We start from the raw sequence: 104,407 nt of genomic DNA, 5'->3' as shown, positions 1-104,407 counted from the left end.
AAATTCCCCTTAGACTTGGTAAATGAATAAACAAACAAAAGTCCCACCTTCCTCCGTACTAGTGTGTCCGCCAGTTTCCTGTGTGGCTCAGCAGTCATAGTATCGCACTCTCACAGTCAACTGTCTGCTAGATATCGGCAAACTGACAGAGATGGCCTTGCATCTCGGAAATTGATAATAATGGTTACGATTGTGTGTGCCTGCAGATATCCTAGAATATACGTTAGATATGTGTTTGTTAAAGATTCACTCACTTATTTGACTAAAGTTCACTTGGAGAATGATTATCTTGCCCTAATATTCTCCCAATACGTAAAAGAAAATTTTAAAAACAGACATTTTAAAATATGTAAATATATAAAGTAGTTGTTCAACACGATGTGAAGTTTGTAGGAGAAGAATGAATGAATCCCACTATAGCGAAGGCTTGATTCATGAAAATAATTAGATCACGTGACTGACGCTCAGCAACGTATAAGGGCAACGTCATCAGAAACCTAATTAATATTCATAAGGTAATCCTCGGCCATAGTATTCGTAATTTAGCATTCAGTGTGGTTTGAAGAAGCGCTCAATTCCATAATATAAGACCGGAAGTTTTCTACAACGCTATCAGTAGAATACTGTTTGGACGTAATCTTCTTTCAGTTTATACGGAGAAAGTGACAATGATTTGACTACTATGAGATACATTATTTTCGTGGTAAGTGAATTCAACATTTATTTCATGTGTTTTTAGATATACAGTATGTTTCCTTGATGTAGTTATATAGAAACTTTGAAAGTTTAATTTGTGTCATGAGGCGTTAAATTGAGACATGCTTAGACCTGTCCGCCACTATAAACCACCTGGCACAACAGATCTTTGTCAATTTAAAAAAAAACAACTAATATAAAAACTTAATAGCCTATATAATAATTAGAAAATTATGAATAATTAGAAACCATGGAGGTTCTCTGAAGCAACATTTTGGATGACCATAACATAATCAAAACAATATGTATATGTATGTATTACATTATATATATATATGTATTTTTATATATATATGTGTATATTTATATGTAATTAGAAACTATATATATATATATATATATATAAATATATATATGTATGTGTCTGTGTGTGTGTGTGTGTGTGTGTGTGTGTGTGTGTGTGTGTGTGTGTGTGTGTATATATATATATATATGAGACTTGGTAATATGGTTATATCAAGTTATAACCTACATCAAGAACAACAAAGACTCCTGAACTAGGGGTTGTAATGATTATTTCTGTTATTTTAATTTATCTCTGTTATGAAAAATAAGATCTATAAACAGTAGTCTTCACATTAATTAAATATACACTGATATATAATAATGCTACAAAGGTTATTTAGCCAAGAGCACTGAGTGATTTTCTCTTTTTTGTTGTTGTTTGACAGACAGCAGAGGGTTTACTGTATTAGCAGGCTGTCACTTTTAGAACTAATGCACGGATCCTATTGACAGGCATTTGGTTTCTTTCCCCAACTGATATCATTCACTTAAAGCATAACTGACTGGGCTTACATAAATACTCATCAAGACAGCCATTTTGATATAACTGTGTGTGTATTTGACAATTCGAGTGTGCAAAGAAATGAAACAGAAGTGAAGGGATCACACGCTTTTAGAGCGGCAACTTGTGCCCACGTTTCAGTGTGTGTGTGTCAGACAGCAGACAGCGCAAGACGGCAAGGAGTTGTTTACGCAATTTTTATGTTTATTAACTATTTTTAACATCAAGCAAGTCACAAAAGTAACAGTCGTGCCCAGTATACTCTCTGCTATGTGCAGCAATATATATATATACACACACACACTCTATATGGAATTTGTCAGGTCAGTCATTGTCATCCCAAATATGCATTGCTTGAGACCCATAGGAACCAAGACTTAAGTTTCTAACAAATATAAACAAACTCAAGAGTCCTGAGACTCAAAAATAAAGTAGTGCTAAGATTTACACCAATATGTGTTAGTATAAGAGAACAACCCTTGATCCCAGGCTAGCCATAATTATTTACCAGAAAGTCGGTCTTTATTGAAGAATATCATCTTTTTACAGTTTTGTGTGTGTGTGTGTGTGTGTGTGTGTGTGTGTAGGTTTTGTTCTTGCTAAACATCATACATGCTGCTAAAAGTCACTTGGATCTGTCCTGGGCTCAAGGATCCACCAAGAACAGATCAAATCGGGATGTTTCCTGCAAAGAGAGCCTGGAGTATAGAAATGATAACATCTGCTGCCTGAACTGCCCTGCTGGTGCATACAAATTATTATTTTTTTTAAATCCTTTTATTCTTGTTAGACAATGTCTTGTATGTGCACTTACTTTCCACCGCCTCATTTTTTGCAGGAACCTATGTAAAAAAGCCCTGCCTTTCTGCTTCAGAAAAAGGAGTGTGTGAATCATGCGAGTTTGACACATATACTGAGCATGACAATGGACTGAAGAAGTGTTTATCATGCAGCAAGTGCCGTATAGGTAATTCTGTTATTTGAAAATATTAATATTGTCCCGTACTGCCAAGTCTTTCAGATGTATGCACATTTTGTATCATAAGCTTTTCGGGTCATGCAAGCCAAATCAAACTTGCAACACAAAAATTTGTGTTCGCACGTCCTTCAGATATATTTAATTGTAAATTGCCTGCTATTTGTGCACCTTCTTTCCTTCTGTAGATCAGGAAACCACAGAGAAATGCACAAGTACCCAGAACACAAAGTGCAAGTGCAAACAGGGGTCATTTTGCTTGCCTGACCAGGCATGCGAGGTGTGCAAGAAATGCAGCAGGTATGTTCTTTATGTAGAATTTGATCAAAACGTATGTGACCTACTGAATGTATTCTCCAAACCTGTGATCTCTTACCAATACATAATTAGGCTCTTAATCACATTTAACATGTGGTAGGCCAACACAGAAATTACTGTATATCCCAATAAAAGGACAAAAGGTGAATACTGGTGTAAGAAAGTAAGAAATACACTTGATTTCTGATAACACGTTAAATATACTCTTTTGAAAACATGACTCATTAAAAGGGCATAATGAAATACACATGGGCAAGGCAAATAACAAACCCCTATAAAAGGTTAAAACTCAATACTTCACACTCAAGTTGTCACACCAGAAATTGGTTAATCACCATAAACTTGGTACACAGCAAGCCACACACACTGTAAAAATTAAGGGGAATTATTGCACACTGCCCAATAATGTTGAATCAAAAAGTACCCCAAAGGATAAACAAAAGCAGCAATAAACAAAATCAAAGTAAATGCAATTCAATAACAAAAAAATACAAAAATAATCTCTTTCCCCGCTCTCACAGTGCGCTGCTAGGCTCTTGATCTAAACAAACACAACCGTTACTTTAAATGTGGAGGCAAAGAAAACAGTGGCTGACAAACTCTGAAGACAGATAAAAACTGCACAAGTGTGTCCTCCACAACGCGACCCCACGCCGCTTTACTGCATCAGTTCATTTAGAATCAAACTCTGGTACTGGTCACACGAGAACGTTCTATAAACAATCAGCATCTCCACAAAATGTCAGTCTCAGACAGCCTCAAACAGTGGTGCTTCGCACTTTCATTCCCCCACGCTGTTGAAACGCAGTACTAGCTCGCTGAAATGATTCGGCGCACTCTAAATTACATCACAATATATGGACGGCTGCCCTGACGTTGCATTTGTTGACACCGCCTACCTGACCTCACCTCATGTCCCCCACCACACTTAGATTTTGGACAAAGAAATCTCATGTTAATGAAACTGATTAGCATTACCTATGGAAGCTTATTGCATTCACTTGAGAGAAAAAAATCTACTCTGTTTTTCTGAACTGAATTAATGACTTAATTATCTCAGAATTATGAGGTTTTTTTTCTTGAAAAAAAATATTTTGCTCTGTTTTTCTGAATTAATGAGATCCCTCAAAATCCTGCCACGAGCTCTATTTTAGCTGGATTGCATGGAAGTAAACATGTTCCGCCTTTCAAGTTTTATCCAGTTTTATTTTACTTTGGGTTTGAAACATTGCTGCTGTCTTTATGTAATATAAATGGTATTGTTTTTAGTACGTCAATTTTGTGCAGACACCTCAAGAATTTGCCTGTTTCTCCATATCAGATATGGTATGTTTTGCGAGCCCGATCTCATGGAAATGCTCATTGTAAATAGTACAAGTGTGCAATCTTGTGGAATGTATACGGCAAAATGAGTTTTGGTGTGCATATGGTACACAGTTTATGATACGCACTTTATGGCGTATTATACGTACTGCACGTAAGACTGTGTAGCAGTTGCATTATCTCAGTATACATTTCACACGATATACATTACAGACGTTAGACACGATTTCACACTCGTACTATTGATACGCATTACTATGTGATCGTGTTAAGATGATGCATCTGAAATGCATTCAGGCTGACTACGTGGTGACACAAAAGACAATCAGGCAATTGTTGAAAATACTGGATCCCCATGGAGTGCAATAGCAATGTCAAGCAGATCAGAATGTTCTTTTCTGCTGTCTTGAGGTATCTGCACAAAGTTGACGCACTAAAAACAATAAACAAATGTATTACTTAAAGACAATGTCTCAAACCCAAAGTAAAATAAATCTGGATTAAATTTGAAAGGCGGGACATGTTTACTTCCATGTAGTCCAGCTAAAATAGAGCTCTTGGCAGGACTTTGAGGGATCTCATTAATTCACAAAAACAGAATTTTTTTTTTTTCCAAGAAAAAAATTATCTTGTAATTCTGGAGTAATTAAGGCTCAACGGCTAAACTCACAAGGGGGTCTGTCTTTTTAAAGCCTCAACGTTTTACTGGAATAGACTTTCAATGGTTTCATTTGTTTCAAAAAAGAATAGAAGTCTTACAAATTTGGAACAACATGCGGGTGAGTAACTGGTTACAGTAGATTCATTTTTGTGTGGACTCAAGATCATTTAATTTGTTGAACCCAGATGCAAAGAGGATGAGGAGACTGTAAAAGGCTGTACAGACATTTCCAACACAGATTGTAGAAAGAGAAGCTCTTCGGGAAGCTCCATCTCAGGTAGTAGAAAACCTTTCTCTCTTCTCACGCTGTTGCCCAATCCTTTCTGCTGCATACTGTTCGTGATTACAGCTGATCAAATATAGTATTTACATGTTCACATTTAAAGTCAAGGAAAATATAATTAACTGGGACATTCTGTCCAACATTGTCTTTTGTGTTGTGTGTAAAGACGTTGTTTCCATAGTGTTTCTCATAGAGATTTCATCCCATTTGTCCTACAGTGACTTTCATCGTTATGCCGTTAATTGCAATGCTAGTATGCATTTTGAGTTTCGTCTACTGGACAAAGTCAAAACCAAGTAAAAGAGCAGGTAGGGCACACATCTTTTCTTACAATTCACATCTCAGTTCTTAATTCTTCAATTTTGCTTACCGTACAAACTATTTTTTAATTCCAGTAACATCAAGAAGTCCAAGGGAAATGGTTAAGATCTGTATGGTAGGTCAACAAGACAAGACGTGTCCAATGCATTTGATTTATCAGCCAATACATTTATCAGCTTTTACTACAGAATCTCATATATTTTGATGAAATCAGCCCTAAATTCAACAATGATCAGATGATATCTTTCTTGCCCTGCAGGGTGACAGTGAGGAGGTGATAGAGGAGAGGCAAAATGCCCAGAACACCAAGATCGATGACTCCTCTCAGCTCCAGCCATTTCTTGAGCAGAACTATGTGGTGGGTACCCATGTACCTGCTTCACCAGAGAAAGACAGGGGACTAGGGGAAAGCCTCCCTAACACCGCCAACTCCTCACAAATTAGCCTGACCATGTCAGCTGTGCATATTGACCTCCAGCCATGTCTCACTAACCAGCCTTCAAGCTCTGCAAATGCCTGGCTGCCTTACACTTTGGTGAGAGTTGCTGCTTCCTTTGTATTAACACCACTTCTACTAGCATAACCATCTGAAATGCTGAATTCTTTGCTTTTTAATGTTTCCTAAGTCTAAATCCGTTGCCTTTGGTCATTTGGAGACCAGCTAAAGTAACAAAGTTACTATCTGTTGGTGTCTTCATTGTCATAGCTTGCTTTCAGGATAAAGACTTTTCCATGTTTTGTAAAAATCAGTCTACGTGGAAAGTTCATGCTTTGCAATATTTTCACACATTTTGTGTTAAAGAGATATTGTGACAGCTTTTGCCTTTGTTCAGAATTTTTGGACCTGCCGTCTACTGTGTAAAAAATTTTGGTTGGTTTTTGTTGGTTTAACTTAAAAAAGTAAGTAACCTGGATGCCGTAAAATTGTGAGTTTATTGAAATGAAAACTTTGAGTTGATACAATGAAGGAAATGTGTTTAATAAATAGAAACTCAAAATATTATTGTATCTGAACCACATAAAAATTTTTGATAAATCATGAAAATAGCACTATTTGGCATGTTTCACTGCGTCATCAAAAATAAAACACACACAATTACCCAATATGCTTACAAAATCTTTTAATAATATTTTAATAAAGGTTGTCGAATCTCAAAAAATGTTCATTGTATTAACTCAAAATTTTAATTTCAATGAACTCCATTAAGGCAACCAGCAGTCTGTGTGCTGGTTTGGGAAATAGTTACTCCAATAATGAGGTTGATCTTGATCTGTAAACCCAGACTGTATTTTAAGGGATCTAATGGGTCGGTTTAGGGTTCGGGATAGAATATAGGCTACAGTTTGTTCCATCTTAAAAGCATTAGCTTATGTCGAATGTCCCCATTTTGTGTGTGTGTGTGTGTGTGTGTGTGTGTGTGTGTGTGTGTGTGTGTGTGTGTGTGTGTGTGTGTGTGTGTGTGTGTGTGTGTGTGTGTGTGTGTGTGTGTGTGTGTGTGTGTGTGTGTGTACAGTATAAAAATCATTACGTCTATGTAGAGTCCCCACAAAGATATTAAACCAGACGTGTGACAAGTTTGATTAGGATTAAAACTACATTTTCTAAACTTCTGTAATAAGCCTGACATTATAATTTTTGCTTTGTCCAGCTTTGGTTGTCGTCTTGTTCAAAATCATCATTACATGCATGTTATGAGCAGAGTTATTTATTCATTTATCCCATCCTGTTGTACTGTCTTTGTCTTGTGAATTTTCTTACGATATTAGCTCTTTAAGCTGTTCAAATATTATGATTTTTTTTTTTTTAAACAAATTTGCTTTGTCTCGTGACTGCAGAACTTTTGCCGGTATACGCTTCAGGAACTAACTCATAAGCGCGCAAAACAGCACTCTTCATTACACCAAAGTCTAAGCTTTGTTCAAGCGTTAGTGCTGAACAGACTTCTTGGTCTTTACAGACGAGTTTGCACTGCAATAACAGTGGCACAAATTCTGCGGTCATTTCAACCGCGTGGTTCCCTCAAACAAGGTCAAATAAGTGTCAACCTCGCTCTTTTAAAAGAGTGGGACTTGTGCAATTTGATGGCCAACATCAAAACCAGGTTGACTTACTTTTGGGCCACGTCGAGGTGCAGGAATAGGACTCGGAGTAGAAGCAGAGGCACATCACTCCTCTGGCTAAACTCTGTACTCCACCAAGTGTCCTAGGTCACATGCTTAATCTCCCTTTTTACAGCACCACGATAAACTTTAATTTGATACAATTCTGCAATCAAAAATAGATAATCTTTGCGGCAGATATCCAATTGTTGTGATGTAGATTGAATCGCGAAATTTAATTTCAAATTTCGAGGCCATTCCGAATTCCCTTCCCCTTAAAGTGAAAACCACTAAGTAAACGATGACATACAAAGCAAGTTTCATGGGTTTCTTAACTTTCTAACACGCAACGACATATATAATTGTTTTTGTGGTTTTTCGAGAGAGAGAGCAAGAGATAGAGAGAGAGAGAGCTTTTTAAGACGAGCCCCTAATTTCTGTTACGACCATCTAGGGGTCAGCCTCAGCAAGAGGAAGAATTGAGTCTCACTACTAGAGAGTTTCCAAAAAGAAAAAAAAATATGTCTTACACAGAGTTAAGCTTCAGGGGCAGACAATGCCATAATAACAAGCCGAAGAATCATTTTTTAAACCTCTACAACTCCTAATTTGGAAAATAAATAGAATTTATTATTTTTGGGCAGTTTCTCCCATTCTTCTTTGCAGGACTTCTCTAGCTCCATCAGGTTGGATGGGGACTATCGGTGTACATTTTTAGATCTATTCTGTTCAATCGGGTTCTAGTGTGGGCTCTGGCTGGGCCACTGAAGAACATTAACAGAGGATTCCTGTAGCTACTCTTTTGTTATCTTGGCTGTGTGCTTAGGGTCGTTGTCCTGTTGAAAGATGAACCATTGCCCCAGTCTGAGTTCCACAGCACTCTGGAATTGAATTTCATCAAGGATGTCTCTGTACATTTATGCATTCAGCTTTGAGCTGGTTGTTCTTCTGGAAGGTTCTCCTTTCTCCACAGAGAAACGCTGGAGCTCTGTCCGAGAGACCATTGGGTTCTTGGTCACCTTCCTGGCTAAGGCCCTTCTCCCTAATCGCTCCGTTTGGCTGGGCGACCAGCTCTAGGAAGAGTCCTGGTGGTTCCAAACTTCTTCCATTTACATGATGGAAGTCACTACTCATTAGGACATTCAATGCTGCAGAACTTTTTCTGTACCGTTCCCCAGATCTTTGCCTCGATACAATCCTGTCTCGGAGGTCAATTCCTTGAACTTCATGGCTTGGTTTGTGCTCTGACATGCACTTTCAAAGAAATTTCTTTCACATTGTCATTGTGAGGTATTGTTTGTAGAATTTTGAGGGAAATAATTAATTTAATCCATTTCGGAATAAGGCTGTAACAAAACAAAATGTGGAAAAAGTAAAGCGCTGTGAATAATTTCTGGATGCACTGTACCCCCAGTAACCACTATTGTATCTGTCAATGCATCACATTACCATCAAATTGAATTCTTCCATCTCTTTTAGGAACGAGAGTCACCAAGAAGACTTGTTCCTTTGAACGGTAGGTTCATAACTTTTTTCTTTGCATAGAGTATACCTTTAATTTGCACTGCACTATTAGCATTTGTAAATACAAAAAGGGTTATGCTTCAGTGTTTTTACTTCATCTTGCCTTTTCAGGAGAGGAATCGCTGAAGAAAACGTTTGATTTCTTTGAGGAAATGGATGTCCACTATCATAACAGATTCTTCCGGTTCATTGGACTGAGTGATAATTCAATCAAAAGTACAGAGTCTCTTTTTCCAGAAGACAGAGTTTATGAACTGTTAAAAATCTGGATGGAAAAGGAGGGACTGAAGGCAGATTTCAACAGCCTTATTGAAGCATTAATCTATTTAGACCAAAGGAAATCAGCAGAAAATATTGTTACAAAGGCAGTTAGTAATGGTTACTATAAATATGTAGATGAGTGACTGGAAACAAGTTAATATTTTCACCCTCTTATTGACTTTGGGGGCAAAGGTATGCTTTTCATTTTTATTTCGTGCATGGCTTGGCCTACCTTATTTAGTATTATTTCCTAACCATTCCAAAATGGAAAGTGTTTCACTGACATAATATTTATTATGCTGGCCAATAATGGGCAAATGTTTAGAAAAGACAAATGCTATGCCGCTGTTTACAAACATTAGCTGTATTTGGAGAAAAAAAATATATTTAAGACGTCTAAAATTATGAAATATGCAGTATTATTATTGTGGTTGCTTTCTTTACCATTTTGTATACACATTTGTTTCGCATTATGACCTTGAATAATATGTATGTCATGTGAATTATTTTGTGAATTAATAAAAGCAACTTGTTTGTACCTTTTTAGTTTTTTGCCTTAATGATTGTGGCTTTACAATACGTTTTAAGTAAGGTTCTGAATATAGTGCCCGCTTAGTTCTCAGAGCGTTTCTTAACCCTCTATGGTACGGTGTTGCCTCCAGGAAACATAGTGTATTTTAGATTATTCTTAATCAAATGAAACACCAATGTATTGTTCAGACCTATCCCCAGGAAGAAGAACTTAAATACTAATCAATGAAAGTAAAAAAAAAAGGGTCACATGACCCACAGGGGTCCATTTTGTGTCCTGTTTCTGTCATGTGCACAGGTCACATGGCTCCATATTTTCTCCAATGAAAACGGCATTTAAAACTAATTTTCCTTCCAGATAATCACCCACAAAAATATGAGTCACCTTCAATGGTTAGTATAGAAGTATTTTCAAGAACTTTACATTATCAAATGTTTTAGAGTAAATAACAAAAAACTGTGTGTTGCCTCAACTATGACAACATTGTATCATAATGGAATCGCATAAGGCCAGACACACTAGGTTGGATACCAATACAGCATATTTGTAAAGAAAAGAGTTAGAATTATCTAAATATATCTACAATATTTTGCACAATATTGTAATGCATATAGTGACAATCCGGCAGGGTGAGGTTGAGATCGAAGATGGAGATGAGTATGAAGATGGTTGTGATAATATGATATGATTAACTTGATATGATAACTTGATGTAATAACTTGATGCGATGGCTTGATGTAATGGTTTTTAATACTTGTGTTCCACGATGGTGCAATGTTGCCTGAGAGCATTAACTGAATTTGAAATGTTACTTTTTATTTAATGTGAAATTTGTAATACATTATAAACTGGATAAATGTGTTTGTTCATGTCTCTGCTTAAAGAAATTGATTTTTTCAATAAATATATTTATTTTTTCTACATGAAAACGTAAAATGTTTAAATTTGTCTGCTGTGGTACAATGTTGCCTTGCGGCAACAAACATTTAAAAAATAAATAAAAATAAAAATAATGATTTTTTTTTATTGCTGTTGTTAAAGTGTCCTATTTTAATCAGGAAAAACACCACCAATATTTTTTCCTCATTGAAATCATATTGCAAACCCTTATAGAGAGTTAAATGTAAACTGTGTTTCAGCTGCTCGCCACCAGAGGTCACTTGAAGCCTCTGGAAGGATTACTCAAAATTCATCTTTAGTGGTGAATAAAGAGCGCATGACCCAAGTTTCAAGCCACAGAAGTGCAAAGAAAAACACACTTTATCCTAAATGATCTGCATTCTGTTAATCAGTCTTAAAGCTTAATGTAATGGTTTTGGGGAAATGAGCTTCATTTCCTTTTAAAGACAGATCTCATAAATTTGGAAACATTTTGTACGTTATTTGTATTGCTTTTTTTCTACTTGCAGTGTTGCATACGACTTGTATGTCAGTATTTTGTTGATTAATAATCAATCAAACCTTAAGAGTAAACGTGCGTATTCGCATTTTATTGCGAAATATGTCGTGTTCACTACACTTCCCATGCACCCTTGAAGTAAAACAGGAAATGCCGTGTTGGGTTCTGCCGTTTTCCATCGTGAGCTTGTTCGTTAAAGTTTGTATAAGCCTACGCTTTTTTCCTCTCCTGTGTCGCATCTGATAAAATCATATTATCGTACGTTAACAATTAATCCTGTTATTTGTATATGCAATATGTAAATAAATGTGCGCGTGTAGCTCGTCTGTTTTCAAGAGTCCTCATACTGGCATTACGTCACAACCAAAAACAACCTGTAAGACACAAACTACAATGTAAAATTACAAAAGAAAAGTAAGCTCCATTAGTCTATCCAATAATTCGACAGGCCTTTTACACCGAAATGTTTTTAGAATAAACTTTTTTTTTTTTTTTACATTATTTAATTGCATCATGGAAGTAGTTTGAACCGCTGTACAGAAATGAGTGACATAATTTCCATTTCAACCGTACTATTGTAGTTTGTCCCTTTTTGCTGTTCCTCATTTATTCTATTGTTGTTTTTTTCACCATCTGGTCTGTTGGCAGACGAAATCGAAAACCATGATGGGGAATTATGGAAAGAAGAACTGAAATCAACAAAAACCCATCACGAGGTTGTTTGATATTTGTGAACTACAGATAAAGGTACTACACATTCAGATGTGCTGCACTGCTAAAACATCCTTGTAGGTACCTTGATTGTTTTTGAAGATCACTGCATTGTTATTTGAGTTTGAGACATCGCGTTTTTATAAGGCAAGTTGAAATGTTATGACATAGGCTACTTACTATTGTTGTTGTTTGTCTTTGTGAACAACTCTATATTCAGTATACATTTAATACATTGTGTATAAAATTAATCTGCATTCTCTATCTCTGCAGCCCTCACAAGATGAGAGGAATTGTTGCTTTTTACGTTACCTATCTGCTGTGCCTGGTGTTGGGGATTGCCTGTGTGGTATTAGTAGCTCACTGGAATTACACCTACCGAGGTGGTTTTGCATGGGACGGCTCAGCCAAGCACTTCAACTGGCACCCAGTCTTCATGGTCACTGGAATGGTGGTTCTTTATGGGAATGGTATGTTTGATTGGATATTATTGGTGGATATTAGCTTTTGTGTCCTGCTACTGTAGCTGTAATATGATTACACATGACATTGCACAAGCAAAATATTCTGCTGTATGCGGTAGAAAATTTGTGGTCATTTTGGTATATTGTATGTGAAATATAATTTTAGGTATAGGAAAAAAAATATATGACTTTTTTTCTTTTTATTAATGTCCTTTTCTCTTGTAACCAGCGGCTGTAGTGTACCGTATCCCTCTGACATGGGGTCACAATAAGCTCCCGTGGAAGCTGTTACATGCTGGGCTTTTGCTCCTTTCTCTTATTCTGTCTGTTATCGGGCTTTGTGCTGTGTTCGACTTCCACAACACAAACCACTTGCCCAACCTCTATTCCCTCCATAGCTGGGTGGGGATTTGTACCACTGCACTTTTCACTGCACAGGTGCGTATCGTGTTGACAATGTACATGTACAGTGTGGTAGCATATCTTCATTTGTTGTTGTAAACAAAAAGTTAAAAAGTGGATAAAACAATGAACTTAATTTTCTTTCAAACAATTTTGATACAGATAATGTAGCCTATTTTATATATAGGCTACATGAAGGACCGTGGAAGCGTGTTTCTAACATGAAACAAAAAATGTAAAAGATAACGGCGACCTTACTTTATTTCTCACACTATGAGTTAATAACTCAAAATTCTGACTTTTTCTCAGATACAAAGTCAGAATTGTGAGGAAAAGGTCACAATTACCTTTTTATATTTATTCTGTGACAAGTTAAAGGAACATTTTCCAACTCCCCTAGATGATAATATAATTGCGCCGCTGCACCCATGTTACAGCAAAAGTTCCTTGATTATTACGCAGGAATGAGTGTAGTTCCTAGGCATATCGGCCTAAAAAACCACAACTTTTAATTTCCTATCGATCTTAGTACACGATGTAACTACAGAAGAGTCAAGTTTTAAATAGGAAAAAATTGAAATTCTTTGATAATTTTTTAGCGAGATCCTAACAGTCTAATCAGATTCAATGATATATGCTAAGCTATGCTAAAAGTTATACTGCCATATCAGGAGATCGGCTGACTCAATTTGAAAAAGGTAAATTTAAATGTTTAACTCATTTGGGGAGTTGAAAAATGAGCCTATTTTTAAACAAGGTGGAGTGTTCCTTTAAATGTAACAATCTACCTACAGGAATTTCAAAAAATGTCCTTTTCTCTATTTTTCCCCAGTGGGTCATGGGTTTTACCGCGTTCCTCTTACCTTGCACCCCAATGGCTGCACGTGCTCTTATAAAGCCAACTCATGTGTGGATGGGAGGAATTATCTTGGTACTGAGTATTGTATCTTGCATATCAGGGATCAACGAAAAGCTAATTTTTGCACTGTAAGTGACATGTATATGTTATTGTGGGTGAAGACATTTAGGATACAGTATATGGTACATTTATACAGTATATTTACCTTTGTATATGGTACATTTATACAGTATATTTACCTTTGTATACAGTATATGGCTACTATTGTTAGAAAAATTCTCATGGAGCGTTTGTGCTGTTTTATTAGGTGGGTCTGATCATTATGGATGTGGTAAAAGAGAACTTGTAGAACTCAATAGTCAGTGTGATGCCATAGCAAATGCGTCTTTCGATTGGTTCTTTCCTCAGAAAAGCAAGCCCCAATGGGACGCAGCCTTATTCTGCATTACCACCAGAGGCAATAGCTGCAAATTCTTTGGGAGTCATCATTGTAGCGTTTGGATTGGTTGTTTTGAAAATCTTGTCCAATCAGATATGGCAGCGTCCTGAGCCAGGCTATGATGATGAGGGAGTTTACAGGGTAAGAGACAAAGGATTGTATGATGGCTTTGCTAATATTGTGCTAAGTAAAAGTAATCATTTTGCCTTAGTACAAACCTCTATATTCATAAATTAATACAAAAGTAATCAAATGAGTGATTTTCTGACAGAAGTATTTTATATTGTTTCTTTCTCTAATTTTCAGCCACTGGCGTATGATGGAAACTGATGAAATAAGTATTGATTGTCATTCTGAGTGATAAAGCAGACTGATCCTCAGTAAATAAAAGTCTCTGAAAACTTCAACCATTGTTCTTTGTAATCCTCCTAATTATACCGAGCATTCCTGGGAAGACATTTCAAATATCCTCTTTATTTCTTTTTGCTTAGATTTTATTGTGCTGTTGCTGCTGTTTGAAATTGTGTATTGCATAAGGCAAAACAGAAATAATCACTTCTGATTGTGTGTTGTAAACTTGTGCTAATTTATTATTTGAAAAAAAAAAACTCTGTGTGTATAATAAATGATTAAAATAATTTTGTGAAACAACATTGTTTTTGTCAGTAAAGGAAAACCAGATGAAGGAATTTCCTCTTTGTTTGTTAAACCCAAACCGGTTCAAACCGGATGAGAAGGGCATTCAAACCAGGGACAAACCACCACACGTCATCATCAGCGAATAACCAATAGAAACCTTTAAAATCTTGGACCAATCAAAGCGTTAGGCAGAGGTGTTTAAAATTTACATATTTCAGTAAAAATCCAATCGATTGTGTTTTACAGTTTGAAATATACGCACTAAAACACAAATGCAATGAAGATCCGTCGGAAATAAGGTCCCAAAAGGAATGTAATTATAGTATTCAGAAAAAAACTAACAAACAACATATTGCATTGATTAAAGATACGGAGGTCTATAATTATTACTGAAATATCGCTAATACCACGACATAAATCATAGCGCGCTTGATACGTTTATTTGTTATAGCCTACATTCTCTTACGTTCCATGATCTGCAATCAAAGAAAAGAAACTGAATCTCAATAGACCATTTCCCTTCTTGTTTTGTACATTTGCATTGTTACATGAGCCCCGCCCGCTGTTGCGTAGTGGCAATCATGGTTTCAACAAGGTCCGCTTTAAAGATACTTGTCATTCTTCCCGTGCACTCCCACCCAGATCATTTCATTCGTGCTCTGACATTTCAGTTCGTTAAACATGTCTGGTCGTGGAAAAGGCGGAAAGGGACTTGGGAAAGGTGGTGCAAAACGTCACCGGAAAGTTCTGAGAGACAACATTCAAGGAATCACAAAGCCAGCTATTCGCCGCCTGGCGCGTCGCGGGGGTGTGAAGCGTATTTCTGGCCTGATCTATGAAGAAACGCGTGGTGTACTGAAAGTGTTTCTTGAAAATGTTATTCGCGACGCTGTAACCTACACCGAACATGCTAAGCGCAAGACTGTGACTGCTATGGACGTAGTGTACGCTCTGAAGCGTCAAGGCCGTACTCTGTATGGCTTTGGCGGTTAAGTTTTACCCGGACTGGATTTAAAAAAAAAGGCTCTTTTAAGAGCCGCCCAAACATTCTATCAAAAGAGCAAACTAATCTGCCTCGATGTATTTTTCTCTCTCTTTTTAAAGTTCCCCGTAACACATTGTCTTGTCTAAATTAGTTTGATATTGTGTTCATAATTTAAAATGAAACCAAAAAAAAAGATGGTTAGCATTTATTATAGGCTACTTATTTTAACATCCTACACATAACTAATTTCATTAGTTAATGTGGACAGAAAGGTGAAGATTTTTTTAATATAGGCTACGAAGGCCTACTCTTAAATGTAGGCTACATAAACTACCAACTATAACTTATAGTGTAAAAGTTTGATTTGAATAAATAAATAATGTTTAAATGTGTGCATGAAAATAAGCCGTGCCTTATTTTTTCTATTGCTTTCATAAAACATAAATCATATTAAAAACATTAAGGATAATTTAAAACGTAAATTAACCACAAAAAAAGATTTTCAAACCACAAGATTGTCACAAAAGTGTCATAAGTGTCAAGCACATATTCTGTGCTGATTGGTAGGTGATACGTTAGATTCCATCGTCCCAAGACTGCACATGCGCAGCTTCCATAGCGGGTGGTTATTTTAGTTGCATAGCTACGTTTTGTAATGTTCATTGCCATGTCAAGTGGGAGAATGGCACTTAATAATGTTGCTTAGTAGGCTAAAATAACATTAAATTTTCAATTCTAACAACAAACTCAATCAGGCACAACATTTCTGGCCTGTATTTTAATTAAGAAATGGCCTAAGGTAGGCTATAAGATGTCTGCTAAATTGTGAATATAGCCATGGCTTATAAGTAGTTGTCCGGCACAACACAGCGGAGTTACTTTGTTTACGAACGATACCACATAATAGAATTAAGAATACAACATTTTCATAAAGCATAGGCTAGCTACCTTTTGTTGCATAGGCTATGCATAGGCTAAAACAATTGTCTGTTGTCTAGCCTAGAAATTGCATTTATTTAAGACAATTATTATGAACACAAATTTTCACTAAAACATAAGCACATTTTCAATGAGCAAATTCATTAAATTTCTTTCTTCCGCAAGCAGACAGAAAGCTCACACAAATAACCGCTGCCTAGGCTAAGCCATTATATCTGATTTATTCTGCATCGACCAATCAGCATCCAGGGCTGGAAGTGACTAGCCTTCCTAAAACAATATCTGTTTTAGGTTTAAAAATAAATAAATAACAATAAACTGTTGATTAAAGTGTAAATTGTCATAGAAATGTGCTTTTGGTGCCTTAATTGATGTTTAATAGTATTACTGATTAGTGATTAATGAACTGTAGCCTTGTATCTATGCTAGCTAGCTTTCGGTGAGGCTATATCAGATGTCAGCCATAATGTTTAATAGCCTACTAAATTCAAATTTCATTTAAAATAGAGAGTGGTTTTGTCACACACATTTATGAAATATTCGATACATTTCTGAGACAGAAAAAAAAATAGTTTACAGTCAATCAACATCGCAGTTTGCAGTGCAGGAACCCTGCTATGAAGCAACGTGTTGAAAATCCTCGAGATAGCCTATACTAAGTGGTGAAGTGACCTATTTATAACGACTAAATATAATTAGAATAATAGTTAAGTATTTCGTATTATTGATATACGTACTTAAATGTTGAAAAATGTAATAAATACATCAGTTCAACGTTATACACCAGATTGCTTCCTCCTGTTGTCGACCACCTCGACTACACTTTCCCTTTAGACAATATACCTCGTCTACTCCCGTTTTTATTAATGACGGACAACGTCTTTAAATGCGTGTAAAGTAAGTAAACTTGCTTATATATTAGTTGCTTGATCATGTACTGGTTGTACAGATATGATTATTAATAGATCGTTGTTGAAAGAATCTCCGAGAGATTAGGGGAGGTTGAAATGGCGACAGCGCTGATCTGTGTTACCTCCACTAAAGAAAACCACTTCGTTTTTTTATTCCATGAGTATTTTCAGTCTAAAACCACCCTAAATGTGTACATTAGGGTCTTCTTTATGCAAAATATATATCATTTTATTTGTGGGTTTCGAATTTTAATATATAATCCACAAAAGAACAGAGGAAGTGCGATATTTACAGCTGAGACTCGCACTAAATTTGGACGCGTTTTTATTTTTGTACAATAAACCGACCGGTCTTTTGCACAAAACTCGAGCTGTCCTTAAAGAAGAAGGACTCAGCTATCCGGACGTGGTTTAAAGTCTACAATCCACCACTCTTTATCGCGGAAAACCTTCTGTTTTTCAAGACCAGAAAACACATCTACAAACGACTCCGTGCTGTTGAGAGCGTCGGTTGAGGCAGTTGAGTCTATATGGTTCTCATCTCCCGTTTAAATCCCGCCCTCAGCTGTTGGATGTAAACATTGTTTGTTTGACAGCTCTGTATAACGATACATCGGCTCTAAGTTTACTGAAACTATGACAGAAACTGCTCCTGCTCCCGCGGCTGCTCCGGCCAAAGCCCCCAAGAAGAAGGCGGCAAAGGCGAAAAAACCTGGAGCAAGCGTGTCAGACCTTATCGTGAAGGCGGTTGCCGCTTCCAACGAGCGCAAAGGAGTTTCCCTGGCGGCTCTAAAGAAGGCTTTGGCAGGTGGTGGATATGACGTTGAGAAAAACAACTCTCGCGTCAAAATTGCTTTGAAATCTCTGGTGAAAAAGGGGGCGCTTGTTCAAACTAAAGGCACCGGGGCATCCGGATCTTTCAAGGTGAGCAAGAAACCAGCCGCCAAGAAACCCGTCAAGAAAGTTGTGGCGAAACCGAAGAAACCAGCCGCGAAGAAGGCGGCGGCCAAGGCGGCGAAGCCCAAGAAGGCTGCAGTGAAGAAACCTGCCCCGAAGAAGTCTCCTAAGAAAGTGAAGAAACCGGCAGCGCCCAAAAAAGCCACCAAAAGCCCGAAGAAAGTGAAGAAACCGGCTGTGAAGAAAGTTGCAAAGAGTCCTAAGAAGGTCAAAGCAGTGAAGCCAAAAGCCGCAAAGCCCAAGGCTGCCAAAGCGAAGAAGACAGCAGCCAAGAAAAAGTAGACTGACAAACTTCCATCCATAAACCAAAGGCTCTTGTAAGAGCCACCCCATCTTCACAGAAGTGCAAATGTTCCTGATGCATGTAAGAAGGCTAGTGCCTTTTTAATAGACTGAGAAAATGCTTTTTAGGTGGGATGTGAGTAACGCTGTTTTGAGAGCTGTCTTCTTGTAACGTTAGAGTCTTACTGCTTTTAAAATGTCACCAGCGCGAGCGAGCAGCACGATCGATGCTCTGAAAGACTTTTATCAAGATCGGTTTGTATTAACATGACAGTCTCTACCTCTGTACCTTGATACACAATAAGCCGATTACTTGGTGTAGATTTTCAACCCTTTAGAGATTATACAGAAGAGTCCGCTGGTTGGAAAGTGTCCAAAATGTGCATACATTAACAGTTTGTTCAAAGTTCGTGTGCGCGCGTGTGTGTACGCGCGTATGTGACTAAAAAGATGAGTGTGTTTTTATCACTGATTTATGTCATATTTATATTTTGTATTGGGTTATACGATACTTTCCTGTAAATACAGCAATACAGAATAAACACTTAATTTATTCATAGGCTAGTTAAGCGATGGTTTGTTGAAAGTTGTCAAATGCAAAATACATTCCATCAGTGAAATTACTTGTTTGTTTGTTTGTTTTTACAATTGTTCCTAGCATTTATTCATAACCTTATATTTTGCCAAAAACCTGTTTTAGTATAAAACTCATAATAAAAAACAAATATGACAGAACGATATGGTGCTCATTGGTCTTATTTATCTGCTCAATTAAATGTACATTATTTTTGTTTGATTGATTGTATGCTTTTCTTTAAGGAGCATTTATATTTATTAACAGACATATATATATATATATATATATATATATATATATATATATATATATATATATATATATATATATATATATATATATATATATATATATATAATTATTATTATTATTAATTAAATTATTTAATTTTGTACAAATTTGGGGATTAGGTTAAACTATATGAATGAATAGAAAAGTGAATATTTTTGTAATGTTTTGAAAAAAAAAAAATTAATGGTCCTGCGTAGTGGAAAAATGTATAAACGTTAGTCCATCAAATGATGAGGTAAACAAAACCAGAATATATTTTTTTTTAATTAAATAAAAGATGGAGTATGCTTATCAAACTGCAGGACAAAAACGTCCATAAAGCATTTAATGTAAACAATCCTTTTACATCCATATCTTTTAAGTTAAATTTTTCCATTGATCTTATATGCCATGCACAAACACACAAACAATTGGATTTTTTCTTTAAGAGCGGATATAGAGGACATTTCAGTCATGGTTATTCAATTTCAGCAAAGTGAACACAAGTCATATGATTAATATTTCTTCCATTTAGTAAAAAGTTTGGGCATTTTCAAGTAGAAATAACAGCTGACTGTATTATGAGCTTATGTCTCATAGTGAGTGACCTTTTGAAAGATTCATGAGCAGTGTAATGCAGAAACAGTAATCATAATCTAAGTTAATTCAATTAGTCATAGTCTCACTCAGTTTGTCTAATATAAAAATAATTACTTTCAAAGTACACCTTAACACAGATCACAGTATTCCAGAGATAGGAGATTCGCCTTCATTATTAACCACATGTCCAAGAGACACTAAATCCTCCGCTTTTGTAAATGGTATGATTTTATCTAAAGACAATTCTGTTTCTCCTTGATCTAGCATAGGAGGCCTTTCCCCATATATAAAGTTACATTCAGTCTCATAAGGGACTTCAGCCATCTGTGACACTGTATCAAAGCACATGTCTTTGTCACTTCCCTCCCTGACAGTGTGCGGATGCAGACAGGGGTGACCGAAGAGGTGAACTTCTCGAAGGTTCGTGGAGTCCCGATGATACGACACCAGCTCGTTGCTGAAGTCAACCGTTTGAACCGTATTCCGAGAGCACATCTTCCCACATCCCAAGAGACTGGAGAACGCTTTGCGGAATTCCGCATTAAAGGCATAAACTATGGGATTCAAGGTAGAGTTCGCCCAGCCACACCACACAAACACGTCAAAGGTTGTCTTATTGACACATGGGATCTGCCCGGCATTGTGGAGGCCAGGGTCACAAAATGGCACTATGCAGTTGAGAATGAAGAAAGGGAGCCAGCAGCAGACAAACACACCCATGATCATCGACAGAGTTTTCAGGACTTTGGTTTCCCTCCTAAATGAGCTTTTTAACTTCTCTTCAGGAGCTTTATTGCAGCTTTGGCAGGATTGAACATGTTTAATGGTGCACTCTTGCATTGATATCCTTCGGATCTGCCTTTGCGCTATGAGGAAGATGCGTGTGTAAGTGACAATCATTATAGAGACAGGGATGTAGAAGCTGATTAGAGATGAAGTGATGGCGTAAGTGCGGTTTAAACTGGCATCACATTTTTCAGCCATTTCTCCCATGTCTTCTTTATGGCCGGTAGTCTTATGCCAACTTAGCTGCACAGGAATGAATGAGATCAGAACAGAGAGAGTCCATGCCAATCCAATCATGACAAATGCCACACTTCTTGTCATTTTCTGCTCATAGCTCAATGGGATAGCAATAGCCCAGTAACGATCCACACTTATGATGCACAGGTTAAGAATGGAGGCAGTGGAGCACATGATGTCAAAGGCTATCCATACTTCACAGAAACTGCCGAATGGCCAGAAACCCACAATCTCAGCAGCTGCCTTCCATGGCATCACAAGAGTGGCAACTAAGAGATCTGAGACAGCCAAAGACACTACAAACACGTACGCCACTTTGGAGCGCAGATGACGGAACCGTACCACTGCTGTGCACACCAGAGCATTCCCTAAAAATGTGGAGAGCACAAAAATAAAAAGCAGACAAGCAGTAGTGGTGCGAGTTATTAGCTCTGAGACATAACCTTCAGTCTGGTTTACCATCTTCCGGGATGTCCCTATTACACTGGCTGTAACCTGAAAAATGTCTTTTGATCAAGCATCCATCCTTCGGGGAACATTTGCCGATAGTTTAATATCCAAAGACTTCAGGAATTTATCCATTATTGAGAGAGTTGCTTGTAATAATTGAAAATTTCTGAAATAACCTTCCCTCCTCCTTTCAACCAGAGAAGTGAGTGAGAATACAGTGCAGAGGGTGAGACTAATGATCTTGGAAGTAGGACTAGGGGGAGGAGCCTAAGAAAATACTGGAGAGAATGTGACTCATGTCATATAAATAATGGGATAAGTAGCCTATTATTTATTTATTTTGATATGTTTTATGTTTTCAATTAGGTATAGGCTCTATAGAAATAATTAGAATGCTTATTATTAAAGAAATAAAGCAACATAAGTGGAAATTGATGTTTCTAAGAACACAGCTGCTGTCTGATAATGAAGTAGCCTATAATTAGCGTTTATATGGATTCATTTACAATTCTGTTCCCGTAAGTGCACTATTATCCACCAGATGGCAGTATACGTACAATAATGTCCCACAGTATAGGCTACGTACAATAATGTCCTGCCAGAAGAGGTCCTAGTGATGGCAGGTCCGAGAAAAACTGCGAAACGATTCCTTCAAACAGTTCATGTAAAAGAACCAAAAGAACCAGGATTCAACTTCATTTCGTAATCGCGTCGTCACGTGGTCTCTCACATGACACAGTGGAACATTGCATATCTACAAATAATTTGCATTTGCATAGTTCACAATTTATTTAGCCCATTTACTGAAAAAGAGTCGTTTATTTTAAACCAGTAGGCCTACGTGTTTAGTATACGGGTCAAATCAAGTTATAGCCATATTTTTATTAGTTCAATTGCTGTAGCCTATTCAGATACTAGCCTCTTTCCATTCTGCTACATTAGGCTACCTTTTATATAGCCTTCCAGAAATATTAATATGTGTTTACAAGGAAGACAATCATTTGCCATATGGATAGGCTGCTATGCTATGCCGAATACAGTTACGAGAACTGCTCGGACCGATTCAGTCTGATTCGTGAACGACTATCACCAGTCTGGTTTTGTGAACCGGTTCAACTGATGATTCGTCGAAAAGATTTTGCGTGTCTGGCTACCGATGTTTGTCTTTGGAATACTCACCACAATCACTCAACCAACAAACTATGACCAATTTAGGGAAGTTTTGTTTTCCTCCCCTAATCAAATAAACTCCCGAACAGTCAGCTAAAGTGTCGTGCAATAGGAATATTTAATAGGACATAATTATATATATTTTTGGTTAAAAACAACCGGCTTCTTTTGGCACGTACATAGTCTGTTTCCTCAAAAATGCTAGTTATGTGCTCTTTAAATGGAGGTCCACGATGAGGTCACCAGCTCACAGTGGTGGGCGTGAGGGGGCAGTTCAACAAGGCGTAACTTTTTTCGACTTTCCTGAAAGTGCAGCAGGAGATCATCCAGTGAAAGTTTAGGGGATGTGCAACAACTGAGCGAAGCAGAGATTCACATTTTGGAGGAGCATTCTACTGTGAAATTTGCACTCGCAGCAAAAGTAAGCTATAGTAAATGCATCTACGTTGTTTTATTAAGTTGTATTTTATAGTCTCGTTTTTTTCTTCTTTCAATGAAAAAGCATGAGAGAGTTGTGAATATTTCTTTTGACATATCTGTTACTTGACATTCTGATTTACTGTACAGCACGTCTCAGATATAAGAGAAAATACATAATGCTTCTACGTATGACATAATGCTTGAGTCATTGAAAAATTAATTGCAAGCACAAGCATTTTATTTTTATGAAAGTTTTGCCATGTGCTTTTGTGACTGCTTTGGATCAAATTGTTTATATTATTAATTATAATATGCTAAAATGTTCTGTGCCTTACCTTTGGTTCAGACAGAACACTGGGTTATTGTGCTCGGATAGTATTACACAGAACTGTGACCCTTTGACTTGTGAACCCTTATATCCGGGTCTGAATCCTATTCATGGTGGTCAAGGGACTTGCTGTCTGGAAGTGCAGAATACCAATAGACAAAAAACGGTCTTTTGGACAGGAATGTGAGTCGCTTCCAAAGCTGTTCAAGGCACAAAGCTATAGCTAGGTTTTGTCCATACGAACAAAACATGTCACTCATACATTTCTGAATGTACAAACTATCTGTACTAAGAGGTGGGATTTTCAGAGATTCACATTAGACCAAGCACATCTTTAAAGAAATGCGATGTTAGGCTGCTGTAGCCTGCAGCAGAGGGTGGAAATGTTGTCTAATTCATTTTGAAGATACATTGTTTTAATCATGACAGATATGTTTGCAGGATTTGTGTGCACATTTAGTTTTAGTTTAGGTCACATGCTTCACCATTTTGATGTATTTTAGACAATAAAATTGTGTGTGTGTGTGTGTGTGTGCGTGTGTGTGTGTGTGTGTGTGTGTGTGTGTGTGTGTGTGTGGTTTATGAGGACACAAATTTGTATAACTACATGGGTATTACACTGGTATTACACTATAAATGTGGTTTATGTCCTCATAATTCAAATGGCCTTAAAAACATACTAGATGATGTTTTTTTGAGAAAGTAAAAATGCAGAATGTTTCCTGTGATGGGTAGGTTTAGGGTCAGGGGCAGTGTAAAGGGATAGAAAATACGGTTTGTACAGTATAAAAACCATTACGCCTATGGAGAGTCCCTGTAAACCACATAGACCAACATGTGTGTGTGTGTGTGTGACCTGGTAATCCCTACGTTATGGGGACAAAATGTCCCCACAAAGATGGCAATATCCGAAATCCTTGTCCTTGTGGGGACATTTTTAGGTCCACATGAGGAAAACATCTTATAAATCACACAGAAGGAGTTTTTTTGAGAAAGTAAAAATGCAGAATGTTTCCTGTGATGGGTAGGTTTAGGGACAGGGGCAGTGTAGGGGGATAGGATGTACAGTTTGTACAGTATGAAATCCATTACGCCTTAGGAAAGTCCCCATAAAACATGGAAACACGACATGCGTGTGTGTGTGTGTGTGAGAGAGAGAAAGTGAGTGGAAGTCTTTAAAAATGCTTTTGCAGAAGTCTCTTTTATCTTGGAGTGGCAATCTTAAGGGAACTCTTTGAAGCAGGTTACAAATTGTTTTTTTCTTGCCTTTGAAAAAAAAACCAGCGTACTCACCAGAAAGTATACTGGGAACCGAGAAGGCCTGAAGACTTGCCCTTTTAATCACATTATATTTGCACTAAGAATGTAATTTTAATACCGGTGTCTGAGAACCAGGGTGTATTTAGCATTTTTTCTTCTTTTAATTTTAACCCTTAATTTTTATAGTTAAATTATATTATCATCACATTAATTTGAGTAAACTGAACTGAAAAAAAGAAAAAAAGAACAGCATTACATGTTTGTGCAAAACCAGCATTATTTGAGAATGACATTTTGTATAATTTTTTTTTTTGTATACAAAATACTTGACAATGTCAAAAAAAGAAGCTTTTTTGATGTAAGATGTAAAAATCATGTTTATTATTAAATTTACGTCCTAACATTTATTTGTTTAGAACGGTAGGGTTTCAAAAACCCGATAATTATGTTTATTTTGAATGCCAGATTTTCAATGTGGACTTTTGTACTTTATGTCTATAACATATCTTTTTAAGGGATTAAAACAGTTACCTCATCTACTCATGCTTGCCATATTTCCATCAGCACATTCTCTTGTGTCACTGAAAGAGAATATCTAACATCCTAATCAAAGTGTTTAAACATCTGTAAAACTGTTATGCACAATTAAACTGTATTTTCTGTTAAGAACATTACTATTTTCCATGATATTCAAAGTGAATTTTATATTTTTTCTGCTTAGGTCATGGGCAATATAGATGAATAGTGTGCCACAGTGGGGTCTAAATAAGCCTCTGTGTTCTCATTATTGCTCTCTTTGATGTGGGCCGGTTTTGTGATGAACGAGAATTCACATGCTATTCTCCCTCAGCTCTTTGATAAATATTCTTTGATTTAAAAAGTACAGATAAATGGATGGCTTGAAATCTTTAAAATGCATGAATTATGTCTGTTATCATCAAACATGTCTTTCTGTGCTGTCTTTTACATAATAGTAATAACAAAAAAATCCATCTTTCTTCACATTCACTTTTGCTTTTTTACAGGCCATAAAAACCATCTGAGCCTCTATCATTATGCTGGCCCTCTGGTCTGTATCGTTTGTACTATTGTGTGCGTGGAGTCAAAGTTACGCACAGTATGAACACTTGGGTTACCCTCCAGGCTACCAGGACCCTTCTCAGGATCTTTACACTGCTCCAGAGCTTCCTGCAGATACGCCCAGGATACAGCTACGTCTGGCAGGAGAGAAACGAAAGCACAATGAAGGGCGCATTGAGGTCTTTTATGAAGGCGAATGGGGCACTGTGTGTGATGATGATTTCACCATTCATGCAGCCCAAGTTGTATGCAGAGAACTGGGGTATTTTGAAGCAGTCTCCTGGTCTCCATCATCTAAATATGGGAAGGGAGAAGGTAAGCTTGTTGTGTTCAGAATGTCTTTAAAGGGTTAGTTCATCCAAAGATGAAAATTCTGTCATTAAAGTGCTTCTTCAGCGCTGGGAAGATTAATCAGTATTTTAACTGGGTCATTAATGTAGTAGAAATGTGAAATTATTTTTGAATTTGGTATTCTAGACTAAGAAAAGACAGAAAATGTATTTTTGTCTCATGGGGATGAAAGACAACAATTCCCAGAATGCTTTCCTGCCCTATAAGGCCACTCTCAAAGCCACCGCTACTGGATCACTGATCACTTTTCCCACCGCGTTCATTTACATAAAATCAGTTCAGTTAGAGAACAGACACTACAATTAAAAACTGAACGTGTCTGTTCAATATAATGTGATTTAGCTACTGAGCGAGTGTCACAGCACCAACACTGCAGGAGTCCGATTACATTCATCGTGATGAATGAGCTTTCCTGATGAGAGCTGAGGTAAGCGCGACCGTGCTCGCGTCATACATCCACAGCGCATGTTCAGTCTGGTGCGTTTTTCAGTTCATGCCTTTGGAATCTTCAGGGTTTCTAGTGATACAAAGCCATATGCTAATCTGTGAAGTAACCCTTTAATTACTTACCCTCATGCCATTCCAGATCCGTAAGACCTCTGTTTGTTTTCGGAACACAAAAATAAAATATTTTACCTAAAAATCCGATGGTTCAGAAAGGTCTCCATTGACAGTAATGTAATTTTCTCTCTCAAGACCCATAACGTCGCTAAAATCCATCTCACTACAGTTGCTCTACAATAATTTTATGAAGCGAGGAGAATAGTTGTGTGTTAAAAATGAAATAACGACTTATAGTGATGGGCCGATTTCAAAACACGCTTTTACAAAGTTTCGTAGCTTTATGAATTAGTATATTGATTTATGATTATTCGGATCATTTGTTAAATCGCCAAACTGTTGAAATCACGTGACTTTGGCGATCTGAACTGCTGATTCATTAAGTTCAGAGGCTTAGTGAAGCTGTGTTTTTAAATCGGCCCATCACTATATAAGTCGTTATTTAATTTTTTTAGCTCACAAAAACTATCCTCATCACTTCATACACTTATTGTTGAGAGAGGAAATGACATAACTGTCAAGGGAGGCCTTTCAGAGCCATCGGATTTGAACAAAAATATCTTAATTTGTGTTCCAAGGATGAACAAAGGTTTTACTGGTGTCGAACGGTAATGAGTAATCCATTACAGAATTTTAATTTTTGGGTGAACTAACCCTTTAATATAATCTGATGCATTTGTCTCAATTGTCACAGAAAATAGTACAGTACAGTATAACAATGTAATATATAATATAAATATAATATGTGAATGCCAGTTTACATTCTGTATTGTTAAAGGGTTACTTCAGCGATTAGCATATGGCTTTGTATCAGTAGAAACCCAGGAGTATATTCAAATGATTGTGCGGAGCAAAGTGAGTGTTTCAACTTCTCAAATTAATTTCTATGAAAGTTAATCTTCCAAAGGCATGAACTGAAAACTTGCCAGACTGAACATGCGCTGTGAATCTATGCCGCGGTCGCGTTTACCTCAGCTCTCATCACGTGCTCATTCATGAGGGTGTAATCTGACTCCTGCAGCGTTTGTGCTGAGACTCTCTGAGTGGCTAAATCATATTATATTGTACACAACTTCAGTTTTTAATTGTAGTGTCTGTTCTCTAACTGAACTGATTTTATGAAAATGAACGCGGTCACGGTGGGAAAGTGAAAGTGATACAGTAATCCAGTAGCGGTGGCTTTGAGAGTGGCCTCGTAGGGCAGCGAAGCATTCTGGGAATTGTTGTCTTTCATCCCCATGAGACAAAAATAAATTTTCTGTCTTTTCTCAGTCTAGAAAGCACCAAATTAAAAAATAATTTCACATTTCTACTACATTAATGACCCAGTTTAAACACATACTCATCTTCCCAGCGCTGAAATACCCCTTTAAATGTAATCATTCAATAATATTCTTTCATGGAGAACTGATGACTAGTCAGAATAAACTCTACATGTATTGACTTCTTGTGCTTTTAGGCCGTATCTGGTTTGACAATGTCCACTGCACGGGAAAGGAGAAGAGTTTGGCTCAGTGTGAGTCTAACGGCATAGGTGTGTCTGATTGCAAGCATACTGAGGATGTCGGGGTGGTTTGCAGTGACAAGAGAATTCCAGGATTTAAGTTTGTTAACACCCTGACCAACAACATTAATGTAAGTAATTTCAATACAGATAAGTTACAAAAGTTACAAAAAGTTAAAGTTTTAGACAAAGTTACTGTCTAAAAATATTCATTGGTGTCATGCCCATTTTAAGCCAGATGGATTCTGAATGCAACTTCCAAAAGACAAAAATAAATGTTTGGTTATGTTTGATTTTTTAAAAAAAGATTAGTCCCCAAAAAAGTGATCACATTTTAGTGAATTTAGCCATTTTGAAGACAAATATGTAATTAATATGTGGTTTGTGCAGAAGCAATAAGTTTTTGTGTGCATGTGGTTGGGGAAATCTTTCCAAATTTTTTATTTACTGACTAGCCGAACTGCATAGGAAAGATGTTGCATACACAAACACAGGGATAAGCTGCATTTTAGCCTTGTCCACTGCTGATAGAGTTCAATAAAAAAAAATTCTGCGTTGATCAAACTAGCCTTGTCCAGTGCTGATATAGTTCAATTAATGAATAGTATATGTGGAAGATCTAAATCGATGCACTTATTTTCTTAACATTTTTCCTCTGCCGGCGTTAAAAAAAAAAAAGCAAGCCACCGCCAGCATTTTTGAATCCTGGCTCCGCCCTCATACGTACTTCTGCTCAATTTTTTTTTTTCCTTCAGTACTTTGTCTGGGATTGTGGTATATTCTCTGGTTTTCTCAGATCAAACCGGTCCAATTAGCGAACAGAGGGAGTGGCTGAGAACGATCATATTGTTGTTGTGCGCTACAGTTTATGGTTTGAGATGACACAGTGGGGCAAAAAAGTATTTAGTCAGCAACCAATTGTGCAAGTTCTCCCATTTAAAAAGATGAGAGATGCCTGTAATTTTCGTCACAGGTACACTTAAACTATGAGAGACAGAATGAGAAAAAAAAATCCAGAAATTCACATTGTCTGATTTTTAAAGAATTTATTTGCAAAATAAAATGCAGATCTCCTCTAGAGCAGTGATGTTTTGCTGCTGCCGCTGGGCAACACGGATTTTGAACTCCCTCTAAAGATTTTCTATGGGGTTGAGATCTGGAGACTGGCTAGGCCACTCCAGGACTCCAGTACTCCTTCTTTGCCGGGCGTTGTGTTTAGGATCATTATCATGCTGATTAACCAGCCACGGTTCATCTTCAATGCCCTTGCTGATGGAAGGAGGTTATTACTCAAAATCTCACGATGCATGGCTCCATTTCAACACAGACCTGCCCTGAGCGAGCTGTCGTAGTCCGCCATTGTTGATACGCTGGAGCAGAATGACGTCTAAGCGATTGTGGTGTTCTGTTCTTAGGTGTAATAATGAACACAGCAGTCATTTTTATGTTGCTAAATCCGAACCGCTGAAGACGCAGTGGCTGAGTTTTGTTTTCGAAAGGAATATTCCCTCCGATCAATGTCAATGCTTTCATGTTTGCGCAAATCATTTGCACAAACATGAAAGCTTTATAAACATACACAGCTTTATAAACGAGGGTCAGTATAAAGCAGGTTTTGCTAAGAAGCTTCTCCTGAAAAAAGGATCGGTACCAATTATTCATGTTCCTGCTGCACCTCCAGAAGAAGTGAGTGTAATGTTTTATTAACTTTTGCAAATTTCTTGCACTCTTCACGTTGAATGCGGCTAAAGTTTACAGGAAAAGTTACATTACGGCATGCTTTCTATCTATAACGTTCTCAATATAATTCATAATCCCACTTTATAATGAACAACACGTTATGGTTATTGTGTTATTACAAACTGTGTACACTGGTTAAGTTAACGTGATAACACAACATTACTGATTAAGAAGTAATGTAAAAAAATTAATAGTTTTGTAACAGTTATTACACTACATAGATAGCGTTACGCATCACTGACAAGCCGACATTTACAGAAAAAAAGTTTTTCATGCCCATTAGCTGTAACATCAATCTGTCAAGGAACTAATATATACATCAGTAAAAACATTGCATCCTTTGCTAACTTTACCCTGCCAGTACTTACAAGATAGATCAAAGTGACATTACATTAACCAACCATTCAGAAATTATGTTTGAGCCTTAATTGTCAAACTTCGTTGGGGCCGTCATCTTGTTTTTATACGGTTGCACAGATGTTTCCTCAGAGACTCCTGTTGACATTCTCCAAAATATTCCCTCAACTGTTGTCAAGGCAACACTTCACGTCTGTTATGTAAAACCGCTCCACAGAACAGAGGGGCGGGGTGAGCGAAGCTCATTATCATTTAAAGTCATATACACTGAAAGGCTGAAAAAAAATTAGTGTTTTCTTACAATACTAATGAGAATTTTAAATTAAAGTATATTAGAAAGTTTTCATTTAGACACTAAAGAATCATATTAACTTGTACAAACATGGAATTATATGACCCCTTTAAGCAGGGGGACACATCTGGCATTGCAGGATTTGAGTCCCTGGCGTAGTGTGTTGCTGATGGTCGCCTTTGTTACTTTGGTCCCAGCTCTCTGCAGGTCATTTACTAGGATCCACTGTGTGGTTCTGGGATTTTTGCTCACCGTTCTTGTGATCATTTTGACGGGGTGAGATCTTGCGTGGAGTCCCAGATCCAGGGAGATTTTCTGTGTTCTTGTATGTCTTTTATTTTCTAATTATTGCTCTTCACACCAAGCTGCTTACCTACTGCAGATTCAGTCTTTCAGCCTGGTGCAGGTCTACAATTTTGTTTCTGGTGTCATATGACAGCTCTTTGGTCTTGGCCATAGTGGAGTTTGGAGTCTGACTGTTTGAGGTTGTGGACATGTGTCTTTTATACTGATAACAAGTTCAAACAGGTGTCATTGATACAGGTAACGAGTGAAGGACAGAGGAGCCTCTTAAAGAAGAAGTTACAGGTCTGTGAGAGCCAAAAATCATGTTTTTTTTTGTAGGTGACCAACTACTTATTTTCCACCATAATGTGCAAATAAATTCTTTAAAATCAGACAATGTGTTCTATTTGCGTTCTATTTTTATCAACACTTGAATGTGGGTAAGTTAAAAAAGCAACATTTTTGTGACAAAGTGTTGTCAAAGACTGCTTCTATCATTTGTTTCTGCTTCTTTTTCACCTTTTCGTCTTTTATCCAGAGATTCTTTCAGAAGATGCGTAATAGCACCCCATACCATATAAAAGTGAAACCATTGATTGCTGGAAAATTCTGTCAATGGCGGAGAAGCATTGTATCATTAATTACGGAAAATTCCATCAGTAGTGGGTAAAGAGTTAATATTCCGCCGTTAATAAATTATGTTTTCAATTCTGTTGATAATTCAAAAGTATATTTGTGTTGCATTGGCAGCTGAGTTCAGTTTCAAGGGACCAGGTGCAGGTTGTTGCTGTGGCCCCCTGTAAAATTGCATTCCAGGCTTGGGAAACTAAGTGTATAACGCCTCTGAAACTATTGTTGCTTTTTTTTTTCTTTTGATCACTTTTCCGATCGCTCAATACATTCTTTTCCATTTATTTTTCCACCCAGAGCTAAGTGGCTTGGTGCTAGCAATATGGCAATGGAATGTTCAAACTCTTTATTGACACATTTTTTATGCTACCCATATGTATGCTACTCGGCTTAGTCTAAATTCATTTCTGTGTCCAGTTAGAGTAATAACAGGATTTGTCCCCATCCTCTCTCTTTCTGCACAAAAGCTCTGAGCAGAGCAGAAAGAATGCATTAAGCAATCAAAGAAATATTTCATTACGGGCACTCTTGTAAACAAAGGGAAGTGTAATTTGAGCCTTATGATGAAACACAGACTCTAGAAGATGTGACAAATAAGATTTTGGAAACTCTGATTGTGATTCTCAGTGTAAAGCCAAATGGAAAGCTAATCTTAACAGTCAGAATTCACCACCACTATAATTTACAATAATAAAATATATGAATATATATGCAATTTTCAAAAAGATTCTTAGGTTTCTGAATTTCAAAGTATTGTTGCTTTTTCTAAAGGAACATGGAATATATGAGTCAAGCAAGGGCTAGGGGGAAGTCTAGACATCTTAGATCAGCTTCTATTTGGTAGTCTCCAGCTGAGAAATCTGGCAAGAAAGCCAGAGTCAGCTTTTCCATCTACTGATAGCCTGCACGGGCTCAACATTAAGGCAGTTAAATCACAGGGAGGTTTACCATAATGCTGGCCACATTCAAGTCATCTGGGAATGTTCATAGGCAATCCGCTGCAGCCATCCTTGGGTTAAAATGGGAAACATTATGTAATGTAAGTGTGGTCTAGAGATGGCATATGTGGAGGAGAGGCCAAGACTCCGAAACAAGATGCAAACAGACCTTGGGGAGAAAATGTGAACACCACATTTTCCAGGTAGTTACATGGAATAACAGTTGTCATAAAAAAGGTCATATTTTTGGCCCTTATCCACTTTATCATATGCATTGATCTAATTACTTCTTAGGGTGCGTTCACACTTGTAGTTCGGTTCGTTTGGTTCGTTTGGTCCGGACCAAAAAACAAAAACAAACATAATAGTCCTGGTCCGCTTAGCGTTCACACAGGCATTTTTAACAGCGAACCTAAAGTTACCGAACCAAAGGCATAGGGAGACGGTAACAACCTGATTGGTCGGCTTATATGACGTAGGAGCTTGTTTACCGAACATTCAAAACAATGCTGTGTGCGGATTACACGCACGGGCATTTTATGCGTGTACATATGGCATTATTTTTTACCAGAGAACTCATGAAGAGCTCATGAAATGTTCACAACATTCAAAACAACGCTGTGTGCTGGATTAAACACGATCATTTTATGCGTGTACATGTGGCATTATTTTTACCCGCTGAGAACTCATGAAGAGCTCATAAAATGTTCAAAACGTTCAAAACAGCAGCAGGATTTCCTCCGTTGTGCAGAACAGAGACGGGCGACTCTTATGCAAAAGAGACGGCCGTTCTGTTGTCTGTACCTGCTAATAATGGGCAACACAGGAACTTTGATGAGAAGAGCCAGGTATGCTTTTTGTGCGTTTTTTCTAGCATTTTCGAAACATGCTCATTTTCGAGCATTTCTAGCATTTTCGAAACATGCTCTCTTATGCAAAAGAGACGGCCGTTCTGTTGTCTGTACCTGCTAATAATGGGCAACACAGGAACTTTGATGAGAAGAGCCAGGTATGCTTTTTGTGCGTTTTTTCTAGCATTTTCGAAACATGCTCATCTGACCAAGAATAGGCACTTCCTCGTTGCTCTACGTTTGCCTCTAACGTTAAAGTTACTTATTTTGGATACACCGATCTTTCCGCGTCGTCAAATCAGCTGCATTATGCGTGGCATCTTGACATTACGTCCGGTTTTTGGTCCGTTTACATGCCTTTGGTCCGTGTTGCGTTCATATATCAATCGAACCGCACCAGAGTTTGTTTGGAAGCGGACCGAGACCCATCTTTTTAGCGGTCTCGGTCCGCTTGTTTGGTGCACACCAGGGTTCGGATGGCAGCGTTCACATATGTTCAAATGAACCGTACTAACCGAGCAACCCGCACCAGGGTTCGTTTTAATCGAACCAAACATGACAAGTGTGAACGCACCCTTAGGGTGCTTTCACATCTCTAGTTCGGTTCATTTGGTCCGAACCAAGGGCAAACAATTATACATTGTTGCATTTTTCAGATTTTTTGGTTCCTTTTCACACCACACTGATTGCTTTGGTCCGAACCAGTTGAAACGAACCAACATCCACATCCAGGCACGTGACAACATCCACATCACTCATTGGCCATGGCGTATTTCCTAAACTGCTTTTCGATTGGTCAGAATTTACGTGTGGGAAAATTCCAACAGAAGAGGCAAAGCCAGCAAACTATAATAACACTATGGAGACGACTGCGCGGGCCAGTTTTGTCCCTGGCCATAATCTACTACACGGTGTGTATTTACCACAGTATGCAAACAAAACATTTCTATAATGAAGCGTGGATGTGACATGAAAACAACGTTCTAATGCACTGCAGACGGTGAGCATGCATCACTCGTCACTTCAAGCGGAGGCGTGCATTAATTATTAACTCTTGACATGCTTCCATCTTCCGAAAATATTGCCAACGATCTATCAGGTAATAATATCATGCACACAATGTCAGCGCAGCTAACTACGGCAGCTGGTTCAGTCCAAAAATGATCAGTACTTTTGCAGTCGGTTCTGTTCGAGGTCGGATCACGTTCTCACCACAAACAAACCGCTCCAGAGTTCGTTTGAAATCGTACCGAGACCACCTCTTCAAGGAGGTCTTGGTACGCTTGTTTGGTCCGCTTTTGGTGCGTACCCGAGTGCGATTGCTGCTTTCAGACCTGACCAAACGAACAGCGCCAAAGAGGGAAACGAACTCTAGTACGATTCAACCGAACTAAATGAGGCAGGTGTGAAAGCACCCTTAAAGTAGTTTTTAGACTCAAAACCCATCAAAGATACTGTACTTTTCTGAGCCCATCTAAAAAGGCTGCAAATATTTATAATCATGTTTTTACATGACTTGTTACAGCAAGATTAGGTCGGACCTATGAGCTTTTATTTCTTACAATGAAAGTAAACAAGTAATTTAATGTATGTTCTTTCTTCCTGTTTGGAAAGGAAGTGATTCGCCAGTCATATGTTTTTCATTGTGTCCAGGCCTTTTAGTCCATTTAATTTGTTATACCTGAAAGCTACCCAGCTTGGTTTATTCTGATAAACCTAAGCAGTCCAAGTCCTGTATAAATCAGCACCATTGGTCTCGGCCACCATTATCATGGGAGATTATCATCAGAGGAAGTTATGTCCATAATTTATTGTTTGAATAGTTGATGACTGCGTTTCTTTCAGCTTTATAGAGGATTCTGGAACATTCATATCACAGTGTTACAAATAGCTCAAAATTACATAATGTATTTTTATAGTAAGCAATATTTTTTAATAATATCACAGAAATTCATGTTAGAAATAATTTGGTTTTGTTAATACTTTTAAAACAGCTTAAGTTAAACATGGTCACTGCCAGAACATCAGACAGATGCTGTTGATCATCTTAGAAACACTCAGCCATTGTTTTTCTAGTGACTAATGTGTTCCTCTTCTCTGGAGTCTGGCCCAGTTTGTACATTTATTCTACAGGTTCTGTAAAATCCCCCTTTTTAACCTTTTTCAAACCAATTTCAGAAAATTAAAATGTCTATAAGCAGGTGTATATAATGTAAATGCTATGCAGTTTCCCTATTTCCTGCACACGTCAAAGATCTAATTGTGACTGTCATATTGTTTGTGCAGATAAAGAAAACATTAATATATGATTTAATAACATATTTTAACACTGTCAATTCTAAAAAGTTCAGTTTATTTAAAGTTTAGAAACCGATTGCCTTATTTTTGCAAAGCAAACTTAAAGGGAAAACTGAAGTTAATTTAATATTCAACTAAAAGTAAAGAAAGCTAACACCTCCCAAGTGATTTAAGTAATAATATCAAGTTAGTTAAATGCAAATTCTAGCTAACATACTCTAGATATGTATTAATCTTACTTAAGATTTAATCGTAAGAATACTTGAGTAGTTCCATTTAACTAAAAGTTTTATATCATGTTATGCAAAAATCTTAAATACAATTATACTCAACATAGTTTTAATCTGTCCTTTTCAGCTATAGCGACTTAAAAAACTATGTGCAATCAATTTCCACGTTTTCTTCAAGTAAAGTGAACATATTTTTAGTAGTTCACCTAGCATGAATGCACTTAACACTCAATTAAGTAAGCTTAATTGCATCAAGTTGTTCTTACTTAAACCATTCAAGCTGTGTCGACATAATTCTATCATCTGTGAGCTGTGTATGAATGGGTGAATGCAAGGCAAAATGTAAAGCGCTTTGGATGGCCATAGGGTCTGTTAAAAAGCGCTTTATAAATGCAGTCCATTTACCATTTACCATTGTTTTGTATCTACAAGATGACTGGAAAATGAGTGAATGCAACTAAGAAGAACGATCACTGCAGAAGTGGAGGAAATTAGTGAAAAGTCTAATAAGAATTGCCCCGCCTCAACCTTTTGCCCACCCACCTGTTTTTGTTGTTGTTTTTTGCTTTGGCAAAATGTTACTCAAACCAGTCAAGTAATGTTTACTTGGGTTTTCTGAGTAACAAATGCATTAGCATGCAAATAGTTCAGATTACATTTTTTTTTAAAGTAAGTTCAACAAATTATTGGACATTAACGCTGTCCATAACTTTTTTTTTGTTCAAGATTTACAAAAGTTATATAATGAGAATGTACAACATGAATCCATACTCCAAACCGTGTTTTTGTCTTACTCTTAATAATTATGGTACACTTATAATAAGTGTTTATATTGGGACTATTTCAGGCCAGACTGGTAGGAACCGCTGCGGAGGAGCACAGTCCTTGCGTGACTCGCTATTGACATAAACAGAGAGAAGTAGATCCGGCTGCAATGTTCTTCTGCAAGATGCATGCAGTTCTGTTTATTAACCACTAGAGCACAAAAAGTTACGGACTGCAGCTTTAAAGGGGTCATATAATGCCATTTTTATACAAGTTAATATGATTCTTTAGTGTCTAAATGAAACCTTTGTAAAAGTACTTTAATTAAAAATTATCATTAGTATTGTAAGAAAACACTCATTTTACCTGGTCAAAAACAGCTCTGTTTTCACCGAGCTATTTCGGTGCATATGGCTTTAAATGATAAAAAGCCTCTGTTCTTTGGGGCTGCACGGAGTCGTTGCCCTAGACAACAGTAGAGGATACTAAAGAATGGTGAAGTGAGTCTCTTCTGAGGAGATCTGTGCAACTGTGTCAATCTGAACCAAAGTCGGACCCAGGACAAGACGACAGCTCCAATGAAATTCAAAATTTAAGGCTAAACAGGACGTTTCTGAATGGTTGGTTAATGTAATGTCACTTTGATCTGAATGTACTGGCAGGGTAATGTTAGCATGAATGCTATGTGTTTACTGATGTATATGTTAGTTCATTGACAGATTGATGTTACACCTAATGGCAGTAAAACCTTTTTTTCTGTTAATGTTGGTTTGTCAGTCATGCGTAACGTTATCTATGCATTGTAGTAACTGTTACAACACATTTTTTTTTTACAGTGACAGACACCGTTATAAACCATCTACATAATTAAGCTTGTTACCTCATCCACTTAACTAACTTTAAAACCAGCGTACACAGTTTGTAATAACACAGAAAATGTTATACATAGAAAGCATGTCGCAGACATAAAAGCATAGACGAAAACAAAACTCAGCCACTGCGTCTTCAGCGGTTCGGATTTAGGAACATCAGAATGACTGCTGTGTTCATTATTACACCCAAGAACAGAACACCACAATCGCTTAGACGCCATTCTACTCCAGCGTATCAATAATGGCAGATATAAAGACGACAGCTTGAGCTCGCTCAGGGCGGGTCTGAGTTGAAGCGCTGCTTGTCAATCAACAGTTGTGGGAGGGGCATCCGACCGTATGGCGTCACACGGTCAAACGGCTCGATTTGAAACAGGTGAAAACAAATAAGGAGATTTAAAAAAAAAAAAAAAAACTCTTGATGGATTTTTATCATTATAGGATGGTTGTGTACAAGCACTGCCAACACACATTTCCAATAAATCAGCTTGTAAAAGTGCATGTACCATTATATGACCCCTTTAAGTAAAGTTAATAAAAAAGTCTAAGAACAACTATTGGTTTTACAGTGTAACTATACGATTTCATTGTGAATGTTTTTTTCACTGTTAAATGCTTTTAAAAACTGAGAAGTGAGTCAAAATTACTTTTTGTTAATGAAGCATTCCACAGATGCCCGATAGACGTTAGATTGAAAATAACCTATAATATTCCTTAAACTTCTACATTTTAAACATCTGTCATTTGCTTAGTAGAAAGGCATCACTTGCATTTACTTATAATGCAGGGAATTTGCTTAAATTGCTTTCTTTTAGACAATTTTCATCTTGTTTATTTATCTACCTCTCCTTCCCTTCAAGTTACATACTTTTGGGGGGGCTGGGGGGAGGGGGTGACACTCCCTATATTTAACAAGATGTTTATCTCTATAATGTAGTAATCTCTGAAAATGACAGTCAAACCACAGCTAATGTGACTTGCCGTATTATTTACTGTGGGGAGACCTGAAGTTGTTCTATGCTCTTGCTTGGCCTTTAATGCTTTGTTGTCCACATTCAGCAAATCATGTGATCATTGCTCGTGGTTTTCATAGTAGATTTATTTTGCTTTTGGCCAAGTGAAAAAACACATTTTTCACATTCCTGAGGATTGAAAGATTTCTGTAACTGTAAAAGTTTTGAAAACTGACACCAATGTTTTTGTAGGAGACTGTTAGGTCTGAATTAACTGCAGTCAGAAAATAAATAAAGCCAATTAAACATAGGTACCAGGTAAGTGGAATGTACCATGCTCCTGTAATCCTGCTATTTTAAGATACTGATAATCATCAGTTTGTGCAATGGCTCTCAGTCTGTCTAACAAGTACAGCCCTGGACTGTTGTACAGCAATGGTCTGTGTTCTTTGCAACTGTTGTTGATGTAAGTAAAAGTAAAAGACCTGCATTCAAACACTATGAGCTATCAAGCTCGATCTCACGGAATGCGTATAAATAGTACGAGTGTGCAATCTTGTGGCATATATACGCCAAAATGAGTTTTGGTGTGCATATGATACACGTTTGTTTGTGTGCACATACGAACCCCCTACCCTACCACCCAAGAGCGTGTCATATGCACGCCATTAAGTGCTTATCATATGCACGCGAAAAACTATCGTACTATAGAGGGAATGCATCTACGTCACTTTCCCGCCATAACACGCCCCCTCAGCCGGGGCTGAGTGGCAAAAGAGCTGCTGCGTGACTGGAGTTAATAGAGGAAAACACGAGTAGAGCAAACGATCCTTACAACTTACCAAAGATTAATGATATACAGCCAGGAATCGTGTTTTCCTGACATTTTTAGGAGCCTCTTTTCGACAAGAATGTTTATAACTGTCATTCATCACATTTTTCAAGTGAATCCCGCATATATATGTGGATGGGTCCGTGTTTTGAAGCGTGTAGTGGTGGTAATATACTTTATATTTACTAAAAGCTGTCACTCATTCAATAAACACAATGTCATAAAGTTCCGCAGTGGCATTGGTATACAATGAATCTCTTATTTTCATAATGTCTGCACTTACAGAGGATTGACGCGTGTGTTAACTGAACCCAGCGCCTGGACAAACGCTCGAGCGGTGAGTGATTCCAAGTTCAACACCTGTGATTGGCCAATTCCGTTGTAGAAGTCTACAAACATGTCTGTGATTGGCTACATTACTCACAGAGGCGGAAACACGTTGGAAATGTAATCATTTGACGAGTGCAAATACAGATACACACTGGATCTTTAGTCCAGTATGTATCTCCAGCTAGCTCCTTTTCGCTGATAATATGCAATTATTACGAATTCTTACAGAGGATTACAGATCACAGACAAGCAGTTATGGGAAGCTTTTCACTCTAAAAGCAGAAGCAGCAGCAGGTGGCAGTGGTTTGAGTGAGAAAATGACACGCTATTATCAAGTCCGTCTCAAGCTCAGAACAGCGATGTCTATGCGGTCCCCGGTGACCGGTCCCAGTATAGCCGCCCCTCTGTGTTTTCTAATGGACGCGAGGCAAACTAAATAATAAAATTACACTTCAAATATTTTTCCCCCAAAGTTAGTTTATGTCACTGAAGGCAGTTATCATCACGATGATTTCATTTCAAGTGTTTGTTTTTAAAATAAGTTTAGTTTTAGTTAGTTATTTGACGCTTTAAAAACGGGGGTGTGACGTCATGATTGACAGCTGAGACTGACGGCTTCTCTGAGTGAAGTTGTCACTGAGGCACTAACAGACTTTTTTTGGAATTTTTGGGAGCAGATTAGAGCTTTAGCTTTAATTTCTACATTTCCATAACTGTTTATTTCACACCAACATAATTAATTGTTCTGCATCTGCGAGAGTGTGGGCGGGCTTTTGATATCGCAGCTGTACTTCCTGCTCTACTTCCTGCGCTCTACTGCGCAACTCTGGTCCCGAAATCGCTACTGCGCAGACTCGGTCCCAAGATGTCAGCGCCGTGCACCCCCGCCTGAAAGCTTCAAATATGGCAAGCGGAAATGGATGATGTCGAGTCGTCCATATTTTTTTACGGTCTATGCGCAGAACCATGAGATCGTGTTGAGCTATCAACTAAAACACTGTTCCGTTATGAGTTGGAGGAGGGGCTCCATTTGTAGAGCCATTCTTTAACGTCTTTGCAAATAAATAAAAAACCCAACAAAACCAATAGCCATCCTTTAAAGGCCCACTGAAGTGCCTTGAAACGTGCCACATTATTCAATGTGATAATTTCCCCTGAAATGGCTCCAGCTGTTAGCAGCTCCTCCCCTTTTTTGAAACAGCCAATAGTGCTTCGTTAATATACAGTTTGACTAGAGCCTTTCTGTTTGGTAAAAGTTTCCTCTAACTGTTTACCATCATAATCTCCTCCATATCGCTTTGAAATGCAGCATTCTGTGTGGAATTCAAATAGGTCGACATGTTTTTTGTTTTCGCCGACTCGCACATATGATCCGTGCTGCGCTCGTGTCTGTAGTCTAAATTTAGACCTGAGCCATTGGTGTGTGCGCATTGCTGCGGTGTGTAAAAACTAACGTGAAAACAGACTTCATTCACCTTAAATGAAAGCATATTTACACTGAATCGTTTCCTATCACATATATAGTGTGCTATGTGCCTTTCACCATGTAGAAATTAGTAAATGTGTGACCAAACTGACCAATTTCAGCCATAACTTTAGCAGTGTAGGGGGCGGGCTTTAGATTCTAGAGAGCATTTTGATTGGACAGAAGATTTGATGAGAAGGGTAAGTCTGCGATGATGTCATCAAAATCTGTAATTTGTTTTAATGGAAGTGAGAGACTAAGTTTTGAATACTTATATCTCCTAAATTTTGGAACACACCAGCTTATTTATAACTTTAAGGCTAACACAGTCATACTAAAAGTTAAAAAACTTCAATTTCAGTGGTCCTTTAACTACAAGAGCATCATTTATTTACTTTAGTTTCTTCTGTTATGTTCACATATAACAGAAACATTTTGAATCGGAATGCAGAAAGTTTATATTTGATTAATTCTTTTTTCTTTTTGTTTTCTTTTTTTTACTAAACAAACAAACTAAATCTGTGTTTCTGTCCAGTTTACTTGTGATAATAAAACACACATTTATACCTATTTAGTTTTCTGTCTATTCCAAGTTTCTCTGTGAGTAAAGTGATTAAAATTGGTCAAAAAAAATAATAATACACATTTTCATTTTAGTAAGTAGAACATTTTAACGGACATATAAGCTTCATTTGAGCAATTGTGGAAAATGTATTTATGTTATTTGTATCCTTTTATTCTTTTAACAGGAAACATACTCATCCATTGTTTTTGACCTTTGTTTTGTGGACTGAAAGTGTTGTTTTTTCTGTTAAGTTAAAGAGAACTAATTTTCAAGGAAAAGCTATGTGGGCTGTGTGACATTTTCCTTTTCACAGTCTGTGTACCGGCCAGTTGGAGACTGCCTGTCAGTTCACCACTTGTGCCTCTGACTCCTTCTCCTGTATGAGCTGTAGGAGGGTTCTCTTTTTTTCTTTTTAAAAGACTGACTAGTCTCGTGAGATGCTTACTTACATCCACAAAAGGACAAGTCCTCACAAATCGATATTCCAGCTGCTGCAAAATCCCCTCCTCTTCCAGTTACCATAGAAGCCAGCCACACATGTTTAGGAAATCTTTTTCTTCCTCTTTTGTGCCAATAAATCACACCTCAATTGTTTTTTCTTCCAACCTGTTTTGAAACCTTGCACATTGAAAACTTTTTAAAAAGCTGATCAAGTCACAGTCACATAATGGAAAAGCCCATTTATCAAGAATAAAAAGTTACTTTCTTATGACACATGGAAAATCACTTTTAATATCCATCAAACCATGTTTTATGTAACATTTAAAAATTCATGATGCTGTTTCTTCAGATGCTGTCTAAGTTAGTTTTTTGTTGCTTGTATATGCTGTTTTAGCTGGTGTTTTCCTGTAGCATTTTTTACACTTTGATGGGAATGCTTTGTTGCATCACAAAGCAGCTTAGATAACAAGAACTGATTGTGAAAGGGTTACTTGGTTTTGCGCCATGTCACGGAAACCACTTCTATATTTTGAAGCCTGTTGTTGAGCACAGTGTCCAATTTAGATTTTGGAAACACACAGTTCTTTATTAAATCTGTTCAACCTGCAGCTGTTACAACTTGGTCAGAAACATTGTAAAAATGGTTATTTCATTCACACAAAGATTCTAGATTTACAGAAATTACTAATTTTTGTTTGAGTGTTTGGTCGTTCATCTGTTTAGTTTTACCTCATTTGAAAATGCTAGACATTTTAAAATACATAATAGCCCTTAAGTTATATATGAATAAACATTCATCTTTCTAGAACTTCATCCAAAGTGTATCCATGTTGGAATAAACCCACATAATTGCACTGCTTGCATTTCCAGTGTGGTACAGTAAGGGTACACTTTTAGTTTGCCACATGTTCATCCACAACCACATTCTCATTCCTAGTTCGAAATTTCTGACTTCGGCTTATAGTACTTGCATGACTTTTTTAATAAAAGACACCTACTTCGTTTTGTTTTATGTTGTCGAGGGAATCGGTGGAAAGAGTCTCCCAGTGGTGACCACTTCATTTTCTTTTACTCGTTTCATTCAAAATTGTGTTCTTCAGCTTGGAGGGACAATGAAACTTTAAGTTTAGCTTTAGTGCCTTGGTTAAATTTAACTTTGCTATATTTTTAACACACACTACTATACTAAATTTTGGGGTTGGTGAGATTTTTTTATTGATTATGAAAAAAAGTTTCTAATGCTCATTAAGGCTGCATTTATTTATTTGAAAAATACAGGAAAAAAACAGTAAAACTGAAATATTATTCCAGGTTCAAATATTGGTTTCCAATTTAATATATTTTTAAATGTAATTTACTCCTGTGATGGCAAAGTGGAATTTCTAGCAGCCCTTACCCCTTCAGTCTTCAGTGTCACCTGATGCTGATTTGGTTCTCAAGAAACATGGTTCTTTGATGAATAGAACAGAATTAATGAATACAAAATATTTTGTTTATTTATTTTTTATGGTCAACTGATACATTTCTGACCCCAAACGTTTGAATTTCACAAAGGCCATACAATAATTGGCAGACTTCCCCTGCAGTCCCACCACTCTTCTACAGCATGAGCAATGGAGCAATGTACAGTGGGCAATGGAATGTTTAGGCCAATATATTTGCTGAGTATAGCAACACACAGTCTCTCAAAACTCAACCCACATGGTATCATAGCACAGGAATGTAAATCTGCTGCTGAAGCCCTTCATGTAGTCTTTGAGTCTACTGAAATGATTTCGCTTCATTTCTCCAGATGCATTTATAGTTCATGTAGGCCTGGAATAAGTTGGTGTTTTTTCAAATTAATAAATGAATACATAAATGGGATGAGCTGAATTAAATAGCAGCTATATAATCCTAATGCCATACAGTATGTACCTTCACAAATACCTCCTGATATTCAATTTTAATGTTCTCCAGGTGCTTCAATTTTCCAGACTTTCTAGTAAATTTTGCGGAAAGTTTTTCAACCACACACCTTTGCCTGATTATCAAGGTGTCTGGGATTATTGGATGTGATCTTGAAAGCAGTAACCTTTTCTTTGCCATCTAATATATACGTCAGAAGCCATTAAATGCCTTTTTATAGTCTTGCCACAGATGTGAATTTTAGTTGGCTTGAGGGTAAACACAGTTTGAAGGAAGGTCAACAAGTCCTGCTGATAGGATGTTTATAATGAAGTGAAGAACTGTAAAACCAGTTTAGTTTTATAGTGGCTGTGGTTGTTACGACAGTGGCTGTCCAGTTACTAGTTTCACAACATGGGTACATTGAATAACGCTAACACTGAACAAATGGAAACTTTCCGCTATTCAGAGGAAAACTTTATATATACCTTTATATATTTTATATATATGAGATGTAAACTTAATGGAATAACCTCACTGACAGGATATTTCTTGTTGTTTAGTATGTTTAATATTGTCTAAAATATCTGACTTGCAGTTTTTATTGCTAATGCAAGAATCAGTGTTCATCATGAATGAATAAAACAAATAACAATACTTGACTTCTTTTGCCCTTCAGAGTCTGAACATTCAAGTGGAGGATGTTCGTATTCGCCCCATCCTGTCATCATATCGTAAGCGCGTCCCAGTGACAGAGGGCTATGTGGAGGTGAAGGATGAAGGCAAATGGAAGCAGATCTGTGATGATGAGTGGACTCAGATGAACAGCAGAGTCATCTGTGGCATGTTCGGCTTTCCAGGAGACAAGAGATACAATACCCGTGTATATAAGTGAGTGTTCGCTTTCCCCTAAGTTGAGATGTCTTTTGTGCAGATATTCGCAATACATCGCATTACAAAAATACATGCATCATGAATAGTGACAATTTTTATTGTGTATAGTTCACCCAAAAGGAAAATGAATGTGTGAGAAAAAATTTAAGTTTACAGAATTTATATTTACTACATTAAACTAATATGTATAATGTATAATAATGCAACTGGGGAATATTTGTGGGTTCTGATAATGCCAAATGTCTTTTGTTACCAGTAAAAGTAACCTACATTATTTTAAATTTATCTAGTCAGTGACAGAGTTCAAAAATGCTTGTCTAAAATAATTCTGTATTTTCAAAATCATGAATATATTTATTCTGATGTCCAGTGAATTAGGTTACCAGCAACATGTTTACGCATATTCATTTCGACACCCAATGTAATACCAAATTTAGCATTTTAATCAACAGTACATTTTTTGACTTGTCGTGTTGTGGTAAAAATAGCTACTGGTAGCGCCAGTTGATTGCTGAGTGCAACCATTGTACGTCATCGAAGTAGAACACAAACAAAAAGGCACAGCCCATCGTACAAATATGTAATGTTTTTTTTTTTTTTTTAAATAACAAAGTTCTTTCATTGGTTTTCTACTACATATGTCAATGAGACATAATTTATGTTATTTTAAGCCATACAAGTCTTAACACCAGGGGATCGCTTTAACCTTTTACCATATGTCTTGGATTATCGCAATAATATTGTATCGTGAGTTTAGTATCGTGATATGTATCGAATCGTGACATGAGACATGTCAACATGGCAACATGGAGGTCCACAGTTTGGTCATAGCTTAATTTGGAATTTACGTTCCCAAATATGTTTCTCTTGAAAAGATATTCATGTTGTCTCCGTAATTCTATCCCATGATTTAAACCATGTAAAGAAGCATATTTTTCATTCATTGGGCTTCAATTGTGTCTAATTGGTTATTGATCCAGGGACCCCTGGGGATCCATAAATGTACTCCAGGGGCTCTGTGAGCTGATATGTAAAACACATAGGCCTGGTTTCAGAGATTAGGCTTGAACCTAGTCCCAGATGAAAATGCATGTTTGAGCTAAAAAGTAACTATGTCAGTGCCATTGCTTTGTCTCAATATTCACACCAGTAATGTTTTTTTCTAAGGTATGTTTATAAAGCCACTTAAATGTCCTAATTGAACTGAGGCCTAATCCTGGTTTAATTTAACCAGACACAAGATCCAACATATGTTTAATTACAAAGCTAATTGATTTTTATTTATTTTTTTACATTTTTTCATTTAGTTGTATCTTTTTTAATTGACTGGATAATGCCTTTGGTACTCATGAGACTTTTCATGACATTTCACACTGTCAATAGAATGTATCCCCAAATATAGCTATTGCTTTGCTTTTTAATGATTTTTGAGGCATACATTATTTAAATTTTTGTAAATCTGTAAAAAATAATCAAAATATAACTTCCTTTAAACTTCCTTTTCTAACTTTAGCTAGTGTGTAATGTTGCTGTTTGAGCATAAACATAATTTGCAAAGTTACAACATTCAGCGTTTAAAGCAAAGGGAGATATTTGCTTTTAAAGGAGTGGTTGCATGCGATTTCACTTTTTTTTAACTTTAGTTAGTGTGTAATGTTGCTGCTTGAGCATAAACAGTATCTGCAAAGTTACAGCGCTGAAAGTTAAATGCAAACAGAGATATTGTCTTTTAAAGTTAAGGCAGTTCATTGCCTACAAAAACGGCCGGTTTGGACTACAACGAGCTTCTTCCTGGGTTGGTGACATCATAAACCCTTGCAAGTCACCGCAGATGTGATTTCTGCCCATAATGGTAAGGGGCGTGGTGTTTCCGGACAACCTGTGCTTGGCACTTCAGCCAATAAAAATACATGAAATTAGATTTGGCCATCTAACCAATCTAAGACCATTGCGTTTTTCGGAGGGATAGGCTTCACAGAAGCAGGAAGCAAACGAGCCATTTGCTCGTAAGACAAATACAGCATTTAAAAAAGAAGAAGTATTAAGACATGGTGTACTACAACCAAGCCTAGAAAAACACCATGGAATCACCTCTTTAAAGAAATCAATTTCTAAGAACTACAGCAAACTGCCGTTAGGCACTACAGACATTCCTCCAGGGTAGCTTGACATCACTAACCCCAATATTTACATAAACCCCTCATCCGAGAATATTAAATAAGGGGGGCGAGGCCATTTTTTATGGCTGTGGAGAGTTAGTAGGCTGGAGTGCTGTTGTCGAAATGCCGACAAAACGCTGTTATTTTCATCTAGATTACAGGTACACTTTGTTCAGCCTTCCTAGGGATGGGGGAGTTTGTGATCAATGGTTAAAATCTATTTATTTTGAACTCTGTCCCTCATTACCAATGTCACTCCCTGTGCTGCACATTTTACGGAGGAAAGCTTCCATGATCTTCGCGAGTTCAATGCATGATTTGCACAATTGCTTGTCCTGAAAGATGGAGCAGTTCCAACTTTAAAAACAGAAACTGTTTACAGGCCACAACCTGTAAGTATGATTTATTTTTCGTTGTTGTGTTTTCCTATAATAGTTTGTATTGTTAATTGTACGTTGGAGAAAGGAAGTAAACAAATGACAATGCTGTTTGGCTCTGCAAACCAGTTTGTTAAGTGCTCATTCATACTAAACATTATCCGACAAACACTTAACACAAATCTCAACAGCGAACTTGGAATTAGTGTAACTTATTGTTTGATTAGAGCTTTTAAGTATTGTTTATCTACATGCTTGTTTATCTACAGGCATGCTAAACATGGTTCTGTGTTTGATTTGGCTACTATAGTATAAGCCAATATTATAGTGTTCGTTTTGGGTTAATTCTTGTGACAGATATTTGGCTATAATCATTTTAAAAAAACAAAAGGTGCCATTCCGTAGCAATCATTATAGATCTGCAGTCTTTACAGACTCCCAGTAAAAGAAACGTGTCCTAGGCGGTTAGCGGTTATCACAAGACACCAGGCAATCTAAACCCATTGCGTATTTTTGAGGGACCGGCTTCATAGAACCCGGAAACCATCCAACTGTTTTTACAAGGAGGGACAGAGCAGTGTAGAATAAAGGTAAAATATACGATAAACAATTAATTTTTTTTTAAACTAAGCATGAACACGTTACGGTGCACCCCACAAACACAATCAAGCCTTCGGGATAATGTTTTACACCTTTAACATGCTATATTGCTTAAATATGTTGACTCTCAGAGTAAACATTCTAACACATTCATCAACAATAGCAGTCATTTTTGTGTGTGACAGTCATACATCTTAATCTGTTTTCTGTTGGGAGGCGTTCTTTATAAAAATGTTCCCTTGGAAATAACAAAGATAGACATGCTGCTTTTCCATCAACATTGCCCAGAGAAACCAACAGGTTACCTTTTTAGGCAAATTAACGTTATTTTCCATATTATAAATCACATCATGAAGAATGAGTCTTCAAGACTTCCGAATCTCTGTTGTATACATATTAGAAAATATGCAAATAAATATGAATCTAGTCTTGAACATATTATTTCTGCTTAGCTATTACATTCCATACTGTGTTCGTAACCGATGACTCTCAAGAGCTGCATAAATCTCCATGAAGACTTTCACTAGTGACTTATCTAGTGGAAATAACTAGTGGAAATCATTGCTAAAATGCTGCTATATGAGAAATCATTCAGGTGAAATTAAAGCGTTAGTTGTTTGTATGATCTCAGACTGTTTGGCTAAGCTACGTGCTTCCCAGCACATGCTGTGCTTATGAAATGTGCAGGCACTGTGTGTTTTTTTAAATCGGCGCTTGATGTTGGGGGGAGGGGGGACACGTAGCCAAAGGCTGTAGTTTTTTCAACGTGGAGCCAAAATGGGCTTCCTTTCAACTACCTCTGTCTGCCCTGTGGCTTTAAACTGTGCTTTCATAAGAAAACTTGGACAATCCTTTCCGAGGACCGTGCATGAATGGCTCCTGTAAATAATATGGGTCTTTCCCTGGCTGGAACAAGAAGACAATGTTCTCTGATGATAAAGCATCGGCGTAGAAGTATAACAGCTCTCTGTACAGCTGTTCTCAAAAAAAAAAATGAAACACCAGGTTATATGTATAAGCCACAGTAACAAAACTATTTTGTAACTTTAGATCAAATCTGTGTTCAATAGTATGTCTACCTTTTTCTTTTGCATCTATCAAAGCTAATGTGTGTGTTTGTGTCTACATTTGTTTTCCCAGTAGGGATCTGATATAGACTTTGGAGCAATTCCAGTATGAGACAAAATTAAAAACAAATGTGGATTGTGTCTTTATTGTGAATGATGGCCAGTATACTTCTGACAGGGGAATTTGTTAAAAATTCTGTTTGTAGGATGAGCACTGTTTTTCCTGCAGGAATATATGACGTCACTTCAGCAGCGCTTCATCTTTTTGCAGTTCAAAGTGTATTGAATGTTTAAAGCAGTCATAAATCATTTACAATTGCCCTATTATGGCTTGAATCTTCCACTTGGGCCTATACACGTTTTTGTATGAGTTATGTTTTTTTCAACTCAGCTCTCAAATTCTCTTTCCTTTGTTTCTCAGGATGTTTGCCCGCAGGAGAAAGCCAACTTACTGGGATTACTCCATAAATTGCACGGGAAATGAAGCTCATTTGTCTAGCTGTAAGCTGGGCCACACGCTCACCATTAAAGCCAATAGCACATGTGAGCAGGGCACTCCTGTGGTAGTCAGCTGCGTCCCTGGCAGAGCCTTTGCCCCGACTCCCATGTCAGGATACAGGAAGGCCTTCAGACAGGAGGTGAGGCCAGATGATACATTTATTCCAAAAATACAAGAAGCCACATGTTCACGTGTTCAACTTCTGAAGCTCACCTTTGAAAAGACTATTAAGTATGGAACTGATCTCAACACACTTTATCACCATGGTGATAGTAAATCTCGATCTAGACTAAGCGGCTACTTTAAAGGGAATCGCCTCACTTATTTAAAGGAGTATGTATGGAAGTTTTCAAGTCCTATATTTTCAGTGGCCGCAAAAGTGTGATTATATGAATACTAATGTTAGAGAGCAGAGAAGAGGATATTTTTAAATCTCTAAAGCGCTGTGATGATAGACATTTTACCAAAAATGACATCACTGTTTCCAAATTACATATTTAAGTCCATGTGGAAGCCTGCCTGTTACATACCATTCATCAAGGTCAGTGAGTTCATTAGCATGATGTAGATCTGCACTATTCAAGTGTCTGTTGTGTATTTCTGAAAGACTTCTGGCAGAATATATCCATTATTTTAATGATAAAGGTTTTGGAGTTTTTTGCAAGGAGGTATCAAATTGATAAAAACTTAAAGTAATGACGTTTGTAATGTTACGAAATGCTGTTCTTTTGAACTTATCATGTATTCATATAAATAGTAGGGGGTGTAACGATACACCTATGCCACAGTTTGGTTCACATCACTGTTTTGGAGCCACGTTTCGGTTCGGGTTGGTTCTGTTTGCTGTGGGGGCAGGGTTCATTACAGGGCACCAGCAATCATAACACTAGATTTACTTTTAACTTAATAATAACAACAACAGCAATAATTTAACTTTAATGCATTTGCTTCACGTTTTTGCCCCTTTTCCCTTCCATGAAGCTTGAGTGATCGCCGAAGTTATGTGATATGCATGAGACAAAAATTGAGTGTATACTTAGTAAATAATATTTAAAATAATATGTTAAAACTTTACTAATTACTATTTAATCTAAAGTTTAGGAAGAATTTTTTTTTGTGGTATAAGGTGAAGTGAGAGCTGGGCTGTGGCAGCAGGAGCCGGGGCTCGTTTGGTTCGACATGAGAGTATCGCGGTTCGAACCGTGGGTGTGTATCATGGTTTTTCGGTTCGGTTTGAAGAACGTTACACCCCTAATAAATATTAAGCAGCACAACTGTTTTTATTATTGATAATAAAAATAAATGTTCTTTGAATCAGCATATTAGAATAATTTCTGAAGGATCATGTGACTGAAGACTGGAGTAATGATGCTGAAAAATTAGCTTTGCCATCTCAAAAATAAATTACATTTTAAAATATATTCAAATAGAAACTGGTTTTAATTTGTTATAGTATTTAACAATATTAATGTTATTCCTTTTTTTAATAATGTTATTCCTCAAATAAATTGTAGGAATCCCGGCATATAATAAGTTACAATAGTCGAGTCGTTTCAAAGCTGTCTCTACTTAAAAAATTATTTGACTTTGTATGTTTAGTTTAAGACTACTATCAAGATAAAATCCAAAAAGGTTTAAGGTGTGGTGTGAGGGTACCTAGGTCAGTAGAATTACTGTTTGAGAACTTATTTGGACCAAATAGAATGATTTGGGTTTTATCATTATTCAATAACATGAAATGATTTGTAAGTCACAGTTTAAATAGATGAAAACATGCCTCTAATCTCTCAGATGTGAGGCTATCTTTGTGTTTTATAGGTATGCAGATTTGGGTGTCATCCCCATAGCTAGTGGTAAGACACACCAAATCTATTCATAATAGATCCTAGGGGTAACATGTATAAAGAGAATATTAGAGATGCCAGAAGAACCGATCCCTGAGTCACACCAGAGGGGAGATGAGTTGCTGAGGATGAATAAGCGCCTAAATTAGCTGAAAACGTTTAAGATAAAGATAAAGCTGGTGGTGACCATTTTTGTTAAGCATAAGACAAAAAAAATCTTACTGACCCCAAACAGTACCCCAAGTGTATTTTATTTGAATAATTATAATGGTTTCACCATCTTTTGTAATGAGTAGGGATGCACAATATGAATAATGTTAACCGATAACAATAATTAAGTCCTTCTTGTGGCCGATTTCGATACCGATAACCGATACATTACTATTTGTATATTATAATTTCCATATAATCTGCAATTTGTGCACCCAAGAGAATAGAAAATCTAAGATGCACTGATGAAACTGATATTTTAGTAGCTCTGGCCTACCTATAATGGCAAATATCAGTCCTGAAATGTTTTTATTTTTTGTGTAAGGCACCACAATACTTAGTAACAGAAAGGGTTTTTCTGCACTTAACTCATTAACAACAAATTTATACACAAGTATTTCATGCATAAAAAACTGCGTCTTTTCACCTTTAGTGCATGAGGATGAGGAAGGTATATAGACATAAGTCAGATGTATATAGATATAAGTCACATGTTTTTCAGATACATAAATAAAATGCATTGACATTAAAACCTTTTTTCCTCCTTTCTGCATCCTTGCTGAACATGCCTTGCAAAAAGCTGCCGCAAAGAACAACTTCTAGACCAGTGAAGACGTTCAGAGATGATGACGTAATGAGCGCGAGCTGCGCGACACAGTCGCTTGCACTTGGAAAGCAGAGGAATATCGTCTCAATCAGCTCCCTAGTTCAGTAGTCAGGGCACTGATAAGGGAATCAGCCAATGAGTTGACATCCTGATCAGTGCCCTGACTACTGAACTAGGGAGCTGATTGAGACGTACCCTCGGATAAACCAGACTGATTGAATGATTTACCAGCACGCACACTTTATCGGATATCAGATTTCTTTTATATATCTGAGCAATAAAAATTACGTAATTTTCACCCATATCGCCCGATAATTTACCTGTAAATATCGTGCATCCCTTCATGATGTCTTAAAGTTTGTCGAGCACATCTTATGTAAACCTGTTGCCTGAATTACTAGAAATTATAGGAATTGAGTTTAGCACTTTAACTTTTCTGCTAAGAGGAATCATCTTTCTCTTCCTTCATACACAGCAACCCCTAGTGCGTCTCAGAGGTGGTGCTGTAGTTGGAGAGGGGCGTGTGGAGGTGTTGAAGAATGGAGAATGGGGCACGATCTGTGATGACAAATGGAATCTCGTAGCAGCAACTGTGGTGTGTCGTGAGCTTGGATTTGGGAGTGCCAAGGAGGCACTTTCTGGAGGTCAGCTTGGACAAGGTGCGTATAGTTGAAATGAAATGAAGGTTCAATGCATTTACTTGGCCCGCTTTAAGGTATTCATGGCACAAAGGGGGGTTAAACTGCTATCATTGGGGAACATTTGCACATTAAATCTTACATGTGAAACTAATTTGTATTAGTTAAAACAAGCTATTTTGGATTTTAAAATGACCTATTTTTTCAAAAGATCAGTTCATGAGATTTCCTTTTAACTTTTTCATTATTTATGATATCATGCTTACTGTTTTTTCTCACACAAATGAGTCTCTTTAAAAATTATTGATGACTTAATAATTCAAGATGGCCGTCATGGGGATCATCATATTTAATTAATACACCCTACAGTCTAAGTGTGTCCAAATGTTTTGTAGTAGTCCCACCATGTTATGTAAAATATTTTTTTTATTTTAGGAGTAAAGTGTAGGTTTAGGTCACTGATCTACAGTTGTTCTAAATTTGAACATGGCCAGTAAATTCCATCTTAATGGCATGGTAGATTCATATAAACTTTGGATAGATAGGTTCATTTCTTTCAGTTCTTTCTCTAAATGATAACTCCCCATATACTTTCAAAAATGTACACAATTACTGTTTGAAGTAGTGCACAAACATTTCAGTGTAAATTATGTTTTGTTCCTATGATGCCATTATTAGATGTGCATATATATGTAGGCGTGTCTATGACTATTTATAGGTGTGTATGAAAACATGTATTTTCCAGGAATGGGCCCTGTACATATGAATGAGGTTCAATGTTCTGGCTTTGAGAAGTCTGTCACTGAGTGCCCATTCAATATGGATAAAGACTCTGAAGGCTGCAGTCATGAGGAAGACGCAGGCGTGAGGTGCAATGTTCCTGCCATGGGCTTCCAACAGAGGGTAAGAACTCACTCAAATTGACTGACTACCAAAATGCATTTTTACTCTCATAGTATAACATGACCAATCTGCTCTTCATTATTGCAGCTGCGGTTGAGTGGAGGTCATAACCCTTTCGAGGGTCGTGTTGAGGTTCTTATGGAGCGCAATGGTTCTCTGGTGTGGGGGACTGTTTGCGGTGAGGGCTGGGGCACTATGGAGGCCATGGTGGTCTGCAGACAGCTGGGCCTGGGCTTTGCAAGCAGTGCTTTCCAGGTATGTTTACTCTCAAAATGGACAATTGAGTCTCACAATGTGTTCCTTTTACACTGCTGATACCTCAACAGGCTATTGGTAAGGAATGTATATCCCTCTCATTTTATAATGCCTTGATCTTAATAAATTGGATGTTAGCGCTTTGAAGAAATTCATGGCATTCCACGCTCACATTACTATTCAGCTCTTTATGTCTAGCAGGGATGGTGGAGGACTGTTGGTGATCAAATCAAAGCTCTGTGTGGGCTGAAATTTTTTCAGTGATATCCTACTGTGACTTCTGAACGTTATTAAAACCAAATCATATCAGTTCTGGAATGTTTCAGGCCAATTTGATCTTTATTGACCATCTTGTGACAGTGGGATTCCTGTGGTGTCCATTACCTGTTCCTGCTGGTTGTTAATAAGAAATAGCTGCATTCCATCACTCAGGCATGTTGTCTAGTCTAATTACATTGCATTTGTTAATTCACAGAAGAGATTTTGTAAACAGAGTAGATTGGTCTACCTTCTAAAGAATGTCTTGGGATTTAATTGTCAAATATGTCCATAAAGAAACTGTTTTTCAAATATTGCATGTTTTTTCCAGCAGTGCAATTTCTCTCTGTTCACTTGTACCACGTCCAAGGTGGAATTCTTTCTTTTAATAGCCTGGGACAAAACGAGTTACTGCAAGGAAACATGTAGTTGTATATCTAAAGTCTGAAATGAATCCCAGATTTATTAGAGGCACAGCTCGGCTTAAAGCCGTCCTGTGAGAATGATGTTTCTGATGCTAATTAGTAGAACAACCAGCTGTTAAGACATGTCTTTTTTCCTCAGATTAACCTTCTTAAATACATGCTTTGTGACAGTTATAGATGTCTGTGTTTACGGTTGCCAAGAGAAACCGCTACTCCCTTCTGGTTTGACAGCATTTAAGATAAACAGTTACACCTGGGAAGAATTTAAGAGAGTTAGAGACTCTGTTCCAAGAGGAAATTATATCTCTTCATCAAATGGACCTTAAATAGATAAGAACGAAACCGTCGACTGCTGCAGGGTTGAAAAAACAAGGAGAGGTTTGCTTTTAAAGAAGTCACTGTTGTGTTGACAAGTAATTTATGACTGGAAATGGTTAAACATGATGGACTGTGTTTGTGAATCTTTTAAATAATGGAATGGTTCAATTAAAAGAAACAAATAGGCTTAGGACTTCAGCGTAATACTTACTATACAATATGACATCAAAGAGAACATTTTGTTACTCTGGGTATTAAGTTTCATTCTCCTTTGCTAGTTTAGTGTTTTGACTTTGCCACAGATACAAAGCTAGGTCTAGGCGGCTGAGGACTTTTGTTGATTAGAACAAAGAAGTGCCAGAGGTTTTGATCAGGTGAGAGGAAATAGCACCATCTTGTGGTTATTTAATCTCTGTGATTTCTCTTTATCTGTTGACATTTTTCCTCAAATTTGTGTTCCCTTATTTTAATATATAACATCTGTTCTTTCATAAAGGGAACATTCAATGAGACCAGTGAAAAAAATTATTTACACAGTCTTTTAGTGACACCTAGCGATGTGAATGTAGCATTTCTAGTGTGTTTCAGTTACCAAAGAGCCATTGGATAAGCTTTTATTCTTTTATGAAAATTGACCACTTACAGAGAGGTTACTGAGACCATGTTATTTTAGTAATATTTATAAACTGTTCTTTTTTTCTTTTCTTTTTTTAGTTTCATTAATTGTAGTATTTCAACTTAAACTTATCAGTTAGTTACAAAGGCAACATTTCACATTTTTTTGAGTCTGAGTTTTTCATCTAATATTTGTATTTTATAAACTTAATTTGGATTGTTTTAGTTAATATTAAAAACACTGTATGAGATAAAGCAAATATTATAAATATCTTATAAGTATTACATGCTCTCATGATGCAATTTGCTCCATTTAAAATAAACATATTTTTCAAAAGTATTAGGACTTTGTTTAATGAGTAAACTTTAATGAGTAAAAATAACTGGATGCATCTTTAAAATTGTGGCAACGTGTTCAATAATAAATGGTTTATTTGCACTACGAGTGTATTTGCACTAACTTTAATTTCCCCTGTGGAATGGATGAATCACTTGAACTGAGGTGCAATTTTGTGTTTGTATAGGAAACATGGTACTGGCCTGGTGCAGTGAATGCAGATGCAGTGGTAATGAGTGGGGTGAGGTGTGCAGGAACAGAGATGTCTCTCTCCCACTGCCTGCATCATGGAGAATATCTCAGCTGCCCTAAAGGTGGAGGACGCTTTTCTGCTGGAGTTTCCTGTTCAGAGAGTAAGTGTTGTCATCAGAGTATCCGGATCCAGATCCATATATATACATACATACATACACATTATTACCACCTTCCTTATATTGTGTTGCTCCCCCTTTTGCTGCCAAAATAGCCCTGACCCATCGAGGCATGGACTCCTCTAGACCCCTAAAGGTGTGCTGTGATATCTTACACCAAGATGTTAGCAGATGTTAGTCCTTTAAGTCCTGTAAGTGGCAAGGTGGGGCCTCCATGGATCAGACTTGTTTGTTCAGCATATCCCATATATGCCCGATTAGATTGAAATTTGGAGCATGCACTGTGTATTCTGACACCTTTCTCTCAGAACCAGCATTAACTTCTTGAACAATATGAGCTACAGTAAAAATTACTGTAGCCTTCGCTCACCACATGCATCATTGAGCCTTGGCCACCCATGACCCTGTCACCGGTTCACCATTGTTCCTTCCTTAAACTATTTTTGATATATACTGACTACTGCAGACCGGGAAAACCCCATAAGAGCTGCAGTTTTGGAGATGCTCTGACTTCATCTGGCCATCACAATTTGGCCCTTGTCACACTCGTTTAAATCTTTACACTTGCCCAGTCAAGTTTGAGGACAAAATGCTCACTTGCTGCCTAATATATCCCACCCACTACAGATGGCATGATGAAGAGATAATCAGTGCTATTCCCTTCACCTGCCACAATGTTATGCCTTATATTGTATGTAATTCTTTTAGCTTCAAATAATTATTTTCTGGAGAAACACTGACCTCAACTGGTCACATTGAAAATGCCATGCAAGTTTGTTTTGTACACTAGCGTACACAATCATACTACTACAGGATTACTAATATAGTTCGTAGTGTAATATGTGTTTAAATCAAATACATTTCTTATTTCTTATTTTTCTTAAATATGGAGCAAAAAAATAACAGGAACACTTATTAAGGGACTCTTAAAAGCTAAGAGTTTTGTTATGTCTCTCCAGCTGCCCCAGATCTGGTGCTCAACCCCCAGGTGGTGGAACAGACCACATACTTAGAGGACAGACCTATGTTCATGTTACAGTGTGCGTATGAGGAGAACTGCCTGGGCTCTACCTCCAGTGCCACCCCAGCCAACTCCTATCGCAGACTCCTCCGCTTCTCCTCCCAGATCCACAACAACGGACAGTCGGACTTCAGACCCAAAGCCTCCAGAGAGACCTGGGTTTGGCATGACTGCCACAGGTGAGGGGTCTGATAACTGCTGGAGACACAACAGCGGTAGAATTTAGATATCATGTATAAGAGCTGTATAATGCAAATATATTACATGTATCTAGGTTTTGATGTCATGAACAAAAATAAAAAACTACTAAATAGGTAAGCAACAGAGATGGGGCTCACTTTATCGGTTTACATGTTTGTACTCATGGAACGTACCATTCAAAACTTTGGGGTCAGTATTATTATTATTATTAAAAAATATATATTTTAGAAATTCACTTTATTCAGTAAGGACAGATTTAACTGATTCAAAATGTCAGTAAAGACATTTATTATGATTTATATTTTGAATAAATGTTTTTCATTTGAACTTTTTCTGTTAATCAAAGAATCCTTAAAAAAATAGATCAAGGTTTCCACTACTATATTAAGCAGTACAAATGTTTTCAACATTGATAATAATAGTAAATTCTTATGGAGCACTAAATGAGCATAGAATGATTTCTGAAGGATGGCGTGTCAAAACTGAGTAATGGCTGCTTAAAAAAATATTAAAATAGAAAACCATTATTTTAAATTTTAGTTATATTATACAATATTGCTGTTTTTATTGAGCTTTTTTTCTTTGTGAGCATAAGATTTCAAAACAATTAAAAAATCTTACCAACCACAAACTTTTAAATGGTAGTGTAGGCTTTTACTTACATAATTTTATGTTTACTGTTACAGGCACTATCATAGTATGGAAGTGTTCACCCACTATGACCTACTTAGCGCCAATGGTACCAAGGTGGCAGAAGGACACAAAGCAAGCTTCTGTCTGGAGGACTCCGAATGTGATGAAGGTATGAAATAATGTGCATGTTTTTCTAGCTGACAATTGTAAGCATCATTGACGTCACTCTAACGCCGGAATTATACTTACACAGTGCATTTGCACATTTGAATGAACAGCCTTGCAAAGTGTACTTATATTGACTCATACGCGTACACAGGTGTTTGAAACATGCAGTTTGGAGCAATCTCTCACCATGAGTTACAACCCATGTTAATACTGCAAAAGAAACCTGCGTGCACAAAGTATATGCAGTTACAAAAATCTGGCATTGCACATTCAGTAGGCGCATACTCCTCTGATGACAAAATTCATGTCACGCACTGTACACTGACCCTCGCAATCGTGTAAAAAGGGAAGGATACTTTGACCTTAACTCTGTCTAGAGTTACTGTTGCTGGTTTTGAAATAATAGTTATTTTTTCTATTTCTTCATAGTAGTTTGATCAATCTTGATGCTGTGTTTTTTTGTATCGTTTACTTTATAAGGAATTGAGAAGAGATACGAGTGTGCAAACTTTGGTGAGCAGGGGATCACACTAGGCTGCTGGGATACATACAGGCACGATATTGACTGCCAGTGGGTGGACATTACAGATGTTAAACCAGGAGACTACATATTCCAGGTAATAATGACAATATTAGAAATTATTTGAATCATATTATCCTAATTTTTGGAAACTGATATTGTGATTAAATCTTTGTGATAATCTTTGTGATTTTCACTCTCTTGACAGATTGTAATTAACCCCAATTATGAGGTTGCTGAGTCGGATTACACCAATAACATTGTCAAATGCAGATGTCGATATGATGGTCATCGTATATGGATGTATAATTGCCATATAGGTAAACAAAAAAAAGTCATGAATGCCTCTTCACGTTGTCTTGCCATGAAAATGACGTACTTTTTTACACATACACTGACTAGTGACACTTAGAAACACATTTCACTGACTAGTCCCCTTATGCTAACTGTGAATATTTTCTACTAAGTTTGACCACCAGAAAGTGCTTAAGTACTATTTTAAAATAATTATTATATACATTTTATCATTTGAAAGTTTGCTTATTCTTGTACACTACTGTTTGATTATTTAGGGTCAGAAAGATTTTTTTTTAAATAAGTTAATATTTGTATTCAGCTAGGATACATTAAATTGATCAAAAGTGACCATAAAGACATTTATAAAAGATTTGTATTTCAAATAATTGCTGTAATTTTGAACTTTCTATTCATCAAAGAATCTTGCAATCCAGTCCAGAAATGTTTCATGTTTTTCACAAAAATACTAATCAGCACATCTTTTAGTAGGAAGAAATCATTGGAATAATGTTTGTTAAAATTATAGCAATATTTAAAAAAATCTGTTTAGTATTTTTATCAAATAAATGCATCCTTGGTGAGCATAAAATGAACAGTTTTAATAACACTTTCAAAAACTATGTACAGACCCCAAACTTTTGAACAGTAGTGTAAATGTAAAAAAAAAAAAAAAAAAACTACACGTTGAAATGACATGGCTTCACAGATATTTTAATCTAGTAAAGTAAAATAATAAAAATGTTTAAATTAAAATTGTAAGTGTTCACAGATATTTTTGGGACCACTTTATTATCCATAATTGCTTAAAATGTCATACTTAGAATGAATATGCATTGAACCCTTTAGAGTGAACGTCACTGTGCTTTTGTCTCTTGTAAGGGGGCTCCTTCAGTGCTGAGGCAGAAGACACTTTCCCTGGCCTGATCAACAACCAGGTGACCCATCGGTAAAAAAGTGGTGATAAAGAACATCTCGAAACCCCGGCCAACCAGTGAGATTAACAAGAGCCCTGAACCACTACACCTCTCTAGAGGACCTTTCATCTCTCAGTAGTAATTCCATGGTACTCGTTCAACTCAGCTCAGTGTCACCACAGTCCTCTACTGTATTAAAGGACTGAACATCACTTTTTCAATCGAAAACTCGGTTCGAGGCAGGAACTGACTCTGAAGACAGCCCTTTGGCTGAGATTAACAGACTGAAAAGCTGTTTATTTCCCTCAGCCCGCTGAGCCAGTAGCAATTCTGAAACCTCATTCTTTCTTTGTTTGCTGCTGGTGTTGAAGATGAAACCGTGGATAACTCTCAAGTGAGCTCACTTCAGACATGAAAGGAACTCTGGTGCACTTTTTTACTTTATTTTTCAATTTGACAGGATATGTGGTTTAGGTCTTTTTGTAAGCGTTTTGATAAGGAAAAGTTTCCTCAGATGAGTCTTCTGAAAGAATATTACATAAATCTACAAAAAAAATAAAAGCCTGAAGAGACCATTTCCTTTCCTTTTTAGTGACATGCATTTGGCATTTTGAAAACCAAGCGGATTACTTCTGCTTATAGATATTATTGGTTATTATTTAAGAGTTTGTAGAGGAAACAACTGATACATTAGAAATGGAGATATGATGAGCCCCATTTTATGTCAGTATTATCAGATATGATATGTTGTTGCATTGTTAATTGTAATCATGTAAGAATACTTTAAATATTGCCAGTAGCCTTAAGCCTTCAAATTCAGAACAGAAGTTCATAAACACTGGCATCCCAGGAGCAAATGACCCTGTCTAAACATTTCAATCTGTTTTGTCCCCACCCCACCTCCCTGTTCTTTTCATTATTTTAAATTGACTAACAGTCAGTTTTTGTGCACAGTCATTATGAATTATTTATGCCCTCTATTCTCTAACACTTATGAAGCTGACTGAAAACATCACAAGCATTCTGATCCTTTCCGAGCATTCATACAAGAGTATTCATAGTATTTCATCATACAAGTTTAAAATAATTTATTTTAAGACAGGGATTTCAAATGCTATTTCATAATTTCTTTTTCAATGTGGAATGTCTTACATTTGTTGTCTGTCGATGGTGCTAACAGTGTTATCCTCTGTTTTTTGAGGAACCATATCATCTACTTTTATATTATGCTTACTTGAATGGATGTAAAAATCATGGATGAATGCGATGTAGCTTAATAAACATGCAGTATTTGGCAAAGAAAAACAATATGTAGTATACCTACAGTTAGGCCAATTCATTTTTCTAGTTTTACGGGAGTCATTCTATCCTTTCCTCCTCATTGCTCCCTCTTGTGGTGTTTTCCAAGGTAGCAAACACAGATGCAATCTTCACTTCATCCACTAAAGTGCACTCTAGTAACTAAATAAAAATAAGATAGACTTCAGCTTCTTTTTGCATAGTATTCATTATGTACACTGACTGTAGCTATATAATGTTTAGATCATTTCACAATTGCATACTATATAATGTTTTACATTGGCAATTTTTAACTAGTAGGCACTAGACAGCATACAACGTATATTACATATGCACATATATTAATTTACAGCCGATAATGTAGTTTATTATTTTGATTGATATCTGCTGATATTGATAGTTTGATTAGATTATTGGTAGTTTATTGATAGTTTGGAGGAGAAAAATAATCTCCATAAATAACAACAATTTTTGTTCCCAAATCTTTTTTAAGGTTTGTGTTTGTTCAGCCAGGAAAGTTTTCTTAACAGAAATGGAACGAAATAAAATGTCACTGTAACGTTCTAAATTTATTGTTCTCTTAACGTTATTTTAACGTTCCCTGAGCGTTCCCCTAACCTCTTCACCCAGATATCATGACCCCGGTGTACATCTATAATCATCAAAGACTTTATATACAGTCTACAGTCTTAAATCATATAGTCTTAAATGGACTATCATCCAGCACAACCATGACCCACAGTATAAGTGGTATGGTATTATACAAACCATATCTTGTTTTTATTTATTGTTTAATTGATAAAATAACCTGAGCACATTAACCATCAAATGGAAGATTAAATTAGATAAAATGTGTCCATTAATATTTAAGATTTTTATATATTTAACAGGGTATGGCCGATAGTGAAAATAATAGCTTTATCAACGATACCGATCTTTACTAGCTATAGTATGCAGTGCGGTAGTAGGCTGTTTCATTTGGAACAACAGAACTCTTTGTAAATTGAAGACTTGTGTCTTTACATGGCTACCATAACATTCCAAACAGAGTATATGTGAAGACTATTGTAGTCTACTTATTAAAGCATTCAGTAGATTTCTAAACAGGGCTGTCGGTCTTCAAGATTAATTACATATTGAAGGTGTCATGAACTGGCTTTTAAGTCAACTTATGATGTTTTCATGGTTTTTACATTTAAAAACATCATAATGAATAAGTAATAGGCTATTTTCTACCTTGGTTTTGAGACTTTCTCCTGCACACCCTGTTTTGATGCACTGAAGACTTGGAAGTAAACGCCTACAGCTAGGATTGGAGAAGATTCCCATATTTAATGAGCTTTAGCTCATGAGAAAACTGCAACTGGAATAAATTGCCCACAAAGGACGCAAAACGTCTTTATCAAACAAACACAATAATTTATATCTCATCCACCCATGATTGATTAGAATGTTTTTTTTCTTTTATTACTTGGCTGGCCTGCACAATCAGTGGATATAAGCGCAAACCATGCATCACACAAACACACGTACTTTGCAGAGAACATGATTTTCCGCAATTGTATTTTTTCAACGATGCACATCAAGAAAGAAATGTTATTTCGCTATTTAAGATAGCCCGTCGGCAGGCTGAGCTTACGTTTTGGTAACCCATCTGGAAAACACAGCCCTGGGACGTTGGGCTTTGTGAGCCCTGGCCCATTTATACCAGAGTCTGATCCTGAATCGCAATCAACCGACAACACTACAAATAAAGGAGGTATGTTCAGTTAACATAATAAAACAATAGATCTCAAACGATAACAATGCACATAGAACATTTTTTACTGACATTAGTGTGTTGCTTCATTCATTCATGTAATCTCATCCTGTCTGCAAATCCAGTCTCTTGTTTACAAAGGAATCCGTGATCAGACATGAAGGAACAAACACGTAATGTCTTCCCCACGTGAGCTGGATATTCCTTAAAAATAAAGTTCATCCATGCATTCATCATATATTGGAATCCAAATGAAGTTTATGCTGTATGTTTATTGCTTAGAAGTTCGATCCGGTTTAGCTCTATGTAGGCCTGTCATGACAGTGGTGCGAGTCGGTGGGCGGGGCTACAGAACCCGGCGCTGTTCATCTTATGTTGTCAAGGGGAAGTTGATTTCTCAATTCATGACCCCTTTATTAACATGTTTTTACAACAACAACAAAAATCACACATAACTCAGGATTAGTTTATACATCAGTAATCTTGTGTCAGTGAATCTGAGGTTATTTCTTTTCTGCTAGGTTTAAAATTCTTGTAATGATGATGGCTAGTTTTGAGATTGAAGTTCATCTTATTCATTGCTGCAGGACATGTGGGAACAGAGCCATTTCCTCTCGATGACAGATCATTTATTTTCCTAGATTTTCCTTTTTGGAAATAAGAATGGTCACTGTTCAAACTGGTTAAACCTTGGCTGTTGAATTTACAAAGACCAACCACAGAATATGAAAACATGGGGCTTATGTTCATAAACAACAGTGAATGAGGTAAATGTATTAATTAGCCGACTGAATTCCATTTCCAGGACCATGGAGACTGACAGCAGACTTTTACCCTCAAACTCATATGCACATTCTCTGGAACCAGTCAATAATACACAGTCAGTTATTTTTTATTACTTTTAAGACTCTTAGGCAATATTTGTAAGAACACAACCAGAGAATAACATAATAAAAGAAGAAAACTAAAATGTTTTCCTTAATTTAAAACCTGAAAAGTTTTAAATATCTATTAACGTATCTATTCTATTTACATAAGTATTACTATTTTGGAATAAATGCGCTTTATAATGTGTCCACTATGGTTTCAGAAACCACTATAATAATAAGAATAACATTATTTGGGAAAATTAGAATAATGCCATGGGGGAATGATTCTGACAGCTGGTTTGTTTGCTGTCGGATTCTGTTCCCCCCATGTTTCTTACACAGTGTGGCTCTAATATTTATCAAACTGATGCTGGTTAGCTGGTGGCGATTGCCTTGTGGGCAGACGCCAACATATAGCACCATATAGTTTGTCATATTTTTCCTGATCCTGTCCCCCTTTCTCTCCCACTTTGCTTCCTCAGAATAATCCGGATTCATCATCGCTGTAACAAGTGTAACAGCAAAAGGTGCGTTCATTCCATGTCGGAATTTTCGGGTTTCAACTTGCAAAAAGACATCCTCAACTCATTATTACTGCTTGTAAGATGGGAATTTTGTGAGAGCTCCTCAGTACCACACAACAACTGTACCACCTGACTGCTACAGATTCATTTAGGAGTTGTTTAGGAGTGTTGTCATTAGTGTTCTACTACCCGAGACCGGTCTTAAGACCATGTTTTGATAGTCTTGCTCTTGTCTGTTTTAGCAAATGTGAGCATGACTGCAAGCATAATATTGCTTAACAAACATTTAATAATTGATTAAACATTATCCTCAACATTATTTATGCATTTGTAATTTAATTTAGATGCATCTTCGGTATCACCTCTGTACCGCAAAGATAAAATTTTTGTTAATGATTTTGTTTGATTGGTAACAGCTCTATATATTGTATTCTTTATTTTTATTATAAGTCATTTATTATACGTTCTAAGTAGTTTATCAGGCTGTAATGTGGATCTCTATGAATTTAAGGAGTGCTGGTTTGGTTTTGACTCTATCTTGTCCTGCCTTGGTCTTGTCTTGGTCTCGACACACATTGATCTTGGTCTTGGACTCTCGGATTAGGTGGCCTTGACTAGTTGCCAACACTACACAACACAACACTAGAAATGCAAAATTCCGAGGACAGCTCAGAATAGAACATTATGGGTTATCTTGAGACTATGGTAATTATGACATGGCATGAATGCTGCAAAAGTTATATGTATATTGCATACTCACCTGGATTGAATCCAGAGGAAATTTTGTTAGAGATTTTTTTCCCTGGGCACATAAACATTAACATTATTATTGAAGCATTATACAATATTATTTATGAATAGGGCTCACAGTTCCCAGCAACAACAACAAAACAAAAAAACTACGGTGCCAAGATGTAAGGTTATAACCAGTGGTTCCATCTGCGTTGTGAAACCTCATAGCCTGATGCTGTTGCCACAGAAAGCTTTAGTGTTATCTGATGAGGGGATGTATTTGTTTTGAATTTGCACCAAACATAGAGATTTGCTATCAAGCCATGGATTTAAATTTTAGCCTCACTAGACCACCAAAAACTCTTTCCAAAAGGTTTCATGTTTTGTCTTGGAATCTAGAAAACTTTAGACATGATTTAATGTTTGCTTCTCTTTCTACTAAATCTGGCAGGCTGAAGAAATGCATATGTCTGGGCAGTTTCTCCCACTCCAGACAAAAAGCTCTAAAAATTTCAGTGTTACCTGTGACTTTCTGCCAGTTATTCTTGTCCAATTGCTCATTTTGATGATATTGGATGTAATTTTTGTCTTTTATTTTTGACTGTACAGTGGATCCAGGAACATTTTAAACATTTGTTCCCAAACTTTTTTATTTCTACAAAAAGGGGGTGGGGTGTGTGTGTGTGTGTGTGTGTGTGGGGTGAGGGGGGGGGGGGGGGGTGACACACGCATACAGTTTTAATCAATCTCATGTCAATCTTGAGTACCTATAGAGTAGTATTGCATTCTTCATATCTCCAAAAAGTCTTTAGTTTTATTACATTTATAAAAGAAATATAGGCTGTACCGAGTCTTTCCAGAAAAAAAAGAGCGGCTGGAGGCGTATCGTGTGGGCGGAGCTAAAGAATGACAAGCGCACAGCTACTGTAGGAGAGCTTTAAGCGTGGAAAAGAAAACATTACCCTAAATAAACCATGGCTATCAATCAGATTCAAATAATAGATATACGATCCAGAATCGGATCCGGATGCTAAAATAAATTGAACAGGAGAAGCAACAGCAGCAGGACGTCCGTCTCTGTGGTAACGTTACTGTATTTAGTGGATTGTCAACATTTGCGTTTGTTTACTTGTGGATTGTGAGGACATGATTTGGTTTATGGACTATTGTATGTGACTAAACCTTAGGAATCGCAAGCAAAACGGTTTTGCACGTCACTAACGTTACTAGTTACATAGAAAAACAATGGAGTAGCGCATTTGAATGTGCTTTGTGTGAACATTAACATTAACTAAGTTTAACATTATGTTTGTGGTGCAATAAACAAACAGACACATATTTGGTCAGCTAAACAAATGTATTTAAACACATACATCGCATGCTTCATTGATAAATTAACTATACGATCGTGTTGTTTACTGATGTTTACTCACGCGACGATATCCAACTACACAGACATTTGAAGCAGTTTTACTCACAGCCTGCTTCCAAAGCACGATCGTGAACCTTTATCGTCACCGCTCCATCAAAAACACACTTCTTTGGTGACGTTGTTGGTTTGATGAAGTCCTGAGACAGTGAGTGCAGCGTTTATGAGCGGCATGCATTTGCTCTCTTGCTGACTCGCTCTGATCCAGTCGCTCTCGCGCGTGCGCACCCTTCCGGGAGAAGAGCCTGTATGGCCCATACAAGGACATTTCAACCCGTTGACGTCAAGTCGACCCATACTTGAAAAAACTCTCAGAAACTTGTGAGAAACCGAGTATTTTTGACACCGAAATACTCCACCAAACGTCCAACTTAGTTTTTGAAACTTTGTCTATGTTTAGGATGGGAATCCAAGTCTTTAACAGTGTAAAAAGCTCAGTATGCATGAAACAGCATTTCACCCCCCCCCCCCCCCCCCTTTAACATAAGTGTTTTAGTAAAATAATTGGCCATTTCACTTGCTCAGTTTCTCATCTGGATACTGTTTGCTTATTTTCTACACACTGCATGCTGAAAAATGGGAATTATTGTTGCATGCAGTCTGAAGAGTAAAATTGTGTTAAATAACAGTTGATAAAATAAGAACACCAGTCTCTTACAGAGCTGAATTAAATCCAGTCAGAAAAAATTGCAAGCCAACTTGAGAGCGGAGAGATGATGGCCAGACTGTGAATCAATATTAGTTTTGATGAAGTGTCAAGCTCAAGGATTTCGTCTCTATAGGGAGATAAAAATAAAAAAACAGAGCATGCGAAACTTGGAATTTGGGCAGTGTAAGTGGCCAGAATTTGTCAAAGTTATGAGTCTAAAATCCTCTCAATGCATTCGGTATGAAGAAGAACATATCTGTGTTCTCACTTAGAAAAGAACATTTGTTCTTTTCGTCTTCTCTTTTGGAACCTGTGAGATGATATGTTCAAATGTATTTTTATGAAATACTAATTTAATCGAATATAGAATTAATTGGCTGTTTGAGTATAAACATTTTCATTATCAGTCATTATAGAACAGCAATTGATTCTTTGAAGATAAATCAATTTTCTGAATATGTTAGACTGTGAGATGTTTATTATATTATATTATATTATATTATATTATATTATATTATATTATATTATATTATATTATATTATATTATATTATATTATATTATCAATCATATCATATCATATATCATATCATATCATATATCAATCACATTATATCATATTATTATATTATATTATTATAGATATTAGGCAGCCTCAGAGTACATCATAAACAACACTAAATAGACAACATAAAACAAACCCCATCATTAAAACAAGTCATTAAAACAGTCAATCAATTTGATGTTTGACATATCTCTAGGCTTCATTTTCTGTCCTCATTGAACTGTAACACAGACCGATGTATAATTAATGGTAAGTTAATGTTAAATAATAAAAAATAAAAAATATAATAGGAGTCTAAATGAAAAGGCAATGATAGATAGTGATTTTAGTAGACTACAACATAGATTATAGCACAGTGTGTAAGGCAGGATAGTGTAGTGTTGCATAACATAGCAAGCAGACTTTATAAGATTAATTATGTCTCAACTAAAGAAGACTTTCAGAAGTTCAGGCAGACTTCACTGTTACTTGGATGACTGATTTCCTGATAAAGAAACCATTCTGCCTAATCCTAGACAATTTTTACTAACTATGGTTTACAAAATGTCTCAGTTGAGCATTTGCCTTATTAGATGATGACAGACAAATTGGGAGAAAAATAAACAGCAGGCCATTCTGAAATCAACTTGAAATAACAGTGTGCGATTATAAAGTAGCTTGTTACACAATATCAGGCATTGTTTAGAGAAGATAAAAACATGCTAGAACTTTATCCTCATCTAATTCAAACACAGAGTCTTAGTTTTTTTAAAAAGTAGAAAAACAGATGATTGTCACTGATTGGAATGACACCTTAAAATAAAGTGTAACCTTTTCTATATACATTTGTATAGCAGAATTTCAATTAGTTTTTTTTGTTTGTTTTGTTTTTCAGGAAATAGTTTTCCCTGAAAGTTAGTAATTGTAATTGTTGTCAAATGTTAAAGACCTCTCTCAGACTGGATGTATTCTTGATTCATTGTGCATCATGAATCTTTTTCTAAGCTTGAAAAAGCAAAAGAACAATCGGGATAGATCTTAATGGCCGCTCAAGAGTAGGTTTTACTGTGCTATACGATTGTGTTGTCCCAGTATAAATCAAGGCTGTGGGCTGCACTGGTCAGTCAGTGAAGATCTATGCCGTTTCCATGAAAGAGCATTAATAAAGGCTGAGCAATAAAACCAGCCATTAAGCTGCATGCCATCTAAATGGCCACCCAAAATTATACTTGTTAGAGTTCTGTCTGATCCTGGCTGCTTAACTAGAGAAGGAATGCACAGATGACAAAGAAGCCCTGAGAGACGCTTCTTATACTGTCTCACTAGTTTACAGTGAGCAGACCCATATTCATAGGACAGGGAGGATGCCAAAGTAGGCCTGCATTCTAGTCTTATGACACAGCTCTCTATACTTGACTATGATTGGTCACTCCTAGCAGCCGTCTGATATTTCCCTGTTGTAAAAGTGCAAAGCTGTAATATCAGCTGTATATAAAAATTGATCAGTACGCTATTCCAAGTGCCTGAAACCATGTACCACAGTGACAGTACGGACTTGTTTCAAGAAACTGGCACCATCTTGCCTTTCATTTATTGATTGTATTAACCTCAAAAGACCAGTCTTGTTATTACTGACCATTTTGTACGGGTTAATTTTTTTTCTTAGTCAAAGCTTTAAGATAATATACTATGTATTTATTTATTTGGTGAGTAGTATAATCTATAGTTACATGACTTTGAGAGGAATTTTACTTAAAGATGCACTGTAACAGCATTTTTGACTTAGCGCTTTTCATTATTGTTATTATTGTTGTTAATTCAATTTGGATACAGATCAAGATAACTGAGCAATACAGCCAGCAAATGTAGAATCCAGTCTGAAATGAGTGGATAACATTCCTTAGAGCAATGAATGGATTGCAAAGGGAACTTGCTTTCATTTCATGTCAGCAGGTCAGTGATGTGCCAATGGAACACACAGAGACAAGTACAAGTATTCAACATTTCACCAAACTCTTCCACCACAGCTCTTGCTGGAATTAAAGAGAAGGATATTACTGTTGTCCCGATATGCCCCCCTTCAGAAGCAGTTTAATTAAATTTGTCAGAGTATAAAATGACTTGTGTGTTTTTGGAATTGGAGCCATGTAACTGAAATGCAGTCTAGAATTTTAAGTAGGCCGCTTTAATGTGAGCAAAAAGTAAAAAGTGAATCAGCTATTTTTAGTTAATTTTCAGAAATTTTCCCCTAGAGTAGAGGTCAAGCTACAGTTTGCAATACAAACTAAAGGTGAGCATGAAATATTCTGGCAAAACATAAATATGGAATAAATGGTAGATAATTTAACAAGTAGTTGATTTTATCAAGGGATGTGACAGATCTACACTGTAAAAAAAAAAGTCACGGCTGGAAATTTTGAAGTACAATCGAATTGGATGTTTAAGCTATTTCAACTTAGATTATGTTAAACTGACTTAAAAAATGAGTTGCATTTTGTATAACTTGAGAGTTTAACATTTCTTAACTCATTTTGATGAGTTAAAACAATGTAAAAACACATGTTGTCATAACTTATTGAACATATTTTTTTACAGTGGACTGAAGCCGTCAGTACCTTATCTCTGCTACAGATGGCAGTAAGTGCTATGTAAATGTATGAAAAATATGCAAAATGGAAACAGTGGCAGTAATGTATATCTTAAAGATAAAATCAAAATTGGTTAAAGAAAATGTGATTTAAACTGATTTTATTACAATGTGACTCACATTTTATTTGTAGCATATGTGCAATTCCACGTCAGATTTCCAGCATCCATTTACATACCAAAACCCACCCATTCCATTAGCTGACTTGCTAATGGTGAGACCATGACAGAAAATTGCATCACGTTTGAGCTTAGATTAACTCATATCATGAATGACAAGTAATGTCTGTTGTTCTGGAAAATGATCAAAATATCTGTTCTCAGATCTGGGTAACTCAGGCAGAAAACTTCCTGTTACACGACAGTAACACTTTAAACTGGTAGCTAAATAAAAACACAAAAACAACAGGCAACAGATGTGGTGAATCTGAGGCACAGAAAAAAGCTTCCTTTATCCGTACCAGGATTTAGTCCAAAATGCAAAATACAAGAAACGTTTAAAAACAGAAAATAGTTGTGACACAAGCTCTTTAGTTCTTTTCTAACGTGAGTCTGAAAATGAGAACTGCGGAGGGCAGTCCGCTTCACATAAAGCTGAATACTGAGTAGTGCTTAACTTTAAAAGTTCAAAATCATGTTTAGGGTATCATCTAGAGCTGCTTAAAAGGGAACGTCGTCAACTTTCAATGCAGGGCCATATAATGGTCTGGACCCAAAGAGAGTACAATCTCAATCCATCTCATCCGGCTGTGTGTGCAACTAATGTGCAACCTTGGAGCGCTCCCTGCCCAGCCTTTTTCACACTTGAATAAGCCATACATAGTCAGGCATTAAACTTGCCATCGAACTGTTTATAGATGACATCATTCAGAATGAGTATAGATAGATTTTTAGACAAGGGTTACCCTGGTTTTTGGCTGCTGACCCGTTGCCTTGTAGATGTGCCAGCTGGTTTCTTTTAAAATGCCATTTATAACTGTGAGACTAATAAATATGGACACACAACTGGAACACATTTTCACTTTTATTTACCAGAATATAAACCCAAAGTCTGTTTTGCGTTCTGGAGGATTTCAGTGTCTTCCTCGCTTCCAAACTTGTGTTTTGATAAATTGTTTTAAGCTGCATCTTTTGATGTATTTGATGTATTTGAAACGTGTTAACACCGAAAGCACGCCGTCCAGTGGTAACAGAAATAATATTCAATAAAACATATTTTTTTGCAACCGCACAGTACTTGGCACAAAAAACTATATAAAGAAAGTAATAACATCTGTTTGACAAATCCTGAATTTAGCTAGTCTCAAACATTGGTTTGTAACTAATGAGCCCTTGTTTTTGCAACACATGGAAGGCTACTAGAAAATGTGCCCTAAACACATTAATTGTACTTTTGCTAGTGAGCCACGTTGTTTTGTCAAGCTGGTAAGCATTAAAGAGAAGCAAAGTATGTTTATTAGCTGTTTAATATCCTGCTTAGAGTCTCTTTTATCATTCGGGTTACATTTGATTCCTTTTTAGTCATTACATTCCAGTTCAGCCCACTAGCTCCCTTTGCTCTCCGTGTCTCACGATCACATTTGAGGGTAACATTAAGTCTTGTTATTCTATCTTAAGCTGCGATAATGAACCTGTGGTTAAAATCTTGCCACTATCAAAAGTTACTTTTTGATTTATAAACACTTGTCCTTCAAACCATTTTTTTCTCTAATCTTTAATAGAAATGGGGTATGAATCGCACTTGTGTTAAGTAAGGTTTCCCGCCTTGTGGTAAAGCATGTGGCAAACTTGGAATAGTTATATGGTTTGCCTGTTTCTGATGACATTCATTGGCTCTGTGGGGTCATGTCTAGTTGTACCCAACAAGTGAATTTAATTTAAGTTGCATGTTTGAACCAGAGGTGAATTACTTCATGTTGCACTCATCTCTATAAAAGCTGTTAATCAAACAGTTATACTGTGAAATCTGACAGTTTTATTATACTCTCTCCCACACGTGTGCATGTGTGTAAACTGCTTGACAGAGTAGTATACCGTACTTGATTATATGTAAAACACTGCAAGCAAAGACCAGTGTGTAACACACCAAATGTGTAGGATAGTTTGTGTCCAGTTGCTGGAGAATTGTTAACAAGAACAGAAAAAAAATCAGATTTATTCAGATGATTCCAATGTTTGATTCCAAAACATCAAGGTGAGCATAAACAGGGAAATAGTCCCACAACGGCACTGTTAGAAACGTCAGGCTTTCACAGAACTTAACTGACCAGATACCAAAGTGTATCAGAGAATATCTGTCAGGGAGAACCTGGTGTGCTTGTGACACAATGCTGCAATTTAACAACTCATCATGCTGTTTTAAATATACACCATTCAGGCATAACACTATGACCACCTCCCTAATATTATGTTGGTCCTAATTTTGCTGCCAAAACAGCCCTGACCTGTCGAGGCATAGACTCCACTAGACCCCTGAAGGTGTGCTGTGGTATCTGGCACCAAGATGTTAGCAGCAGATCCTTTAAGTCGTGTAGGTTGTAAGGTGGGGCCCCCATGGTTCGGACTTGTTTGTTCAGCGCATCCCACATGCTCGATTGGATTGAGATCACAGGGAATTGGTGGCCAAGTCAATAACCTCAAGCTTGTTGTTATGCTCCTCCAACCGTTCCTGAACCATTTTTGTTTTGGTGGGGGGTATTATCCTGCTCAAAGAAGCCACAGCCACCAGGGTATACCGTTTCCATTAAAGGCTGTACATGGGCACCCTGTCTGATGGCCATACACAACAAACTGTGATGCACTGTGTATGCTGACACCTTAACCAGCATTAACTTCTTGAGCAATTTGAGCTCCAGTAGCTCGTCTGTTTGATCGGACCATACAGGCCAGCCTTCGCTCCCCACGTCCATCAATGAGCCTTGGCCGCCTATGACCCTGTCACCAGGGTCACCAATGTTCCTTCCTTTGGACCACTTTTGATAGATACTAACAACTGTTACCTCCATATATTTATTAAACCATTTATTTAAAAAAAATCTTTTGTAACATTATAATATTACACAGTCACTTTTGATCAATTTAATGCATCCGTTATTAATAGAAGTATTAATTTATCTTTTTATTTTACCTCAAATGTTTGAATGGTATCTTTGTTTCCAAATAATGTTAAGCAGCAAAAACTGTTTACAACATTGATAATAATAATAACAAATGTTTCTTGAGTAGCAACTCAGCATATTAGAATTCTGAAGGATCAGGTGACACTGAAGACTGGAGTAATGATGCGGAAAATACAGCTTTGCCATCACAGCAATAAATTACACTTTTAAATGTATTATAATAGAAAACAATGATCTTATACTGTAACACTTTTCCACAATATTACTGTTTTTACTGTATGTTTAATGTAGTAAATGCAGCCTTGGAGAGTCTAAGAGACTTTATTTTAAAAACTTTTTTAAATGCTTTGCAAATGACAAACAGTGATAGATTGCTGAGACTTTAATAGTGACTGTTTCCAGCATGCAGACTATTGAATGTGTCCTACAACATTCATGATTGACACAGTTGTTTGGTAACAGTGTGCTTTAGAAAATTCTGACTACTATCATTGTTAATCAAGTCTTTTTACCTGGGGTTAGGCTTTTCTCCCTTTCAGAAAACATTATCATCCATTTATTATTTGTTCTTCTCAAACGTTGCGGAAAAGAGGAAAAGGGCTGAAGGTGTTGACAATAAATTGCTTGCTCAATAATGGGTATGTTCCTCCTCCAAAACTAATAAATATTAAACAGTCAAAATTCAAAACATATTTTCTGTTCTCTGGATATGAATAATAAACACATAAGGGTTGTAGATATGTTCAGTGCAGTCATTTCAGTTGGAATATGCTGTGTTTAAACATTGCGGTATCTAGCAAAGAGACTGCGTGTCTCAGAGTGCGTTTATCACTCTATCTCAGCTGTAACACTATCTGTACCAGATATTTCTCTGGAATGTCTTTAAATTCCGTAAGGGCATTTCTTCTCCAAACAAGGGCAAAACAATTGTCTGCTTACTCATTGTCGAGACTTCTTCATCAGAGTCATACAAACTCAAGTCGATCAAGTCGTTTCATTTTTCATTAAGCATAAGCCTTTTTTAGGAAATATACACAGGCCTTTTACAAAAATATCTATTCTCTGTTCTGATGTATGATGGATTGATTACTTATAAGTAGTTGGGAAGAAGTACAGAACTATAATAATATAAATGATGACTGAGATAAAAACTGAAGTTTCATATCTAAAAATACAAACAAATTCAGACATGCTATATCACTCCATCTGATGTATAACTTTGGTAAGTAGTGTAAAAGGAATGTAGCATGTTTCCAAAGCCTTTAAATCTTCTGATTATGTTTACAGTAAGATTTGATCCCCAAAAATGGAAGGATGTGAATGACAAAAGAACCAAGACATTTTAACAAGCAGTACGGAGCAGACAAAAGGGAAAGAGTGATATCACACTCCTGATAGCTGAAGAGAAATCTCTGCACATGTGATTATATAAGAAAGACAGAAAGAAGCCAGAACTTTTCCGACTGCTCCATTCTGTGACTCACAGATGCCTGTTTTATTATCCTACCATTTTAATTCCAACTGAAATTTCTCTATAAATATTTTGTTTCAATTACCAGCATGTCAAGCTGTTCCTAGGCAAGCAAACAATCATGTTGTCTTTCATTCTCTTCTAATTACTTTCACTTGAAAACACTCATTTTGATATAAGCAAAGAAAATGGAATAACAAAAGAAAAGTGCTTTCCGTTTTTTCTTCTCAAGCTCAACTGCCTGGGTGACAAGTATATTTTTCTTGTGAAGCAATAACGAATATAATTTTGTCTCTTTAGAATTCCTTCATCAAGTGATCAAGTGAGATGAATGCAGCCGTCTGAAGATTTTTGAATTCCAGTACATGTTTAGACCGAAACAACAAGCAAAGCAACTCTCCTCAAAGGTTTAAATTATATATTTTGGCACAGATTGTGAATAGTGAATGTCCTAATGGTTTAAATGATGCAATCAACACATTTTGACATAAAAGGAAATGGAAGAACATTCATGCTTTTATTGTTGATAAAAGCATGAACGAGTTTCTCTAAGTCTTGCCTGGAGACAAAGCATCTAATTCTTGCAATATTTTTCAGATGATAGTATGCTGATTTAGTTATTGCTTTGACATAACAACTGAAACTCAGGTCTGACTCCAAAATCACTCCAAGATTCCTGACTTGATTTTTTGTTATTAGACCTTTAGCCTCAAGATATGCATTCACCTTGAGAATTTCAGTTCTGTCTTTGTATAACTGAAGATAGTTTTGGCACATCCACATGTTAACTTCCTTAATGCATTTGCACAGGGAGTCAATAGGGCTGTAGTCATTAGGTGATAGTGCTAAGAAGATCTGAGTGTCATCAGCATAGCTGTGGTAAGCAATTTTGTTATTTTTCAATATTTGGCTCAGTGGCAGCATAAACAGGTTGAATAGGAGTGGTGCAAGAATTGACCCTTGTGGGACTCCGCATGTCATGGATGTCCACTCAGACTTATGGTCACCTATACTCACATAATAACCTCTCCCTTCTAAGTATGAACTGAACCATTTGAGGACCATCCCAGAGAGCCCAATCCAGTTCTCCAGCCTGTCAAGAAGTATGTTGTGGAAGTAATAGAAGTAATAGTGTCAAATGCAGCACTGAGGTCAAGTAGTACCAGAATTGATGTTTTGCCTGCATCAGTATTTAAGCGAATATCATTTATAATCTTTATGAGCGCTGTCTCTGTGCTGTGATGCAGACGGAAACCAGATTGAAAGTTGTCAAATTGTCCATTCAAGCTAAATAATTTGTTCAACACAATTGAAAACAACTTTTTTTAATGATCTTGCCAGTGAAGGGGAGATTTGAGATGGGTCTGTAGTTGCTCAATATGGAGTTATCCAGATTTCTCTTTTTCAGGAGAGGCTTAACTATTGCAGTTTTAACAGAGTTTTTAGGAGATCTGCTTCTAAACAGTTAAACACACTTTTTTTTAAAAAGAAAAGGGGATTGTGTCATGAGAGCAGGTTGATGTTCTAAGGTGCTGTACCATTTCTTCTAAAATGTTACTGTCAATTGCTTCGAAATCAGACATAGTAATTTTCCGAGGTTTTGGTCTGATCTGACTGACTCCAGAGCAACTCAAGGATGTGCTGATCACCTTTCTGTTGTTATTGATTTTCTTGGAGAAGTAGGAAGCAAACTCACAGCATTTGATGTCTGAGAGCATTTCTCTGGGAATGTGACTTTGGGGTTTGTTAGTCTTTCAACAGTAGCAAAAAGAGTGTGCATGTTGTTTATGTGTACGTTTCTGTTTATAATATTTGAGAAGAGCAAGGGTATATACTGTCGCAAGTTAAGATTTAAGGGAAATAAAATGGAAGTATGGAAATCCACCTTAAAATTACCCAGGGGTAGAGCCCGTGTAGCATTCTTAAAGACCTCTTGGCATAAAGTGGGAAGGATTGAATATGGAGAGGTAGTGAACAGTGGAGGGGGTAGATGTGAAACCTGCCTAGACAAAGAGCCCTTTTTTCCAGGATCCAGACGACCCCCACTTTTGCCATTCATGATAAATAAATAAATAGGAACGGAGAAAGAAACCATATACACCCCCTGAAAAGCTCTAGGCTTGAGTGAGTGACAGACAATTGAAAAGACAAATTGTTACATTGTCTTTGGCCATGGATGGCAGGAGAGTTTCTGCAAAAAGGCAATTATGGGGTGATGTGAACTGTGAGGTCAAAGGTCAAACACTCTGTCTGACCCCAAATTTGAAGGCAGCGTGTAACTGACCTCTTGTCTCTCTCTGTACTCTCTCTCTCCCTTTCTCTGAGTTGCTCTCTCCTTCTCTTTGTTTGGGTTTTCCTTCGACATTTTTTCAGTGCCCCTTCCCTCAAAAGCTGACTAGCTTTCCCTTGCTGTTGAGAAGTGCTGACAAGGCATTTGTCCTGTAGTCACTCACCCATGTTTGATTTAATTGCTTTTCCAGTGCCTTGAAAAGCTCTCTTTGGAATAAACTCTCAGGGGCGAGAGAAATACATGAAATCACTGCCAAACATTTTATATCCTAACAGTTTTAGGTTCCCGTGTAGCCTATAGATTCAGAGACCAAGATTAAGTGCAATAATTGGACCGGTCTTGACCAGACAAGTCCGATTAGAACCACACTTAATGGCATCAAGTTGCCTATGGGCTGCCAAAACTCACATAATTTTGACAGTCAGTTGAGATGATGGGATGACCTACTGCACCGCCGGTGGAGGCAGCACTCCCATGGAGCTTGCGGCCTGGAAAACCTTTCCTTTTCCTGTCACATCCAGCCTGTCTCCTTAAGCAAGGAGCTGAATGCTGTTTTCTCTGGGAACTTTGCCACCAGGCAGGTGACCTTCTTGGCCCTCTTCCTGGCCTGAACTTCACTCTTAGCAACAGCTGGACCTATCATTAATCATACATCCACGCTGATATACCATACATGTAAGTCATAAATCAAAAGCAGATCTTGCATATGTATATATGAACTTTTTGAAACCGCTTCTTCTACCCAGCTACTATGTTTTAAGAATGATCTTGCTAATGGTTTTTGTCTTTAAAGACAAAAAAAAAACTGAATATTTAAACAGCTATTAGTCTGTCTGTCTGTCTATAGCCTAGAAATCTAGACGCACCCTAGTGGCAGCAAATCTAATCTGCCCGCGAGTGTCGTCTAGCAACTCTCAAAACCCTTCTGAGCTGTATTCGCCTAACTCTTGCCGGGCCAATCACATCGTGTATAGAGTCGGTGGGCGGGGCCATAATGACGACGGCCGAGTTGCGTTTGCGTGCTTCTAGTAAACACAGAAACTGGCGAACGGCGGCCTTTCGAATCAGCTTTGATCGCGACTCTGGAAGACTTGGAGTTAAGCTTTTAGAACAAAGAACGGCACTGAAGTCATTTTTAAAAAGGAAGATGTGTTCGGAGTTTAGCCGACCGGATACGGCAAATGTTTAATCTATCAACAAGCTCTGTTTCACCTTCGTTGCTCTGGTTGGTGTAGCGATATACTATCGCGTGCAGAGGGAGTCCGAAAGACAACCGTTTATCCCGCCCCTCGGATTGAGCCCTGTCTATGGTGAGTTTCCAGACCAAACATCTTGATGTGGGTCTGGCTTGTCAGGCTAGTCTGTCTATCTATCTATCTGAAATTTTAAGTTGATTATTTCAATATTTATTCTCAGTTCTATATGCAAAGCATGCTGGGCACTTAAAATCCATTGCCCAAGTTTTTTATTTGTATTGTAACAATTTGAAGTGAAGATTATGTCAACAGAACTAGTCAAAATAATGTTTGAAACGTATAACCAATATAATTAAATCAATATATTGATTTAGAATTTGCAAACATGCATTTATTATTCCCTGAATTTCGAGTGTTCCTGTTATGTTTGAAGTCATGGAGGTTTTTAAAACAAAAATGATCAAAATAATATGTAGTAATGTTTAAAGAATGTTACTCTAACAAAGTGTCATTAATTCTATCTAGTTATCATTTTAATAAATAATCAAGCTTGATACTGTTGAAAGAATGATTCTGTGATAATGCTTGTAACTTCAGAATGTTCCTTGTTAGGGATATAGATATGATGTATAAAAATATTATACATGTGCCATAACACAAAGCCATCTTGCAGTAAACAGGGGAAAGACTTGTGGGTAAAATGTGGAGGTTCTGGAAGGACAGATTATTCAGTGGTTGGAATAACTAAATGCAACACACCATGCCTTCCTCGTTAAAATGCAATGAGTTCCTGATGAGACCACATTAAGGCTGCTTTGTGAAAAAAAGAAATGCATAGAGCTGGACACATTCCCATTTTGTTTACAAATGGTCACCAGCGAGGTGTTGCTCTCAGTGCCAATGACTTAAAAAGTGTTGTAAAAAAAAAAAAAAAAAAAGTTCAGTTCATTCTGTTCATTGGACAACATACATTGGACAACAAACAACTGCTGTGTACTGGCCACATAAACAGCCTTATCTGCAATAATCAGCAAGCCACTAAATCTTAGGGTCATCAACATCATAATTCCTTTAATTAAAGGCACTCATTTCACAGCACATCTCCGCTGTTTAAAGAATTATTCCACTGAAGTTAGCAGTGAAAGATTTGTTGTAATTTACTTGTTAATAGTCTCAGGCAAACAGTGATTCACAGTTAAATGAACTGAAATGACAGTTAATATGTCTGGCACACATTTTAGCTAGCATGGCTGTGAAATGCTGTTTATGTGAGGGTTATATGTGCTGATGTTAAACAGGGTGTCCCAAGAGCCCTGTTTAGCATCATGTCGAGTAGCGTGCAGCAGAAAGATGAGGGCCCCGAGGCTGCAGTGCTGGACAAATGTCTCTGCCCATGCATGAAGTCACAGAGACACCACAACACATGTTTCTATGTCTGGTGAATGTCATGCATCAGCTGACCTAATTCCTTCTACTTTAGTCGTACTTTGTGCTGGAGGTCCCAGAGCCATGGGTGAAAAACTATTGTGGTTTTGACTTGTTAGCCTTATAATTATGCTGTTTAATTTACAGATCATAATGATTATTTACATGTTTGTTTTTGAAAACTTGCAGCACTATATGTACATGTAATATATCAAAACAGATTTTTGAAAGAAATAAAATTGTGTGTGTGAGGGTGTCCTTTTTTCTATCTTTTTTTTTTTTTTAACACATATGGTCTTTTAAAGGGTTGCCCCATTTATATGGAATTAAACAAAAACAATCCTTCAGGAATATTGAAGCACTTACACTGAAGAAGGAAATAAAACAACAAACCAGCCTAAATTTGATTTACAGATAAAAATATGTTTCAGCTGTAAAATACAGAAGAGGAAAAAGGGTTCTTTGGTGGCATGAGGTTCCTGTAATTATAAACAGATGGATGTCAAAACGGCTCTGAGCTCCAGCATTCCCTTCCAGTCGCAAAATCGTTCACCATATTTATTAAGATGTTCTGACATGGATTTGGTGAAGACTCAGTTTGAAGTGTTCCCCTCTGGAACGAAAAACCTTTTCGATATGACTGCCTCCTGTGATTTAGAGATGTAGGCTAATAACCCTCCTCCCTTTTTATGATAAGCCTATTTATTTAGCTATTCCTAACTGTTTTAAATGGTTGAACTGTTTAATTCTTGTTGTAAAATGTTCCCTTTATTAAAAAAAAATACAATCCATTTTCTGAAAGCTACTGTTGTAAGAGGGATCTACAAACAGATATCCAAAATCATAATACACTCACAAGGCTCGCAATTGGTTTAGAATATTAAATGCAGCTCTCCTCCATTTGGCTCATATTTGAAAAATGGCATAAATGGTTTAATGCATGCTGTCGTATTGTGATTATAAACAGACATTAAAATGAGAACTAGGCCACAGACCTGGGCTGAAATACTCTAACACACGCTGGTAAGTGTGTGTGTGAGGTTAGGTAATGATATCATTGCTGTGCAAAAAAGTGGGGTTGGTAGACTATAGACTAGAGTGGTTATCACTTATCCTTTGCAATGCTACTACCGTCATGGGATAGGCTCCTAAATGGTCTTTCAGAGGCAAAGGGATTTTCTCTGCTTTCCTTGGCTTTGAGCTGTGAAAGAAAAGTAACAGCATGTTTGTTTTACTGCTCTTCACTTTTTCCTCTTTTCTCAGTGCAAATCAATCTGTCATTCCTGCCGGCGGCTAGAGAGAACATTGTGAATGTCTAAGAGTCCATCTTTTTCTTTTTGGCAAACTTTCTGAAGGCCTGCGGTGCAGCATGGTGGATATATTGTCTCTTTATCCCGAGAAGCCCTGGAGATGTTATGGTGGTCTACAAAATAAAGGATTGAATTGCTATGCCCAATTAAATTGGAATATTTTAAATATTGTCTCCTGCTAAGATCAACTTGAAATTCATCACCCAAATCAGCTTTAGGGTGCTTCACATTCAAGGTTTTAATGAGCATGAACGTTCAACTGTCATACTTTCCCTTTCACTGTACTTTTTCCTACTCCCACATAGCTCCCACATAAACTAGTTGTTTGTTTATAAACAAAATGGTTGCTATGATCCACCTTGGCAATCAATGTGACAGACAGACTTGGCTATAATTAATTTGTAATTTGGGTCTAGTTTAAACCATAATATTAAAGATTTACAGAGCAGCCAACCCCCAAAAGGCACAAGGATGACACTCTGCTTCATCTCATTTATAGTGTCTTGACAAGCCTTAACAAAGACACAAATTAAGCAACCGATTCAAGTCCAGCTGAGTCTTGAGAGAAGAGCAATAAACCAGAATCGGGTTCTCTCCGATAAAGCAGTCTACTTTCTCCCTTCTGAGTGATTATGGAGTGTGAACATGTTTTATAACTTGACATGTGACCTGTAAAGAGTATCTCTTAGCCTAAATCAACAGGAGTGTAAGAAAGGGAACGACTGTTTCCTTCTCTCTCTCTCTCCCTCTCTGTTTCCTCATCCCAACATAAAAGTTCAAGCTATCTGTAAATGTTAGTCATTGGCTTTGCAACACATGCAGACAAGCAATCACAGGTCGGTGTAAAATGTGGAAATGCGGTATACAGTCTTGTGAATTCCACAGGAGGGGTCAGGACAACATTATTTTAAATGAGGATACTCTTCAATAGGATAAGTCGTGAGCAAATGAAATGGCATGCCTATTTCCAATTTAACAGAGCATATAGGCTACTTTGAAATTCACTTTAATTAGTACTACTGATGCGATTTGTTGAGTAACTTAATTAAAAATACTTAATTTTTCACACATGGGTGTGGAACTGTCCAGCGGGAGACAAAGACCTCCCATTATGCATCATCACATTCCTGCATTTAGCTATCTATTCTCCTTTAAATCAGGAAAAGTTGCTGTTTAGGTGCTGCAGTTAGTATAAGATTAGACCTTTCGTGTACCCGCATGCGCATTTGCTGATAATAATCTCCATTGTGGCTGAGGAAACCACTTTGCATAAGGTCCAATGGTCACTCAATACAACTACCACGGTTTTGCTTTGTTAGTTTAAATGTTATGTTAAGAGGCCTACTGTTGGGTCACTTTTCCACTCACAGCCATTCAATTAGCATTCATGCAGGCATCTCTCAGTGTGATATTAGCTTGATCAAGTCCTTTTCCCTCAATACCAGAGGCTATGCAAACAGAAAAGGCATTCATTTATTCAGCTTAAGAGACTCTGTATACTCCCAGGCCGACCAGCCAGCCAGCCAGCCAAGAAATTCTCTGGAAAGGTGCTGGCTGAAAAATGCTTCAGTCGAGGGCTGTTGAGGGATTCACGGTTTTCCTTGCGATAAGCTAGCACTCCCTTTTTCTGACACTATTGCTTTTTTAGCCCCATATCTTTAAGATATGTTCACCCTGATGTAGACCATGTCATGTTGTTTAGTTTAGCATAGATGAAATGCAATCTCAGCTGACGTATGTTTAACCAAATTCATAGAAACATATGGTCTTTCATGATAGAAGACCTTATGCATAAGTGTGTTTGTGGAAATGTGTGTCGTATAAATTAAGGTCTCTAAAAGCCTATTGTGATATGGGTAAACAGAACCACGTCAAAAAATATTCAAACACATGGAGCATGGTACACATCATCATATTTCTCATTTGAGCAAACTATTATAAACAGCTATTTATTATATGTATCTTAATCTATAAAGCTTGTAGCTTAGTTGTAGCCTGAAGTAAATAAATGAGTCAGCATATTTAATCAAATTTATTAATTTTACTTGATAAATTTATTAAATTTTTACTTGATTGCAGAAGTATAAAGTTTGTTATGACAAAACAACATTTTTTTTAAAATCTTCAAAGTAATGTCTGTAATTGGAAACTACTGAACCACATGAAAATTAACCATGTAAAGCCTAAAATAACAAAAAGAAAAAAGAAAAGAAAAAAAAAACACTAAATTTAAATGGAAACGTTTTTTAACCTTTAAACTAAATTGTAGGGGGAAAAGGGGTGGGGGAAGAATGATATAGTGAGAAGAAACGCTCGAGGAAGGAAAGAGGACTAAACTGAGCAAAAATGCAATTTGGGGGTGCCATATGACCAAAAAGATATGACCAGATGATATAGGTCTGGTTTCACAGACAGACTTAGGTCTTAGTTTAATTAGGACATCTATAAGTTATAATAATAAGGACACATTTTATATCTTGAGACAAAACAGCTATACTACACTGACATATTTTAAGATATGTCAGTGAATTTTAGTCCAGGATTAGAAATAATGTTTTAGTAAAATTATATTTAATCCGGAAAATATCAACATCATTCTTATACATAGCCTACTGTATAACATAATTAAGAGTTCACAGAAAGGAGAACAAAGAAAATAATTAGAAAGTAAAATTGTACCTTTTAGCTACTTTATTAAAAAAGTATTTTTTGATTATGCAGAGTTCAAGAATCAAATATATAGCCTGTTATATAAAATATGGTTAAAATGGTGATGTGTAGCTATAATTCAATCAAATAAGACTATTGATTGTTGTTGTAGAAACCAACAATTGCCATTTCTTATAGGAATCACCCTATTTGTGCTGACTGAATCATATTTTTGGGGGAAAGAGAACTTGCGTTTTAATAGATAGCTACAAGGCATCTTTCCAAATCAGCTTCCTAATTTGCTACAGTGACAGAAGGACTGAGGAAACATTTCGTAAATGGTAACATTTTATTTATTTTTACACACGAGTGAATTAAAACGGCGAACATTATAATGTCCGTGTTACTTTAAATTGTCTCGACAATGAGAGTTGGTGGTAATGAGCTCTGAGCTATCTTCAGACTTCATTATCTCACCAATGTGATTAGCAAAACAACTGCACAGAGGAGAGCTAACGTGCGTCGGGCGATTTCACACCTCACATTTTAAATTCATTTGGCTCGATGATGAAATACAAATGAGATCATGAACAGAGAAATAATGTCTTAAAAATGCACCTTTATATGTTCACGATGAGTAGAGAAATCGCTCATGACGGCTTAACAAGAATTTAAGTATGACAGCTAAAGTAAGTAACTCACGTTTTAAAGAGACTTCGTTGCTTGGTATAAAAAAATGGAAGTTTCGTGGTAATGCGTGGATGATTTACTCTGCAGCAGGTAATGGCTCTTACCGGCTTTTCAGAATATGGTAAATGTAGTTATCACAAGCCTTAAGAGAGTAAATCCTCATTGCATTTCAATGCCTCGAACAATGTTATCAAAATGAAGTTATTAAGGATCTGTTTCCACAGAGGGCGAGTGAGAGAAACGCGCGGGCGGGGATATTGGCTCCTTCATTGTGTCATTGAATACTTTGATTGACACACGAGAAGCAAAAGGTGCGGAAAGTTTCCTATTGGTCGCCGAGGCTGTCTCAGTCTCCCTGGTCTCCAGCGCAGCGCATTTCAAGCAACTCAGCCCTGTTAGTAAGCAACAGCAACGGGGTTTCAGAGGTGGAGTTTCTACAGCTTCAATACTTTGACTTGGGAGTCTTATAAAATCTAGAGGCATTTGGCTCTCCCTCCTCATTTTCTAGACAAAGAGGACTTCATTTCACTCAAGGCTCGCCGCTTTTGGGGGCTGCATTGACTGGGGATCCTGAGCAGGAGTTCACAATGAAGTCCCTTGCACCTTTGTTCCTTTGGCGGATCATCATCTTGATTATGTCACTTGTCTCATTGGGCCAGACATCTGAATATGTGTACGAAACCTGGAAGGCAGAGATGTACAACGGTGGCCGTATATACGACAAGCCTCCCCAGTGTGTGGACATCCCAGATGACCTGAGGCTCTGTCACGGTGTGGGCTACAACCAGATGCTGCTGCCAAACTTGCTGGAGCATGAGACTATGGCTGAGGTCAAGCAGCAAGCGGGGAGCTGGGTGCCCCTGGTGCACAAGAACTGCCACCCGGGAACTCAGGTATTCCTTTGCTCCCTTTTTGCCCCCGTGTGCCTAGAGAGGCCCATCTACCCATGCCGCTGGCTCTGCGAAAATGTTCGTGATGGCTGCACCCCCATCATGGAAGCATTTGGGTTTCCCTGGCCTGAGATGCTCACCTGCGACAAGTTTCCTCAAGATGATGTGTGCATCAGTGCGCCCAATGCCACAGAGGCCTCCAAGCCCACTGGTAAGTCTAAATTAATAATTACAAAAACTTTAGTTTGGCCTCATTCATATTTAAAAGATTATTTCATTAAATAATAAAGATCAATGTGAATGCTTTTTTTACATTTGGGGGGAAAGATTTTAAAAAAATTGTGGGTGGGGATAAAATATATTTCGGAGATGACACATTTCATCTTACTGTAAGCTTATACTGACTGTTTCAATGTATACTATATACATTTAGTATTATTTTACCCACTTTACAACCTTTTGCTGTGTGTGAGAAGTAACACCTGAACTTCTTAAAGGCAGTTGCAATGTTATTTCAGGGACCTGTGTCCATTTGGGAGTTTTCATCTAGAGCTATCACACCTTTTGTTGCTCTCAATACCTCATGTTTATGTCTGAATTTGACAAATGATTCAGTTTTGGGAACTGAACATGGTCATTCAAAAAACATCTGTAGAAGACGCAGGGGACATGGCTTCTTAGTAAAGCTTGGTAGATGAATTAAATATCTAAGTTTTTGCTTGTTTAACAGCTGGTAGCAATTGATTTCAGGGTGTTAGTTGAGTTCCAGGACAACACTGGGATGTGTTCCAACAACGGACCATTACATATCTATTTATTTGGTGTTATTTCGCAACTGCAGCAACTACTTTTTGGAGTAGACAATTGTCTTTAGTGCAGTTTGTCTTTGCAAAATAGACACTGAAGGCAGGCAGCAAACAAGACTTAAATGCATTATTGTATTTATGAGTTACCTGTTCCTGTCAATGTATGCTATTTTAAAGCAAAAATTTTGCCAGGCGTCCTTGCTGTGCCTGTTAACAATTTTTTTTCTTCACAAGGTAATGCAGGAGGATAGTACTCTTAGTAGAGAGAGAGAGAGAGAGAGAGAGAGAGAGAGAGAGAGAGAGAGAGAGAGAGAGAGAGAGAGAGAGAGAGAGAGAGAGAGAGAGAGAGAGAGAGAGAGAGAGAGAGAGAGAGAGAGAGAGAGAGAGAGAGAGAGAGAGAGAGAGATTGAACAGCTGCTTTTATTTACTGGTGGCACCTAAGCAGAAAATTTTAATTTTAGATGGTTAGAAAATAAATACATTTCCACACTCTTAGAGACCTCCCCTGTAATTAAAAGCAAATGCGGTTTAGCCTTGTATTTCAAAATGTCTTCTTGTAGTCATGTGGAGCATTTTACCAGGTAAGTCAGAGAATCAGGCACTAGTCAAACTTTCCCTATGGAAACACTTGAGCCCTATAGTTGTATGTCTCATACAAGGGAAAGTACAAACTAGCTTATGTAGATGGCTCATAAATTACAAGGGAATTTCCATTTCCAAAGTTACAACATGGTGTATGAACAGACTGTGCGCCAGAACGATGTACCACACTGGGAGAAGATACTTCTGTGACTTCAGCCATCTGCCCTAGCCTGCTGTTAGTGACGCACAGTACCGAGTGAGAGAAAACTAGCGTGGTGGCTTGGAAGCTGGAATACCAGAGAAGTTAATTTAATAAGCACCCCATAGAGATCCTGTCAGCTGTTATCACATGCTGTCAGCATCACAGTCAAATGAACCCAAAGCCACAGATACATTAGGCCCTCCCTCACATATCTACCCACTGTCAAGCTTCAAGCAGTGCTGGGTTTCAGACAAGAAAGGACTTCCTATTCTCTACAAGGGGTTAAGCCTAACCATTTGTCCACTATTTTCTTGTGAGTCAATGGTAATAATGCCTGTGGAGAAAGTAACGCTCAACAAGAGCCCCTGAAATTTGAACTCTGTTTTATCTCCTGCAGCACAGTTTAAGTTTACAGCTGATTTCGTCATCCAAAAATGCAGCATTGCTTTAAAATACAAATTTTTGTACAATTTTATCCACTGGCAGCTTGTAATTGGGTGATCATTTACATTACGCAGAACATAAAAGCTGCGACATAAAAATGTTTGCATTTGGAATTCCTGCGAACAGCTGTGTACAAGCTCTTTTCATCTTAGTGCAATTTCCACAATAATCTGTTAAATGGATATAAATGAAAAATAGTTACCAAAAAAAAAAAGTCAAAGTCTATCATAAATAAAGACAGATGGGAGTTTTATCGTGTTGAAGAATAGATTATAATGATAATATGCTTGAATCTGAATAGGTTTTTAAATCAAAATCTTAAAAGGGTCTACGAGAATTTACATTCAAGGGTTAATTTCTCTGTTTCCATGACTATAGGGAGGCATTCATGGAATAATAGTTGTTCTAATTACAGTCAGTCCCAGTTATGGGGGTGTTGTCCCGTGCCTCCTTTTTCTAACCTGCCTAACATGTAACAATAGTTTATATACAAATGTAAATAACAAAATCATATTCGTTTACTTCAAATTACCATGTGACAGGCAAAGAAAGAAAGAGGCAAACATTTTAATGTAAAAACCTTGATTGTAATCGTTCAGTGCTGTGAGAAGAGCAGAGCAAAACACAAAAGTGTACTAACAAGTATTGTATTTCAGGCCTTTTAAAACAACAACAACAACAAAAAAAGCCAGGAAGAAATTCCAATTGCTTGTCTGATTGGGTAGATGATTAGAGAAAGTGAAAGTTTTTTTTCTCACTGTGATTGGTCCACACCAAAGCAGAATGTAAAATGGTCACAACTGTATTTTCTTTATACAAATTTTCTGACATTTCACTGACAGCATGTCCTTTGTTTTAGGAGTGTGTCCTCCTTGTGACAATGAAATGAAAACGGATGTGATTCTGGAGCACATGTGCGCCAGTGAATTTGGTAAGAACACCAGTACATACACCAAACATGCCTGTAGACCGGAAAAAACACACATTCATTCTATTTTGCGCTCGCACGCTGAATGTGCCAAGACTGTAGCCCATCTTCCCCTCTCATCTTCTGTATTCTGGAAATGGAGTAGGTATGCAAGACAGCCAAGACTGATATATATTAGTTTGAAAGAACAGCCAAAACCACACAGTCCTGAAGCAGAACTACTCCCATATTCCTTCAGCTTTCCCAGCAGGCTCATTCAGATGCCTGAGGATTAATGTTTTTGCTCATCTTAAATTTATGTTAGAATAAGACCATGAAAGGAAGGAAAACTTTTTTTTTTCAGGAGTGGAAACCATATCAATACCTATTTTTTTTATAATGACTTGCTTACTGTTATGTTGAATCTTTTAGTTTAGTTTAAAGATGAGGTCCACCTTTCACCAGTGTTAAGTCATCATGTTGAGTCATAACTTTCTTTAGCCATAAATGTCGAGTGCCAGAATGATATTTTATTTCATGGCCATTAACACTGCTTTTGGGACAGATTCAAGCACTTTTAGAATCACTGGATCACAATTTTGTTATTTTGCACATATACTGCCAAATCCACTTTTAATAGAACAATGGTTTTAAACATTGAACACAGCAGAAGCTGAATGTTTTAACCCTTGTAAATCTATGGCATGGTTTGGATTACCCTTTGAGAGGCCACGACTCTTTAACTAATGAATTGAGGTAATTTGCAGAGGCCCTAAAGTCTTTATTTGGCTGTTACTAACAGCTCTAAATTGGGATGTTTGCTCTTCTGTCTGGATGTGACAACAGCCCAGGGGTTGACCTCTGGGCAGAGTCTGACAAAGTCTAAGTTTACTCTTTGGTCAGTGAGGTAAATGAGAGCACCCATTATACCCTGTTCATTTCCAAAATATTATTTCTCTCTCTATAGATTCAGGGTTAGAAAATTAGAAATTAAAGAAGAAATTAATACATTAACATTATTACATTAATATGACATAAAAATTGATTAAAAGGCATTTATTATATTACAAAACATTTCTATTTCAAATTATTTATTTTAATGCTTACTATTCATCAATAAAATATATGTATATATGTGTGTATATGTATGTGTATATATATATATATATATATATATATATATATATATATATATATATATATATATATATATATATATATATATATATATATATATATATAACACTGTTTTACTATATTTCTGATTAAATAAATGCAGCATTGTTGAGCATTTGAATGGTATAGAAAGTGTGCATGTATATTTTTTGAAAGAAGTCTCTTATGGTCACCAAGGCTGCATATGTATTTCTGATTAAACAAATTATATATATATATATATATATATATATATATATATATATATATATATATATATATATATATATATATATATATATATATATAAAATAAATTACACACACACACACACAGTATATTATTATTAATAGGAGTTGGACATTGGTACATGTTTTTCTCTATTATCTACCGTTTAAGAAAGGAGGGTTTAATTATTAGATTTTCAGTGTGACTGAACATTTAGATTTGTGGATGGTTAACAACAATGACTGTTAAATGAGCCTATAACTGCAGCCATTAAGGCCAATCACAGCAGGAGTTACCTCAACAAAAGGAGAGCAGTGTGAGAGTGACTTCCTGCTTCCCTCTAAAGAAGAAAACAAAAGCTGGTTTTGGTTAGCCTCTGACAAAACCATAAAGTTTCATTTAGTGTTTGAAATGGGTAAGCTATCTCTGGAAAGCTGCTGTCTTTCTCTGGTCAGCTTTATGTTTACCAACTCCAGTGACACTCTCTCTGTGACCTCAGTACTAAATTTGTAATCCAGGATATTGAAAAGACAGACCGTGAAGGAAGACAGGGTTCACGCTGTGACGTATTGATTTAAAGTAAATTTAAAGTAAGTGTTTTTCTATCCAGTTTAAATGCATATTGTTGTCTTATTAGATATTTCGAACGGCCCTGGATACTCCTATCAAACATTAAGTTTTGTCCTGATTTTGAATACCAGATATTGGAGATTATGGGAACAGAACCCAAATTATAGATATAACTTTATTGCCATCCTTTGCTCTTCTATCTTTCCTCTCCGACAAAACAGCACAGCGTTAGCACACTTTAGCCGGCTGTCTGTCAGTGATGCATGCAACTTTCCTGTAGTAAAACTGTATGCTGTTGCACTATTTTAACTCAAGCTCAACCCGAGCCACAGGTGCCATGTTTGTGAATTGTTTCAGCCCAAACTCTCCCTACTGGGTTTATGACACCGTTACATCTGGCTGCGGACATGTCTCCAAAATGACAGAGGAAGCGAGGTCAAAGATCAGGGACAAAGGTTAAACGTTTTTTTTAAAGCAATATTTATCAAGGAAGAAATGTGAATACTTTCACTGTTTTTTTAATCAGATTGATTCATTTCATTTTGGAAAGAACACTGATTGTGACCGCACAATTTCTGAGATATGCTCTCTCTGTTTATACCTTTTTTATCAAATATTTACTAAAGCTTTCAGGCATGAAGTACTTATTTGGACCATCTGAGATTGAAACATTATCTGCTTGGGTTTGTGTTTAGAATATGATCTACCGCATGTGCTCGGAAATGTTAACGTTATAATGGCTGCTTCATGTTTTTGTGGTATACAATATAGATGCAGTATCTATATGTGGAATCTTTGAGCACAATATTTGCTTATTATCCTTTAAGTGGTTCCGTAAACTAGTTCTGCTGATCTAGAGCTGTTAAGACTAGTGGTATGCTAGTCAACACCCTCTTGTTTACTCATATTGTCTTATCAGTTTGAGGGAGATTAGAAAGGCATAAAACACGGCTTGATTTATGTGGCGCTTTTTTGTGGCGTGCCTTTTTTTAGACACTGGATTACAGTGAACAAGAGAGACTAACAATGTTATAGCTTTCCCATTGTTATTGTTCGGAAAGTGTGGCGTTACACGTATTAGCTGTAAAGCCACATCTGAGGGTATCCGACTGTACCCATGCACCCAAGGATTACATTCACAAACACAAGGTGCAAAATGAGTTCACCATGGGGTTAAAGTGGGATTTGAACTAAGATAAAGTGGTTGTGGGAGGTAGGCAACACTTTTTCTAGCCTGGATTGATAATTCTTTAACCTTCAGACCATTTTTTTTCATCAAACACTAAGCCCTTTTATAGACTTTAGATCAAACTGTAATCCCTTCCATGTGCACTTATAATACTGGGAAGACTCTGGCTTATTTCTTCAAGATTCATTAGAAGTGAGAAGGTGTGAGATATGGGTTGCAGAATAGAACACATTTCTTCATGTAACTCTTTGAATTACCGTATGTCTTTAGATGTTAAGAGCTAATTTTCTTAAAGACTTAAGAAAGTTAGTCTCCATGGGGGACTTTAACTTTGCTTCAGACTGCACAATATATATATATTCACAAACACAGGTCCTTCTCAAAAAAAATTGCATATTGGGATAAAGTTTATTATTTTCCATAATGTAATTATAAACATTAAACTTTCATATATTTTTGATTCATTGCACACCAACTGACATATTTCAGGTCTTTTATTGTTTTAATACTGATGATTTTGGCATACAGCTCATGAAAACCCAAAATTCCTATCTCAAAAAATGTGCATATCATGAAAAGGTTCTCTAAACGAGCTATTAACCTCATCATCTGAATCAATTCCTGAGGCTTTTAAAAACTCCCAGCCTGGTTCATTACTCAAAACCGCAATCATGGGTAAGACTGCCGACCCGGCCCTGTCCAGAAGGCCATCACTGACACCCTCAAGTGAGAGGGTAAGACACAGAAAGAAATTTCTGAACGAATAGGCTGTTCCCAGAATGCTGTATCAAGGCACCTCAGTGGGAAGTCTGTGGGAAGGAAAAAGTGTGGCAAAAAACGCTGCACAATGAGAAGAGGTGACTGGACCCTGAGGATTGTGGAGAATGACCGATTCCAGACCTTGGGGGACCTGCTGAAGCAGTGGACTGAGTCTGGAGTAGAAACATCCAGAGCCACCGTGCACAGGCGTGTGCAGAAAATGGGCCTACAGGTGCCGCATTCCCCAGGTCAAGCCACTTTTGGGCTACAGAGAAGCAGCACTGGACTGTTGCTCAGTGGTCCAAAGTACTTTTTTCAGATGAAAGCAAATTTTGCATTCGGAAATCAAGGTGCCAGAGTCTGGAGGAAGACTGGGGAGAAGGAAATGCCAAAATGCCTGAAGTCCAGTGTCAAGTACCCAGAGTCAGTGATGGTCTGAGGTGCCATGTCAGCTGCTGGTGTTGGTCACTGTGATTTATCAAGGGCAGGGTCAATGCAGCTAGCTATCAGGAGATATTGGAGAACTTCATGCTTTCATCTGCTGAAAAGCTTTAGGGAGATGAAGATTTCGTTTTTCAGCACGTCCTGGCACCTGCTCACAGTGCCAAAATCACTGGTAAATGGTTTACTGACCATGGTATTACTGTGCTCAATTGGCCTGCCAACTCTCCTGACCTGAAACCCATAGATAATCTGTGGGATATTGTGAAGAGAAAGTTGAGAGACGCAAGACCCAACACTCTGGATGAGCTTAAGGCCGCTATCGAAGCATCCTGGGCCTCCATAACACCTCAGCAGTGCCACAGGCTGATCGCCTCCATGCCACGCCGCATTGAAGCAGTCATTTCTGCAAAAGGATTCCTGACAAAAAAAGTATTGAGTGCATAACTGAACATAATTATTTGAAGTATTACTTTTTTTGTATTAAAAACACTTTTCTTTTATTGGTCGGATGAAATATGCTAATTTTTTGAAATAGGAATTTTGGGTTTTCATGAGCTGTATGCCAAAATCATCAGTATTAAAACAATAAAAGACCTGAAATATGTCAGTTGGTGTGCAATGAATCTAAAATATATGAAAGTTCAATTTTTATCATTACATTATGGAAAATAATGAAATTTATCACAATATGCAAAAAAAATTAGAAGGACCTGTATATGTATGTAAGTGTAGGTTCAACAGGATACGGGGAAGATTTAGTTACATTGTGTGCTCAACCATTGGAGACTGATCGGGGCTGCGTTTCCCAAAAGCATCGTAAACCTAAATTGATCGTAGAGCCCATAAGTGGAAATTGTTCTACAATCAACTTAAGCTCACAATGATTTTGGGAAATGCAGCCCAGGTTGTTAAAGCATAATTAGCAGTAAATCTCAATATAGATGTCTGCTCATTTCCACGGGTCTTTAGAATCGGCCTGCTAATTGGTCTGAATTCTTCTCAATGTGGCAGAGTGCCTGAAGTTCACTGGTGGGTCACTGATGTTAGACTGCTGAAGATGATAAGATATTACGCTCTGCATGTTTCTCCATCATTAACCCAGAACGAAAAATGAAAAAAATCTCTTGCAAGGCGATGTGACACAGGAACAGCCATTGAAGTTTCACTCTCTGGCAGGACCACCGTGGAGTTGACTCGTGCATAGCAAGGTTAAGGAAATGAAAAGATTAACAGGTTAAAGAGAGTTTACTGACAGATCAGACAGATTAAAACAAATCTAAGAATGTGGAGTAAGATTAAACCAGGAGTTAAATGGTCATGACAGAGTTTCCCCATGTAAAATTCATAGGAGTCTTATAGGGATATATATTGCATTCTTAGATTTGTTTTGTATATATATATATATATATATATATATATATATATATATATATATATATATATATGCAAAAATTTCATTTTTATTTATTTTTTTACAGTGTGCTTATTTAAAAAAAAAATTTAATCACTTAATCCTTACAAATGCTAATTTATCAGTTAGTAATCAGCAAATCTTAAAATGAATATCCATTTTCATACTGTGCATTATGTTGTGATGCTAAAGTCACTTCTAGTTTTTAAAATTATTTTAATGATTTTTAAAATTATGAATTTTAATATCAGGCGTTTATTGGTTATCAGCCATAACAGAAAAATTATGAACTTGTCAGGCAGAATATTAGTTACTCATACATCCCTTGATACTTTTGGTGTTTGATGGATGTTGATGGTTTCTCCAGTGGAGTAACAGTTGAATGGGGACCATTTCACCTGCAGCCAATATATTCATCTTGAAAAATTTTGACCTTTGACTAATTGCCTTAAGCTTATAAGAGAGGTATTCAAAGGAACAAAACCTAGTATCCTTTTACATCTGGAGGGGCAGAGGGCAGTGAAGCTGCAATTTGGGACATTCTTGCCCCCTGGGAAAAGAATACGGCAATGAGTGCGGTTTTGGTTTGCATGGATATCGATGCTTTCTCTTGAACTTGACATAGTTCTTGACAGAGAGACCAGTATCATTATGGCTTTGCCCTGAGCCCATTGGCAGAGAAGACAGGCCTGATATTGATTACACCTTCATTCTTCATTTTTTCTTCCATTTCTTCATTTCTCTTTTGCTCCCTGCATTACTTAGCAGCATAATCTCTCTTTTATGGTCTTGGACGTTTGGGAACAGCCAGCGATACCCCTTGCAACCCAAACCTTTCATGCCCTCTTTGAACCCAGCACATGGCCTGAGGGATTAGATGAGTTTTTGTAGATGGGAGAGCGCTGCACAGTCCAGGGCACAACATAAATTTAAATGAAGCTTTGGAATATCTTAGACCACAACAGATGCAGTAGGTGGGAGCAGTGTTTAAAAACACTGTGGGGGCTTTTTCTGGCAGCTCTCGAAATCTCCATGTCATTATGGTAATAAACACAATGGCTTATTTGAAGAAATACAGAAAACTAATATTTACTGGCAAGATGATGTAATCTTAGGTCTCCTCTCCGCCCACCGGAGGAGATAATTTCAGAAAGCTGATCGCAGTTCTCTCTGTTCTTTTTATCCACAGCCATAAAGACTAAGGTCAAGGAGGTCAAACGGGAGAACATGGATCGCAAGGTGATTCTGGAGAAGAGGAAAAAAACCCTGAAAATGGGCTCTTTAAAGAAGAAAGACCTGAAGAAACTCAGTCTTTACCTGAAGAACGGAGCCGACTGCCCCTGCACGCAGCTAGAAAATCTCGGAAACACATACCTTATCATGGGACGCAAGGTGGACAAACAGTACCTACTCACCGGTATTCACAAGTGGGACAAATCCAGCAAAGAGTTCAAAAAGACCATGAAAAAACTCAAAAGCCACAAGTGCCCTGCTTATGAGAATGTCTTCAAATAAACACACACACTCACTTACTTTATGAACTTGCACATCCACGCAACCCAAAATATTGTTTTATTTTTCATTGTTTTTATATATATATATATATATATATATATATATATATATATATATATATATATATATATATATATATATATATATATATATATATATATATATATATATATATATATATATATATATATATATATATATATATAATTTCTCATGTATTTTGTAGATCAAACACTTGAGGTGTTTTGTCTTGGATCTGTGCTGTTTAAGACAGATAATGAATCATACAGTTGACACCTAACTCTCCACCAAAACCAACTGATCACTTTTGTACATATCCAAACATGTTACTGTTACATGTACTGATAATATCTTGTGACATTATCAGAATTCACCTGCAACTGATTGCTGATCTTTCTTTTCTAACAAAAAAAAAAGACCTAATTCCAAACTATAGTTCAAAATGTATTTGTGCATTTTTGTACACACTGTGAAAGTACATACCAAGCCATTTCTTTAGTCATATTGAATCTATTATAAGTTGCTAGAATTACGCTAAATTTAAAAGACAATATTATTTTGCAGTGTGCATTGGTTACATTCTTTTCTGTGACCTGTACTGTGACCATCAAGCAAACAGTCTTCAAACTTGTTTAGCAACTCTCTGTTTACTCTAATAAGTGTTTTTCGTAAGTACGGACAAGATATATATGCATTACATTTATTGCACTGCTGAATTCATGTATATGACAAATTGAGTTTTTTTTATGGTAGGATACTATATTCATAGGCAAATACTTTATCTGCTGTAGAACAAACTGTTTTCTGACTAGTAAAATGATTATAAAAGAACAGTACTCAACAGCATTATAGCTTATAGCAAAATCAACAATACTGCTAAAAATCAGTTTACATTTTTCCATGTAAACCGACAACTCGCTACTGTTATTAGTTTATAGCGCTGTTTGCATTGCAGGTTTTTTTCATTGCAAAACTCTTGACATTATAGCCAACAGCTTTGTCTAAACCAATCATTTTTAGAATAGTGTTCGTTGCATAATACATCTCTTAATTTTTTCCTTAAAATGATCTTACTGTGGTGTAAAACTGTTTCACTGCTCCTCAATTCCCATTTTTATGTTGGCAATCATTTTGTATATAAAATTCTAGCACAAATATAAAATAAAGACTATAAAAAGGTTGATGTCTTCTGCACACCATGTTATTTCCAGTCACTATCGGACTAGTCATTCAAAGTTTTAGGTAAAAAGCTTTTCTTAAACATTTATGTTATCATATACAGTCATTTTTCAGATATTCTGTGGTTAATCCCGCTACACAGCAGTAGCAGAGCCAACTCAAATTACAACAAATTAGTTCAAACAAATGAACTTCATGAGTATATTAGAACTTTATTTTGAGTTTCAAAACTGAAACATTTTAAGTTAACTGAAATAGTTTTATTGTTTTGGTTTTATGAACTTGTTTCTTTTAATTTAGACTAACTTATTCTCAACTGAAACCATGCTTTGCCATGACACTCAAAAGCAACAGGAATTTGTTAAAATTATGTGTTATATTATGTTTTTTGTGCGTGTGGAGCTTAAGCTTAGTTTTAGAACCTATATTCACAGTTCAGGCATAACATTATGACCACCTTCCTAACATTGTATTGGTCCCCCTTTTGCTGCCACAACAGCCCTGACCTGTCGAGGCATGGACTCCACTAGATCCCTGAAGGGGGTGCTGTGATATCTGGCACAAAGATCTTAGCAGCAGATCCTTTAAGTCCTGTATGTTGCAAGCTGGGCCCTCCATGGATTGGACTTGTTTGTTCAGCACATTCCACAGATGCTCGATTGGATTGAGATCATGGGAATTTGGAGGCCAAACTCATCGTTGTGCTTATAAAACCGTTAACTTTTGCTTTGTGGCAGGGCATTTATCCTGTTCAAAGAGGCCACAGCCACCAGGGAATACCGTTTCCATGAAAGGCTGTACATGGTCTGCAACAATGCTTAGGTAGGTGGTACGTGCTAAAGTAACATCCACATGGATGGCAGGACCCAAGGTTTCCAAAGCAAATCACTGCCCAAAGCATACTTCCCATAGTGCATCCTGGTGCCATGCGTTCCCCAGGTAAGCGACGCACACGCACCCAGCCATCTACGTAAAGTGATAGAAAATGTGATTCATCAGACCAGGCCACTTTCTTCCACTGCTCCGTGGTCCAGTTCTGATGCTCACGTGCCCACTGTAGGCACTTTCAGCGGTGGAAGGGTCAGTATGGGCATCCTGACTCATCTGCAGCTATGCAGCCCCATATGCAACAAACTGTGATGTACTGTGTATTGTGACACCTTTCTTTCAGAACCAGCATTAATTTGAAAGCTCAGGAATTTGAGCTACAGTAGCTCGTCTATTTGATCAGACCATAAGGGCCAGCCTTGGCTCCCCACGTGCATCAATGAGCCTTGGCTCATTATCTTATATGGGGATATAATGTAATGACCCTGTCACCGGTTGACTACTCTTCCTTCCTTTCACCAATTTTGATAGATACTGACCACTGCAGTCCAGGAACACCCTGCAGTTTTGGAGATGCTCTGACCCTGTTGTCTAGTCATAAAAACTTGGCCCTTCACAAACACGCTCAAATCCTTACGCTTGGCCATTTTTCCTAACACATCAAGTTTGAGCACACTAACAGCTGCTCTTCATACTAAGTGTTATTCACTTCACCTGTCAGTGTTCATAATGTTATGCCTGATCAGTGTATGTTAAATGTATTATATTGCTGTCCTCATTCAGAAAGTGATATGCTATGCTAATGCTAAAACATTGTGTAACCAATTAGCAAGGTGGCATTTATTGAATTATCTTGTTAAAGCTTGTCAAGTTTTCACTACAAAAAAATGAGATTCCATTATATTTTTAAGTTAAAAGTATGAATTAGCCTACTCACATATTTCAAGTTGAGAGCAATTAAAATGTATGATTACAAAATAAGTTCTGATTAGGCTACTTTAAATTTCTTAACTTGAAAAAGTGGAGGCAACTGATTGCCTAATTTTATTGTTTGTTTTGCCAACTTATTACAGTACATTACAAAACACTTGTATAACATACGAGAATTCAGTTTGCACATTTTGAACATTCAGATTATTTTAGTTTTTGTCTTTGCAGTTGATAGTTTATCTGTGAATTTGGTGCACTATGTATGAGGGATTTTTCATTATGAGGGTTATGCCATAACATTTAGCAACTGAAAGGTTCAGGCTAACCACACAGAGAAAAGAGTACTGCATGCTGGCCAAGATACATTTTTCACAAAGTGAAATTACTTCAATATACTTATACTAAAAAAATAAAAATAAATAGCAGTATTCATTCTTGCTGTCTGAAGTTGCGTGTTTTTTAAGCATGCTAATCCTGTCTGGAATGTTGCAACAGTTTTATATCAACAATGAGCACAAGTTCAATAAACTGCAATTTCACTGCCATGGTTCTTCAGATGATTTATGGGACATGCTCTACATAAAAAAAAAAAACTAAAAAAACAAGCCAGCTCTGGAAATGATTGCATGGATGAGTACAATAGACTGTCAGACTTAATCAAACTGTCTGCATCCACCGATATGACTGCCAGATACAGCTATTTGTTGTTTTATGCTCAATTTTACCTCAGTGGTGTTTTGAGAAGAATCCCAGCATGCTTTTCTTATTTGTTTCAATATGGTTACGATCTGAAATGCTACCTCTTACAAATCTCTTATGTTCTAGCTGTAAAACTGATTTCACAGTTGGTCTTGGTTGATGTCATATCTATACAAACTAAACACAGCCAAATATATTGCACAGTCGTTGCTGACAGAGCTGTTTAAATAAGTTTTAATGATGGAAATGGTTCTTCGCCTTTCAACATTTGTGTGTTGTTAAAATTACATTTTAATAGTCCTTGTTTGTGGTTTAGCTTAGCACTCTCACCTTTTCTTTTCTAAAAAAGTATTTTGGCTCACTGACTCATGTTTGAAGGTAACAATAAACCCCATCAACCGATCAATTAACATTGTAAATCAATCAGTGAAACAACTACATAACCTAAGATTGATCGCTGTAATGTTCAAACAGATCTATTGTTAAAATGCCAATAAATGCAGAGTTCCTGTTAACACCGGTAAGGAATAGAAGGCTAATTACTTTGGTGTGTATCTCAATAGGAGAAAAGAAAAAAGAAAAAAAAAGAATGAAAAATGCAGGAATAATACCAAGACCAATCTTTGGACATATGGTTTTAGAAAATGACCTAGTATTGCAAAATGTATTTCAGATGTGGTTTCATCCCTGTCATGGTTAAAGCAGCTGTCTTCAAAAGCCTGCAAATAGTCAGGATGCAGCTTTACCTTATTAGGAAACAATCTATGATTAAAACTCTCTCTCTTTTCAGAGGTCAGACAACACCTTCTGCTTTTAATTAGAGTTTGCATACTCCAGTGAGGTTTATGGGAGTTTACAATAGTAAAACAGTGAGATGAGTTTGAATAACGAAAATGTGGACAAACATTATTCTGATCAAGAGAAAAGTGCAGGCAAATAAATTAGATGCACAATCTAACACAACAGGTTGTGTAACATGCTGATCCATAATACTCTAAATTATTAGTAGTATGTTCTGTTAATGATTGACTGCACTACAACTACCAGTACCTTAACTTTGTAGATCAGATAAGTCATTTTGGCATACAAAAAGCTTGACACATCATAAATCTGAATACACATCAATTCACTTTCAAAATAAGTAATTCCAGGTTATTTTCTGCCATTTTTTCAAGATCTTGCAACAAGGCTTACTTAGACTTAACTCAGGCATTTAGTGGGCGGGACTAGTGCTCACCTTTCACTGTCAGCGTTTTGATTTCAACAAATCATTTTGGACAAGCACAAACTACTTGATAAACATTCATAGAGACAGACACACAGCTGCTGACCATTCGCGATCTGGGGTATTCCAGAAAGCAGGTTATGTGTCAGACTTTCAGTTCCAAAGATGGAGGTAACTTTCAGGGTATAGCCATATCAACTTACTCTCTGAAGAACTTCCTCTGGAGCAGAGGTTCTGTCCCAGGGTTAGTTTGTTTCAGAGGTATTCAGAGCATGATGAGGCTGCAGTGAGCATAACAAATTTCACATTATTTTCATATAGTATCTGTTACATAAAGCAATGCTATTTTACTGTAATTTATCTTATTTTATTCTCCTCTCACACATCTTAGATGTGTATTCAAAATGTTTTTGGATAAAAATGGGACATTTTCTATATAATCTTTATAATATAAATTCTATAATAAAATGCATGTAATAAATATTACAACAAATGAAATTAAAATAGCTAAAACAATAAATTAACTTTTTTCATTAATACATTTTGCATCATACTTGTTCAAAGTATAAGAAACTGATTAAAGAAAGATTAAAGGTGCACTATGTAGTATTCCTGCAGTAAAATATCCAAAAGACACCATGGTCAGTGTTATATATTTTGTTCAGTTGAGTATCTACAATATCTCAAATGTTTCCAACTATTTGTAAATTGTGAGAAAATTGCTATTTTAAGCAATGACCCGGGACATTTCAGCATAGCATTTGATTGAGTCGCCTGTCAATTGCGTCATATCTGCATGACCCTCAGTTTCTGGTTTTATTTGGCAGAAACGCTTTTCTCTTACACTGTAAAAAATTATTTAAAAAAAAGTTACCTGGTTGCCTTAAAATTTTGAGTTCATTGAAATTAAAATTGAGTTAATACAATGAAATTTTTTTGAGATTCGAGAACCTTTATTAAAATATTATTAAAAGATTTTGTAAGAATATTGGGTAATTGTGTGTGTTTTATTTCTGACGACGCAGTGAAACATGCCAAATAGTGCTATTTTCATGATTTATCACATTTTTTATGTGGTTCAGATACAATAATATTTTGAGTTTCTATTTATTAAACAAATTTCCTTCATTGTATCAACTCAAATTTTTAATTTCAATAAACTCAAAATTTTAAGGCAACCAGTTTACTTACTTTTTTAAGTTAAACCAACAAAAATCAACCAAATTTTTTTTACAGTGTAGCAGTGTGAACAAGTGTCACAGCAGCCACCGAGCGAACGCACAGAGTAACGTCATAACATCATTTTAAACACACTTAAATGTATCTAAGATGGTAAAAAGAGCTGCATCACCTCATACCAATGACCGGAAAAGTGGAAATAGTGCGGGCGCCCGGGGTCTGTGTTCCGTCCTGTCATAATAAAAGTCCCATTTCTCGCGAGCCGTGTGTTTGTGCAACAATCGCTCCAGCGGCCGTTCACAACACTCGGTCCTGCTCTTCATACTACAGTAACGTTAATAACCGTATCCATGAACATGATTTCTGCCCGTGTCCTATTTTTTCACCGGCTGTGAGATGAAGACTATGTCCCAAGCGTGCTCAAATTTTGCGTCATCAAACTACACCTTTGTTTTGAATAGGCGCCCTCCAGTGGACGGAAAGTTGTATAGTGCCCCTTTAAAAGATTAAAAAAAGGTTACAAAACCACCCACTAGATGGCGATATGTACTAAGAATTTAAATCACTATTAAACAAAAAAAGAAGAAAGAAGTATGGTCATGGGGACTCATGAGGGTTGAAAAGTATGAAATGTTGGGCATTTGACTGTCACAGCTTCAATTTTGTACTGGAGGTGGAGGGCCTAACAAGTGCACTTAAATGGCATGTCCCAATCCAATTTTGCTAGTTTAATGATGGGAAAAATGGTCATGTTCATAGTTGCACATGGTCCGAAAGGGTTGTACCTAGTCTCTTAATGAGTCATGGGTGTGCTTTGGGCATAATGTGCAATAAACACGAGTTTCATCTTGTGCTGCTCTGCAATGCGAAGACTAGTATAAACTCCCTTTACCAAAAAAACTATCTTCAAAATTGACCGACATCAGTGTTTTACCTTTTGTTTTTTGTTGTTGCTAAAGGGCATTTGTATTAGTCTTCACATTGTGCACTTTGTAAACATGGGGGCGGTACTTCTGCCTACGTCTAGTGTGACTTTTCCGACGTGATTACGTAATCTGTGGTGTGCCGCAGAGCAGTGCAAGGTGAGCAATTTAGGTTAAAAAGCTATATATATTTTTTTCTTTTTGAGAAAATAACCGATTGTTTCGCTAGATCGCTAGACCCTAGTCCTCATCTGTAATAGTGCAGAGCCTCTGTCTGAACCCCTTTGAAAGAACTTTGAAACTGCATTGATTTGCCTGGAAATAGTAAGGATGTAGCTTTGATTTATTAGGAAACAATCTATGATTTAAACTCTCTCTCTCTCTCTCTCTCTCTCTCTCTCTCTCTCTCTCTCTCTCTCTCTCTCTCTCTCTCTCTCTCTCTCTCTCTCTCTCTCTCTCTGCATTGAAGTACTTAATGTGGAGAGAAATCCTGAAATGTTTTCCTCAAAAAACTATTTATTTTCAACTGAAGAAAGAAAGACACAAACATCTTGGATGAGATGGGGATAAGTAAATTATCGGGAAATTTTAATTTTGAAGTGAATTAATCCTTTAAACCCGCATACCTCGAGTAAGCAAGGTTTGGGTTAATCAACCGAGAGTTTAGGGTTATGTGACGGTGAGTTAACCTTTCTTTCTGGAATACACCCCTTAGGAAAGTCATGAGTGAAAAGCTTTCTTTGACTATTGTAATGTTGACTTCATCAATCACCTGATCAATGATATCTCAACACAACTGCTTGCCAGATTAATGTGCAAATTAAACAATTTAAATTAATACGCTTGATTGACTAATTTTTCTTAACCTTGTCCAGTTTTTGTGCTATCAAATTATGATTTTAAAACTGTGTTGTATTGTAAAGAGCAGCGGAATTTAAAAATGAAAACATTTCAGGTTGTTCCTACGCCTTCTAAGTTTGAATTGCCTCCATTTGCAAAAACCAAAATGATACTTAAAAGGAATTTTCATGAGTCTGATAATGCTTGTTTAAATTCCTTACACATATTATGTTATGATTACTCTCTGTAAAATGCTTGCATCAAAGTATGCTAAGGTGCTTTGCATCTCTCAGTCACCTCTATCCCCGTTTTGCCTTTGACTCCTCTTATACTTAGGAATTTGCTTCATAATGTCCCGGACTAGATAACAGGCAACCTCTTGATTAAATAAATTCTGATAAAGCTGGAAAAAGCCTCTGTAATTTTTAAAGTCATAATATAAACTGTAAGTGCTACTTATCTTCATGCAGTGGCCAAGAAAGACCTAATAGCGTTCTGCCGCGACGTGGGAGGTCTGATCTGATATTTGATGAGTGGACACACTCATCTGACCTGGCTGAATTCCTAGTAGATGTTAAGATTTTGGTCATGCCTTG

At 36.9% G+C, this 104,407-nt stretch overlaps 7 protein-coding genes across 14 annotated transcripts; 6 read left to right on the top strand and 1 right to left on the bottom strand.

Annotated features, from left to right (window-relative positions):
- Positions 1-537: 537 nt before the first annotated feature.
- On the top strand, positions 538-10,048 carry hdr (hematopoietic death receptor). Of its 2 annotated transcripts, none has more exons than XM_067438935.1 (10): positions 538-703; positions 2,131-2,287; positions 2,382-2,510; positions 2,708-2,819; positions 5,007-5,098; positions 5,323-5,412; positions 5,500-5,540; positions 5,685-5,960; positions 9,005-9,041; positions 9,161-10,048. In XM_067438935.1, exons 1-10 carry the CDS (start codon positions 683-685, stop codon positions 9,451-9,453), a joined length of 1,248 nt encoding a protein of 415 aa, XP_067295036.1. In that variant the 5' UTR covers positions 538-682; the 3' UTR covers positions 9,454-10,048. The 2 variants fall into 2 exon arrangements, with proteins under 2 accessions (XP_067295036.1, XP_067295037.1); XM_067438936.1 differs by having other exon boundaries at positions 5,685-5,783; positions 9,161-10,039.
- Positions 10,049-11,370: 1,322 nt separating this feature from the next.
- Positions 11,371-14,767, top strand: cyb561a3a (cytochrome b561 family, member A3a). Of its 7 annotated transcripts, none has more exons than XM_067440186.1 (7): positions 11,371-11,429; positions 11,890-11,988; positions 12,226-12,422; positions 12,646-12,854; positions 13,651-13,805; positions 14,086-14,257; positions 14,423-14,767. In XM_067440186.1, exons 3-7 carry the CDS (start codon positions 12,236-12,238, stop codon positions 14,444-14,446), a joined length of 747 nt encoding a protein of 248 aa, XP_067296287.1. In that variant the 5' UTR covers positions 11,371-11,429; positions 11,890-11,988; positions 12,226-12,235; the 3' UTR covers positions 14,447-14,767. The 7 variants fall into 7 exon arrangements, with proteins under 7 accessions (XP_067296287.1, XP_067296289.1, XP_067296285.1 ...); XM_067440188.1 differs by having other exon boundaries at positions 11,380-11,439; XM_067440184.1 differs by having other exon boundaries at positions 11,380-11,617.
- A 669-nt stretch (positions 14,768-15,436) lies between these two features.
- zgc:153409 (uncharacterized protein LOC767650 homolog) lies at positions 15,437-15,748 on the top strand. The gene has a single exon (XM_067439826.1). The coding sequence runs from the start codon at positions 15,437-15,439 to the stop codon at positions 15,746-15,748; it is 312 nt and encodes a 103-aa protein (XP_067295927.1).
- A 2,410-nt stretch (positions 15,749-18,158) lies between these two features.
- Positions 18,159-19,567, top strand: histh1l1 (histone H1 like1). Its single transcript, XM_067438932.1, has one exon. It carries the CDS (start codon positions 18,227-18,229, stop codon positions 18,827-18,829), a length of 603 nt encoding a protein of 200 aa, XP_067295033.1. The 5' UTR covers positions 18,159-18,226; the 3' UTR covers positions 18,830-19,567.
- Positions 19,568-20,414: 847 nt separating this feature from the next.
- drd7 (dopamine receptor D7) lies at positions 20,415-21,938 on the bottom strand. Its single transcript, XM_067438931.1, has one exon. The coding sequence runs from the start codon at positions 21,759-21,761 to the stop codon at positions 20,415-20,417; it is 1,347 nt and encodes a 448-aa protein (XP_067295032.1). The 5' UTR covers positions 21,762-21,938.
- Positions 21,939-23,189: 1,251 nt separating this feature from the next.
- Positions 23,190-62,102, top strand: loxl2b (lysyl oxidase-like 2b). The gene is made up of 14 exons (XM_067438930.1): positions 23,190-23,340; positions 25,953-26,322; positions 28,379-28,554; positions 44,834-45,045; positions 49,673-49,889; positions 52,887-53,070; positions 53,795-53,952; positions 54,040-54,207; positions 56,348-56,513; positions 57,491-57,731; positions 58,440-58,555; positions 59,035-59,171; positions 59,283-59,394; positions 60,251-62,102. Exons 2-14 carry the CDS (start codon positions 25,983-25,985, stop codon positions 60,319-60,321), a joined length of 2,298 nt encoding a protein of 765 aa, XP_067295031.1. The 5' UTR covers positions 23,190-23,340; positions 25,953-25,982; the 3' UTR covers positions 60,322-62,102.
- Positions 62,103-84,678: 22,576 nt separating this feature from the next.
- Positions 84,679-96,053, top strand: sfrp1a (secreted frizzled-related protein 1a). Its single transcript, XM_067440181.1, has 4 exons — positions 84,679-84,884; positions 85,110-85,986; positions 88,669-88,740; positions 95,662-96,053. Exons 2-4 carry the CDS (start codon positions 85,473-85,475, stop codon positions 95,985-95,987), a joined length of 912 nt encoding a protein of 303 aa, XP_067296282.1. The 5' UTR covers positions 84,679-84,884; positions 85,110-85,472; the 3' UTR covers positions 95,988-96,053.
- Positions 96,054-104,407: the final 8,354 nt, after the last annotated feature.

This window comes from Pseudorasbora parva, chromosome 3 (genome assembly GCF_024679245.1).
Source record: "Pseudorasbora parva isolate DD20220531a chromosome 3, ASM2467924v1, whole genome shotgun sequence".
NCBI classification, from domain to species: domain Eukaryota; kingdom Metazoa; phylum Chordata; class Actinopteri; order Cypriniformes; family Gobionidae; genus Pseudorasbora; species Pseudorasbora parva.
The sequence above is the reverse complement of the archived record's forward strand: the minus strand, read 5'-3'. Positions and strand labels throughout refer to the sequence as shown.

Bases quoted from the DNA above. Each gene is read 5' to 3' on its own strand.
- hdr (XM_067438935.1), top strand. From the start codon at position 683: ATGAGATACATTATTTTCGTG. The intron at 5,541-5,684 runs GTAGGTCAACAA...CTTGCCCTGCAG, and splicing joins AAATGGTTAAGATCTGTATG to GGTGACAGTGAGGAGGTGAT. The intron at 5,961-9,004 runs GTGAGAGTTGCT...CATCTCTTTTAG, and splicing joins CCTGGCTGCCTTACACTTTG to GAACGAGAGTCACCAAGAAG.
- cyb561a3a (XM_067440186.1), top strand. From the start codon at position 12,236: ATGAGAGGAATTGTTGCTTTTTACGTTACCTATCTGCTGTGCCTGGTG. The intron at 12,423-12,645 runs GTATGTTTGATT...TCTTGTAACCAG, and splicing joins GGTGGTTCTTTATGGGAATG to CGGCTGTAGTGTACCGTATC. The intron at 12,855-13,650 runs GTGCGTATCGTG...ATTTTTCCCCAG, and splicing joins CTGCACTTTTCACTGCACAG to TGGGTCATGGGTTTTACCGC.
- zgc:153409 (XM_067439826.1), top strand. From the start codon at position 15,437: ATGTCTGGTCGTGGAAAAGGCGGAAAGGGACTTGGGAAAGGTGGTGCA.
- histh1l1 (XM_067438932.1), top strand. From the start codon at position 18,227: ATGACAGAAACTGCTCCTGCTCCCGCGGCTGCTCCGGCCAAAGCCCCC.
- drd7 (XM_067438931.1), bottom strand. From the start codon at position 21,761: ATGGTAAACCAGACTGAAGGTTATGTCTCAGAGCTAATAACTCGCACC.
- loxl2b (XM_067438930.1), top strand. From the start codon at position 25,983: ATGCTGGCCCTCTGGTCTGTATCGTTTGTACTATTGTGTGCGTGGAGT. The intron at 56,514-57,490 runs GTAAGTGTTGTC...ATGTCTCTCCAG, and splicing joins TGGAGTTTCCTGTTCAGAGA to CTGCCCCAGATCTGGTGCTC. The intron at 57,732-58,439 runs GTGAGGGGTCTG...TTACTGTTACAG, and splicing joins GTTTGGCATGACTGCCACAG to GCACTATCATAGTATGGAAG.
- sfrp1a (XM_067440181.1), top strand. From the start codon at position 85,473: ATGAAGTCCCTTGCACCTTTGTTCCTTTGGCGGATCATCATCTTGATT. The intron at 85,987-88,668 runs GTAAGTCTAAAT...CCTTTGTTTTAG, and splicing joins AGAGGCCTCCAAGCCCACTG to GAGTGTGTCCTCCTTGTGAC. The intron at 88,741-95,661 runs GTAAGAACACCA...TTTTATCCACAG, and splicing joins CATGTGCGCCAGTGAATTTG to CCATAAAGACTAAGGTCAAG.